Source organism: Cygnus olor, chromosome 18 (assembly GCF_009769625.2).
Source record: "Cygnus olor isolate bCygOlo1 chromosome 18, bCygOlo1.pri.v2, whole genome shotgun sequence".
Classification (NCBI taxonomy): domain Eukaryota; kingdom Metazoa; phylum Chordata; class Aves; order Anseriformes; family Anatidae; genus Cygnus; species Cygnus olor.
Window position 1 is genome coordinate 7189574 of NC_049186.1, and position 144179 is coordinate 7333752.

The window sequence follows — 144179 nt, forward strand, 5'->3', positions numbered from 1 at the left end:
ATCTTGTAATATGAAGTTTGGGGGTGAGTCATTAACATTTTGCCCATATTTCTTTCTGCACAGTAGTACCATTTCATTTCTGAATTGCATTGCTATTAGGCGAATGTCTTAACCGATTCCTTAGATGTAGACTCTTTCAGTACTACAAAAGCTGAACAGGTTGGAAAGCTCTTGGATTCTATCGAAGTAGTAGAGACTGTAGAAAGTATTCTAAGATGAATCAGAATAGATCCATTTCTGTATTTTCAGAGGAAAATGTAAATATTTCATGTATTCTTCATGAGATAAGTATGTGCCTCCTTTGGATGTGCTGGAAGGAAATTCAGATTCTTTGGATAATTCAAATTTTTAAGGAAGTAGTTTATCAATTATTTTTGTATTTGAAAAAGAATAAATTTGTTGCGCCAAGTTCTATTTTTTTTCTGCATAGCAACGTTGTAAGGAAAAAAATACAGACCCTAGCTAATGTGACAGTGAGCTGTAAAAGTCTCCTTCCAAAACAGACCAAGGAGAGAGGAGCCATCAGTCCTGCGTGGCCTTCTGCACTGCGGGAAATAGGGCATTTTATTACAGAACGGCAGGTTGTCACAAAAGCTGATGCTACAGTCACTTCTTAGCTTGGCAGTTACAGAGTTAATTTTCTGGGACAGTATTTTCCCAGGTGGAAAGGCAGCAGAGAAGAGAAGTATACCTGGGAGAAGAGGTATTGGGTGGTTGCATAAATGCTTCGATTGGAGCCAGGTGGGTTGGATTCTGAGTGCTACAGGAAATTCCTGGGCAAAGCAGAAACAGAGATGGTTGGGTCTGTATTGTTTTAACTATTTTGAAAACCTTCTATACTGCATATATGCTTCTTCTATTTTTATTTTTATTTTATTTTAATTATATAATTTTGTCTCTTGTTGTCCTTCCATGGATTTCTGCTGTTCTGCTTTTGAATTGCTCTGTGGGTAACTGGTAAGAATAAGAGAATTAACGGTTGAAGATTGCAAGCTGTTGAGCAGGGTGTTTTCACTAGGAGAGCAGTGCTAACACGTGGTCTTCTTAATGTTTTATTGGTATAGATACTTTAAAAACTCGTATTCAAGAGACAATGCTATTTTACAAGAAAAGTTTCTTAATGGTTATGGTATTCTCTTAAATGTGGTTTCTTCTGCAAATGTGTATTTTTACTTTTTAAAAACTATTAGCACAATATGGGAGTGCACGATTCAAATGGAGAATTCTGAATGCTGGCGTAGTACGTCAGAGAACAGAGAGAGTCTTCTCTTGGTATACAGCTGCATACTGCCATATGGCTGATTCTCTGGGAAAGTTCGTGTTGGTGCTCATGGGGACTTTGCCAAGTGTGCAACTCAGCGTGATGCTCTGGAGAGAGCCTCTCCTACTTGGAATTGGAGAAACTCTTGAGGGAGGGGAGAGAAACAGGGAAAGGTTATTATGAAGGTTGCAAAGACTTGCTTTAAAGAGGGTTTTAATATTTGTGTACATATCTATTTACATTTGCACATATATAAAAAGGCTATGGTGTCTTCCAGTCTCATGAAGATAAGAGCTTAACAGTAGTTGCACTGCTACTTTACATCCATTTCTGCTTTGATGATTATAGGTTCCTGCTCTGCTGTTATGTTTTGGCAGTCAGTGAGTCTGTGCATTTCCTCCCTTCCTCCACCAGGCACCATTTCTTTCTTTGCGAGATGTGCTGGGAGTACAGTGATTGTTATCCTCCTGAATACTTAGTACCAAATTAGATGTGTTTTTTTTTTTCCGGTCGCTGCTCTGAGCAGCAGCTGTCTTGGTTGGATAATAGCTTACTTTGTTTGATACAGTTGGATGAAAAATTGAACAAAACAGGGAAAAATCAATAATTCTCCCTGTAATGAAAGGGATGTGTATCAAGGATAGTTTTCGTAGATACGTGCGTTGAATCATCTCATACGCGACCAAATATTAGGTAAATTCCTTCTATTCTTATTCAGAGGAGTAGTTCCAGATAGTCAAGAAGTAAACCTAAAGAACAGAGTTTAACTTTCCTTTCTGTACTATAGCTCACCAAAACAGGTACTGATAAATCTAAGTGGCTGCAGATGTTTGGATATTTAGTATAAAAGAGACTTGATTTATTCCCCCCCCCCCCCCCCCCCCCCCCCCCCCCCCCCCCCCCCCCCCCCAAAATACTACTACTCAAAAGTGCATAGTCTGTACACCTCTAAATTCATTTTGGAAATTTTAGGCTTTAAAAGACAAGTGTTATATCTTACACTGTTTCCCCAAAGAAATTGTTGGGTGTCTATTTGTTATTATTTAATATTTGCAGTTCTTCCGTTGCCTTGGATGTAGTCAAGATTCTTTGGGAGGGATTGGGAAGAGAGATTTCTGAGGAAAAAAAAAATGACAGAAAATGTTAACCTTTTCTATCATTCACTTCCTTCCACAGACAAGGGAAGCAACTTCCCTTCGTGTTTCGATTTGCTTCTTTTCAGGTTAAGTAAGACAAACAGAGAGGTCAGCATGGTTTTCTCCTGATCTAATGCTAAACCTACAGGAGTTGTCTGGTGTATGAACCCCGTGGGTCAACGCGGGTGAGCTTGTTCTAAAGTCTTGAAAAAAGAGACAGTAAAAATAATATAAATAACTTGGCAAATAGCAAGGAGGAGAAAGATTATTAAAAATATATGTAGAATCCAAGAGAGTCCAACAAATCTTGGAGACATATCACTTGGACAGAACCTGGTACAGACACAACCAGGTGGAATATGGACATTTTCTTTATTCTTTGTTTCTTAAATCTGAGGGGGGGGGGGGAAGCCCCAAGACTAACAAGAGAGTTTGAAAGAGACATGTGAAATCTTTCTTTCTCTTGTCCTAAAAGCCTTCCTTGTCCATGCTGAGGTTAAACTGATCAAGAGCCTAAATCAACAAGACCAATATGAGTGTCATGAGTGTCCAGGAAGTCATTAAGGGTGGTGTGATATTTTTTAAGCCCTTTCCTCTCTGGGTGTTTCTGTTTTAATAGTACACATTTTAAGGACAACTGCGTGTGTGAAGTGAAGGCGCCTTTTCCCTTTTTATTTTCCTCCCTCTCTTCTGTCTTCCTTTTAGAAATCTTTTGCAGACTGTCACCTCTAAATCATGCTTAGAGGCTTCTGATCTCTGAAATATACACTACGGTGGCTTGTGCCACTGCTTTCTATTGTAATATACTAAGCCATTTAACACATGGTTGTCCCTTCAGTGAGCTGCTGGAAGGCCTTCTTTAGCTTACAGTGTTTGGGAACTTGAGGTCTTGACTCTAAATGCAGAGATGATTCTAGTATGCAGAAAGCAATTACCAGCCTTGGAACCTGTCCAGAACAGTGAGGTTAGCAGCATTCCTCCTTTCAATAGTGCCCTGGTAATATTAATAATCAAAAGCTCTGTTAGTATATCTTCCTGGAGACATGCATTCTAATAGGCAGTCATGGTCATATACTTACTCTTCTCAGTTTTCATTTGAATATATACGAATACTTTTAACGCTAGGCAGAGCAGGTTGAACAGGGAACTTGCAGATAGATGTGCAGCATGGAGACTTATGGAATGCATGCAATGATAAAATGGGAGCAGGTAAATTATGGCTGCTGTAGTGTATAATCTGCACTATTATCATAATTGCTATCTGCATTATCTTCTGAATGGAGATGAAAATATTTTATATAACAGAATTAAATACCAGTGTTTGTTGTACTATATTTAATACTTTGATACCTGATAAGTAAGTTATGCTGTAAAGAATAACTCAGGCGGAATTTAGATCACTGCTTATAAAAGCTCTGAGATGCAATGTCTGAAGTTTGAGTGTTGCCAAGGCTTCTAGAATACTTTGTGAATGCAAGACCTTGAAATTGAAGTTAATTAAAGAGCACTACTAATGAAATAATAGGGTTGTTAATTCTCTTTTACAAAATTGTTCCAAACTATGACTCTATTCCACTATCCTGGTGTTTGTTGTGATTAAATGTCTTATGGCCAATTAGCTCCTAAGTCTCGGTGTGCCATTCTGCTATAAACTATTTCCTTGTTCGTGTACTGAAGTGGGTTTTCTGCTCTGGTGCACTTAGCAGTAGTCAAAGGAGGTGTCTTTCAGTTTTCTGCTCGTGAAGACCTCTGTGCCTTCAGCTTCACAACAGGCTATTGGAGTTCACATTTCTGGGGTCAAAAATAAGCAGCTCTATGTGTGGGATTTGCAGCTGCTGATAAACAGCATTTATCTGGCAATTTTAAGAAAACTCTCTTGCAGTTGTATTTCGGTTCTTTCTAATATGTGACTCAAATGTTAATGCATTACATCAAAGGCCTGATAACACCTCAAAGACTATCTATGGTTGCGGCCTTTCTGTACGGACAGACTCAGTCTCCTCTGTTGGGGCATTTTCCTTGTGTTCTTCCCAAGATTTGCTGACAGCACAGGTTCTTGGTGGGTGTGGAAGACTCAGGCAGGATAAAAATGGTAGTAAAAAGCATAAATCTTACTTCCTCTGCAATAGCTGGGGATGAGTTCTGTCTTCTGGCTTTGTTAGCAAGGTTCTCATGTTCATTTTGCATCAACAGGGAAGGAGAGTAAGATGGAGAGGTTAAGCATTTAATCAGCCACAACTGTCAGGAGATGTTAGCTCAAGCTCCGATGTTGTGCGTGCTTCCTCTGACACTGCCAGTGTCACTGGCATGGGTTTTACTCATGTATTTTGTGCTGTTCTCAGATGAATACATTTCAAATTGGTCAGGTAAAGGATATGGGAGAGAAATGTTTTACCCTCCATGTAACCATCCATTAAAGAAAAGAACAATCAAGATAAACTCATGGAAATGGGTGATAGAGTTGATACTGTACAGGAACAGCACGGGGTCTCCTGTGTTCACAGACACCGGTGTGATCCCTGCAGTAAAGCTAGAGTACCGAGTTTCTCATGGAGTATTAAATGCATATTTTACCCTACCTTCAAACTGGAAAATATCCAGTCACTTCATGAGAACTGTTCACATTTTATGTACCTAACTTGCTATGCCTTTATGGCTTGCAGGCAAACTTACTGTGTATGTGGGGGTCATGAAGCAAGCGGAGAGGATCTCACGCCTGGTTATCTTGCCTGTGTCATGTACGGACCCAGCTATTTCCATCCTCCTGACATGGGTGGGATGAATGGTGTTCTTTGGTTAGTGTGTGCTTCATCCTGAGTGGTGAAGAACTTCTGGAGAAGGAAGGGGAGGTGTTGGTTAAACCATGTACCCCAGTAGTTGCGTATTTGTGTTTTGGTGTCTGCTTAACAAGACAGGGAAGTAGGGAAAAAACTTAGAGGACCAAAAGCAGAAATGTTATGAAAAACAAAGAAAAGGCATCCTACTGTGATGATTGAAGTCGTCCCTTTTTCTTCATAATCTGCTCTGCAAGGAGCAGCCCTTCTGCTATGACTATTAGAGATGGTGCATGTTATCAGACCCACTGCCTGGAGCTCTTGGGACAAAGAGGTTTGTCTGTCTCACTAGTTACGGTCTGTTCTACTAGCGGTTGCTGGCACGTGCTTGTGATAAAGCTCTTTGTATGCAAACAAAAAGCATGTTACGCTTTGATTCACAGGATATTAAATCTCATGTGGGCTCAAAGGAGCAATTTGCTGTGTGGCACAGAATGACCTGTCCAACTGTAGCTGGTGACCTTTATCCAAATGCAAAACCTTCTTAGAAACATCTGCCTTAAATGAGGAAGATTTCTTGAACACTAATGTTGAATACTTAAATCTGGGGAACTGTAATGCGTTTTGATTAAATGAGAACAGTTCCTGTAAAGTTTTGGGAACATTTAATTACCATATTACAAGCCACAGTAGAAAGCAGTAGGAGTTGGTTAGCTTTGTTCACTTTTGGATTTTCTTCCCAGTTACAGAAGCATGGATGCAGCATGCCCTGGAATTCTGGTGCTCAGGTCTCCAAGGACTTTCCCGGTTACTGAAGTTTAATGGGTATATAAATGTCGTGCAACAACTGGATTCCAAAGGGCACGTAAAAATGTTGAATGGTATATAAACAACCAAAGCTGGATCCAAAGCTCATTGAATTCAGCAGGGGTTTCCTAAGTAGGCTTTGATAGATGCTAGTTCTGTCACCTACTGATTTGAACATGTGTATGTGTGTCTGTTACTCCCCCCATCTACGTGTGTCACGCTAAAGACACGAGACTATGCCTGTGTGCTTCTAGTATAATATATGTAATTTTTATATATAATATTTTTACATATTTCATGACATTATATATTCTGAAATAAACTGAATACCTCATTTGGCAAATAAAAAACTTTATAATGTTTTTCATCAAAGGTGCTAAATATCCAGTAGTTACTTCCATGTAAGTTCATATGAATGAGATTGTTAGCCTGAAGATTTGAATGACTTGAATCATCCAAATGCGCAGTTAGGGGTTTATATTTTATCAGTAGTTCGTTAGTCTATAGTTACATGTGCACCTCTTTGCTAGGCTAAGCAGTTCCTTCCTGCAGGTGTTCATCCCTGCCTTTCATAAAGGGGCTGTACAGGTTAACATGCAGGGCCTTGGAGCAAATGGGTGGGCAGGGCAGCTGCTGCTCAGGCTGTTGTGGGGGGCAGTAATGTCTGACTGCGGTTTTGTTTCCTTTGGATCACTCTCTTACAAAACACTTACCAAATGGGTAATATAATTCTTATCCTTTACACTTTTTTTTAGGTGATCACTGCAGACATAGTAGGATGCATTTGGAATGCTTCAGACTTTTTGTCTAATGTGCCTTTTTCCTTAGGCTTGTTTTCCTTCTTAAGAAAGATGAATTGTTGAATATATTTACATGCCGTTGTGCTTGCAATTATGTATTCACAGATTTTTTTTGTCTACACACAACTAGCTGGGCGTAGATACCCATTTTTAATAAGAAAGTGGCAAGATTTCAAGACATTGTTTTCTGATTTTCTGTTTATAACAAAAAAAAAATGTCATTCTCCCCAAGGAATTACAAACGGAGATGAGGCAGATTGAGGGCAAGCTTGTGGTAACAAACAACTTCTGAATAATTTCATTTCAGATGCTCAGTGATGACTTTGAAAACTTTGCAGGTAAAACACAAACTTTTCAAGTAAAACCAAAACACATCAGATCAACAATTCCCTGTGAGTGCATGTTCATTTTGTTTCTTCCACTTTGTTACTGTGCGACAAGAAAAATCTCAAATCATTCTGATACCCTGTTCATGCAGAAAACTTCAACAGTTGAATGTATTTCTGTTCTTAAATCAGACTTTATTTTCTTAATTAAATCTCAGATCTTGTACAATGGTTTCTCTTGGTTTTGTAAGAGGACGGTAGCATTGAGATATTTGGAAAGAAGGCTTGAGAACGTGCGATAAGCTATAGAATACTGAGTCTCTTGTTCTCATTGTTACCCCATACAGCTTTGAAAGAAACTTTGGCAAAGTTCTTCATGTATCTGAAACTTTTTAAAGGTGGTTAAATAGTTAACTAAAGGTTCTTCCATGATGCTGGTCAAATTGGGAATAAAAGCTGTCTTTTTCAAGTCTACAAGCTTGCATAAGAAAAGAATTCTCGAGTCTTCTTACCACCTCTTAGAACTAGGCTCAAGTTTTTTGTTCCCTGTCCCCTCCCGGTCCCCCTTTCCCCCTTCAATGCAGGGTCCTTTGGTTTAGTGAGACCGGTGGAGGGAAGCTGTCTGGAGCTGGTTTTGCCTGTTGCATCTGGCTGATCTACCCTAAGCTTTGTACATTAGAACATTGCGTATCTGCTGTGGAGGAGCTGGCTGAAATAAACTGCCTTGTAGTGCTCGTGCAGAGGTAGTCAGCAAACTCCTGATCCTGTTACAGGAGCAGCCGTGTGGCTGTTTAATAGCTCTGTCCATTAGGCCTCACTGTCTTGGTTGTGCAGATGTAATCGATGTTCTGACCTCTCTGTCCTGAAGTTATCATAATCTTGTTTCCTACTGCAGACTTCAGTAGAGTATAAAGTATTTCTAAATTGGCTAATCTTTGGCCAAAGTTGTTTGTAAACCCATGCAGATCTTCTAGTGGTTTCTAACAGTCCCAGCTGTTGCTTCCACTGTTAATATCCCATAGTTCCTTCAGGCCAGTGTCAGCTGGTAAGATATTTTGCTCGTTAGTGTTGAATTCTGAGTCCTAAAGCAGGTAATTTTTTTTTTCCCCCTCTCAGCACATAGTGCTCATCTCCTGGATGTTGTAGTGGAGTTAAAGCAGCATTCATAACTCATCTCTCATTGCTTTGAAGAAGCAGATATAATCATAGCAGAATCAAAAAATGAATGTTAAAAAGGAGGCAAAAGGGTGAAATATATTACACTGATGACATTATGGCAACATAATGAAGAAACTGAAAGGCACAAAATGAGATCTTATATTTTCCTTAAGTTTAGTAAACCCATTCTTTTGAGCTTTATGGATGTGATGAACATCAATAAGATTGATTAAAAAAGGCTGTAGAATGTTAAAATTATACCACGTTGCTTGCAGCTCCAGTATTATTCATGCTTACAATGGGCCATTATCTATACGCTGTTCTTTACAGGGAAAATAATAAATTAATTGCTTTCTTCTGTTTTTACCTTGCCTAAAGCTTGTCAACAACTTGTCTTTAAAGATTTCTGCAATTACCATTTGCATAGTAAAATCGTCTTCTTCAGCCGGGCAGAATCTTTGCCATAAGCCTTGTTTCTTCTGAATAATTTGCTCTGCTTGCTTACAGCACACAACCTGCTGCAGTTTGATAGGAGCCATAGGAAAGGGAGTGTAGCAAGTGGCAAGGCATACTGGGGACAGACCTCTTAGGGGTGGCAGGGGCTGGAGGGACACGGACAACTGAGCTGTTCCAGCTGAAGCTGTTAGAAGCCTTGCCATTACTATTATAACAGAAACCAAATTGAAGCCTATGGCAGCCGCAGGTCATGTGGCACTTGTTTTGTGTTTTGCAGGAAGTTTGATTATTTAAGCCGCCTTAAACCTCATACTCCCATCTACGGGCTGCAAGGAGCTCGCACAGAGAACGAGTTCCCCTTGACTGCGTATCAGAAAAGTAAAATCTGTTTTCCTTCCAAAACATTTCTTCATCTGAAAGAATGATGAGAAGGACTAGAGATGATGTAAGGTTGGTTTGAAGAGAAGCAAAGCTAAGGAGGAATGGTCAGGCTGTATTTATGTCTATTTAACTTAACAATAGAGTTGTGTTTCTCGGAGGAGAATGCTCACATGAGGCAAATGTAAGGGGATTAAAAAGGGAATTTAATCTTTCATCAATTTCTCTGTGGAGCTGAAAATGTTTGGGTAATTAAACTGTTTACCTATGTTTTGTGTGCCTGCTGTTACAGCTGGATGTTGTCACCCTCATTTTTTCAACTGTATAATTTACTGCATTAGCAACTTGCTGAGACTTGCAGCAAACACATGTACCCTTGGAATGAGAAGTCTTTTTGTACTCCGTGCACAGGCTTCAGGAAGCCTCTGAGGGAGAAGGATCATTTTGTTTCATATGATATGTACATTTTTAAATTATTTGTTCCGGATTGTGACTGGGAAGGCAGGAGGAACGCCTCTCCTTTCAGATGATGAAGGGATACCTGGGCAATTGAAGAGCTGTAGGGAAGCCAGCCAAGACATTGCTCAGAAACCTGCTCCTGCTACTCAGAGTGTCTGACTAGATACCCTGTAAACTGAAAAAGGACTGTTTTATTTGCATCATGTGCATGCCTCGTGATTTCCTGAGGTTAACTTGGGTATTATCTTTTCTGAACAGGAGGCTGTTGTGCTCCTTCCACTGCTTTTTGCGTGGTGATGTCGGGAGGGAAGGCAGCCAGGCCCCAGTGGGAGGGAGCCGTAGCAGGCACAGGCGGGCAGGGCCTCCTGCAGCTCCCACAGGGCTTCACCCCCTTCCTGACCCCTCAAGTATTCCCTTAGTATTTCTCACCCTGTACCGCCACCTCTTTTTCCAGTTCTGTTTCACTTAGCCTTTGCTGTTTGGTTTTTTTTTTAATTTCTTTACCTGATGTTTAATAACTCCTTCCTGCGCCTGAGAGAAAGAGCTGATGCTTGTCCAAGTTCGTTTGTGTGATATTTTTTTTTCTTTACAAGAGAAGGTCTTCAGGGCAGGAAGACTTCCCTACCCTGGGTGCCTAGCATAATGGATTCTATTTATGACTGCCCCTATAAATGCAACTAATAGGCTTAATTGACAACATTACTTGACTTGAAAAATCAATAGAAAATTAACCCTTACCACTCTGAAAACTCAAAATTAATTTCAAGAGCTGCTATTTTTAAAGGAGTCCGCTGCTTACAGCTAAAGAAAAGCATCTTTGGAACGTATCAGTTTGAGAAGTGGGCACAGTTTCTCCTTTCCATCTTCTCTAGTAGAAATAGAAGCACTCCCTTAGCATGTAAATGCCATAAGACACTTTTTTTTCTGTTTGTGTTAATGGTTTTCACAAGATTTATACACAGAAGCAGATATGAAAACCACCGTTTCACACTTAACTTGCTTTCATGTGCTTCCTGATGCTTTATGGGAAAGAGTGCCAAAGACTGCCAGTGAAATTAAACTTTTAGAAGCAGGCATAAAGAAATGAGACTTCTCAGCCACGGAAACATGGTTGTGAACATCTATGGCTTCTCTGTGAATGGAACAGCATCTAGAAAGCTAGCAAGCCAGAGTGATGGAAGGCAGACCAATCTATTTACTGAAGCTGAGCAGGATAAAATATGTATTAACGCACAGTAAATATTTGTATGTATTTAAGTTCCTTGAATAATCCCCGAGGAACAGTAGTGCTGAGACAGTGCCATGCCAGTCTCTGCCCCAGGCTAAGGAAGAAGAAGGAAAGAAGCACGGGACACTGAACAGTTTATGCAAAACCTGAAAACCAAACCAAAATAGCCCAGCAGATTCACAATGAACATCCTGGGCAAAGACAAGCCTGAGCCAACCAAATTCCTTTTTATCCTGATATGATGAGATACTTGCTAGGTGGCTTTGCAGATATCTCCTCTAGGCTGTGGCTGCTATTCCCAGCAGGACTGCTAATGCGATATCACACTGAGAAATGCCCGTGCAGCACCGTATAGGGGCCTTGAAATGCTTGAAATATGAACCAGGACTTGCTGGTACTGTGTCTGATCTTGATACAGTTTGAATTGGTAGCTTTTTATTATTATTATTTTATTTTTTGCATTACGTTTATATTAAGAAGGGAAATTCGTGTTCTTTGCTATTAAAAGCTTGTATGTATTTTTCATGTGGAGGCAGACTTGATTTCAGTGCTTATTTACTAACCTCAAAGTGTTATTTTGGTCTGTTTCTATGTTACTGTGTATGTTATTCTACATTATTTTCTCTCTACCAAAAATCATACAGAAAACAGTTCAGTTATTCATTTCAACAGACTTTGCAAAGTAAGAAACAAAGAAAGAAAAACTTCTATGGAATATACTGTAATTTAAATATATATACTTCTAAGTTGCTCCTGAAAAAACAGAAGCAAAACCAACCAACCAACCAGTGTCTGAAGCTTGAAGCCCAATCTGTTTCTATTGTTAAATCGAAAAATACTCGGTAACTTCTAAAACTTGCGAGAAAAGCTGTCTTTTCAACTACAGCCAGTTCTGAGCCAGCTGTGCTCCACCGTGGGCAATGCCATGCTGATTTTATTCCTTGTATTTTGGAAGGCAGGAGTCAATGAGATATGCAGGTTTTAAACAACACCATGTGGTAGCATTGTACAAAGATACTAATTAAGGTAAAATGATTCTGGTAGAGATCATGCAGGCACATAAAAGGGAGTAGTCCTGGGGAAACAGAAGAGTTTATGAATACTTATTTGGATTTATTGCATCTACAAAACACATTAGAACCCTAAAAAATGCCATACCTATAAAACTGAATGAGCAAACAAACTGTATACAAAGGTACTTAAGGTTGCTGAGGGCCGCCTTCTTGAAAGAGAGAAAATAGGAGGAAAGAATTATATGTTCTTTCATGCTGCAGTGGTGCTGACAGTCATTTGTTTGAGACTCTGAAAGCTTTTATTCCTCCTTGCATGCAGTATCAATATTCATCCAAGCTTCTGCACCTCATCCTCAGCACAGGAGCCTTGTTGCAGCATTTATTTTATTTTATTTTTTTACTACTTTGGGGAAGCTACTTTACCTTTATGTCAATGAGGATATTGCTAGGGGTTTGTTCAGAAGCTGATCTGTGCAAAAGCTCAGCAGTTCAATTATTTATGCTCCCTTTTAAGGGAGATGATCAAAGTAGTAGATGGGGAGCTGTGAGTGCACCAAACCAAGGAGGAAGCAAGTGAATGTGGACAGGAGCACAAGAAAATTTCCTTTTCTTCCTTCAGTCTGATCAGAGCGTAGGGAAGAATCAGGTTGGAAAGCAGCTGGTTTGTAGTCTCTGTGCGATGGGAGGCTCCAGCTGGTGTTGATGACAGAGCCTTGTAATGAGAGGGCTCATGGCTTTGTTGTGTCCACATATACCTGAAACCTTCTGTGCTGGGAATGAAAGGGGTAAGGAGAATACTGGCATTTGGGTTTAGTTGTAAGTGATACCTGTATGGTACAGGAATATAATTACCTACTGTAAGCCCTGTTTTCACTTATCCCGGTGTTGGTTTTGTTATACAGAAGTGTGAGAATAGGCTGCATTATGTATTTGTATCAGGGTAAAATCTGAACTTTAGGAGCTTATTAGCTTGTGCCAGTTCTCTCTGTTCTTGGCTTTTAAGGACCAAGAGGACCACCGTGTTCATCCTGTCTGCAGTCCTGCAGGTGATAGGTTTCATGCAGTAATTCTTGGAACCAGACAGTAACTTCCAGCACAACTGGACTGTAATTTCATGGCTTCTGCAAGAGCTATTGCCAGATTTAACTACAGCATTTTACAGATGAAGGATAAACTTCTTGACGAGGCACTTCTTCCCTAACTGTACAAAACCTTTGAAAACAAACCATATGTGCCATGCTGTGCAATTATTATAAACAAAGCCCAACAACAACAAAACAAACAAAAAACATACCAACCCTTTTAGAAATGTCTATTGTATTTTTTGGGGGGTAACCCATGACCAATCAAGAGTTTAATTCTTTTAGATCTGGTGGCATCTAAGCTTTGGACTGGGGAGTTCTAATACACCTGTGCTCTTTTAATGCCTGTACAAACTGTTTTTTGCAAATATTGCAAACTGTTGGCATTTCTGGCCTTCAGCAGGTCTATTTCCTCACTAGTGTGTTTTGGTTTTCCTTCTGTTTTGTTTTGGATTACACTTCAAATCTACACATCTGATATAGTTTCGTATCTGTTTTGTAGGTGGCAGCTATTTAATTTAGGAGAAAACTGACTGCTCTGGAACTCTGCAGCTCAATTACTAGTTGTTTCTAATAGAGATGTTTATGGGAATTGATACCTACTGCTTTCTCTAATGGTTCTACAATTCAAATTGCATGTAAAATATTTTCACTTTACTATGAAAAGTATTGTCTCCTTCCTACGCTAAATTGCATTGTTACCTGAAACTTAACATTCTCTTATTAAATGCTGGAGTGTTTCAGATGTTTCGTATATTGGCTTCCTGAAGAAATGAGCCCTCTATAGTTTTAGTGTTCTCTCCTGCATTCAAATGCTTTCCCATATTTTATAGTAACTTTGAAGCATTGTTTAAACTAATCCCTTTGCATAAATTGCAAGCCATGAATATTTCACCATGAGGAAAATAGTCAAGTGGATCTTTAAAGGGGGAATATGAAGATGGGCTGGGGTGAGAATGAGCAATAAAAGCTTTTCCGTCTAATGAACATCTAAGCTTTCTGAAAATATTTTTCTCAGAGCAGAGATGTAAAGTTCAAACCTTTGAATGATTTGTGAACTGAATCTAAAAACAGTATGCACTAGGTTAATCAAAATTCATTTAGTTATTGACATTTTACACTTGGAACAAAGATTAAAAATACCCTACAATTTTGAAGTCCAAATGAAGAAATGTGTTGCTATATGTCAATACATGACTTTCCAGCAACTTAGTTTTTCTGCTTTTTTCTTCCAGAGCAGAAAATTCATCAGAACAATAAAAAATAAATCTTAAAACTGCTTCCACAAAATGATTAGCAAATAAGCATCTTTTAAGAATTACTTAAAAATTAGAGTAGCTCTGGCTGAGATCCTTCGCAAAATGATGCAAAACCATTTGACCATTAACTAAGAACTTATTGTCTAGCATCTCCTTTGGTGATTCCCCCCAAAACTGCCTGTATGTCTTAATCTTGAATGTTTGGTAATGTTTTGATGTTAGCTGCTACAACATATGCGTAGTTCTTTCCCTAACCAAGTAATTTTATGTAGTCAGTCACATAAAAACTACCAAATATCAGACGAGATCCTTAAAGAATCAATGTAATATTACACGGGGAATTGCTTCAGCCAGGAAGAATTTCTCCTGAAAAGTGAACCTTGCTAGAGGAATTGCTGATGCCTCCCCCTTCCCAGCAGCAGTATATGGCACTCAATTTAGCATAGGAATCAGCTCATCAAATCACTTAGGAAGACAGGTGCTTATGTGCTGCTGAATAGAAGCTCTTGTCGTTGTCTTTTCTTGCTTCATCTTCATGTAGAGGAGCAGAAAGGAATTTCACGGTTTCCCAGGAATGCTGCAGCTGATGCCAATGCAAGGAGCCTTGTTATTAGGGTGATTGCCTGTCAAGTGCGCTCACTCTCAAGCTGCAATGACCTGATGCTAAACGCTTCGAGCATCCAATGTCTGGCATGCAATTATTTATTTGTATGCTACATTCCTACCATGCGTTTCAATCGATATTTTACTGAACCGGAGGCATTGTCTGAAAAGCTGAAAGCTATGTGTTTTATGTTAATTGACAACATAACGTCTGAATTTAGAAATACCTGGCATGAAGAAAATGTAAACCAGGATGATTGTGTGATTAAATAGTTGACTTTTATATTGTATATTAGTCATGCCATCATCCAATTAAAAGGATAATGGAAACAATAGTGATTTTTAATTTTTAAACCTGTGTGGGCTGCGTTAAGGGGATTATGGAGCTTTATGAAGTAATTTGCATAATATAATGATCGAGAATAGAATCTGAGTCAAAGCTGAGCTGCACATGGTAAATTAGACAACTTTTAATTTCTCCTTGAGATAACTTCGGACAATAAATTTTGAATATAAAATGCAATGGGAGCGTCTCCAAGTTGCGAAGATGTTTGCAGAGCATGGTTGTCATTTGTGCTCTTTGAAAAATTCCTTTCAGGCCAGGCTTTGGCTTTAGCATGTGAATATTGAGGTCAAGATGGCTGGCTGTGGGTTATGTGCTTTACTGGACTGGACTTTACTCTTTCTTCAGCTGAGGCTGATCTAAATAATAGTGGCTCCTCAATGCCAATAGCTGCCCCTATATCTGCTGCAGCCTGCTCTATGCAACTGTTGCTTACTACCATTACTGAGCCTTATTCTCGTAATTAACCTGGTGATCTTCTGCTGCGAGATGGATAAAGATATAGTAGTGTGGCCTCTGATACCATTGGCAAAGGTCAAAGGAGTTGAATGCGGATGTTTGCCTATGTGACCAAAGAGCATCAGGCACAACTCAGTGCAATCTGAAGTGCCATGGGAGAGGTGTTGCATCTCTTTCCCATCTCCTTTGACGTTGACAATAACCACTACTCAGTCTATTCAGTTCAGTTCTGTTCCTTGCAAGACAGGGTATTTCAGGTATTAGGTTGTTAGTGCAGTGGAGCTGACGTTTTTATAGCAAGGCTTTTTGGTCTTGCTTGTATGAAAGTCTCAGCCCTCACATAAATCTTGTCAAAGGCAAAATGTTTTATATGTTGCATAAAATAGCTGCACATCTGCTGTTTTTAATGTTTGCACATTCAGAACTCCTTTTTTTGAAAAAAAACAAAAACAAAAACATTTTGTAACCCAACATTTTAGATGTCCTTATTGTTCTATAATTCTTTAAAATTGTCTGATATTTTTATTCTGAAATTTCTTGATCATTATATCATGTCACAGGGATCATGAGTGAAACTGACTGGCAAGGATCAGATTTATACCGGTACGTTAATTACCTAGATTAAATGATCCCAGTGCTCAACTGTATCACAAAAGAGAGAAACAAGCCTCTTCATTTTTAACAGGAAATCCCTTAATGTAGCAATAGATTTATAGCTTAGCTTCTCTAAATTCATCAGTCAGAGTTTTGGTGGTTTAACACAAAGATGGTCACTCTGGGGATACCTGGCTGAAGGAGGGTCTGAATTAGTACTCCTGGAAGGGGATGATTTAAATGGCTTCCTCAAGTTGCAGGGGAGGCGTTTGTAAAGAAGCCCTAATGATGTATAAAACTAATTGAAATGTAAAGCTGTTTTTCCTGATATCCTATTGCATTTGACAGTCTCTTTCCTCCTTCATTATTATATGTGAATATAAGGAAGAAAAAGAGAGAATGGGCTACCAGTCTGCCTTTTTTTTATTTAATTTCTGAGGCTGATTCTGCATATTTTTCAGTGTAGAAATGCTAGTACTATAAAGAAGATACAAACTGCCTGAGCTTATCTGTACAAACAGATACAAAAATAGAAATGCTCTCTTTCCATGGAGCTCTGTTGGATGGTAGGGTGCATTTTGCAGAACCCTGGCTTTCAGAGCAGTGATACCACCTCCTTCCCTGCTCTCGCCAGTAGCTGATTGCTGTAACTCGGAGGTGTCAAAGGACAGGGACATAAGGATCGGTGTCCTCTGTGGTTTGTTCACAACTCAGAAGACTGAGAAGTTCTTAGTAGCCCCAGTATTTTAAAGCATATATTAAGTGAACTGTTCAGTGCTATGGGAAAAAAAATTGAGCATGTCTGGATGTGTCCTATTACAGCTATAGAAAGCAGGTGAGAAATGACCATTACAGTCTAAAAATAAAGCATTGCCTGAACATGGCAAGAGCCATGTTAGAGGAAGATGTCTGCAGAACAAGCTATGCACCAATTTTGTGCACAAAGAACTTGGGTCTGGCTGCTATGGCACTGGCTTGCTGGGATTTCACAACATGAGGTGTTGGGGGGGAAAAAAGGGGGAAAATCAAACAGGTGAAGTTATAATGGGGATGTAAATGGATGCAGCCTTGAGGAGAAGGTAGCAGATCTTTGTTGTATACTTGCATCAACAAGCTGCAAGTCTGACTGGGACTGGTGGTATGGTTGGTTCACGGCTCACTAAACCTTATGTGTGTAGTTATTTATTTGAGAGAGAGAGTGAGGCAGTAAGAGAAAAGATGCCCAAATGTGGGCTGTGCTCTGGGTCACCCTGGGGAAGGAGGGAATAAAAGCTCTGTGGAAAGGCGAGGGGAGGCAGACTGGAGGGACTGGGGTGTTGGGCAGGAGTCTGCTGGAAAGATACCGTGATCCCTGAGAGGGACGGTGGGGGGGTCAGCTCTGGTCACAAAGCCAACCGAAAGCAGCACCTGGAGGAAAACTGTGCTGCAAAACATGACTGAAGGGACCTGTCATCTTCTTCGGTGCTGTCAGAGGGGTTGTCTCTGATCCTTTTAGTTACTTTGTCTTCTTCAACAGATCTGATACTTCTTTATATTTAAGGGCTTATCTTCTACTTCATCATTTATTTTATTTTGTAATAAAAATGTGGCTTTAGAGACTAGGAACTTTTTCCTGTCTTTTGGTGCCTCTGCTTAAAGGAGAGAAGGATGGGAAGAATAAGTCCATTTCCAAGTTTTAGCTGAGTTATGCCATCAGTCAGCCCTGGAAAAATCTTCTGCACTGTAGTGGAAGAGAACCAGGTCTGTGAGCTGACATTTCAATATTCAGTACTTTTGAAAATACATTTGTTTAAAGAGGCTGCTTTAGAACAACAGCAAAAATTCAGGTTCCCAAAATGATATTGCCTGGGACTTTCTTTTCCCAGACAGTGGGCATAGCTGGCTGTTGAGTGACGGATGTCCAGGGAAATTTGTTTCTTGCTGTTGTGATGTGAATAGAGTAGTTCAGTTGGAAGGGACCTACAAAGATTGTTGAGTCTGACTGCCTGACCGCCTCAGGGCTAACCAAAAGTTAAAACATATTAAGGGCGTTATCCAAATGCCTCTTGCACATTTACAGGCATGAGGCATCAAACACTTCACGAGGAAGCCTGTTCCCGTGTTTGACCACACTCCTGGTCTAGAAGCTTTTCCTGATGCCCAGTGTGAACAGCTGCTGTCCCCTGGTGCTGCGTTGTGCCATTCCCACGTGTTCTGGCCTTCGTTACCAGGGAGAAGAGGTCAGTGCCTCCCTCTCCGCTTCCCCTCCTCAGGGAGCTGTGGGAAGCAATGAGGGCGCTTCTTAGCTTTGTTTTCTCCACACTAGACCATTCAAGTGTCCTCAGCTTCTCCTCATAGGACATGTCTCCCAGAAGGAAGGCATTTACACTCATCTCTGTGTTAGCCAGGCACGGGCTGGAGTTTTATGCTTTCCTTTTAATCTTGTTCCAGCCTGGCATCAGTCTCAGAGTGAAGAATTGAGGACACCAGGGACTGCAGACAGTTTTGAATAGCCTTGACCTGATTCGCCTCATGCTTAGAAAAATACAGATATCACCCAGGGCACTGAAAATTTCAAATCAATTATTTCAAAGTCACATCAACTTCTAGTGACTTCAAAGGAAATGGGACTTGACTGCTTTTACCCCTCATCCTAAGAGTACATATTGGATTTCTCATACCACTCTCTTCTGCTCCCACAGCTGATAGAGCAGTGGTGCCATACAGTGCTCCTCTTCATAGGTGCTAGCCCCACAGTAGGGCAGCAGGTGGTATGTGAGCAGTAGGGGAATCGAGCAGGGTTCGATCTTAGAAACAGTCATGTTGGAGGCACAGCAAATGGATGACTTCCCACGATGAAACGTTTGGGTAATCCATTGCCATCTGTCTTTATTTTGCAAACCCACTCAATTGGCCGACATATTCAAAATATCACCGCAATGTATTTCTCAAAGAGAATCTAAAAAAATGGGATTTAAACCTGATAAAATTACCTACATGGTTTTTTTTTCCCTGTTCAAATTTCTTTACGTTCACATTACTGTAACGTTTTGTAAACTAGGCTTCTCTTGGACCAAAAACCACTCTGCAGTGGGAAGTGTAAATGTATGGTACCTTTCAGAAATGCTGTAATTTTGTTAGGTAACTAAATAAACTATGATAATGAACTACTTCTTCCAAGTAGGCTGAAAGGTAATGACTCAAGTCTGTGTCATATTTATTTGGGTATGGATGGTCTAGCACTTAAAGCGGTAGTATTAGTGCTTGTGCTCAGCTATCTTGCTCCCTCCCTTGCCTAAAACATGGAAGAAATTTCTATTTTCTTTTCATTTACGTTATCTGAATGCCTGTGCCACATTTTTTTTTTTTGTGGGGCACATTCAGAATGAATGGCAGCAGCAAGTCAGATGACTTGCACAATCGAGCTGTGGGACCGCCATTAATTCTGGCTCATCTGACCGCCTTCTGTCTTAGAGGGTGTTACTGGGCAGTTAAGAGGTAAGGAGGATAAAGGAATGTGCTATTGGAGAATTAGTAATCCTTAAAGTTTCTTGAAGGATGGGCAACTTGAAAAAAATGGTTATTCTGAAATAAATCTTTTCCTGTTCTTGGTTATAGCTTGTCTAGTAGCTTTGCATCTCCATGCACCAATTTATTAAAAAAAAAAAAAAAAAGAAAAAAGTTAACCATTCTTTGCATCTTGCTTATGGTATTTTGCTGTAATTACGTTTAAATGAGACAGAATTCTCTGAAACAAATGAAAAGATTCTTGTGGCCATGTAAATATCTGCTGATAGATGTCCTAGAGAACTCAGAGCTTTGTGTTGTTTGTGTTGTATGCTCCCCACACTGGGCACTGTTCCCCTTACTACTACAATTGTCTAATAAACCAGGTTCTCCCCCTTATGGTTTTGACCTTATTTAACATTTTCAAAATTAAGTATTCTAAGGAAAGCTGGGCTAAGATATGAAGGAGAACTGTTTGGGGGAGTTTGCTGGAAATCACATCAGGTAATCTTCAGTTTTCATAGTCTTTTGTTCTCCCATACCAGTTAGATGTCTGAGTATAACACTGATGTTTTCTTCACGAGAGTGCTGGCAGCTATTTTTACATGTCTGATTATTCTAGTATTCCTTCCAGCCACCTCCCATTAGTTCTATTACACTTACGGTATGGTCAGATTTAACACTTTGGAATGCAAATTAAGTTATTTCTATCAATAATTTCATTTTCTTCATGCTGTACTACAGTGTTCAAAGTGGGCATGTCCAGAGCGCTTCTGAGGCAGTGCCCTCTCCAATGGCAATATTGGGCCCGTTGTAAACTTAGTCTTCTAATGCTTCAAAAGCAGCATTAGTAAAGAGCCCACTATTATATTTCTAAGAAGGAGAAGATGATAACTGCCAGTAACCTTTTAGAAAAATAAATAAAAAAAAAATCCATGTTCCATGCCTAATGATACAGTTTTAAGATCTAATGCCTCTAAACCTTCTAGGAATGAAATGAAATGCTGTGTAAATCTGCTGAAAAGCAAGGTAATCCTTCCGTTTCACTGGTGTCTGGGAACCATGTCTGTCTCTCTCTAGAATGTGCAAGATGCTGGACATTAAATCCATCACGCTGAGAGCTTTGAATCCTGCCTATCTTGTGTCTTGGAGGACTATAGGAAGGAGTGGGGGCAGTGAACTATGGAAGGAAGTAAACTTTGGAAATATAATCTTTAAAAAAATTAACTTCTAGAAAAATAGTTAACTTTAAAACTCCCTGGAGTTAGGACTGTTGCTACAGCTGAAGTGGGAAGCAGAAATGTCTCCCTATGGGAGTTTTTCTGTACCATCCTGATGAGCAACACCTTTACAAGGAGTGTACAGCTGCAACACTTACAGAGGTATGTGTCAGAGATAACCTCGAGATACATGGCTGCGAAGGCCTGCATCTAGCTAGGAGGAGGAGGAGATTGTGCACTTCTGTTCGGTAAATTCTGAGCTTAATTATTGTCCAAAGGAAGAACACATCCAGTTGTGCCATTTGTCAGACCTCCAGGTGGCTGTCTTGGCATGCAGAACATACTCTGGAAGGTTAAAATATGTAGAATATTTTTAAAAAACACCACCACCACCAAAAAACACAACCACACAAAATCATAGACCTGGTGCAGTCTCTAACCCTGTTCAAATATGCAATGAAAAGCTTATTTTGTACATCTTTTGCTTTTAGACAGCTAGGGAAATTAATGCTCTAGCCTGAGGCCTTTGTGTTAATGACCCCTAGCTATGCACTGATGAAAGGTTTTGTACATCAAGTTGCTCCTTACTGCTGAAATTTTTGTGGAGCTACCTCCTTTTATGCTGAGACCTTTAAAACTTAAAATTGTAAGTGTATCAAACATGGGCATTCTCCTGTTTCCTTCCTCCCTCTTTTCATTGAAATGTGATTATATTGGAGCAGATGTTTACTGGGGAGACGGTCTCTTTTTCAGAGTGATGTTTATGGAGTCTTAATTAGTCTGGCTAGTGTGCTCTGAAGATTAGGGTACTCCCCATAGATACAAAATTATAAAGTAGACTTGAAAGAAAGCATGATATCATGATTTTTCCAGCTGCCTATGATTCAGTAAACATCTTCCCCATCCCCCTGTTTTGCATCTATTGTGGATTGAGAGGAAAAAGCTCCCTGACTCTGCCCAGTATTTCTGGCAAGGCACTAACTTTACTAAAAGGCTCATTTGCTTTTCCAGTACAAAGCCCTGATGTTGATGCAGGGGTCTGTCTGCAGAATTGCTGTTCTTCTTTTTCTCTCTGTTCTACCCTGCTTTCAGTTTTACGGCATTATCTTAACAATCCCTGGCCAGGTCCGAGAGCAGTGGGAATGCTGGCTTTGTGAAGGATGTTAGTCAAAATAAGGTACTTAAAGGCTCCATTTGACTGTAGGAGGAGAGCATGCCCTATGGATCTCCGGCAGTATCTTGGTGTTTGCTTGAAGAAAAGAAGAAAGTGAGTTGAGAATTAAGCATCTTGGATCAGTTCTGGCCTCAAAATAAGCTCGAATTTTGTTGACTCTTACAGATAAAGGTGCTTCAGACCTTATTCTGTGCACAGTATCCATTTATCAGTGTGATCATTGACACAATGAAAAACCACTTACAAAGCAAACTTGAATATAGGCCAGAGGAAACTGAATCCAAGCATGAGAAAATTTATAGCTCCTAAGGCCAAGAAGGACCCTTCAGGCTGGTTAGTCTGACTTCCTGCTGAGTGATTCATGTTTATGTGGACCTCAGCTTATTTTCCTAGTAAAAATGGCAGTTCTTTTTTGTCCTTTGCATCAGCTGTAGGATAGCTATTAACCTCTTTAACTGGTATTGTATGTAAGGTATTGGACTATTTTGGTATAGGTTAGAATGCTCTGGAAGGCTGTGTGTACCTCTGGGATACGCTGGCATCTCTCTTTCTAACGCAGCAATGTCTCAGCTACAGGAAGTATCAGGTGAGGGGGATTCCAGGGTATTTCTAATCAACTTGCACTAAATGAGGTCCTTGGCTTAAATGAATCAAGACATGAGTGCTACAAATCCTACAGGTGGGAAGTCTTGCATTTAATTTACAATCCTTAACCGTGGTATGAAGATGGACTTAATTTAGAACCAGATCATGATTGTTCTTAACATCTTTTTAATTACAGTTGTTCCTGTTGGAATGGGTGGTGGTGATTTTAAATGTGAAGTGCTCTGTTTATTGCATATGAACAGAGCTCAACTCAATTTCTTTTTTGAGAGTATTTGTGGGATGCTTTCTAAAGCACTGTGCAAACATTAATTCATTTCTGATTATCAAAGTTGTGTTTTTGAACACCATTTCCTTTGATCGACCTACAAGTATATTTGGTTTATTTGTGGGGGAGCATAACAGGAAAAGGATGGTATTTGGATTAGTTAAATTGAGTTGCTGATCCTCTGCCTCGTTACAATTCCAGCCAAGTGAATAATATTAAAACTGGGGCTAAAAAGGGACTTTCTTATATCTTTAATTGATAGTCTGTTTTAGAAACTTGTATACACTTAGTTTGCTTGCACAAGAATCTTATGATACTCTTCACAGACTCTTTGATCCGGGGATATTACAATATATTGATTTACTGACTGAAATTAGAGACTCGAAAACATGTTTTAATAAGGCCGGTTGTTTTTGCATGTTAACAAAATGAACATGATAGGCAGAACAATCAGCAGTTAATCACTGTTAATACCACTGCCATTCATACAGGTAGCATTAATTGATGTGTTTGGAATGCAGCTTGTTGTCAGGAATTTCATATTAATTTAGAACTGAATGCAGAATAAAAGCTCAGTGCTACAGGACTAGACTTCAGCATGTCTGTATCACTGTACGCTACCATGTTCTGGGTACAGGAAACATAAGCGACTGAGTTGATCGCACTTTTGCTTTAATGTTCTTTGTAGCATAATGAGTGGAATGCAAAAGGGAGAGTTATCTGAAGAACTGCCTGAATTAATGCAATATTGTGGTTTGAGACTGCAAATGAGAGCTGCTCAATGGCTGGACAGAACAGCGTGCAGCACCATCCTGTGTGCGTACTCGCGAAGGATGCGTGTTTGATCCTGAAGCTCTGCTGGCTCCTGTGTCACCTTCACCCCCAGCTGCTCATTATCTCTGTGCTGATTTAGCTCTGAGGGTTGGATGAATACTGCCACGCACCTCCCACCTGTAACAGCAAAGAAGTGTCCTGTTTTGATATTCATTCTTTTCTTTGTTGGTAATCAAATACTGCTGCTCTTTAAATTTGCATCGTCTCTTCAGCTTTAAAATTAATATATCTTTATGATGGGTGGGTGAATTTATGTCTCAGTTGTTTCAGGCTTCTGACAGACTTAACTAATAAACAGGTTATATGCTGCTTGACAAGCATATGCAGATGCTAGATACTCCATGAAATTTATATTAAAAATTAGTTTTTGGAGAACAAGCTACCAGCAACTACTAACCATTTCAGCTGCTGACTTCTGGTTCTCTTACTGCTTGGTCTGTTTCTTTCTGGACAGCAGAAGGGCCTGGCAGCAGCTTTCTTGGGAAGCCCGGAAAGATGGATCTGTGATCAGGGTGTGCCTTGAACATCGCTGCCTGCTTCAACTCTCAGGAGTTTATACTGTTGATTAAATTTTAAATAAATAAATAGTTGCCATTTTAGTCACAGCTATGTTCAGGGTTCTATGAAGAGGTGGCTTTGACATTTTTCACACCTCAATGTTTAATTAAAACACACTTGAAAACAAATAAAGAATTGGGGATGACATTTTCCAGGAGGAGTTACCTGAGCAGAATTAGAAGGCAGACTTTTGGAAGCAGCTATTTAGGATGTGGATGAAATGTACTATTTTATGGCTCTGAGACACCTGTAAGAATAAGTCTCAGCAGAAGCTAGCAGAATAATCAATACGATAAGCAAAAACTTTGGACAGTACAATGTAAGCTTAAAAAGTGGCAGGTATTGCCAAAATATTTTGAATAGATTTCATTTTCAAAGCTAGCCCTTCCACACCCCAGCGCTCTGCACAATCAATACCATAAATTAACATGCAAAGCTGCCAGAAAAATGACAGATGAATCTATAAGCGGTGTGAGCTGACTGTGTGGTTCCAGCCGAAAAGAAACGTGAGCTTCTCTAGCAGTTCTGTCGGACAGCTCTGTTGTAGATTTAGGGTAATTTTCTACTCCAGGGGTAAGTGCTGTGTCATTTGTGACACCATGGAGTTCAATTAGGCTCCATCTACATTAAGGTGGCACTTGATGAAAACGATGGTTTTTAGTGTTGTCCACAGATGTCATGTAAAGCGAATCTATCAAACTGTAATTGGAAGAGAAATCAAGTCTTAAATAATTCTATGTGGCATCTTCGATTATATTTAATAGAGGATTTTTTTTCAGGCTAATTCAGCTGAGAAAATAAAATGGGCTTGATTTAAAAACTCTTTTAATAGAGGTAGATTCTCTGTGAAGTTGCAAAGAGATGCAGGAGGAGTACAGACCCTTACAGCCTCGCATCCCTCAGCATAGGCCAAAGGACATTTTGCTTATAAGTGGTATGAAATAAGAGGCTGCCATGTGGTGATGGCAGTGTTTTAAAAGCATGTCTAGCTAGAGCATAAGTTCCGACACTTCTGGAGTTAGAAAAGGCAGTTTTGCTAATCACAGTTTGTTAGGGCTGACAAGAAAGATGCTTATCGTATGTTGTCATTTTTGCTTTATGCTCCCCTTTTGCCCTGGTTGCTTGACTGCAAGGCAAAGTTGGCTGATGCTAATAGGCATTTAATAAAATAATCATGACAGAATAACCACCACACTGACATGTACCATAGCCCATGTCACATTCTTTAGGTTTTCTGATAATGGCCATTTATGTTGATGAGCTCACGTGTTATGATGTGAAATAACAGACTCTTACCTGAGTCCCTTTTACACTGCTGAGGTATTCCAGGAATCTGTTGCTACACCTGAGGACAGATCCCTACCCGAGTTCAAATGGCTGCAGAAGTGTTGACAGCAGTGGAGTGAAATGGGGGCAATTCCCATCAATGTCAAGACCAAGGTAAAGTGGGTATCTCCAAATCTTAACTGTGTTCATGGGTCAGAAAAATCCCAACTCTATTTCCATGAAACTAAGGCAGTGAGATGCTCAATGAATTGCTAAAATGAAAATCTGGCAGACCAGAAACTCGATCCTAGTTCTTTCTGACAGTTAAAGTGATAAATCTGGACAACCTTTCTCTCTTACAGGAGAAAATGTTCAAGTGCAAAGCAGGTTTCCAATAGCTAGAGCATGTCCAGAGCAAAGTAAGGTCCAACATTGCTGATGCACTTGCTCTGACTTGCAGCTGCGTTCTGCTACGCGTGCCTGACCTGTACTTGCCACAGAAATTATTTTTCCAGTTATCTCACTTTTCTTGCCACCAGATACTTAGAAACATACTAGATCAGCCTCTGAAGTAGACTGCAGAAGCAAACTTGATGGTAAATTTGGTAGATCTTGTTTTAGGTGAGGGATCCCTCATGCAGGAACTCTGCCATATCTAACTCTGATCTTTTTTAAAGTCTTCCTCACAGAGAATCTACAACCCTCTTCAGCCAGGTGTGCCAATACCTAAGTAACGTGTCATTGAACGTGCTCAGAAACTTTCAGCATTTGACCTGTATTAAAATCTGTGAAAACATGTTAAAAACAAACAACAACAAAAGAGTAAAATGTGCTCTTTGACTTCAAGATTTTACATTATTATAGTCTGGGAGTTTTTTGTTATGTGAGTATGATTTTTTTAGCCTTTTTTTCATGGCTTTATCGTTTGTAGCTTTAAATTAGTGATAAGTCTCTGATTTAACCTCCCTGCAAGAAATATGTCTCTTAAAAGTACACTTATCCTGTTTACTGTCTGTTTTCATGGCTGCATTTTAATGTTTTCTGATGGTAGTCTACATTCTGATACATACAGTACAATCAAGGGAACATATTAACATACCCAGAGCGAGGGAAGGCATTTACCCTATACTGTTGTAATGTCTGTTGTAATTCAGAAAACATTATCTTAAAAACCACAGCTGCACATCAAATTTTTCATATCAGTCTTCCAGGCCTGATTATCCTTCAATTTGTACCAATGTAAATTAGCAATAAAACTGTTGAACTCATTTGAGCTCTGCTGGAATAAAAGTGATATAGGACAAAAATAACTGGTGTTTAGAAATAATTGAAACACTAAAATAAAATTTATACATTTAATGTATAAATGTATGTTGACTTGAGAAAAGGTCCTGGAGATTGAGTCAGTAGACTTTTATTTAAAAAAAATATATACACACAACGCGCACACATATATAGTCTGGGATTTTCATTCTCATGCTTGTTGTTTCACAGAAGAAAAAGGCTTTATTTCAGCTTTTTTGGAGTACCTCTTCTGCATTTATTTTTATATTGTTTTGTAAAAGTACATGGACATTTAATCACTTTCTCAGTGAAAACCAGATTGGAAACCACTTGAGTGGGTTTCTCCAATGTCCTTTTATTCATGAGGGTTAAAAACTGGCAATCCACCATCACATTCAGAAGCAATCCAGCTCAGTTGTCATGGAGATAGCCAGGATGTTAGCCATCTGTTTTATTATTTAAAAACCACTTCCTTGTGTGCTGCTTCTTCCCTCTTCCTTGATCCTGAGATCCATCAGGCTCTGCAAGTGGAATGTGCTCTTGAAAGTGATTTGCCTTTTAAAAAAATTCCTTTGGCAGGAAGAAATATTGAGTAAGGGTACACATCACCCTTCAGCTCTGAGCCTTACCTGCTTGTGCCCTTAGGTTTCGTGCTGGAGGATGCTGTGGACATCAGTCCATGCATATGAGCAGTAGCCACGAGTGTGGAGTGCTTTGTCAGTTTTGATGCCCTCGTGTTCCTATGTGCATCTTCCCGGTGCGGGAGGCAGGGTTATGCACTTGCTTGTAGACTGTATCAGTGGTAGAGCTTGACGTGCCCCCATGGCCCAGACCCTGATTCCCCTGGGGAGTATTAGGTTTTTGTGCGCAGGGAGCAGGGCTTCTACTGGCTGAGTGCTGCTGGCTGAGCTGGAGAATTTGGGATGAGCCTTACTTATGTGATAAGGTTAAATGTTTAATGATATCTGTAATTAAGTTGTCATTAGCTCGTATTTGGTACCCTGAAGCAAACTTAATTTAAAGCTTGAATTACCAAGACTGCATATAGTTGACAAAAAGAACCTATAATCCTATATAAAAAACTAAAATAAAAATGAAACACCAGTCCCAAGAAATGAAAGATGTTTTCCATGCGTGAATAGTGCATGAGGTGTTGACAAGTTTTAAAACAAACAAAACAAACCATAGAACTTGGGGGGAGATAAAAAAAAAAAAAAAAAAGTGTGTGTGTGTGTGGGGAAACAACCAAACAAAAAGCCTTCATTTATGGTAACTGTCCTTGAAAGGTACCATGTAATGTTTCCTTATTTATTCATGCCACTCCACTTTGCCCTCCGCCATTATGCGGGCTCCAACAAAGAAGGTGACCCCCAAGTATTCAAAACAAGTCTGGAGTAATATACTAATAAAAATTCATGTGGTGTTTTTTTAAAAGAAAAAAGCAAAGCTCAAACCTTTGTTCAAGGTCCATTAAGATGTACAGATCATTCTACAATACTTTCATTAGCAGATTCCTTGCTTGAAAAAGGCCTGCCTATTGTGTGATGAATCCCCAACAGTATTATTGACTGTCTTGTCCTCTCCAAAGGTAGAAGATAAAAGAAATAGTAGCGTGGTGGAAGGATGATAGCTCTTAAGTTTCATACGCAGCCTAGCATATGATACGCATTAGCTTTTGGCAAATTCTATTTGACCCCATCTCCTTTGGCCATTCGATATCATTGAAGGGGTCTATAACTCACAGTGGAAGTAAATGAAAATGCTAGCAAAGGTCTACATCAGCTTATAATATAATATTGGAGTCTTAAACAGAGCTCTTCTAAGGCTACTGTGATGAAGTAAAGGGCAATGAAAAATAGAGGTACGTGCGAACTTAAGGACTGGAATAATTTATCACGCCTGAAAACCCTTGTGCAAGAAGTGATCATTTCAAAGGAGACACTTACGTTCTAGCAGGTCTTTTCTCAGCTTTAGGGGCTAAGGGACTAATGTTGCTTAGGAACAACCTGAATATTTAAACACTGGTTTAAATTAAAATACTGCAATTCAGTTAATGAATACCAAGCTCCGAAACTCATTTGTGGACTAGTACATCTTGTCTAAAGGCTGTCTTGGCTTGCAAGGGTATGAAACCATACAGGAGCAAGTTCTCAACCGTTCACATAAGCTGTAAGTTTATTCCTGTTTTGTTGTCTACCCATGAAAACTTGCTGACTAGTGTCATACCCTTTGTATTTCAAGTACCATGTATACTTTCAAGACTATGTAAGCAATTGGGCAAACTGAACTGTCACGATTTGGTGCCTCTACGACTTGAGAGCCTCTTCAGCTGCAGATAGCAAGCATTCCTGCCTTTGAATCCAGATTCTCGGTTTTCCTCTTCACATTGACTTTGCATAATGCTGAAGTGCTGCACAATGCTCAGTGAACTGCTGTGACTTGGAGCATTGGAGGGCTGAGAAATTGCTGCTCGGTCTGGAGGGATGATGGACTGTGAGGATGCGTGCAACCACAGCAATACCTTTAGCTTTGCATCTTGATACTGTAATTCCGAGAGCTTCCAAGTCATCTAAAACCTGTTCAGCAGCTGAATTGCAAGTATTAGGTTGGTGAGCATTTTCACAGCAAAACGTGCAGGGGCTTGCTTCCTACCCCATGGCTGCTCAAAAGAAAAGAAGGGAACAGTACAGGTGACATGACTACTTGGCATCCTCCTCCTCCTCAAACAGTCTATGCCTGATGTTGGAGGATAGCTCTCGCTGAATCAAGTTTCTTCTCAGGGCTGTTAGGTCTGTGGCAGGTCTTTCCGATATATCCAGTTCTGTGAAAAGGATCTTTGCATCCTCGAGGAAGGTGGTTGGTTTTCAGTTGGATTTGCCTGAAAGCACAAGTGCTTTTCCAGCTCGTTTCTCTTCTGTGTTCTGTTGAAGGCTTTCTAATTATTCAATAAACGTATTAAAATGGAAAGGAAGAAGGGAAATCTAGAAGATAAAGGGCTTAGAATCAGCTCAGAGAAAAACAGTCACTTGTGATAAATGTAAGGTAGTTTGTAATTGATCACAGTATTGAAGAATTTTACCTCCATTAGCTTTATGGGCTGTTACATGCTTTCTAATCTAAAGTAAAACTAGATCCACGTGAGCTTTTTGTAATTAAGATCAATCAGGGCTCCTTTAAAGATTACCAACGTGATGAAGACATTTTTTTCCAGTCATTGCTCTGCAGCCCTACTCGTATGGATTGCTGGGAAGTTATCTCTGCTTTCTTGTAGTGACTGGGGGCACTTCTGCCCAAGGTGTGGGGGTGAGGAGGAGGTAGGGGAGGGGAGACTTGGGCTTTACCTTATGTGTATAGTAGGAAAGGCAAGTAGAATTTGATGAGCTCTGTGTCTTCAGTGAACACCACAGAACTTCATAGGAGACAGAGTTTAAGATCTGGCCAGGGTCCAATAAGTCTGGAATATGAGATCAGTATCAAAAAGACACGATTCCCCTAAAACGTGTACAAAAGTTTACATTTTTGATTGCTTTTTTTCTTGTGTGTAGCTTCCTATTTTCTTCTACGAAAAAAGGGATGAGTGTTCTTTTCATTTTTGTATTCTTGCCTTTGTGGCTACATTTATGCTTCCTGCTTACAGTGAGTACAGATTTCAAACATCATACTTAGTGCTTATTGCTATTATCCATCAACACAGTGGCACACAATTCCACTGATTTTAATATAATTGAAGCAAATTAATTTTAATAACTAAAATCTGAACATTAGCATTAGTTGAAATGGGAATAAAATTGCTCCCATCTCACACTTAAATTACTGCTGCTTTTCAGAAATTTTAAAACAGCTGACTCTGAATTCCTACCTGCGTTTTGGGGGAAAAAATTATTACCACTATTTTTTACCAGGGATTCACGCCGAATTCTATCAGGGGCTGTGGTTATGCTAAAGATAAAGTGCAGCAAGAGGGCTGACTGCTGCACCAGGAGTGTACAGTGGAGACCATTACGGTGTGATTTCCTAGTCCATAACTGTGCATCCCCAAAGGGGGGAACATCGTTTTACCTTCTCAAGTGGTGTGAATGGATTGAACTGGAAAGAAAAATCAAAGCTTTTAGTCATTAGAATAAGATTTTATGTCAGGTTTTGTGGAATTAACTTGGTTTATTGTTCTTGTATAAAACCCTCAAACTGTTTGGAACAAAGGTCAAACTACTTCCAGCTTCAACTTACCATAACAATTCCATTAGGAAGTTTTGGTTGATGTTTTTTTCCTTTAGTGGAGGGGACATTCTCCTGATACTTTTATGACAAAATAACCAAGTTCTCAAAATGCTCTCATTTTGGTCTGATCCTTGCTGTCTCTTAGCAGTCTGATGTTCATGCTGTAGGCAGTGATCCACAATTTTGAGGCTCACACCACATGCAAAAATAAGGGAGTTCTCATTTTGTCTCCTTGCTCTATTCAAAAGAAAAAGCAAGTGAAAGACTTGATATTTTAAAACCATCTTCAGATTTCATTGCCCTGTTTTTCTATTGATATAGGAAGCCTCTGAAGGTATCAGAGCTGTGGAGAACCCCCGTTACACTGCCAGCCTGTGCTGTTAGCGGTCCACATTTACAGATTTGGAAACTGAAGGCAAGAAAAGCTGGAGCTTAATTGAATATGGCTTTTCTTATTCAGGCAGACTGTTTTGTCTGCTTGTGTTGAACTTTATGGAACGCGTCTGTATTCAACAAGAAAAATGTTTCTGCACAACTCGACGTCTCTGCTGTTTGGTATTTCACTTCTGTGCCACATTTGTGGCTCTGAGCAAGGCAAGTCTCTATCTGCAGCAAATAGCTTTGTCTGGCTGCTTGTATTGATTCAGGAAGTTACAGTGGGTGAGCACATTAGTAGAACTGTGTATTAGTAGAAAAATGCAGTTGGAGGATTTACTCTGGTTTCATCCCATCATGACCTGGTTGATTAAGCAGGCGATGCTCCAGACTTGTACCTGTACTAAGGAGCTGTGCAGCCCTCTGAGGGTTGTGTTTTGATTGCAGGCATATCCTGCTCTGGCAGCACAAGTTTGCACAGGCTGGACTCGCAGCCCGAGTCTGGGCAACCCTACTGAATTTTACATCATGGTCTTGTGGTTTGGGGAGATGCTTCCCTGTCTCTGACATTCTGTAGCTTTTCTATAAGTAACTTAATCTCTCCTGCTCACAAAACTGTTTGCAAAAAAGCAAGAAATACAAGTCCGTGGTTTTGATGCAGACTAACTCTTAATTTGAGTTGAGCTTGACGATAAGTGTGCCTTATCTCTGCTGAAATTAAGTGAACCTTGGAAGATTTTCTTTGCTGCCCTGCTTTCCTCAAGTGTAAAGGATACACACTGTTGGAGCGGTGGCAGAGGGGATCATGTGGCAGATGATTCTTGGAGCGAGAATTAGAGAGTCCTTGCACATGAGAACTGCTAGCAGTGCAATAGCATTAAACTTTAATGGCTGATGTGTGTGTGCATGAATGGAATAGGCTGGCTTCTTAATCTGGGGTAGTGAATGCTGTTAACTTCCTTCATGTTTATGAAAATTAAACTTTAATTATAAGGCATTTGTTTTGAAGTTAATTTCTTTCTCTTTGCCTTTTTGCTCAGGTTGAGAAATGGAAAGTGAGATTACATAAATTGTTTAATTTAATTAGTAGTCTCATGGTAAATGTTCTGCAGAGCACTAGTGACTGACCTGTGCCCTGACATTATTGAACTATAAAGCAAATACCCATGAGAAGAAACTATGGCAAATTAATGGATTTTCTAGCAAAAGCTGAAAATTAAACTCTTCTCTCATATAATTGTTTCTACAGAAATCCTTGTATTATTGTATCTGAGAATCTCTTACCTGAGGAGGTAAAAATTAGTTTATTTCAAACTCGTTGTTGAACAGAGGGTGTATTGCTTTATGAATTACTGCACCATGGGGGGACTGAAGAGGAGAGGCAGCCCCAGCTATTGGCCCGCCTGTGGCTGCAGAAGCTGACTTGATGGAGCCTTTTTGTCAATGGGGATCTTCCACTCTGAACCAGGTTGCTGGGTCTGTATCCTCTCTTCTGGCGTTAGGATTCAAATTCAAAAAGTGCAATTCAAAAATTCAGCTTTATACGCACCAAATATCTGTTAAACTCTGAAGCACAGTTCCTGATTAGTCTTAATTGTTTGTACTTGCTGGGAAGTGGACTGGTAGAACTGCATTCTGAAACCTTCCAGTAAGGTTTAACCTGATTTACAACTCATTTATTCTAAAGGGAGGGTGATAAAACACCTCTTCTGACTGTTTTCTAATAACTCTAACCATTCAAGACATGGGCAAAATGTTGTGGAAGATGATGTGAATTTCAGCCACTTCAATAGTGTCAATTCACTGCAAAATTGTTTTTTAATTTTTTTTTAAATAAAATCTGTACATGAAGCCTAAGAGTAATCAATACTCAGATAGATGTTTTAATGTGGGTCACAGTACAATTACAATTAGTTTGGGTAATTTTTCTTTAGGGATCTGTTGCTAATAATTCATTTCTTTAATTTCACAAAGAAGTTAGTAGCATCTCATAAAGGAAATGCAAACTTTATTTTAGAATAAGGAGGGGTAGAGGTTTGTGTCTTAATGTGACTCTTAAATGTTTCTAATGCTGTCATCTACCTAGGAAAACCAAGCCATCTTCTATGGTAATTCTGAAAGAAACCTGTGATAATTTGGTTTCAGTAGACTGAATTTTCATCCCTATTGAAAGCTCAATGGTAAAGAGCAGAAAGCCCGTCACTGCTTACTGGTATTTTATGAGCTGTGTTTTTGGTGTGTGGTTTGATTTGGCTTTGGTTTTTGTTTTGTTAGAATTTCCACTACTTCCCGCTATCTTGTTATCTCTTGCAAGGCTCTTGCAATGCTGGAGGTAACGGCACTGATGGATAGACTAAGGAAGAACGTTATGTCTTAATGATGCATTTAATGAGAGTGTAAAAACAACATGGTATTGCTGCATAATCTCTCATTAACACTTTTACAAATCTAATTGCAAAATGTTTTAAAACTTTGAAAGCTTAATCTCAGACATCTTGTCTTCAATTCTGTTATGAAAGTGTGACGTGATAGTTACGTGATGGTTTAAAGACTTCCCAGCATCCTACAAAGTGATCTTAGAGTTTCCCTTTCTCTAAAAGTATGGTTTCTGAAGACATCACCATTTACTTATTTACATCAGTATCTTCATTGCATCATCAAAAAGCAAAATATGTATTATAGCTTGAAAGCAGCACGTGATGCAGTGATCAGAGAGGGGAATGAAACGGGGCTTTTGAACAGCTTTTCCAAGAAGGTGCAATGAGGCTTCTCAGCGTTATCATTAGGTGCCAGCCTCATCCTGCTCTGAATTCTTCAAAGCAGCAGGGCTGTTGTTTCATTAAAAGAATATATCTGCTTTTAAAGTAAGAGATTGTTAATTAAATGGTGAAGTTTGCTGCCAAATATTGATAATATCTGAAGCGCTAAGTCAGGGCTTGTCAAACAGCTCAGCGTGCTGTTTCTGGATGCTGAAGGCCATCTACCAGGCTGGACAGACCATGGCACTGCCTCCTCCCTTCAAGCTGCCCAGGCTTGGAGCAGTTTCCTGGCTGGGAGCTTGAAGGTAAATCATTAAATCCATTGAGTCCAACGTGCATCTGCTGAGACTGCTGATGCTGGAGAATGAGGGATACCAGCTGGCTCCATGACCAGAAGTCAGCTAATTTCACATGCCAGCTTCTCTGGGTTGCTAATAGAAATGTTGGCATTTACCTGCAGGAGCTCCTGTGCACTTGTGACACAACTGTCACCTCATTTATTTTAATGGCAAACATTTAGGTCAGCAGGTAGACATACATTATATATATATAATTATTTTTTTTAGGCTGTTGGTACATATCTGGAATAGAAGTTGAACTTAAAAGAAAATGCCACCCAATTTCTAGTACCTGAAATTCCAAAAACTGAGGGAGCTCTGTGTGTGGGAATTGCCTTGCACCAGCCGGGGAGATTAGCTTGGCTCTTTCAATTAGATTAGAAAGCCAGAGTTAACAAACCTCCCCCAGGAGCAAACAGCTGTGGTAACGATCACAATTTATAGTCGGGATTCTTAGGACTTCGGGGAAAAATGGGACAGGAGGGGAGAAAACAGGAGGGGAGTGCAGGAGCTGGCAGTTGTCTAGGCAAGCTTTAACTTCATAAGGCTTATCCAATTAATCCCTGTGACTCCTTGGCTCTTCTGCAATACCTAGCAGGTGGGCTTAATGTACTAAACAGCCCATGAGCAAAGGAGAGAGAGCTCATGGTACAAACAGTGTAAAACAGCTCCCAGCAGAGTGCAGAACTGGAGACAATATCATCTCCTCAACATGATGCAGTTGTATAGCCTCAAACAGTACACTTCTGGAGCACGCTGCACAGTAACTGAATGAAAGCCCTTAAGCAAACCAGGCAGAAAATATAAATTAGCTGAGAAGGCACATATATCTGAAAAATCGATTTAAATCCTGCAAGGCCCTTGCCAGCAGGACCACACTCTCAAACTTTTCAGATCCAGCAGAAATGTTGAACACAAATGTATTTTTAAGTACTAGTACTAAATAACAGACTTCTGAGCCAGTGATCTGGAGTTCACTGAATTATCCTCTATCTCAGTAAGGCACATCAGAAATGTTCATAACTGGGCAGCGTAAATGAATGCAAGTTTCCATCTTAGACCCTTTAGAAATCAAGTTCTGCAAGCCTTCATATAGTACGGTAAGATAAAATTATGGCTTCACTAATGTTTTCCATTAGCTGCTATCTGCACCACTGCTGAAAGCATTTGTGCCTTTTGAATAGGGTAGAATTTGAGGCATAAGCAATGCCTTGTAGCTCCCAGCACTCCTCTCCCTTCCCTTGTGCAGGGTGCACTGAGGAGCATTTGCTCCCTACACGCTTAGCAAATGCTGAACACTAGAAATCATTGCAATGGTTATTAATCACTGAAAATCAGACATGCCCCAAGCAAGAGTTAAAGTGAACGCACAGCTCGCTTTATCAGATTTATCAGATGTCTGTGCTTTCAAAGTTCCAGTAAATTGCTCTTGAAATTGGTATCTGTACACAGCCATAGCTTGAGCAAGTAACTGGAGGGGCTTGGACTGAAAGGATGGGATTTCCAGGGGTGGCACGGGAGGCAGCTGGCCATTCCCACTGCTCGTGCTCTGCCTGCATGTGCCGAGCTCCTGTCAGACTCCGTACGGGCAGCATATATTGCATATTCTGGCCTTATTCAAACACATGCCTAAGTAGGAGCTGATTTTTCTTGTTACTTTTTTACGTTTGTGGGTGAATTCATTTATTAGACTTGACTTAGCAAGTTTATTAGCTTGCAGGGAGAGGAACCTGGAGAAGAGATACCTGATGCTGGTATTGCAAAAAAAAAAAAAAAAAAAAAAAAGTCTTCCATTATGAAAGCAAATGGAGTAATGGGAGAAAATATACTGAGGTGACAGTTTCTATTACTTCATGTTATGTGAACTAACTTCTAGCTATAAAATTAAGGGTTTCCTTTACGAGCGCTTCTGAACAAATACCACTTTTGCTCAGTTTCCTTACTCCTTCCAAAGGAGCCTAATCTCCGTCTGTGGCATCCTCCTTCACACGATAGTGATGTGGAAGATTACTGGGTGACACTGTAATGATTATGGAAGCTGAGCAATCAGTAGAAGACGACCGCTTCCAGTTCTGTAGACAGAAAGTCCTCACCCACACTAATGACAATATTAAAAAAAAATAAAATCCACAAGCTTCCATCAGCGAGACTTTGGGATTCTTGAGAAGAAAAAAAAAAGGAAGAAAGACGTAGAACTGACTTACTATCGAACTTTTGATTGTGTAAAGGTGGAAAGTGAAAATACAGTGAACTTCAGCAATCTACCAAGAAAACTAGGAAACAAAAACAAGTACTGAGTTGCACTTTTCTGGTTTGCATAATATTTTGATTTCCCAGTTGCCTTTCACACCCACCTCCATCTTAATTGCTAGTATTTACTGACCCAGATCCTTCAGAAAATATCTAACAAATGTGTTATAAAAAAGACAGTTTCTGCTTGCAGTGATTTTGTTGGCTTGGTGGTTGTTCTTCACTAATTAAAGAGAATAGCTCGTTATGTTAAATCTCAGTTCAGATACAGGTGATCAAAAATTTCCACGCTTAGGTTTCGTAACTGATGCTTATCCAGAGTGAAAATGCAACAGACCTGTTAAGAGTGGGAACTGGTAGGTGTCTGGAGGTATCAAATAATATAATCTTTGAAAAAGCTCCTGAAAATTAAACACGTTGAAATAAAACATTGATCAGAATAAAACATTAGCAATCCTGTTTTTGAACAATGTGGCTTTGGGAACATTAGAAGACTTTGGAGATGATTATTCTTCAGGAATCTATATGTATTTATGGAAACAGTATTCTTCAAAGTCTTTTTTTTTGTGTGCATCCTTTCTTTTATACCTCTGGAGGCCTTAAATGTTGAGGTCCTAGAAGCCATCGAATTGTGATTATGACAATGATGAATGGACTGATGATGTAGTATTCACACTACAAGCAAGGCACCTATTTCTGTAAGGCTTTTACTGTAACAAAGTAGATGGTTTCAAATAGCAAAAAATCTGTTGCAATGTGATGGATTCAGTATATATGAAAGTCTTGTCTATCTTTTCCTATTTTGACATGTCCAAAGAAAGAAGAAGAAGAAGAAACAGCAGCCTTTCCCGAGACTCTACTAATAATGATTTAATAAGGGACTTAAAATGCAGCTGGAGACTCAAAGCTATGCTTTCATACCCAGGTCTCTTCGACTGCAATTTTGATAGCCACCTTACATTTGAATTTTATACGCAACAGTACATGCCAGCCACAACCAGCTATTAAAGTGTCATTACATTATATTATCAACAGTTTTGAAAAGCCGTTTTATTTATGGCATTTTATAAACTGTTACTTCAAGAGAATGGCACTAAAGTTTACAGCAGTGTTGTCTAATCTCTGTGGTCTCCTCAGCATGGTAGTGAGGGACACAGGCTCTCACTCCTTGTCTCCCCATTTCCTTTTGATGGTGAATAATCTTGTGCAGCCTGGTGCTGAGAAGGAAATAGCGCTGATCCCCAGGCACCCTCCACCAGTCAGGAGTTTGCAGAAGAACACTACCTGCAGCCTTTATATTCAACTCTCTGAGCACATTTATTTTTAGCTTTATATCATCGTTTTATGCCAACTGAACAAATAATAAACAAATCTTTAAAAAGACTCTATTGTTCCTGGTTGCCAACCTGGAGCAATGCCAGAATCAATTTGAAGAATTGCCTTGACATCCCACTGTGCATTAAATTGAAGGCACACTGCTTTGCCAGCAAGGTGGGCAAGGAGAGGAAAGGCAGGTGGGGAACCCCTCTTGCTCCTCTGAGTAGCCCAGTCTGGCCCCCTCTGCATCTTGCTCAGTTCTTGGTGCCCTCTTTTGTCCCACCCAAATGTTTCTCTGAACAGTCCTTGTTGCAGAAATAGTCAATGGGAGGGGGCAGAGTTGTGCATGTCATCCCAAATTGCTTATCTTAATTAACATTTAGACAAGAGGGTGTGGTTGAATGAGTTTGGGGACAATTGAAAATGTTCACTATTGTTTTCTCATCATGTTTAACGTACTGTGTGTATGCTATAAATAGGATGACTGGTTTTGTTACTGAAGTCTGACAATTTTTCATCATTCTAGTGAAGGTACCCATGAGCCCATAACTTGGGCTTTTGCTGGAAGAATAGGGGAAGAAAGAGCACTTGTGCAATTCAAAGCTTTGTACCTTAAAAACTAAAGACTACCCCAAACCTTGTATGCTAACCTGCTGATGAGAGAGAAGACACACAAACCCATAGACTATCAAAGCAAACTCCATTCCATTATTCATTTCACAGGCAGTTCACTGGTTAGCAGCTTGCTTTCAGAGCTCCTGGAACAGAATTTTTGCTTTTGGCTTGCTCAGAGCCTTGGAGAAACAGGCTCCAATTACTATCTGTCCTGGTTTCAGTTAGGACAGAGTTAATTTTCCTACTAGTAGCTGGTAGGGTGCTATGTTTTGGATTAGGATGAGAAGAGCGCTGATAACATGCTGATGTTTTAATTGTTGCAGAGCAGTGCTTACACCAAGCCAAGGACTTTTCAGCTTCTCACTCTACCCTGCCAGCGGGCAGGCTGGGGGTGCAGCAGGAGCTGGGAGGGGACAGACCCAGGACAGCTGACCCAAACTGGCTAAAGGGGTATTCCATACCATCTGATGTCATGCTGAACAATATATAGGGGTGGCTAGCTGGGGTGGGGGGCTGGCTGCTTGGGGATAGGCTGGGCATCGGTCAGCGGGTGGTGAGCAATTGCATTGTGCATCACTTGTTTCGTACGCATTATTATTAGTAGTACTATTATCATTATTATTGTTATTATTCTTTTCCCTGTCTTAATAAACTGTCTTTATCTAAACTCACAGGCTTCACTTTCCCGTTTCTCTCCCCCATCCCAGAGAGGGAGGGTGAGTGAACGGCTGTGTGGTGTTTAGCTGCCGGCCGGGTTAAACCACAACACTAACACAGAGACGACTCTCCCACTTGTACTTGCAGGTCATAGCTGCCACTTACTCAGCTCCTGCCTTTACATTTATGTAAGGTATTACTGCTAGGTCTGGGCAGAGTGTGTGTATTCATGTTTGCCCCGGATAGATTGTTATGTTCCTCTAGAAAAACAAGGTGTGTGCTCTTCTTACTTCAAAGTAGCTGAGCCATGAGTACAGATCATGGTTACCAATTCATCTTAAACCACCTTATTAAGTATTTCAATTGTTTGTATTTTTTTAAACTGCCAGATAATTTTTTTCATTATGTTGGGTGAATTTTCAAGAAGCAGCCACTCATCCAATTCAATATATACATATATATGTATGCATATATATGTATATATATTTAGAGATTTTGACTGGCTACTTTTATCTGAAATCCACATCTTTTCCCTCAACCCTGCAGTAACATTCACTACTTGATAAAGAGCAGCAAACATAAAAATGTAGTACTTTTTTACCTTATTACTCCTCTTCCAATTAATACGTGACACACCTGGAATTACTAATGTCATTCCTGAAACAACACTCGGTGCAGTGAGAGTGCTTGATAAAAATCTTGTGCCCTGCTTAGACCCTGTTTCTGGGAATACATGGGCCATGGCAAAGAGCATGCTGGCTTTAATTACACTTCAAAAAATGAACTCAAATTGCACTAATTGTGATGATGCTTTGCTGTCTGATCTGGTAAGACAGTGAACAGCAAAGCGCAGATGGATGAGTACTGCCAGGAAAGATGAGTTGCAGGTGCAAGTTGCAAAGGTTGGGGTTTCAGCTCGGGTGCTGGGGTGTGGGTCCCAACATGCATAGCCCCGTGCCAAGCGTGGATGGAGGATTGGCTCCAGCGAGTCCTTCCTTTGAGGCCCGCTGGCTGTTAGCCAGTGCTGGGGGCAGAGGCTTCACGTGGGAAGACGGGGTTTGAGCAGGGTTACAGTTCCCTAGTTTTGACTGAATAGTGAGAATGAAGGTGGGGTTGGTTGGTTGTTTTTTCCATTTTGGTTTCAGGTGACTGTACTCGAGGGAATTTTGACTTTTTTCTTTGGCATTTGGCAAGCTGCCTATTTTTCACATAGCATAATTAAAAACCTGAGCATTCAGTCTATATTAAAAAGGAGACTAGTCCATCCTCTGGGAATAGCCCTTTTTCTTTTTTGTTTATGCATAAATAAGCAAAGCACTGTGCACAATGGCTGAGCACGGTATATTTTGTTTCAAGAGACCCAGAGTGCCCACAGCTATACTTGACTTCAGCAGGAATTCTGTGTGTTCACTTCTTCTGAAAATTAGACCCTTTGTTCTTTTCCTAGAGCAATGACAATTTGTGTCTCAAAAGTAAACTCATGCTGCACCATAAGCTGTGGTTATAACAATATGCTTGTGGTTTTGTGAAGTTTGCAAGTTAAAAAAAAGAAAAGGATTTTGAAAACATAGTTTTGATTAACACCTCCTTCAAGATTTTAAAATCTTGAGTGTCTTTATTTATTTATTTATTTATTTATTTATTTATTTATTTCCCAGCCAGTATTCCTAAGGGGGACTCGTCTCGCTCTATTCTGTTTTAATAGAGCAGCAGTAAAAAATGGGTTGCCATTGTGTTTTAATAATGGTCAGAAAGCTCTTTAGGTGCTTCATGGAGCAGAGCTGCAGGAAATGGGAAATGGGTAGTTCTTATTTTATTTTTACAGGTACTTTTCCTTGCTCTTACTAGTAATTGTTTGAGAACAGAATAAAATTCAAGCGTGTTGCCAGATCTCGTAAGCATAAATGTAGGCACCCGAACTATTTCTTTGACTATTCAGATGTTCTGTGGTGGTTTTCTATAAAAAGAAGTTTTGTTCATTTCAGCGTCTAAAGTTTGGATGGTGGGGAATGTTTCCTTTACAGAGGTTATGATATGTGTTCGCAGTTACATTCCCACATTGGACATATGGAAACGGGTATGTTCACAAGGGCTTATTTCTTGGAAAGTAACATTTACCCTCTGAGTTTTGCTTACCTTTTAAATTTCCCCTAGGTATCCTTGTCAGGAAGTTTGCTGGATGGCAAAACTGCCTCTCCTACGCTATCATTTTGTGGTAAAGAAGGTTGTGTTTGGATCACATTCTAAATAGGCAAAGGTGAGAGGACCAAATCAATGTGTGTGTCAGACTATCTCTTGGCTTATCTCTAAGACCCATCCATGTTTCAGCTTCTTATCTTCTTTCAAAATGTCTTTATTATTGACTGGGTTTTCCTAATCTGCATGTGTCCAAAGTACAAATACAAATTAACTAATAATCGCATACTTAAATCACTTATGTTTGTTGTCTAAGGAGATAGTAAAAGAGATTATCTGGGGTTTTATTCCTTGAAGTGTTACAAACTGACAATTTCAAGATCAGAAGCACAGCACAGAGTGAACCTTGTGCTAAGGACAGAAGATGGAGTTGGGGAAGGACCAGATGCTGGCAGGTTTTACGGGGGTGGAAAGGGAGAACCAGTAGGAGGGAAGGGTGGCAGCACTGAAGAACCAGTTACGTTCACGTCATACTGTAGAGTTGCATTTGGAGACTGACCTGGTGCTGATGCAAGCTGTTATATGCATGCAGAAGGCATGCAGCGGTATGTATCTATGTAATAAGATGTGTAAATAGATGCCCCTCATCCAGCGATCTCCTCCCAGGCTTGCAGCCCAAGCTTGCAGGTGCTGATAGTTTGAGGGTCTCTGCAGTTTGCTCTGTTACTGTGTGATATGTACATCAGCCTGGAAACAAGGGCTTTCTGCAGCATTTCTACCAATGACTATGGAAAGAACCAACTAATGATTATTTATCAAAGACTGTGTTATTCTAGAGTGGCAAAAAGGATGACGACAGTCATGGTAGGTGGGATTGCTCCTTCACAAGCCTTGTGTCCTAAATGTCTTAAGCATTTGTCCACGGAGTTTTGTCATACATACTCTCTATTTTTGGTACTTACTATTACATTTCCTAAGGCAGACTAAAATTCTTCTAACTCACTTCTTTAACGTCAACACCACACACCTGGACCTTCTTCAGGTTGCTGAAATATGCAGTTCTAATAGTGCCCAAGTGTAACACTTGCTGTACATGCTGGCTGCATGTCACGTTTTGATGGATGCATTGCGATTACTCTTGAAACAGTAAAATTCAATAACTTTATGAAGCTGTTTACATTGGTTACAAATAGTAATTACTGTTATATAAAATACTTAGTAGTATTTAGTTGAACTTCCAGTGTTTTTAGTTGAACCTAATTCTCAGTGTAAGACTTGGTCACTACCAGTCATTTCTATGTTAATTTTAATGGGTTTTTAATAGTAATATGTAAAGTAAATGAACTGAACATTTCAGTAGAGATCTGGTAGAATGAATGGAAATTTCAGAATAATCTGAGTGGTATGTTAATTGCTTGGTAGTTACATTAAACTGAATAGCAAAGTGGATGGTATTCAAAAGAAGCTGAAAATACTCTTCTGACTCCAAGATGGCATGTTAATTTAAGTTTTAAAGGGTTTCTAATTTAAATAATTGTGTTAAATTTTACCGTCTGTCATCTTATAAAATCAAAGTAATGAACTTAATAGCAGAGAACATATTTGAAAACATCTTTGTTGGAGCTGACTGAAAATTTTAACATAACTGTTTTTGATCACAAATAGTAATTTCATCAAATAGAAATGTTATCAGAAAGCATGATGATTTTTTCAACAGAATAAAGTAAAATAATTCCTTTAGAATTTTTCACTTTTATGTTTTTTGAGATTCACAAAGAATTTCTTTGGATGACTTCTTAATTGTGGTTCTATGATAAATATCCAATTTTTTGTATTGATTTGATACTTTGAAATGGATTACTTTTGGAATAGAAATTTTATGACAAAGTTAAATCATATTAATCAGAATAGTTCTGTATTTTATTTAGTGGCGTGGTGAAATAACCAATGTATTTGACTAGAATTGAATTTCTGAGTTCTTGATCCCATCATCTTGGAATAGGTGTTGGGATATAAGGCTTAACACTTTTTTTTTTTTCCTTACTGTGAAGTGCTAGGCATGCTCCTTGACTGTTCTTCTCTGCTATAAAGCATCATGTGTAGAGAATTAAGAATGAATGAGGTAAGCACATAGTTAATGAAGTTCTGAAGTGCCTTGCTGAATTTCGCTTTGAGGGGAATTAGCTGGAATATGTCAAGCAGTAGCGATCATAAAGGTAGAGAGTGAAGTACTAAGCTATTTCTGAAAAATTACCATCTTTGAGATGTTTACTGTTGTAGCTAGCTAACTGCACTTAGCTCATTGGTAGCTATGTGAAATTTAGTGGTTTGCAATCAATGTCTAGCTTGCTGTAACATTTTCATCTGAAGCTAAACCACCACATATACTTTGAAAAATAAGCAAAATTCTCTGTAGGTTCAGGATTATTGCTTAATAGTGCCTTCCTATTTATTTTTGGTATGGAAAGTGGAAAGATTAAATTTCATTGGCTTTATTTACAGAAACAGAAATCCTTGCTTTTCATGCCTGTTACAGCAAATTGGTTTATTAGGCAAAAAAAAAAAAAAGAAGCAAAGAAGTTGGAGTAAATATTTGCCATTTTCTGCAGAGAAAAATGTTAACCATGGAAGTATTTATTCACACAAGAAACCTGATCTAAGTGTTACATTTATGTAGTCACGATAGAGATGGTAATCGTGATGGCTCACCACACCTTGTGCAGTCACTTCTGTTTGCCTAAATTACTGCATCAGAGCAACAGTGCTGCTGTGACATGGGCTACATGAGGGACATGAAGGAAAGGGGGATTCCCTTCTGTATGACACTTGGCTTAGCCGTTTCCTGGTGTTGTCTTTGGATTTTTGTCTGCGCACATTACCAGCCAAAACTGACCTTCATTGCAAAACCGACTTGGTACATAAGTAGAAATTAAACCACTGAGCCCATAAATTATTTCTGTTTGCTCACCTTCAGTCTGTGAAGGCAGATACGTAATATCGTTTTGGCACAAAAGAAAGTCCAGAGTGTAAGCGTTTGGCTGGGCCATGGCCACTCATGCTGCTTTAGCTGATGATTTTACCAATGTCCTCCTGGAACAGAAGGTTTGTCTAGACTTCAGTTAACAGTAACATCAGTGAGCGTCCCAAAGTGACAAGAATGAAGTCCCCCGAGTGGTTTGCAGATGCTTTGCCAGCATCTCCTTTGTTGTCATGTTTCTTCTTGTTTTCTTACTTTCCTTCCATTTTTGCCATTGTTTAAATGAGCTTGCAGCAGCTTTTAATTACTGCCTTGTAAAACTCAGTTCTGTCAGTTCATGTGATGTTTGTTGAACTTTTCAGATCATTTTGGGTCTGTGGAGCTTCTGCCTGGTGGGACTTGTGTGGAGGTTTGGGCTCATTAAGCCTTTGCATAGCAAAGCCAGTGTGGAAACAAATTTGTCAGACTTTATTCATCTGTTACCTTGTGTGTGTGTTTGATTGTTGGTTTTGGTTGGTTGGGCTCTGTTTTGTTCTTTACCTTCAGTTGGGCATCTCTGCATGATGATGCTTGTAAAGGGAAGTGATAGGACTCAAACAGCAAAAGAAAATCTGACACTGAAACCACAGAATGTTGTGACCACCATAAAAATCAATTGGTAATTCTTTGCAGGGGCTTGAAACTCATTTTCCATCCATTTACTCTATTTACTTACCCTCTTTCACTGTGCTTCATCACCACAGCATCAAACACAGTTGATCAGCAAGAGATTTTACGGATGAAAATGAAATGATGAATCTTAGAATATTTTCTCCTCTCATAACTGTAGTAATTAGAATCTAAAAAAACATTAAAGCATAGTTCTGACATTGAAAGCTGTGTTTGAATTGAGCTTCCAGTCTCAAAGTGATTCTTTTTGCGCAGCTCTTTGTGTTCCTTCTTACAGTAGATCAGTGCAGATTTCCATGTTCAAGCATACTCAGCCTTGCAAAATTTAGCTTTGGACTTAAGTTGAGAACTTCCTAACAGTTTCTAGCTTCAAGTTGGTCATGGGATGATTCAAAACCTAAGTGAAAGATTTTGCATACCATTGCTCTTAATGGATCCAGACTGGGAAGACATGCAATGTAATTTCTCTGTTATTAATCAATAGCAAAACCAAATTGCCCTTGATAGTAAGGATGTTTCAGGATCATTAAAATGATCTTCCTGGTTGTTTTACTGGCAGTGTCCGTGTTACAGCATGGTTTGATTTTGCTGCTGGCCAGGAAAATTCAAATCTACTAACTCAGTGCCTCAAGGCATCAAAATAGTGCTTGTTGGGCTGGGAATGAGCTGGACTTGGTGCTGCTGCAGCGAGGGAGAATTGGCCTCATTGGGAGTGACTGTTGATGCACCCCCTAGGTAAGCAATCAATAATATTGATCTGCCTGGGTGAATTGTGTGCTGCTTGTGAGGCAGTGGCACATGCTGCAGACTAATAGGAGAACGAGCCGGCTCACCAAGCTGCTGCTGGCTTGAATTACAGGAGTTAGAAGTGACGGATGTTGGGAAGGCTAAAGGATTAGCTACTACCCAGGTTAGTGCAGTCTAATCAGGGACTAAAGATGATGTATACACTTGGCTCTGCTGCCCAGTGCCTACCTGGGTGGTACACGTGGACATGGAGCCTTGGAGGGGACTGGCATCTTCTACACTTGTGCACCTCAGGTGAGGCAGTGTGAGCTAGGTCCCTGTAAGGCAGCTGCGGTATCGCACAAATAAAACAGAAAATGGAAGCTGACAAATTGTTTCTCTCTAAACCGAATATTCTAATAGCTTTTAGTTGCTTTCATTACTTTCCATGGGTACAAGGAGAGCTCTAGTATAAATGTTAATATTATGAATGAAACGTGAGTCCCTTTTATCTGAGTAGGGTCTTCAGATTCACTTAGTTTCTTTCTGGTAGAATGATTGATGGAATGTCTCATTCAGAACCGGACTGACAACAGAAATTATAGTTAAGGAATACTCTAATTTTTAAAGCGTTTAGCTTAGATGTTAGTAAGAGTTGAACACTTTTTAAATGTTTTGAAAATAATCTCTGCTAACACAATCTCACTGACAGACATTAAGAAAGCTTCACATATTGGCAAACTTTTCCTTCTTTATTTCCCCATCCTGCTTCAGAATCTGTTTTTCTTTCAGTACAAATGTGCTATTTATGGAGAAGCTTTTGCTGGGTAATCGAAACAATTCTGTGATAAGGAACTTGTAGCCACCTCTAATTCCAGTGTAAGGAAGAGGATGAAATCTCTACACTTGAATATACTTTAGATAATTCTTCAGAAGTACAAACAAATATTTTACTCACCTGTGCACAGAACTTATATGTGACAGTATCTAACTTCTTTCACACCCCAGATAGCACAGGGTGCTGACAAGGGCTGCAGATATTTGCGAAACAGATGTGACCACTTTCTCCAAAAGCCTGTTGATGTGCTGGCACTAACTGTAGCTAAAAGTGACTTGTGCCATAACTACCTCCTAGATTCTGTCCTCTGGAGCAGGAATAGTCTGGGATCGAAGTATAGAAGTAACACCAATTCTTTGAAAAGAAGACAAATATTATATAAATTTTTATCAAAGCGGCTAATAATTAAAGATGCAATTCCTGAAGTTCTCTGCTATGAAATCTTTAAGAGGCTCTACAGAGCATATGTGGCTCTACAGGAGAGAGAGGATTTCAGTAGTCAGTGGTAAAAGCCCTGATCAGGGGTTACATGGCTGAAACTTGTCACCGCAAGGATGGAGATGATCTTTCTACTGAATCCTACTGTAGTAGAACATGGTTTTACTCCGTGGGTGGAGCAGCTTTCTGTGGAATTTGTTGTAGAGTCTCTGTATAATCAGCTCCTGTGTCTACTCCCCAGAGGAAGAGGTCTTTCTGATAATTATTTGCTTTCTGTATAGAATGTATTTCTTTTCTTCATAGGCAGAAATTTTATTCCAAAAGCACCTAGCTCCCCAAATCAAAATCTCGCATGATTCATTCATTCATTGAACTAGGAAATACAAAATATACTTGCACGTTTTTCTACTGAAAATAAGAAGTGTGGTAATAGGGTAGTTATGTTTCAAACACTTTTGCATATGCATTAAGACATGTATAAATTTACTTCCAGTTTAAATACTGATGTGCATATTTATATTTGTATGTGAATGTCCCTGAATGCTTGTCTTTTGAACAGATTTTTCCTCTATGGTATTGCAAAGCTTTGAAAAAATCAATTCTTTTGAGTTAAAGCAATACTGCTAGAAAGAATGATCATCACTGGCTTTAATGTGCTCAGGAACCAAGAGTTGTATTCTTGATCAGTCATAGCAGAAAGTCTTTTGTAGGGGGATAGGTATTTTATTTCAAGGTAACTATTTTAAATGAAAATCATACTAAGGAACAGCTAGCCAAGACAGTATATGAACCTCGTAAGATAGGTCATGGGTTTTCCTGTCAAAAAATGTCATATAACAGACATCTCTTTTGACAATTTAAGTGAGTATATGGCATCACAGTCTGATTCTTTTTACAACCGTGATTAGTTTGCTTTAACTTGGATTTTGTGATCACATTTTATAGCCATTACATAGACTGTGTTCTCTACATGTATTTATATGTTTAAAGCCTTAACAAAAACTTCTAAAATAAAAATAAGGCTCTAATAAATATAGCATTATTACAAGTTCTACAGGATTTGATTTTTATGTTAGGTTATGTATTTCTAGAGCTACATGTTAGAATTAAAAATATATATTTGATATTAAAATATATAAAATACATAAAAATTCAATATTATTTCTTAAAGGTATGAAGCAGAAAACAATTATACAGTTGTTAGGTAAGTGGAGAACCTGTAACAGTAGGAACAGTTTTTTCATCTCTTATGGAGAGCTGCATTGGCAGGATGGGCACTAACAGAATCTCTGCTGATATTGGACTGATGAAAAGCAGAAGTATAAAAATGAGACTTAGTGCTGTGTTCAATTTGAAAAGATGTCTGCACCCTTCTCTTTATTCTACATTTTCCTTACAACATTCAGGCTTTCATTTAAAAATAACTTTCTCCTCCTTTCCTGCCAGGAAGTTATCAGCTATCCTTGTGTAAATCTGTGCTGACACATGTTAATTCAACCTTGCTGAGAACTGTCTACTTTTAAATTGCAGTGGCAGCAAATCCATAAACTCTAGAATTTACTGAGGGTCACATCAGTATTAAGATGCATCAGCACAGCAGTCTCAAACCCTGGTCCTGCAAATGGCCATGCTTACAGGCAACCAGCTGAAGCCCTGGAGAAGTTACGAAGTTCTTCCAAGGACAGAGCTGGAGCATTAGTCTTCATAGAACACGAGCATATTTATTCAGTGGGAATAAAGATCTGGTTGGACCTTAGTTCAGCTGTGTCTGGTCATACTTGAACAACATTAAAATGCTTAGGGTCAATCTTGGAGGTGTGCAATATGATATTTAATACCTTGTGCAAGTCTCTGGTCCTGTGTATAATGGCACTGGTCACATAAAAGGTCACAAATGAGCCCATGTTAGGAGTAGAAATATTCACTAGAGGTGCATATATGATCATATAAATGAGCGCAGATGATCACAGAGATGAATAAATCTCACAAGCTGGCCTCTTGGCTGCCCATTGGTGCAAAGAGAACAGATTTTAATAGTTGGCAAATGAGACTTTTAACCTAATCACAACAAAGCTGGTTTATTTGTTACATCTCCTGAGTTTGGCAAGGTTATACACGGAGAATTAAAAGGAGCTTATTTGAGATAAGCAGTGAACAAATGGGTAGTGAACAAAGAGGTGAGGCAAGGAGACAGCACTGGTAAGCCTCACGCAGTCACTAGCTACCAAATTTGCTGGGTATTTTTGGAGGGGTAACGAAAAAGGAGACTGATTTTTGTCTGTGGCTGCTGCCCAGAGCCAGTCCAGAAAAGTGCTTAAGCTCTGTTTAAAATCATTCCTATTTAGAAAAGCCATCAAGTTTAAATGCTTAGCTTTTAAGCATTGCTTAAGCCCATTGGCTTCAATAGGACTTAAGCTGAGGGTCCTTAAGGAACTGGGATAATTCTCACTGAATCAGGGCCACAGAGAACAACAAAAAAATATATTTTCTCAGGTACTGGATGTACTTTAGTTCTCCTCCAGAAAATATGCATTGCATGCAAAAGAAGTTGCTTAATTTTTGAAGTAAGTAGAATCATAGAATCATTAAGGTTGGAAAAGACCTTCAAGATCATCTGGTCCAAGTATTTTTAAGCAGTGCAAGTGCTTGCAGGGTTGAGAGCATAACCTCCAGGATGGTTTAAGTACGCTCTCTAAACAAAAATCAAGACTGACAGTATACCTGAATGAGGAAAAAAAAAGGAGGGGAGGGGGGCAAGAAAACCTGTATTTTAAAGCTGTGAAATCTTGGTGTCTATATGGCTAAGTGCTTCATAATTCAGTAATAATGTAGTCATGCATTTAAAAAAATCTAGGATTAGAAAAGCATGTAATTCCTTTTTCACATTTTGCTTCTTTTCCTATGCACACACCAGACCTTCCTTTCCCCAGCTAGTTGCTATACAGTGAAAGGTTTAGAAAACACCTGAGTGCAGGAAGATATACAGAAGGCAGAAACGTGCATATGCCTCTGTTTGCAGGTAGAGTTATGCAATATGCTTTTTCAAATACAAACTGTTTGTTTGTATGTTTTTAATTGTACTGCAGCTATAATCTTCCTTATATTATACTTATTTATATAACAGCAGTCCTTTATCTAGCCTTATCGAGAATAGGGTTCTTTTTCCTTCTTCATCCATTGGCCTCTGATGAGCTTTTTTTGTGTCCTTTAAGAGTCTGGAACAGAGTTTTACCAATGGTGCTGAGAAAAAGGCTAACCCTTTATAGCAAGTAATACATTAATTTGTCCTTTCTGGAAAAATGTCTTCGCCTGAGGCCCTGATTCACCATGCTCTGAGGAAGAAAGAGTATTTTTTTCCGCAGTAGTAATGGTCCAGCCAGGGGAATGTCACTTAGCACCAAGGGATGTCAACATCGCAGAGCATTTGCTAATTTCATCAAGATTAATATAATCCTTGGCACTTGGTCCTAAATCATTGGCGACAGCTCATGGCAAAATGGGAAATATCACAGGGACCAATGACACTTTCTACAGCTTTCCCTTCAGCAATAACACTTCTGACGTATTTATCTTAATTACCAGCAGCAGGAGAAAAAGAAAGAAATAGAGACAGAGAGAAATTTGATTGAATTTGAGAAAGATCATAATTTAGAGTGTGTTCTCTGTACAATTCCAAATGTAGATTTTTGACAGAGAGAAAGGAACACAATTCACTCAAATGAAGGGCAAAAAATGTCATGAAGCTTACTGGAATATATTTCATAATTTTTCCTTTTGTTAAGCATTAGCTCTAAATTCGAAATAATAAATACATCAGTATGTAACTTGTTCAGAAAGGCTTCCATTCCTTTATAGTAAAATCTTCCTAGCAATGGAAAAATAACAACAACAAAAAAGTAGTGTCCTTGCAGGCAGCTGAAAACTGAATATTTCAAGTTGTTTAAGTTTGAAATGCCTTTAAAATAAAAAATAAATGGGTGGAATGAAATATAAAACATATTCCTAGATGATTCAATTATCCCATTCTGTTCTGTGTTTTCGGAGTATCCTTACTCCTACAGCAGTAAGTGTAGGGGTGCTTCAGAGCAGTGTCATGAGGAGCTCAGCAAGCCCTGTCTGTTCATCCCCATTTCCAATGATATATGGCTGTGAAAGTGTAAGGTCAATCAGTCTCAAGTACTTAAAAAAAGTACTTTTTAAAATTAATAGGATGCCTGCTTTTCAATCCACCAGGCTATCTCTAATAGTTTATAAACGTCTATAATTTTGAATTGTTGAAATTGAAGAAAAATAGGAATTCTGCTGCTCCCAAGTCTTAACTTTGTTCTTCAAAATTTCTGAGTGAATCTTGCCCATCAGTGCTCTACAATGTGAGAATTTTTTTATTTTTTTTGGTCCTGTTAAAGAAATAGAACAGCACAGAAACAGTTGGAAAGAGCAACAAAGGTACTGGAAAGAAAGACTGGTAAAGGGATGAATGAACAACTTTAAAAGAAGGATGTTCTCTGCCAAATTACTGGAAAAGGTGGTTTAGGCCTTTATAGAGGCAAGAGTGGGCAAAATCCAATAGCTCAAGATGTATAAGATAAAACGGTTCTGAAAAGCAGCTACAGAAGGACTCTACAGTAATAATGGCCTTATACAACCCCCTTTCATGTACAAGGTTTTGAATTGCTTAGTCTGACATGCCTGTGCAAAATGAGGTACGCCTCCTTTATAGAGGCGCCGATGGGGATTGCTGAATGCAGCTGGACGCACAAACCCCACATGTACCTGTATGTTACCTGTATTGCAGTGGTAGCTTGCATATATCACGTGGTAATTATACACCTAAGGTATCAAAAAACCTGCACTCTATAGGAAAACTGAGTTAGCCAAGGACTAACTTAGTGTGTAGCATTGCTGCTCACACCAATATTTCTGTTCCCTGACTAACTGGATTGTTTCTGGGAGGTGAGCAATATTAAAGTCATCTTTTTTCCCTGCTGTCAACTGTATCAGTTGGATTTTCTCCTCATTGACAAGTATCTAATAAGCTCAGATCTGCTCACTTTCATCTTTTGGAGATACTGTACATACATTGAAGGCCATTTGGTCTTGTAGACAGATTTCTCCTTCTGTCACATGCTTGGGAAGCATAATATCCTGACCAGCTTTACCTTGGGAGGCAGATACTCATTATTACGATTCACTTGCCAAATGAACAGATCTTCTTGCAGAAACTGATTGAGAATTTATGCATTTTAAAGCAATAATCTTTATGAAAAGCAAACTTTCCCTGGGGAAAAAAAAAAGTGCATATGAGAATAAAATGTTTAACAATGCAGGTTAACAATCACTGGTAAGTGAACTGTGAATATTTAAAAATAATAATAAAAAATCCCAAAGCCAGCAGAAGTGTTTGGGTGTGATGCTCTGTACAGACAGCTGGCTGGGATATCTGTGCAGATGAGTCTATATGAGCATTATCAAATGTGTGAGCAATGGAGAAACGTCATGCTTAGCCTATTCTGAATTCTACTTGAATTGAGCAGACTATTTTAGGTATTAGAGTCAAGGCATTAGCAGTTTGTAACACCTTAACTGGTGGGTTCACTTGGTGGGTGGGAATAGACAAATGTTTTCAGCAAGCAGCTCGGTCTCGCTCAGTGAAATAAAATTGAATTTGGCTATCTTGCTAAAAATGTACTTGTGGATAATCCAGCTAGCCTGTATCATGACTCATTCTCAGTCCCTCGTTAGTGGGATGTCACACTATGGATGTGACGAAAGCCATAGTGCTACTGCAGTCGCAGAGGAGAGGTCTCCGCTTTTGCTGTGAAGAGAAGGTTGGATTCCACCAGCATTGATTCAGGCTTTGGGTTTCAACTATTGCCAGAATTTAGGTCCCTTCCAACCGAAGTTGTTGTTTGAACTGATCCACTTAAGTTAAACAGCTCCAATCCAGCAAAATATATGGTCTGATTATGGGAAAATGCTGAGCAGACTGGCATCGTTAAGTCTGAATGAGCTCCTGTGTCTTGAGAAAATTCAACAGATCGCAGTGTGTGGAGAGTCAAGGTACTGCCCTGCTGCTTTGCTCAGATGCAATTTCTAGAATCATTCGGAAATCCCAAACCTGCCCCTCTGTAGAGCATGTCTCCATGCTGCAGGTGCAACCACACCAATGCATCCCTGGTGTCTTGGACATGTGCTGGGTGTTGGGAGAGCAGTGCTGTGTGCTGTGCCTATAGAGCAGTGCAAAGAGGGGGTGCCTATGGCCTCCTTGTTTGCAATTCATTATAATTAAACATTCAGAAAATAATCTGGCTTTGCTTTGGTGTATACCTTTTGTTAGGAATACTGGACCCACGTGAAAGGAAAGGAGAGATGTTTGTGTGTGTTCCTGAAATTTCCAGTTTCTCCACTTTAGCATTTCTTTGGCATTTCATTTGAGATTCTTATTACTTCCTTTGTTGTACTTGAGATTTATGTTCTCTTGCCACTTACCCAAGTGACTTTATTTTCATATCTGTCAGTTTGAGATGTTACACACACAAAAAATCTGCCATCTAGCAGTTAGTCTTTTGAAAAATTAAAGCTTTTTCAAGACATACAACAGGACTGATTTTTTCTTAGTGGCTTGATCTCAATCTTAGGCTAGAATAAACTCACATAAACTAATAGCAACAATTAAAATCTATTTCTTCACTAGAATGTGCTTCCATTAATCACCTCAGTTTTCTTTCTATCCTGTTTCTCAATTTGGGCTTTTTAAAAAAACTTCTTGTGTGAGATCTGATTTTAGTTAAACACCTATTTAGTACTTTATCAGCAAAATTAGCTTCCAGTAGAATGGTGATAAGGTCTTTAAGGCAAGTTGTGCAAACTTCTAAAAGAAGACAATTACACTGCTTTTTGTGTTTTCAGTGAACTCTACAGTAAAATATTTGCTCTTATTTTTGAACAACTTGTATTTTAGTTTCCTGTTTGATTGACTGAGTGGCACAATTTGGATTTGATTGCATCAGGACGCCTTTTTTCCCCACCTCTACTCCAGAAGTAGATACAGGACTAGGTGAGTGAAAAATAATCCCTGTGGCCTAAAAAATAATTAGTGAGAGCCTTTAAAGTGAGAAGGTTCACTGATTAAATTAAAATTCTTTGCAAAATCACTGTGATTTTAGAGACAGGCAACAAAAACTAATTTTACAGTCTAGGGAAGGATAGGTTGAAGGTGTGATCATCAAAACAAACGAAAACAAAACAAGCAAAAACCAAAACAAGTGGCAGAAAATCATATTGCAATATGAGTTACCGTGAGACCTGATGTGAAACTTAAGTGCTCCCACACTCACTAAGACCCTCATTTAGGAAAACACTGAAATGAGTGTAGAGCTATGCAAAGTAATTCTTGATAGTTGAGGATGGTATGTCTAGATTTGTAAGGGGTCGACCAGCTAACCCTGGTCCCACCTGAAATATTTGGGATGGACACTTTGAGGATTTCTTCTGTAAAGCACGTAAGCCTCTGACCTGGAATGGCTATAGCAGGGTAGCTGCTTTATGCTGCAATAATTGCTATGGAAGTAGTTCAGCTCTGGTGAATCTGAGATACGGGGCATCATGCACCCCATACGTCACAGGCGAATATTGACCAGGGATGTTAGTAAGTACCTGTCGCCTGCACACTCCACACTACGGCCTTGTCCCTCTCTGTGAGGGGGCTGTGCGATACAGGGCATGGGTAACTATGTGTACTGATAGAGCATTGCTCTTGTTTACATCTGGTGGCTCTGCCTTGGGTAAATCAATCTGTACTGCTTAATTATTCTGTAGATTTCCAGAAAAAGCACCATCGGATTTGAAGGAGAGGGAGAGATTAGCCTGACTTCAGTGAACAGGGGTTGTGTGCTGGTGGAGGAGGCACAAAGGCAAGGCTTCGGGCTGCTTCTGGAGATGCTCCACGGGGCCTGTGTTAAAGGCTCAGGTGGAAATTAAAGGTGCTGTGGGCCCTGTGCTGGTCCTTTGCACAAGGGTGAATTTTTCCTCGGGCATGGAAAGGGGCTACAGTTGCTGCCACAAACAGATTTCTCATTCAGCTTCTGGTCTCTTCATGCCTCACAGGTACTCCACAGGGAACCGCCTCTGCTGTCGGCTCTGAGAAGTGGAAGGTTTTGTGCATATATTCAGTTCATTCTGAAATCTCAGATGTCATCTCCTCAGCCCATTTCCATAATTACTTATGTGGAACCACATCTTGCAGCCATGATGAAAATGGAAAAGAAAGAAAGAAAAGAGTAGGAGTTAAAAACAAAAGAAAGAAAAAAAAAGGTGTCTAAAAACCCCACTAGTCTCTGTCTGCCCAAACCATGGAGCTGATGTCTTGCCTAGGGGAATCTGTGCAAAGATCTTAGTTCTGTGTCTTTTTAGCCTCATTCCAGAAGTCCCGATTTCAACTTGTGTAAGATAAAAGAGCATGTGTTTTTCAGTATGTTTTAATTAGCTGTGGTTTTCAGAATCTATAATTTATATAACTTTGAGAATCTACTGACACCGAGTCAATTTTTGGATTTTTGCTTTTTTGGGTTTATTATTTATAAAGCTCCTGGTTTTTAATATTTAAATAATCATTCTCGACTTTGAAATCATTCCACATCTTGCCCCCTCCTAGTTCATTTCTCTCTCCCGTGTGGGCTGGACTCCCAGATCCCTTGTGATTTGTGGCAAATTTCCCACAGAACTCTGTGACTAACCCCAGCCTTACCAGTGTGGTTACTGCCTTGGTGACTGCTGGAAGCTGTACAGCAGATTTGCAAAGGGAACTGACTGGACAACACGTGCTGCAGCACGCCCTCCTTTCTGTCCTCTCAGGATGCTGTGGGGTTTTGGTTTCATTCTAGAGGTAGTGATTAACTATAGTTCAGTCCTATCACTTTGGGAAGCAAATAACCCAGTCCAATTTTTTTTGGTTAATTGATGGGCTGAGTAGTCCATAGCAAGTGTTTTAATTTTGGTCTGTCTCTGAAGTTATTAACATTACAGAAATTAATTATCATATGTGCATAAAATTGCCTTAACCAAATTGCATTTCTTCCTGGGAAGATTACCGAGCAGATATCATTCTATTGCCGCAATTGTACTGTAAAGGCAAATGTTTGTATTGTGTTATCTCAACTAAACTTAGGAGTCTATAGTCTTGTTTTATTAAGTGTCTCACACAGATTTATAGTTTCCTTTAGCTCTGGCTTCTAGCTTCGTATCAAGCTCTTCTCTGCAGGGAGTGAAGAAAATATTTCTAAGCCTATAATGTTCATCTTTTCCTGACATGCTTTATTGTGATATATTAATTATATTTAAATAACATTCATTAAAACTGTACTTGTCACTTCAAGATTTTAAAATCGGTGTCAGGGAAAATTAAAGCCTTTGTTTCAAATTCTCTTTCTGATTATCTTCTCTCTAATTGACTTTCGCTCCTTTCCAGTCAAGTTTTAATTTCCTTGTGTGGCTATATAAAACTGTCCAGTTCTATTTTTCTTTCTTCCGTCTTGCTTTGCATTTCTGGCCTACTGTTGTGTAACTGATCCATTTTCATTGCCTACTAAGTATAAGTACTGTGCACAATGAAGACCCTAGGATGTGCCTGTGAAAAAGTTGTGGTCAAAGCGTTCTTTGCAGACCAATTTTTATTTCATATTAATTTTACTTAATGTATTTAATCCTAGATTTGTTTACTAGTTTCAACTATAAAACCCAGAAGATTTCTGATCCCCACTGAAGAAGAGCACATGTATGAAACTGTGTAACTTCGCAGTCAACTGTGAAGAGGTGTAACACAATAATACCAAGCCATAATTGAGATGCATTGGATGTTTATCATGACTATACTGACAAGAATTTGATCACCCAGTGCCATTTAATAGACTGTCTCCCGGAAGTTTGTCCTGCTTTCTAGGTTGTGTTAATGGTCTGACAGAAGTTCAAAACTTACTGCACATCTTGTTGGCAAAAAACAAAGGAAACAAAATGCCCCAAACCAGAACTGTAACATGCAAATAGATACTTCATCAATGTATTCTTTAAAAGAGGAGTTATCAGTATGCTTTGTATTTTTAAAGGAGGAAAAATAGAACCACTAACAGGACACCTGGGTGTTGTGTCTCAGCTAAACAATATGCCTTCAAAAACATGCTTCTACTTTCACAGTGTTTCTTATTCACGGCTGCCAGATCAGAGTAGACGTACCTGTTGATGCTGACCTGCGTGATAACATCCCTGTGAAGTTCATTGGCTAACGACGTGCCAGCAGACCAAGGTGCACTTTGAATATAAAGTCGGCAGGGAATTAACTGGGGCTTTGATCCCTTTGCCATCTGGTGGTACTGAACTTAGCATTCCCTGAGGGGTGGGGAAGGAGTATTGCTCCTTTTGCAGTATTTTGCCTACTGGAGAAAGATAAAGTTGATTGAATGGAATGCTTAAAAATCATTGCCACGTCTGAAAGTATTATAAGGAGGAAGATATTTGTAAAGATGGAAAGAAGTTGCCATAATGTAGTCAAAGCACAAGTAAACTGAGAGAAAAGGCTGTCAGAGAATGAAGTCAGTCTTCATCATTGATAAATATTGGCTTCATCAAGTGCAGTGCAGGATGCAACATCTCCAAGGCAGAATTTTTTTAATACTTTCTTTGACATCACAAGGAGCTGTTGTATTCCACACTACATCAAATATATGTTTTCCAGCAGACTTTATTAACTTATTAAATCAGCAAGAAGAAATAGCCACTTTGTTCTATTTAATTTAAAACAATAAAACTAAATAATAAAAGTGTGGCTTCATAATGTAGTCTCATGTTAGATAAGAAGGTCCTTTATTCAATATTAGAATTTCTTTCAGTATTAATGGAGTTTTCTTTACATCCATATGTTTAAGTACGTGACAAAACATAGGGGCCTATATGTTTGATAGCATGTGCCGTATAATTAAATGTGAAAAGTCTTTGTTGATGCAACTAATAAGGTTCTGAATTTAAATGCACACAAGTCTATAAAGTGAAACTTATACAAAATTAAAGAAAAAAGGAAACACGATTATTTAGGTTGCATATATCGTATGTGAAGGTATGATAACTTTGATAAGAACATCAAGCCTTTATTTTCATAGATTCATAGAGCTTAAAGCCCTGCCTACCCTGTTGTGTACTACAGCCATAGACTTTTTCCAGACAACTTCTGTATTAGATTCATGATGTCCATGTTGGGGAAATGTAAATTTATGAATTTATAAATGAGAATTTGTAAATTTAATGAAGGTCTGAGTAGTCTATTGAGCATGTCACCCTAAGATAATGTTGAAAACAGAATTTAAAGAATGGGGTGACATGAGGAGTGATAAGAATATCCAGAACTAGTAATTTTAAATCCTTGGCTTCACAATCTAACCTGTCCCCTAACTAACTGAGGTTTCTCTGTCAGCCGGTCACTTCACTGGTGTACCTGAGAGAATTTCTTGCACTTTCCTTCCAAGTCACCGACACTAGCTGGACTTGGACAGAAAAAAATTGTTTGAAGAAGTGATATGGGTCTGATCTGGCAGTTGCTTTGATATTATGCTATATATATCTGGAAGAATTACGTCAATTTTTAAATCCTGTTCTTGATTTATTTCATATGCAATGATACTGATAGCCTAGAAATCCCTCCAAAAGTACTTGGAGCTTAGCTGAAACACAGGGATGAATGGCATGAGGGAGGGTTATGCGAGTCAAAGCCTGAGTTTGGACCATCAAAAAAGCCTGTGATTAAAAACAAAAAAGGGACTTGACTATCTGTTTGATTTTTGACACCATATCCTAGAAGTTAATGAATTCCCAGTCCTTCCTATTGAAATATCAACTCCTATAGCTTGAGAAAGCGTCTAGAATTATATACAAGTGGCTTGGCTCTTCTGAAAAGAGAAGACCTACCTCATAATTCTCATTTCTTGAATTCATGTTAAAGCCAACAGGAGCTCTGGATACCTGGTGCCATGTCAAGGAAGTGCTCAGTTTGCCCACTGCAACTCTGAGCTCAGACTCTTGGGTTGTAAATATGGAGGAACTTGTCAAATATCTTGTTTCGGAGCGTGAATGTGTTTGTTACTCTCAAGTCTGTGACAGATTTGGAATAGCAATTTTTTGAACTGACAAAAGCTTTCAAGAGCACCAACAGTAACAGTGTGTCAGTTTTAACAGTGAATTTGGTGTCTTCTGTCAATTTGTGAAACCCCTGTTATGTTATTTTAAATGTTTCTACGTTATTTTAGGTGTTTATTTTTGCATTTGATATAAATGTCTTGAAAATATTTGGAGGCTACAGTTCCAGCTTTTTGATTTGTGCTCATGCTTTACTTAATCCACCTGTTTTTCTGCCTGTGCATGTAGAAGTCTGGAGCAGACACAAATAAATATGAAAACATAGGTGCATTGTAGCTTTATTTGTTCTTTTCAATAAATATAGTTTTGATCAACTTTAATACTGTGTTTGATGCAATAGTTTCTCATAACAGCTTCAGGAGCTGAGACTCCTGGTCGATGCTCCCTGTATGCTATAAAACCTGCATATGAGCCTTCTGCAAAGTTTATAGAAATGGGGTTTGCAAATGAGATACTATTGCTCTGGAATAGTTAGGTGTTGCTATTCTTGCATTATTTTCATTTACACAAAAGCATGCACAGCTAGGAGTTAGGTCTGCTATCAAAAACTAGGGAAGGGATTTTCTACCAGTACATGGCTAATCAAAATATAAAATACAGAATACTGAAAAGGTCACCATGGCAAACAGCTGTATTGTATTTCACTGAATATATTAAGCATTTCATTTCTAATGTCTCATTCCAAAGACAAAGATTTTAATGAAACTGGAAAATGGCATGAAGCTATTTTTATCTGGGTGTGTGTTGCAAAGCAAATAGGCAGTTTCGGAGTCAGGTTGCCATTATTTATCAAGATCTTCGAGGCCACATGAATCTAACTGAAGCCAACCACGTCTTACATAAAATAGGCGGGTATTTGATTAATTTATTGCTTTTTTATTATTACTCAAAATAATTAACACTCGCTGCTTACAGTAGTTCCCTCTTTCCTCTTATTTGTAGTCTACTTTTCAAAATGAAAGATGATTTCGGGAACCACAGCCCCTCTACCCAAAAAGGAGGATCACTGTTCTTCACGGAGTTATCCGAAGTGCAGAGGGGTGATTACAAGTCTGTAATGGAACAGCTAGATGGAAAACTCCATTCCTTTCCCAGCTTCAGAACTCTATTTTTTGCCAGGTTTGCAGATGCTTTTTGAATTTTACAAGTACATTAGGAAATAAAACGAACACGGTGATTGAAATTAAATGCCTTAAAGGATGTGCTTTTTATTTGTGCTGAGATCTCACTTAATGTAAAAGATGTCTCTCAAAATTCCTTATTAGTAGCTTGTCATGCAAAACCATGTACCATAGCCTGTCTCAGAGAAACAGGATAGTGAGCTGTCACCCTCCTGTTATGCTTTCCTGAGAGCCCCGCAGCCTGTCCCCCTTGGGCCCAGACACCTCTCTGTTCAAAGAGTTTTAAATGTGCCACGTACCGTGGGACAGGAGTATCTGCAGCAGCAGTATGTGCCTGGTAGGTCACCATGTGGAGTGGGAATGGAGCTCCTTGCTCATCTGGCCATGTGGTTGGATCCTGTGTGTGGTAGAGCTGCTGTTAAGATGGATGTGCCTTGCTTGTGTGTGCAAGGAGGATGGGGGGGTAGGCCCTGCCTTGCCCTTGGTTGTTTGCTGTGCCCAAAGGATTAGGTTAGAATTGTCCATAGGTGGGAATTACATGGGCAAAGGCTTTTGGTGTAGAGTACCAGTGTACTGCACGCTTTGTTTAGCTTGTCCTTCTTTCCTAAGAATCAGTAGAGATTTGATGAGGAGATAGCACATTTAAATTAAAAAAAAAAGAAAAATCATAAGAGCAAATATGTTTTGGTTTATTGCTATATTTGTAGCCTTAGGTTACAGATTCGTGAACAGAAAGAAGTCTGGTGAGGATAAATGTTGTCTACTAGCCTGTTAAAAGTACACATCTACAGTACAGTTTCTTTATGCTGAGATTCAGCTGATGTGGAAGTGGTCCATAGCATTCATCAGCCTGACAAATGCTTAATTGGATAATTTGTAGGGTGAACAGGGATATTTTTGAGCAGTGATTTGACATGTTTCTAGTGTATCTACCTTTGTGCTCCTCCCCTCCCTTTAATTATGTAAGAGACTTGATTTTGTTTTGAGTAGTTATAATTAAGAGTTCAGTCTGTAGCAGCTATAGATTATTCATGAATCGTCCTTTCTCTTCTGACAGAGAGCAAATCGTGCCACCATCTCAAATCTTACAGCAAATATTTCACATTTCCAGTCCTACTGGGACAAATGCAAGAAGCAAATATTTATTTTTCTTGTAAGTCAGGAGGCAGTCATGCTGCTGGGGAAGACGAGGTAATGACATGTGCTCTATGCTGTTTGTCATGTCCCAAGCTCCAGGGATCCAGGTTCTGCTCACTGGGCAAAACCATCCAGCAACGGATACACCTGTAATTGTAAAGAACGAGGGATCGTTTCCAAGAAAGCTGAGTGTTTCAACAAAGCCCGTGTAGGTAGGTGTGGTGGAATTACAAGCAGAAAACAGCATCTGTTTTGGCTGGAGTGCTGCAGAGCAGGGGCTTCCGGGATTCGGGGACCAGAGATTCCCACTCTTTTACCCCTGGGGGAAACCACTTTCTGCTGCCTGCAGAGAGCGTGCAGGGGCATTAGCGTGGCCAGGCTGTAGTCGTTTTTTGTGGAAACCCTCCAAAGCATCCCAACTAGTTTTGTATGCTCAAAAATCCTTGGTCCTTTAAAAATAAACAAACCCCAAAGAAGCCATGTTTCAGTTCATTATGTGTACTGAAAATTCCCCTTACAGTTTTTGTCTGGATATGGATCTTTTGGGGACTGTAATAATGTAAGGGCAGTGTTCCTTGTTTTTATTTTCTGTTGTAAACTCTGGAGTCGTTATTTCTATATGTTGTTACTCTGCTGGTTTATTTAACTGACATTTGGAGCAGAGAGAAGGCAGGTGCACTAATGTAGGTGGGATTATATGCTAAATACTTAAGATTGGCTGGAGTTCTGAAATTTGCCTCTCTGTGAGGTTTGAAGAGCCAAAAGTCTCTTATTGAGCCTGATGAGGTTTTGTGTACATAAGGGGCTTATTACCATGAAGCTAGTTATGGACTAAGAGAACAATCTATTGGGGGGGGGGGGGGCGGGGGTATGAGCTTAATTAATTGTTTAAAATGGTTTTTTTGTGGCTTTTCTGTACAATTATTAGTGTCTCTGACATTCATGATTTTGAGACTTTTACTGAGAGGTGTGTTGTTGCTGCTATTGGACAGAAGAGGATATCTGCTTTCAGTCTTTGTTTTTTAAATAATGGTTCTATTTATTTATTTATTCTTTTTTTCTTTTCCCTTCTGATTGCCCCCTTTCTCTGCCAAAGATCAGTCTATAAAGTGTGGTCCAACCCCAACTGTAAGCTAAAAGCTGGGGACCTGAAGGCAAAACCGAACAATTAAAAAGAAATTAAAAGGATTTCTGAAGTTGATGATGTGGCGATTTTGTCATTTGGGGAACTGTTGATATATTTTATTCAATGTGGTTGGCAACAGTAATTTGAGAAAATGCTTATTTTGCTTTGTTTTTAAGACATCCACTTATTTAATGTTTTTTCTTTGAGTAACCTTTTGATGAATTATTGCTAATCTTCTATTTGAGTTGACGTTTTCTGTTTTGTTCTGCTTTACTGTCCCCTGTGTCTGACCAGTTCCCTTGACATTTTCTTAATGAACCTGTTTTCTTCACACACTTATCCAGGGAATAAGCGTACTAAGTTGATACAGTGAGAAATGAGTGTTTGCTTTTCCTGCTCAGCTGATAAGATTTGTATATTCACATGTGCAGGTATCGTGCGGTCTGCAACTGTACTTTGTGTTTCTCATGCATCAATACATAGGGAGGCAGACATAGTTGTGAAGTATATCCTTTTGTTTTATTTTCTAATCTGTTCTAGATAGGTGCAGCTTGAGATGATTCATTTAGGAAATGGGAAAAAAGTGCAATGCGGAGTATTTTCGATGCCTTTGGTGGGACAATTTTCTTAAGTTTCTTGAAAGTTTTAGATGATGTTTAAGGAAAAAAAAAACAACTTTGAGTTTAATACAAACAAGCGACCCATCACCCCACAAACTCATATGACTTACACTAAATAGATGTGCTTCTTAAAATATTCTTTTTCATTATATCAACAACAAATTCTGTAATTCACTATGATTGCAATAGATGATCTTTGGTTAGTTATGGAAGATGTGCACTAAGGAATATTAGAATAGATACACTATTTCCTTCATCCTGCCTGCTTCTTTGTGTGGGTTGACTTAAAGTTGTCTCTGTTCAGGGATTTTGATGTTCACTTTATATACTAATTTGTAGATTTGAGGCCTCAGATTGTTCATCTTTTCTGCTTTACTGCAGACTGTTGTTTACTTGCTTTGCTGCTAAACAGTGGCCATGCAAGTATAATGAATGCATTGATTAATCATTTCAGTGTAAATCATTTGTATTCCAAATTAAGTGGCTTGAAAAAAACTGAGAACAACTTTTATTTATTTATTTATTTTTAATTGTTTCTCTTGCCAGAGCCTGAGCTGTCAGCACCCGTCAATCCTACAAATCCATCAGGCACCTACTTCTTCCAGCCCCATTCCTAACCAGAGAAGTCAAACATCCCTACTAGAACCAGCAATAGTATCTAGATACAAAATTTACATGTAAAGAAAATTCAGTCCCACTCTAATGTCTTTGAAGGAGAAGACCTTAGGATAACACAGGAGGAGTTTTCATTCTTTCTTTCCATGTTGGAAGAAGCACACACAAAGCCTGTCACCTCAGGGTGTTAGCAACTCCCAAAAGGTCTGAAGGCTCAATACAGTGTTTCCCTGTAGACTGGATGAGTATTTGGGTGCTCAGCATTACAGCCCAGCACCAGTTAGGTAACTCTTTCACCTGCAGACAGTCTCTCCAAGTGACGTCTGGAGCCTTTTTGAATTGTCCTGGAACATGCTGCTATGAGTGCACTGTGCACTTCAGCTGGGGAAATTGAGGCACAGAACAGTAAAGTAGCTATTAAAAGAGCTGGGAGTAAGACAGTTCTCTTGACTCCTTGTCCTGGGCTCTTTTCAAACTCTGCCAGACAAATAGACCCTAAACACTAGATTCACAAATTCTTCTCAAGTCTTTCACATCAGCAGTCAGGGTGAGGGCTATCAGAATTGGGCCTTCTTGTCATCTCAAACCTGTTTGTTTGGGTTTGTTAGGTCTCAGAGCATAGTAAAGGCAAATGAGACAGTGGCTTTCTTAGAAAACACTATTTCACCTAACAAAATGTTTCTCTACAATAGCAAAGAGCATGTTTTATTTCGGCCAAAACCTCTGCAACCAAATGGACAAAATTTATCTGTAGCTTGGCAGCCAATATGCATTATCCTCAGGTTCCTTGCTAAACTATTAAAATTAATCAGGTGGCAAACTTTCATTATGCCAGCTCTAATAAACAAGAAATCCAGGCTCCTAGCACTGGAAACATCAGTAAATAGAGCAGTACAATGAAGTGTCTGAGGAAACTCTCCAAAAGCTAGTCAAATCAAATTAAACTGTGCATATACCAAACTATTTATTTTTATATTGAATCCTTCTTACAAAAGTATCACAACCTATTATATGGTATATAATAAAGTGCAAATGCCACCAGCTTGGGGATGAGACTTTTCTGTGTACCCCTTTGGCAGTTCCATCAGCGCTGATGGTGATGTGGGAATCAGCATCTATGGGTAAATTATAAGGAAGTTAGGCTCAGAGAACATGCTTTTCTTATTAGATAAAGAAGGCTAAATAATGCCATTGCCTAGGAATAGATTGCGATTTGACACAAGAGTCGGGAAAATGCAAGCAAAATTAATCAGGCAGCAAGAAGAGATGCATTCGGGGCATTGTTTAAAATAATAGCGTTAAGATACCGCGCTCACAAGGTTCTCAGGTCAAATGGGTCTGGAATGAGGATAGAAAAGCTGAAACTCTGGCAGTTAGAATCTGCTGGGAGCGCACAGCACCAAAACATCAGTGAATTACTCAAGTACTGGATGGAGCCCGTATTAGTTTAGCATCAACGAATGGAAGAGAATGAATCAGAAAGCATGAAGCTACTAAGAGACCTTGAGGTATTGTTGACTTTAAGTGCCTGAAAGTTTATGGGAACCTCTTTGAGAAGTATGACTGCATCTATAAAGCAAGAGAAATAATAGGTTGTAGTTTCTAAAGGAGCAAGGTAAGCCAAGCAGAATTTTATGTTCATATGTGGCCATCTAACCTCCTCAGGGTTTTCTGAAATTTCTGGGGAAAAACTACTCAAAACTACTCAGGTTTGTGGGACCCCTAGATTTAACCAAAGTGCCCAACAAAGAAAATACTCTGAGAAGCTGACCCCCCCCACCCCCAAATAAATAAATAAAATGCTGGGTGCTTCCTGTGCTTCCTGATGCTCAGTCAGGGGAAGCTTAGTGTAATAGGGATTTTTATAATAGGGATTTTTCTGTGTCTGAGCCTGGCAAATTTTACCAAAGGTGGTAGACTGAGAAGCAATGCATTTGTTTCTGGCATGCCTGTGAGGAAACTCATCTGTGTATGTGCAAGGCAGCCAATATCCACATGGTGGATTCAGGCAGTCCTGGCAGCACCGCCAAATCCAAAATAAGAGATCTGCAACACAGGGCTGGAGAGATTTGTTTACTAAATTGGGATTAGGCTCAACAGCTGCAAAGTCTTTGTGGTTGGCACTTGGGGAATTATCAACTTGCTGCAGATGAGGGCTCTCACCTGGCAAATTAATTTCCACTTTTAAATAGATCCACCCTGACTACTGACTGAGTCTGGTGGTTGTGTGGGTCCCAGCACTACCTGCAGGTAGGTACTGCTTTGGTGCTGCCTGTGCAGACTGCTTTGGAAATGAGGCAGAAGCTGCCTTCTTGTTTATTTAATAATTGAAACTTTTAGGCACCAGTGGGTGCATTTATTCTGTTTTTCTTGGCACTTGTACATTTATTTGACTATGCTCTTCCCTCATCATGAGTGTTGATGGAAGGTGGCAATTACATTAATCATCTGTGCTGTCACCCCTTGTTTTGAATTTGCTCAGGGTAAGTGCTCTTCCCAAAATTCTGTGCAATCTGTTCCTGCACATGGAGAATGTTTACCCAGCAATGCAGGACCACCTCCAAAGCAATCTGTGAATTTAGTAAAGTCACCCACAAAGACCAAGAAATAGATATTTTAGTGTATGGGACTGGTAGCCAACACTTTCAGAAAACTAGTCTAATAAACTTTCCCAAAACCAGAGAAAATTCTTATCTGTTTTCCCCGAAGCCTTCTTGGTTGTTGTACATGATGAGAGAGCCTTTGGGCTTAATGCAAGGCTGCCCATTGCATTCAGCATACGATAATTTCACATGTCAGTAGCTCATGGAGGGGTTTAAAGTTGTTGGCTTTTTGGGATAGGGGGGTATGGTTTTTTTTTTTTTTTCTTCTTCCCAGAATACAGACTAGATATTTTGTGTTATTTGCAAAGGAGACCCTGGCAGATTGGATAGAAGATCAGCCAGTCGTCAAGTGACAAATTAGATGATTAAGATATTTGAGTTTGGTTTTGGTTTGGACATTAAACAAATGAAATGACTCATACTAAAAGAGGACTGACTGCTCTGCAAAGTGTGCGTGGTAGAAAAGGCTGTGCTTCATCTTGCACAATGTGCTGAGCATATCAACAGCCCAGGCTGATTATGAGCTGGTGTGGCTGGCTTAGGAGGAATCTAGTGAGGGAGGGGGAAACCCATAACGCCCTGATCTGTTGGCACCTGGGCCTCTGCTCAGAAAGTTTTGTAAACCTGCCTTGTGGGGCAGACAGAGGAAAAAGCACCCCGTAAAAATTTTGTGTGTCCTAGAGAATATTCTCTTCAGGGATCACGAAATGGGATACGGAGAGTTGTGAGTGGCTTCAGGGAAAGGGAAAGCGTTTGAGCATCCCCTCTAACTGGTATGGTAGGATTTTAGCTGACACTGGAGAGCCAGTATCCACAAGCATGTCACAGTCAGCTCAGTATAAAGAGAGAGGGATTCTATTATTATTATTTTGCATATATGTATCTTTCAGTTGCTGCAATGGAAAAAAACAGGTGGAGAAATATTGATGGATCCACTATTAAGATGTTCAGGCCCTGCAATTTCAGGCATCAATTTAATCAGGCCGATCAGAGTTAATGTGCTGGTCTGAAATGAGATAATACGTGGTTCTTAAGAAGGAAATGTTGGCAGACTGGAAGAAGCTGGATGGTTTTCTGGAAATACCTTTTTATATTTCTGATCCAGGAGGCATGGTAACCAATGGAGAGCCCCCTGCCAGGCCTGCTCTTTCTCTGATCAAACCCCAGGAGCTTGGCGCTCCGGTGCAAGGCAGCACTCATTTGGTTGGCTGCCAGTTGGCAGGGTCTGACTTAGTTAGGCTCTGGTTTCTGAGAGTCAGTTATGTTGCACCGAGTCCCAAGCAGAAGTTCAATCTGGGCAATGAAATAAAATTTACTTGCAGAAAAAGCCCACAATGTTGGAGAACTAATACAATACAGACACCCATTCATCCTTGGGCAAGTCTTGTCAAAACTCATAACTTAAGCAACTGCAGGTCTGCATGAGAGACTGGCAGAGGAAAACACTGGAGTAGGAAGCAAGGCAGATGGTTCGGCTTTAAATCAGGTGTGCCCCACCAGCATGATGTCCTGTTACATACCAGCTCTTAGGTGTAGGGTTATATTCACTGTGCAGTGTAGCTGTAGACTGGGAAGATGACTTTGCGTTTGAATACTGAATGGTGACTTGGGAGAAATAAATTTGATTTGTGGCTTTGCCACAGGCTTCCCATGTGAGTAGGCAGCTTTGCATGTTGCTTATGTGCTCTGTGCCTCAGCTGTGAGTGCCATGCAATTAAAACCTGAGCTGCTCAGCTGGAAGAGTGGTGGTACCTTGAAACACAAGATAACCATTAATTTCTTTTTTTTTTTTTTGTACAGGAATCACAAAGCCCAGCCCTGAAGTGCTATTTTTATTGTGGTATTATCAAGCTGCCAACCAAGAATGAAGACCCAATATAGTGGGAACAACACAATGGGAGAATAAGACTCTCTTTTCCCCAAGGTATTCGTTGCTTTAAAGGCTCATCTAAAGCAGAAATGTATTCTGGTATCAGATAAAGCATGAATAAAACCCTGTAAACCAGTACAGCATCATAGGGATCCTCCGATGCCAGATTAAGAGCAACTTCTTTTTGCCTATATTTTTGTTTTCAATGATCACACTTTTTTACAGGACAGCTGTCAATGAAATAGTTTAGACTGGCATGGTTTACCTCCATAAACCCAAACGTATGGAGTATTCTTTTCATCTCTTAAATTTCAGTGTGTTTTGCAGCTGTTCTATATTTATATATATGTGTGTGTGTGTATATATATATATATATATGTATGCACACACACTCTATATCCTTCCAGAGCTGGCTGTATTTTACCCGTGAGCAAAATGATTCCATAAAACATGCTCTGTAAAGAATCTGAGAGCCTTTCAAATGACACATGCTCCATCACTGAATGGCCAGTTGTTACGGTGGGTTTTTGTGATACACGAGAGAATGACAAGATGAATCTTTCCAGGACAGGGATAGAAGGGCAGCAGGCAGGTGGCATTGAAATGGCTCCCAGGGAACAGAGGGGAGGGACGAATCCTCCCATGGTGTAAAATAAACTGATTCATTAAAAAGTTACTTCAGTCAAAGACCTGACCCATAAGCTGCTCCAGATGCTATGACTGATGTAGTAGCTATTAGCTGAACCTGTTCTACAAATCTTCATCTGATAAGCAGTCTGAGCTTCTTCTATATTTTAATATTTGTATAATATGATTAAAAACATGAATTTAATTATTAGGGAGAAATTACATGGTTTCTTCCTTAGTATAAGGATGTTGTGTCCAACCTAGTTCTGCATATATTAGAAAGGAAGTAGGTAGGGAGGAGTGTAATGCAGTAGCCAGCTTTTAATATACTGTGAACTGCTTATAGGGTGAGAGCCATTTGTTCCAGTGGTTATTTTCTCATTGTTTACATATTCAGTTGCATCTGCTTCTAAATAAAACTCACAAACTGATCTTAAATATTTCAAAGCCTATAACTATGAGGGCTATATTTTAAAAAGCGAACCCATCTGACTTAAGTCAGTACATTAAATAGTAGCATTTTAATTAACTCAGAAATATTTTCCCTTATTTATTGTCTTTTATTTTTCCTCTCTTACCTAGCTCTTAAGAGCAGAATGTTATGAGTTCCCCGTGGAATTCTGTTACTATAGTGAAGGTTTTCACTGAACTTTGAACAGACAAACCCTTAAGGGTACTGAAAAGTTTTCTGCCAAAAATTAAGTATTTCCAGGATTAATGGAAACACCAATTCCAGTGATTTGCTATATGCTATTCACTGTGTTTTAATGCCTCAGCAACTTGATTCAAACTTTCAAGTGTCTGTAGAGCGGTGTTCAAGATATTTCCGCAATGCTCGTTTCATTTCACAGAGCAAATCTATTCAAATAAACAGTATACACAATTAGGGAGCTTTATTTCTCTGAGATACAGCTACAGGACATAATCCTGAGGGAAGGGAAATTCTCAGCTCCTATAGACTTCTGTTGCTTCCAGGTAGCAACAGAGACATCTGACAGACAGCAAAAGCAAGAATGATTCAGGAAGTTGGAATACAAATAATTCTCAAATTCCATCACGTAGTTGACTCAAGATACTTAATAAAGCACCAGGGAAGACTTCTGGGATTATGATCCTCGCATAGGAGGAGATAATAAGAAAACAGTGGCATCTGTGCAGTTCCATTAGGCAAATTCTTGGAATTTCATTAATGGAGCTTTAATGAGCAGAAGACATCTTGTCAAGGCTGATCTGTGTCTCTGGAACCTGGATATCAGCAGTTTATGATGGCCCTAATCTTCATCCTCTGAAGTCAATGGCATTGTAGTCATCACTTATTTCCTGCACTTCTCACATAAAGTAAGTCTGTTTGTACTTTATACAAGAATTAAGGGCTTATGAAAAGTCTTGGGCTGACAGCCCTAGAGACTGAAATTCTGTTTATTCATGGAGCAGGCTGAGCTTAACTGAGAGTAGTTCTGCCACTTCATCTCAACCTGTTGGGCTGGGACTCTCTCTATAGGCAGGAAGATACCTCAGCAGCAATTTCCATTCTCTTCTCACCTCTCCCAGAAGTGCTAAGGGAGGCTACTAGCTACTGAGCACTGTTATTTTTCCTGGGCTACAAACAAGGGCAGAAATAAATGACCTTCTAAATTTAATTCATGAATATATATGTTTTACATGTCAGCAAGAAGAATGCATTACTTTTGTTATGGATATTTGGTCCTGTTCGGACAAATTTCCTCTGTCTGCATGAGAAGTTGAATTTTAAAGAGCCAGGTTTGCAGACCACTGAAGAGCCCTCAATGGTAATGGATTTCTGTTGTGACCAGTGAAGGGCACATTGGAACAATGACCTCTGGGTGAGAGGTTCAATATCTTCTTACCAAACCGCTGAGGCCTCCAGTCATATTGATGGATTTCTTTTCACGTTTCTTAGATATTAACTGTATACTAGAGGAGGAAAAACCTAAGCCATAATCTGTGAGGCAATAAACATCATTGAAGACAACCAGAAAAGTATTAATAAGTTTTATTAATACTTCTAAATAATAATACTTCAGGGGAGCTGTAAAAAAGGCAATGCACAGAATATACAAATCTTAACAATTTTAAAGTGAGAATTTTAAATATCCTTGGGGAAACCGACTGGAAGTTCAGTGGTTATTTAGAGTTTGTACGGTTTTGTATGAGGATGTCAGTTCAAACCCAAGTATAAGCTAGATGCCTTAGTCCAAAAGTCATTCATTCGCTGGTAATTTGTCCTGTGACAGAATAAAATGTGAGAATTTTTTTAATGGGATTAAAATAATATTTCGGAGTGGATACATCTTGGGTTTTATGAGCTGCAATAAATGCAATTGAAGCTGTAACATTCATTTGGAAACAAGCAAATGTGTACATGCGTTTAGGAGGCAGAATTTGGTAAGCATCAATTTACAGCTGGGTCGATACAGTCATCTTCCCTGGGTTTCACGGCCGATCGGTAGCACTTCAAGGAGCTGGGAGGGATTTCTTTCTGTGAAGCAGAATTGCATAGGAAGAGTGGAGCACGTTGGGGGATTAATATCAGGTATGGCCCGTTCTAATTGAATCACACACCAGTGCTTGCTCTCAGGAGAGAGGTTCATCCAAAGAAATGCATCTTGTCCACAATATTCAGGTAGTATATTTGAAATTTGCTGTTCAACATCTTATATTATAAGATCCTTATTTTTATGAAAAGTTTGAGGTATTACATGAACAATATATATACATAAGCCACTTTCTCCTATGATCCTCAAAACGTACTGAATAAATGCTGGTATCTCTTTCTAGAACTTGAGCCTAAAAAAGAATGAGATCCTACTGTTGCTCCCAGGTAATGGAGTTATTTTTTCAATGTCAGTGATACGGACTATTGTTTCTGGCATGCTGACAGACAATAATAAAGGTCATAACACTTGCTGTCTCCAAACTCCCAGTGACTTGAATGGGAGTTTCAAGTGCACAGTATTGAACCGAAGAATTACGGCTTGAGAGAAGCGTGTCTGCTAATAGTAATTTCTGATAAACACCAGGTGAAAAAAAAAGAAAACCCTAACGCTTCTGGAAAAAAGGAGAAGAGGGAGAGAGTGGAAGCTGTGTGCAATTTCTTCATTTCTGCTAATAATATTTAATCCTTGCACTGTGTTTTATCTGTGGACTTTGGATAATAAAGATGCAAGTACCATAGAATAATTTTAGGCACAGAAAAATGAGTTGATTAATCCAAGTCCTTTGATAGATACAGGAACTATTTCTCCAGCTTCTAGACTCTTGTGTAGCCCCAAGAGAAAGCCTAGGGTTTCAGTGCTTCCTGTGCTAATTTCTGTATAATTAAACTAAAACATTTTGTGACGGTACGAATTTTTGAAAACTTTCTTGTAGTGATTTTGTTCAGGTAAGTAAAAACATTTTCAAATTGTTTTATTTATATATGTATATGTACGCACACATTTATACACATATATATTTAAATGCCATTTTCTTTTTTTTCTAGTGAGCCATATTTTGTTCCAAGTTAGTCAATGAATAACTCTAGATAACTATGGTAATCTTACCAGATCTGTCTAAGGCAGGACCAGGTGGACAGTGGGGCTAATGTGCAATGCAATTAAATCATATTTAACAAAGCCCTTGGAGCTGCAGCCTTTATGGATGGATGACGATGGCTTGAAGATCTGCACAAGTTGATTCAGATAGTGTTTTTCCTACACAAACTAACTAGGGTAGGTACAAATGCTATTATGTAGCTGATGTAATCAAGCATAGCTTGTTTTCTACTCCAAAACCATACTTTCAAAGTTGGCTGTCAATGTTTTTCCAGGTTCCAATTGTTTGTCACTGAACGCCATTTATTGCAGAAAACATGATTATTTTCTCAGCATTTTGACAGGAAATACAGGGGAACTGTGAGTAAAGCTTCTGAAATATTCTCATTTTTCATCTGGGTCTGTCATGGAGTCAATGAATGACTCGAAGGCTCCCACCCTTCCTCTTCTCTTCACTCCCTCAGGCTCCACATTACTCCCAAGATCCTGGACACAGGGGAACCAGTGAGGCTTGGCTAAACTCGGGGGTGGAAAACAAGAAGATGAAAGGGGACTACACACTTCTTCAAAACTGTGAACCAAGCCTTATCTCAACTCTCTGAGCATCAGCAGCAAGGTGGAGAGAAGTAAAAGCACAGCCTATGGTTTCAAGCTGTATTTATCCACTGGAAATGGAGAAGACGCTAGATGGGATGTATTTGAGATGTTTAATAGATGCTGATAGAAGATATTGTGCAGTACCTGACATAAGTTCTGGGATTCTCTATCTAAATTGTGTTAGAGACTGGAATGTGTATCACAGTACTTATTTCTTTTTTCTAATATCCACAGTTAGCTACCTAAACTGCTGTCAAGTGGGTGCAGGATTGAAAGCACTCCTATTTATACAAATAACCAAAAGCTTTGTGGCCCGGGAGAGAGAAAATCAGCTTACGCTAATTATCAGAAGCCAGCAAGGTAAGGCTCGCAGAAGGTAAATTTGGATGTCTGCTGCTGTAGAAATTGGTGCTTGTGGGGAACCTTTTAAAACCAATTTTCTCTGTTTTCTCTTGCATGCAGTATAATGGGAACTCTGTTTTCAATGAACAGAAGAGTTTGTAGAAAAAGATAATAAATTTAGTCATTTTCTATTTCATGGCATTATTATACATGTTTTATGATGACTGTACAATGTTTGCCTACCTAGCTCTTCCTATGTCTTAGAGTGATTTAATCTTTTTTATTCCTGGTTGTAAATTGGTTTGTTTCTTTGGGCTCTTGTTTTGTCAAAGGGATGTTTTGACACACTGCTGAGCTAAGTGAGATTATCCCAATTACATTTGACTGATAATATTTGTTGTCTGGTGCCTTCCATGTGAATAACTGCATGGAATAAAATGCTGCCTTTCATTTCTGTGTGATCTTGCTTTACTCATAGGCAATTTGTACACAAATTAGGATCTTTAATGCAAGAGATTAATTATGAAAATCAGTGACTAAGGCCTGAGATCAACCAGGGGTTTAAACACCCTAATCACTAAGAACAGGAACAGTAAGTGCTGATGTGGGACTCTGGTATTCAGCTCCCTGTTCTTCCTGTGCTTATGGATGGTCTCTGGGAAGTCCCTCAAACTCTGTGCCTCAGAAGGCACGTTTCAGTATTGAAAAGTGTCTCCTCTGGGGAGGGTGAACCTTCCTTAATTCCTGGATAATGCTTGCTTAATAGGGAATGTGTGAAAACAAACCTAATAGTAGTTTTAAACTGACAGCGGAAGTGCTACAGATGTACAGAAAAAATTTTCCTGGTTAAGTTTGGACTCTTCTGAGAGTGATCCAGGTCATCTGTTTGGCTTTACCAGTCTGGTAGACAGACCCATAGTGCCAGCTCCCAACAAGAAAATATGCCTTTCCAGGATTAGACAGCTAATTTTTAGACAGCCCTAGGATAAGGGAGGATGTTGAAGACTAATTTATTACAACTCTATTAGCTTTTCTTTTTCTAAATGAGAGCACAATTAAAAATGTGGCACTATTTTTAGAAAGTTACTGCTAACTGTTCTTTTCAGCAATCAGATTTTCCATTTTCATATTGTTGTGACATCTCCTATCAGGGTACGGCAGTTGCATGAATTAAGTTAAGTGCTGTTGTTCAGCTTGATTACAAGGAAACTGAAATATTCTCCTCATGGGCATTATCTGTCATATTGCTAAATACAAAACCAGCATACAGCTCTGCTTCATTCTGTAAAAGCCTTGCATGCCATGCTCTGAATGTTCTTCTGTGAGGTTCTGAACGTCTCACTACTGCCAATGTCCTCTTAGTCCAATACCTCGTGGTGTTAGACCTTATGGCTGAACTACATGTGGATGGTCTGATATCCTGCTGGAGAAAGTGACAGTCTGGGACTCATGCTAAAAGAAAGCTTTTTGGCTCTCAACTGTTGCAGTGTTGGAGACAAATCTCCCAACTGCAGCTGTGCTTGATGGCAGGGAAATATGTAAATATTTTTACTCCTAGTATTCTTCAGTAGTAGCATGCCTTTAATGTGACAGAGCCCCCAGCAGTTTGGGGGTCCATTGCAATCTCAACACAGAAAACAAATAAGATGGAGACAGCGGAGCTGTTATTCCCTTTGATCAAATGGAAATTTGAAGAAGAGGGGAATTAAATGACTTTAACCAAGTCACATGCTGGATCTGCAGCAGAACTACGAGCTTAACTCTGTACCAACCAAGCACAAGACATCATGTATTTTCTATGTTTTTTCCTCTTAGTAACTGTAGCAGAGAGCTGGAAATTCTTTGCAAGCATCCAAAAAATAGGTATGTCTTTTAAATAAACCAGACATTTTTTATCTCTTTAAAAAAAAAAAAAAAAAGGAATCGTTGTTGCTTAAACTTGTTAGTTTTCTATAACATCCATGGGTTAGGATGCCAATGGGGTACATTAGTCATCCAAGTATTAGTATTGGAAGTGTCTGATGATGGGGAATGGATTGCTGTCCTACAACACATGGATTTTGTTGTGTTTTGGATTTCTGAGATTGCTAAGGTCTTTTACAGGAACGCTCTTCAAATACTCTAATCCAGCCCCTTCAAACATGGAAATGACTTTTGTGTTTCACCTGAGGAGGATGCAGGAAGTGTAACTCATAGCCTCTTGACATCTGTAGGCAGATGTTCCCCTCTCAGCTGTAAAACACAACATATTCATAATCCAGGTGGCAAAACAGAGCAAAACTTTTCCTATAATCAATAATTCCATTTATGCCCCCAAAGTCACAGTCCTCACTTTTGTGAAGCGCTTGGAGGTGATAAAAATATTGAGATTAAAATATTGTGGTTCAGTCTTTAATGATCCAAGTCTCTTCAAAAGTCTTGCAGAATTGTTTTCTGTCCTCCTTGTGTCATCTTTAACGTGGCCTGTATGCTCATGCCTTCTGTGCATTGTTTATTTAATACCTGTCCTCGTTTCACTTCTATGACTGAAGAGTCTATTTTAAGCCTCCCAGAATCTTTTCTCCACCTGGTTAGAGCCATGTTATTATGCGTGCCCTGCTCTGAAAACATGTGCCTCAAGAATGACTCAGGGTCTTGAGGAGTTATAACATGGAGGCATAATAGTCCCCCTCAGACTGAGAAAATTGGCTGCTCTCAACTGTAAAAGCATGCTTTTGTTTTCCAGATCATACAGACCATATGTACAAGCACTGGCTAGCCTTACATTTTAAAAGAAAAATTGCACCTTCGAAATGTTTAACTGTTTGTGACAACCTCCACCACCTGCCTTATAAAGGATCTTTACATCAAAGAGCATGTAAGGCCAAAACAAGAGAATTGATCCTTTTAATTCTATATCTCTGCTTTGAATATATTTTCCTCTTTCCTTTCTTCCTTTCCTTCCCCAGTGACCCAGTCATGATTTCACATTGTCCCCCTGGTCACGCACTCCTGATAATGTGGGCATCGTCTGGCTTTCAGGGTAGGACTGAGACCTGAACTGCGGCTGACTTTTATGTAAGTGCTGACTAAATTAGTTGACCCAGGTTGAGGTACTCAGAAAATAAGGCAGTGTATGTGACATACGTAATAAAAAGAAATTTTTGTCTCCTAAATGATAGGATTCCAGGAAATGAAAACTTCATTGCGACCTGATTAGAAGCCTACCTTCTATTTAAAGAAGTTGTAATTCAAACAAGCTTTGAAATGAATGAAGAATTTTGTACTTTGAATCTTCTGTGTGAAGGGCTTTCAATTTTGACTGTGTATGGTTAATAATACCTGGACAGAAAACCTCTGTGTGGTCACATTCAGGGGCTGATGGCTATTTTGCAATTGAATTCTTAGTGAAGGGCAGAAAGGTTTGTAAGTCAGCCCCTGAGGAAGTGAGCGAAGTCACTCTCACCTTGTACCTCTGTTGTCCATCTGAAAAAGGAGGGAGTAGCTGCAGAAAGTTGTTGCTTCCTCAGTGTGTGTGTGTGTGCATGCCCTGTGCCTGTTGGTCAGGGGATGGAGCAAGGAACTTGAAGCTGTTCCTGAGTGCCTCTCAGCATGTTTATCTTCAAAATGTCCCTTGGAGGTGGAGTAGTGGTTTTGTTCCCACTTCCCACACAGGCTGCGGGGCGGTCTGCGCCTTGCGGGCTCTGTGGAGCAGTACTTGAGCTGACTGAGTGCCGGAGGCGGCGTGTCTGCCTTGCTTCGGCCCTTCTCCAGAGGAGCAGGGCGTGCTAACCTAGGCAGAGCTTCGCAATTGTTATTGGTGCTTCTCAGTTGTCTGCTGCCTGCTGCTTACACTGTGATTGACAAAATCTCACTAAGTTGGTGCCCGTGTGTGGAACTCAGCCACTTCCCTGGCTCCCTGATCGGTATGTGAACATCAGAGCATCCTCCTGGCTCTCTGGTCTGGCTGCAGGCATGCAGCCGGGGAACATTTCTGTGGAAGCTGTTTCTTTCTCCTTGCAGGAATTAAGTCTCAGTCCCTCTACTTACGTCAAGAAGCCTTCATGCAGTATAGCAGTCACGTTGTAGGCTATGAGTTGGGGTTTGTCTTAGCTTGAGTACTGTATTTTCTTATACTATTAAGTAGGAACCTAATGTTGGTGCCTTCTCAACAGGTGACTTAAAAGTCTGATGTTAGCTATTCTAAGGAATAAACTGTGCCTCCTTTTGAAAACATGTAGTGTATTTAATATTGACCTATAATCTTAGAAATGACTAGTCCTTCTACATGGTTAACTTGACAATTTACAAGACCTTTCAGAAACAGGTAAGTACTTACTCTCTGTAAACCAGCATCTTCTAAAGTGGCAAAAGATGGATTCCTAGATCATTTCAAAAGAACTTTTAAAAAGCTAGGTGATTATCCTCAGAAGTTTAGGAGTGTTTCTACACATGCACTGTTTTCAAGCTGAAAAAGAATCCAACTGCTTAAAGGAGCAAATTACAGCTATTAGCTAGCTTCAAAAAACATTAAAAAAGGTGATATAAAACAAAGTATTTTATAATAAACAGCATCATTTCTTATCCAGTCATAGTTATTTAGTTTATAAAAGATGTCCTCGGTGTGGCAAAGAAACTAAGGGATTGACTTACATATTTTTAGACTGCACCCTGTGCTGTAGTAGTTTTAAGAGAAGCTATTGAAGAAGGAAGAGGAGATGAGAAAACTCTTAAGCCAAAAAATGAATCCAATGCATTAGTTTAACTAAACATGCCTTCAGGCTTTTTTTTCTTTTTCCCACAGGAGTAGGTAATCAAGGTATTCTGCTATGAAAAGTACTTTGTTTCAAAAAGAAAAGAAGAGGGAAAAAAAATCACTAGGGAGAGCATTAAACTTCTGCTTGACATATGAAGGTTTCAAGGCAAGTGATAGGCAAAATTTATGTGATTAATATTCTTGCTTTCATGCTGCACTCTCTGTCCTGTGACCAAAAAATTGGAGTACATTTTACACACCATTATGCAGTAACATAAGAACAGGGTCTACTTTTATTTTTTCTTGAAAGCTTGTCTAGTCATTGTTTGCATTTTTTATTCCTTTTATGTACTGCTGTGGGACATTTAAAATACACCATATTCCCTTCAGAGTTATATAAATACTGAAGGTTAAATTGTACAAATGGTCTGTGTCTAAACACTTGATATCAAATCTATGCAGCTTACCAAGGAAGATGCTTTAGAGAACCAAATAAATCTCTTAGTGTTCATGTGCACATGTGTATTGATACAGATGTATTGTGTCCTTACCCTAGCCTTCCTGAAGTAAGAAAGAGCTCTGTACTTCCTGTAGTAAGGGACAAGTTTTGCAAAATGACAAGGAATCAAGATCCATGAAAGTCTGGCTTTCTCATCACTGCACTTTGTGCACAATTTGCAAACTTGATTTTAGAAAACATCTGTCGTTAACTGCAGGAGAAAATTTATATTGCAGCCATTGTGAAGAATGTAGAGTAATAGAAAACAAAATGAGTTGATGTCCATTCTGTTCAAGAAAGAAATCCAAAGACTTATTGTTACCTGAATTACAAAAGTGTTCCTTGAAACTTTTTCTCAGTGGGAAATAACACAGGGGTTATGCTCTTTAACGGTTAAAATGCTGTCATACTGCAGGACAGCATTTTGACTGCTTGATTATTACTATTTTTAAATAAAGAATTGCATATACAAGCATTAAAAGAATAAAATTTATCTCAGTATTGGGGATCTGGTTAACAATTTTGATTTATAAAACTGTTGATTTCAATGCTGTTAATAAATTGTGGGTAAAACTAACTCATTTCAGTTGTTTTACAAAGTAATATGTATACTCTATAAAACAAGCAACTTTTTCAAAATACTAATAACTATGAACCAAATTCGAACTTAAAATGATTCACTTCACTTTTTTATGGATCGTTGCTAACCGTTGACTTGCAATACACTAGCAGATGAAACCTACCTAATGCAATAATTTGTATATTCTAAAAATAAAGTTACATTTTAATTTAACTGAATTTTAATCAGTTCTTGTTATTAGATCGGGAGTAAAAAAGGAGCCTAACAAGTGTTTTAGAATCTCTCTGCCTTTAAGTGGAGCTCTCAGAACCACGCAGCAGCTCCTGGAGGGATTTATCTCATTCGGAATTACATTAAGGGTGTGTATGTGCATTCAGAGCTCTTGGAAATGTGATGCTCAAAATCCAAAACCTACTGCAAGTTATTAGAAACAAAAGCCATTCTCTCCTCAGATAAAATATGTAGTGTCCATATCCTATAATTCAGGATTTGGCCTATCATTTCAACCAGAATCAAATCACTCTAATTGCAAGAAGCAGTTTGCTACAGGACCAGAACTGTAAAATTCAGTATTTTTTGTACTTCTGTGTTGTTGATTCAGTTTGTCTGTATAAACAAGCCGAAGAATTCAGACTGGAATTGTCAAAGAACAAAAGCATTTCAGTATCTCATAGTGTCGAGCAGGAAAGGGCTTTCAAATTTGGTTCAAGATGGGCTCTTACGGCCTTTGGATTCAGCCTGTTTTCTCATCATGAACTCCAACAATGCAGTTGTTGGATTGTGGTGCTGCTATTTGAAAGAAAGAAAAAAAAAAAACAAAAAAAACAGGATTGCTTGTACTTAATTTCAAAACCAGGGATGAGGATAAAAGTAGACGTTGAAGTTATTCAGTGCTCTTGGTAAGGTTTCAGGGGGAATCACCTTCTTCCCTACTTGTAACAAGACAGGCACGTTATTCTGTTTCATATATGAGTTTAGCATGACACCAAAAACATCCAAAAAACCACACCACATCTATGATTTATTTAGCTGAGATCAAAGATATACAGCTGCAAAGACTCTAATTAAAATTTGATGATGCAGCAGGCAGGCTACATGTATTATTTAATTTGGAGGTTGTGATCTTACACAAAATTAGCTGCCAGATTTCACTTGCACTCTTGGGCTACAAATACACTTGTACTCAATCATTTTGATATGAGGTTGAACTGCCAAAATTTCACAACAGATCCTCACATGTCCTATGTGGAATTTATTGTCAGGAAGAGAGCTAATAAATTCCAGCTTTGGACCAGCTGAAATCCATTTCTGACGACATGTTGCTTAGCACTAACACAGTTCAACTTGTTTTGCTCCAAGGACCAAAACTAGTGTATTTTGAAAACATGGCTGATTACTGAGGCATGTTCAGAGTGGATTCAGACACAGCTTTTGACCTTCTCAAACTATTTAATGAGTTTCCGAAAAAAGCTTTAGAAAACTTTTTTAGAAAAAGTTCTAGCTTACTGAATAATTTCAGCTGTTTGTTTCATGAAAAGGAGCAGCACAGAGGTCCACAGTCTAATTAACACTCTTTTTTGGTTTCTCCTTTTTCTTCTTTAGAATAAGAGAAAACATTTCCTTTCTATAATCTCATGATAGAAGACCAGGTAAGAAATTACTAAAATAATGAATTTTCATGGAAAATTGTTACAAATCAATCACATTATGCATAGCATTCCCTTATAAAAACAAGAAGCCCTTGAATTTTGGCTAACCTTGTACCAAATCAACAAACAGCCCTGGAGATTAACGTCCTTTTACCAATAGGTATGATTTCCATATGTGGGTGGTGTGTGTTCCTCTAAGCAAGGCTTATCTTTAGCTATGCTAGTAGCCAGCTAATTTAGGTATGTGATGCTGAAGCAAAGGTAGAATCTGGTGTAAAAAGCCCAACTCTGATCCACGGGGAGCCAGCTCTGTGGAATGGGACCATACATTGTCCCTCTAGCCTTGCGCTCCAAGTCAAGCATGTGCTAATTGGTCCCATCTCTCAACCTTGCTTTGTGCCTGTCTTCAGAATTATTATAGTTTCTCTCTACCTTGCTTTGTGTCCATCTCCAGAATTACTATAGTTTTCACATCAACAGTGGAATTTTATCTGAAGTTATAGACTGGCAATTTTAGTTCTGGTTATCTGTTCCACTGGAGATTTAAGCTAAGTTCTTTTATACTATAAAGCAGCACTCACATGGCTGGGCACTTCTTTTAGTTTAGAAATGGCCATCATTAGCTGTGAGAAAGGTAGCTTCTGCTTCTTAGCTGAAATTGATGTCTGTCTACAGGAGTATTCCTAGTTCACTTATTTGTGCTATTGTGTGAGAACACTAAGATGCTGCTATATAACCCAGCTCTGCATCTTTCAGGGTGCGAGAATGGAAAAAAATCTTGCCTGTCCTAATTTCAACTTCAGACCTGTACTTATTTCTCTGCAGCTAGGACAGGGATGGTGATGACTACAGAGAAAGTGTAGCGGGACTCTGCTGTTTGGCTCTGAGGTTTAAGGAGAACAAAAGTAGGCTGAGAAATATTGATCTCACTTTCTTTAATGCTTTTACTGTTTGGTCTGGGAATTTGTTGTGAAATACAGAAGATGTCACTTGCAGAATCCACAGGGTTTACTTGAGATCTGGTACCTTCGATAAGTGCATCAAGGGAGTCTGAGAGAATGGCTGTCCTTCATTACTTGCTGAGATACTCCTCCATAAATCTCATCTCTTTTATGACCGCTGAATGTGTTTGTACTTCTCTTTTTTGAAGGTACCCAGTGGCCTAATTTTGGCTTTCTTCAGCTAAAAACCAATCCAAAATCAAACCCAGATGTTAAGATGACTTTTTTATATTGTTTTTATTTTTATTTTAACAAATAAGGTAGAAAGAAAGTTCTCTTTGCTGTTATTTTATTTCACTGCAGAGAATTTACACAAAACATATCACAGATTAAAAGCAGGTTAATCATATCAATAACAACCTTCAGATTTCAGATTCCCCTGGTATAGGTATAAGTTTGGGGGTTGGATAATTAGAAGGTCATTGAGTCCTCTGTGTTTAATGTGTCAAAACAGAGTAGAAGGCAGAAATATACTTAACATGGAACTACGGAAGTTAATTAATGGTTTTGAGGAGGATTTTGCTGATTGGCAGACTATTTCCATGTGAGTTTAATGCTGTTGAAATATGATGCAAATGACTGAGATAAGAGATTTTAATAATGTAGAGTGGGCCTAAAACAATACATGTTTTTGATTACTGGGCTGTTTTGTTTGTTTGTTTGTTTAGTATTAGGCTTAATCAAAGAAAAAACAAATTTCAGTTAATGAAAGGAAAAAATGTGACCCAAATCTTTAGGGAGATATAACAGTTAATTGGATTTCAAGTACTGTAGCTACATTCTCAATACTGTTCCATTTTCTTTTCAGGATTACAGTTGTTTAGTTCCATTAGCCTAAATGCACAGGGTCAGCTTTTAAATTATACTGCATTAGTCTACCAGTTTCTTTTGCCTTATTCTTACTCTTTTGCCTCCATGGCTCCTCGCACAGCATTGACCTGCCTTGGCAGAGGTCGCTTGTCATAGCCACAAGAGAGAGCTGCCGCTGGAACTGACACTGCTCTGCCTAATGACTCCTGCCTCCGTTCTGGGCCTCCAGTGTGTCACTAAGAAGTTAGAGCTCTGCCTGACTCTCAAAACAACAAACCAAGGCTACTATTTGCTCGTTAAAATTAATGTATACCAACAAACCTAGTCTTCCAACTGAAAACAAAACAAAACAAACCCCTTCACCTGGCAGCACTCTGTAACATCTGAACACAAATGAACAGATACTTCTGATTTATATTAAATTCCAGATTAACAAGAGAAATTATTAGGTGTGATGTTGGGATAAATTTATGTATCCTAGAGGAAGCACTTTCAGTGCTGGGAAGGATAGGTTCTTCAGCAGGGCAAGTTATCAGGGTTGCATGTCAATGGCATCATGCAAGGCTGTTATTTGCATGGGGTGTTATGGCTTTCCATATCATGGGATTTGTTAAAAACATTGACTTTCAGTCTTTGAAACTTGTTGGCATTTGATTTTGACAAATACCAAGTACTTTGCCAAATTTTATTTTATTTTTATTTTTTTTGTGAATAATTCTCCCTTATTTTCAGTAAGCTCTCTGCATGGTGAAAAACAAGAGTAATGGATTAGAATGATGTTGGCCATTACACTCATACTTCTAGAGTAATTGCAAAACGATTTGATAAAATACCTAGCAGATTTTTTTCACTCAATTCTCCCTTTAAATTCCCACATCCTTAAAAAAAGAGAAGCATTCCACCAATATGACTAAGAGTAAACACAGGTAGCGATGAGAAGAAGCTACAAAAGCACTATGAAAGTGCCAATCTCTAGAGGCAAGACATTTAGTTTACCATAAGTTTTAAAAAAATGTGTCAGCATTGTTTCTCTTTCAAAGAAACATACAATGCTTCAGTGAACTTGACATCTTTTAGAGCTGACCCTATTAATTATTTTTGACTTACTATGTACTATACATCCACAGGGATTTGCAGAGGATCAAGTACGCTATTGTCAAGGGCTTTTATTTCTCTTTCAAATGTACTTGTGTGTGTTGGAGAGTTTACATGCAAAACTGTCTATTAATGAATGCTATGTGATAGAAGGGTTTAAAGAAATAAATGTATCCATCTTGAGGGAGAAATATGCATAGCAGATTAATAAAATGCACTTTAAATGTTTTATCTATACTGCTCAGAAGTTCAGACAGCATATAGACTACAATATCTAATTTTCCTGGAGCTCTTGAAAACTTCTAGGACCAGTTCTCCCAGTAGAAGCAGTCTGGAATATGTTCTTCAACACAGAGGACCAAATTCTGTTCTCAGTTTCAAAATCTTACTCCAAATTAACATCGGTGTGACTGAGAACAGATTCTCTCCCTGATATATTGTTTGCTCTTTGGAGATCAGTGACACTGAAAAAGTGATAAAGGGATTGGCATATAAGTTACACAGTAAAAAGAAGGGTAATAAAAGTTGGGGAGAGTAATGAGTTGAGAAGAAACTCACACAGATGCTGAGAAAATTCTTTTTTTTTTTTTCTCAGTCATTCAAGGCAGAAAAGATGTGAACAATAAGAAGAAAAAGAGTGGTAGAAGGCAAAACAATAAAAATGTGTCTTTGTGCAGTGGAAAGTCATTTCCCCAACTCCCACACATGCAATGGTCTTAAGAACAAAATGTATTGCTTCATGTTTCAAAAAAAAAAAAAAAAGAAAAAGAAAAGGCCAGAACAAACTAAGGTGTTTTATTTGGTTGTGTTTTTTGTTGTTGTTGTTGTTTGGTTGTTTGTTTTTAGTGTATTTTATATCTATATCTATATCCATCTATCTATATTTATTTTTTTTGTGCAAAGAGAGGTTCAGCTTGGAAATTAGGAGGAATTTTGTCTCAGAAAAAGGCATGGGAATGGGTTGCCCTGGGAGGTGGTAGAGTCACTGTCCCTGGGGGTGTTTAAGAAAAGGTTGGATGTGGTGCTTAGGAACATGGTTTAGTGGGTAAGGGTGGTGATAGGGGAAAGGTTGGACTAGATGATCTGGGAGGTCTTTTATAACCTTAATGTTTCTGTGATATATATATATATATATATATATATATATATAAAGGTAAACTTATATCTTTTTCAATAATTTTGCTTCTCTCAGAAATTCAGCTGAAGGCTAGGGCGCCATGATAAAGATAGCTTATATCCATAATAAACCCAGCATGGTTCTGAGTTTAAAACCTAGCCAGAGAAATCTGTCTAGGCCTGGTCTGAGCCAGGCCATACCTCGGCATAGGAGGATTTGGAATACAAGTTGACAAAATCAGGAATCACAGTGAATTGCCTTACCATTGTCAGATAACACTGATTTACGTTGCAAGACTGAACTTAAAAGAGAATAAGGGGGCACCATTACACTGATTGATACAATACTTAGCACTATAACATCTGCTTTTTTTTTTTTTTAGGTTTTATAATTCAGCTGACAAGTCATGACATACCTATATGACTATTCTCAGTTGCCAAGAATGTGGGAAAGCATCAGTATAAATGTACTGGAACAAGATTGACTCATACAGTAGTATAGTTTTTTAATACAGATTACCATTTTGGAGTCTGCTCTGTATGGATGGTCTCTTAATAAGAATTTTCTTACATGAATCTGATTCCAGTGTTCGATCACTATCTTTTAATTGTTCCTTTTTTTTTCCCTCTGAAAAGTACCATTTCCACCTCTAAGCATTATCCAATTCATCATTTAGAAGCAACTGCTATAAGTAAAACGGTTAACTGTCTGCTAACAGTTGCCTGTAGGGTTGCCTGTGCCAGAATTTTACCCTTTACTTAAAACAGCAGAGATGAACAAAAACTGAGTGCTACTGCAAGGAAAACATGGATTTCTAACGGCATCTTTATAATCAACTGGCAAAAACATAGAAATTGCATTGAAGTAAATGCACTGTACTTCTTACAAATAATTGTGTGATTTCCTTTGCATGCTATACTGCAGGAGAGGAGATGGCAGTCCACGATGATATTACAGAAGATGCACCAAGTCATACTGCTTTCATGGAGACAGTGGATTAACTGGAGTATAGCTGAGTAAATTATAATCTGTTTTACCTCTGTATACTTTTTAATAAGCTCTACAGAGAAGGACAGCATTACGCTAGCCTAACACCTTACAAATTTGTACTTGATTATTCACTATAGTGATGGGGTATAGTCTATAAGACTTCTGTCTTAGAACCAAATAGATGATACAGAAAATCTTGAGGAATACTAAAACTGACTTTTTAGAATTCAAAGCATTGGCTCCTGCCTACCTGCTGTTTGTCCTTGTGGTCTGAAATCCAGCCAGCCTTGCTAGCAAAAGCTAGCAAACTACGTGCAGCTGGTATTCAGGCTTCATGGATTGACAAAGGAATGCTGAGAGAGCTTTAATGTTGTAGACCATGAGCTGAGTCAGTGACCTACTTCCTAAAAAAATGAACATAGAAGAGATTAGAGAACAGAGACTTCTGAAGAGTTATATTTGAAGTATTTAAATTAGTTGATGGATCAGCTCTGAATCCATACAACTATACTACAGCCACTCAGAAGAAACTAGCTATAAAGAGCACGGTGGATATTATTATCAATCAGATAGCTTCACACCTAAAAACAGATCTTGGCTAGATTATAAATTCTTTTTAAACATTGATATACTTGAGGCTTTTTCTCTGATGGCACTTGTCATTAGTATTGCTTCTTTTTAAACCAAGAACAAAAGATCACCAAAATGTTGTCATTAATACTATGTGAATCATTGTTTAATTAGATTTTTCAACTTAAAGTTCAGTACCTTCTTTTAAAATAAATTAGGTTGGCAGAATAACAATACTTTGTATTTTTTTATTTGCATTTTTCTGCTGGAATATGCTAGAGCCTTGCTCTTCATATGAAGTGTTTAGTTTTAAGTGCAGTGTTTTAGTTTGGGATTTATTTAACATTTTAATTAAGTATGTATTAAAGTTTGCATAAAGATTTTTTTTGAAATTGTAGTGTTTTACTTTTAAATGTTTTTAATGAATGCCTCAGCTGAGAGACTGAAGAAAAATCAAATACTTTCTGATTCTCTGAAACCTGCATTTTTCAACTGAAGACAGACTAAGTGAATACTGTGAAAGACCCTAATTCCTGAAAGACTTCTTTCCCCCCACATTGTTCAACCAAGGTATGTATAGATGATAGAAAAAACAAAGTGTACAAAAACAAACAAAACACAACAAAGACTAAAACAAAATGAAAAAAAAAACTCGAAAAAAAACCTCCTGTCACTTAAGTAGTTATAAAACAAGCCAAGCATATCTGAAGGTGAATGTTAATGACTAAGGAGGCTGACAGATGGTCCAAATTGTCTTTAGGTGGTTCATCATACTTTATTATTCTCAGAAAATTGTCTTAGATAAATGGATATTCAATGTTAAATGGATTTTGGGGCAATGTATGGGTCACCTTTTGATTACGGTCAAGCAGAGTACATTTGATAGCTTTCTGCCACTTCATGACAGGTCACTTTTTTTTCAGAGGTTATTAGTACATACTAAACTCCACATTTGTTTCCTTAACTTAAAACCAAAGTGTCATTCCACAGAAATCATGGTTTGTATTGAAGTTTCATGTTCACGACATAGTGAAATTTTCATACTAATACGGTTGCTGGTAGTGCAGGATCACTACTGCAAGCATTGTTATCTCAAGGGAAGGTCTGGATCTTTCATAGAATATTTTGTATCTTGATCTTTTGGATATTTTGGATCTATATCTTTCATAGAAGATTCTGGATCTTTCAAGAAATGCTTTAGCATTGCAAAGGACTGAGACAACCACATTCCTGTTTTCTAGGAGCAGGAACTTTTTTTTTCTTGTTGAGTAATGATTGCAAAAAATGTACGCATTGCTAGCTAACCAAATGAAACTGAAAATTGGCTAGATACCAAATGCTAATACTGATACGACAAAGACTTTTCTTTGGTCTAGAGAAAGACAAGCAAGAGTATCTCAGGAAGAAGAGATGGCTTGTCCTATGACATCTTCCCCTTCCCACTCTCAGCCGTACTTGCCATTGATGTAAAGTGTGTCTGAGGTCTGGCTGCAGTTTGGAAAGACAGTCATTGGAATTAGAAACATAGCACCTTTTCTCTAGCCAAATTTGTTTGTCAAGAGGTCAACAGTCACCCACTTAGCAGTAGTTTCCTTCTTTTCAATACAACACAGATCCCCTAGTTACTGTAGTAATGCACATGGAAATTAGGCAAACCAGTATTTACAAGACTTAAGTTTTGTGTGTTTTGCAAGTACCAAAATGTAGGAGCAACAATTTACTTGTAAAAATTATATTTATGCAGGGGGAAAACAAGCCAGCTTTTTAACAAACGCCTGTCATTAAATCTGTATGTCTACTTCCTACTTGATGGGACTAGACAAAAAAAACACCCACTGACTCCAGTTTCGCAGTGTCACAATTCTATGTGTCCTCTGCAGTTGTATGTTATTTACCAAAATATTAAAATATTACTGTTGCATAGTGTGTAACATGTATTAGGCTTCCCATTAATGTATAATATTGTATCTGGCATGCTGTGCCTTGAATTCTTCTATCAATTCACCTGTGTAATTGACCAGCGTCTCATGGGTATAGATACTGCGTTTCAGAGAATTTGAACTCCTGCAAGCTGGACAGTAAGATAGTTCTGGCCAATTTAATTATGCAAATTGAAATTCAGTTTTTCAGGAATATATTATCAGCATTACTTCAAAGACTTGCATAGAATTCTCTGCTATCATCTTTTTATTGGTTCTTTTTCTTTGTTGAACAGGAGAAAATGAAATATTACAATACAATGAGAAAAATTGGTGAGAAAATAAATGAGCTAGATACATTTTCAAATGCCTCCTGCTCCAGTTAGAGGGTGGTAAGCCAGGAATAAGGACATAGCAATTTTGCTCTGTCTTCCTTTCCTGTTATGCACATATGCTTTTATGGAAAAATTCTTTGGAATTTAAATGGAAACAGCATTACAGGTATTTTAAATCTCATCACAAATTTAATTGAATGTTGAGGCTGTAGCATTCTAGTATGTATAAAAAACTTTTTTAGAAAGAAATTTTCTCATAAAATCTTTTGTTTTGCAGAAGTTATTCTTTACAATTTTAAAAGATTCTACATTAAGCTACAAGGGTAACAAAGCTAAATATTTCATGTCCTTCAAAAACTCGCATTTTGAAATTAGCGTAAGAATTCAAGAATGAGTGGCATTTTGCACTACGTGGAAACTTGAAAGTTGTATCCTAATGCATATAAAGTTCTAGGAATATGAAATTAGACTCTGTCCAAATTAAGTATAATTAAGAACTTTGGCACACTGATGCAGCATCACTAGCATAATGAAATTAAATACATTGGGATATTTAGACAATTGTTTTATAATTTATTTGAATATTTTGGTGAACTGTTCTTCTCTTTCCCCATGTTTTTCAAGCTTTTGGTCTTTTCTTAGGTTTACTAGGAGGAGACCTGAGAAAAGAATAGAAAATCCTGAGCTGTAAGGAACGCATGAGGATCATTGAGTGCAACTCCTGACTCCATACAAGGCAATCTAAGAGTTAAACCATGTACCTAAAAGATTATTGTCTGAACACTTCTCGAACACTGACAGGCTTGGGGCCATATGACAACTTCCTGAGTGAGCCTGTTTCAGGGAAGAACTTTTTCCTAATATCCGATCTGAACTTCCTCTGAGAGTAGCACCCAAATGCCACAAGAGTGCCTGCTTGGCATGTTGGGGCTGAAGAAACTTCTCTACCTACTCTCTCTTTCTCTGCATTAGTGCAAGACAGAGGCAGTCACCTGCATAAACTTTGCAAAGTAGACTTATTTCTGGGACTGATTTTTTTTTCTATTTAAATTTTTAGAGTTGTATTTAATTAGTGCATGATTTCTTTTTGAAAGTGAATTCTTTTAAGTCATTTCTAATCACTCGTAGAAGTGGACATATTTATCACTTCAGGTCTTGTTCTCAAGGAGTGATGGTAACCATAATTATAAGTGCAGGTCAGAGCTTATAACATATCCCAATAGCTTTGAGTGCTATAAAGTCATAAAATACCTTCACATTTCCATTTTTATAGTACGAGAAAATCTTTCCACAATGTAAGATGACTTGTAGGCAATCAACCTGTTTCATGATCAGTCAAGAAGTGGACTTCTAAAAGTCTTTAAAGGGCAGGACCACAATGTTAACTCAGGGCAAAAAAAGAAAAGTTTTTTGGTGTCATAAACTCAAATGAAATTGTTCTGCCATTGAGACTGGGCTGACTGAGGGCCACCCTTGTGTGCTGCTTTGCACTGGTCAATCATTAACAGTAAGATTCATTTCCCCTAATTTTAATGATGTAAAAATAAATTATCTTAAATAATTGCTTAAGATCCCTCTTTAGTAGAGGAAAAAGTAATTCATACCTCCATAGTGTGAATTGTGTCACCTAGTAAAACACCTATGTTAGTGCTCTCTGTAATTCCAGTGAGAAACTAAATGAATAATGTGGATTAGGATGCTCTAGTTAGGTGAAGGAAAATGACTAGATCTCTGTGCTTTGCACAGAGATTATGGATAAGCTACTAAAGATCATTATCGTGTTAGCTCTCTAGAACAACCGTTCTCAGCGCCTTGGTGTATTTGCATTTTACTGTGGTTTAGAACCAGGAGAAATGAAGAAATATGAAGTAAGACTCTGGCAGTAGTTGCTTGAAAAAAAAAAACAAAACTGAGTGATAAGTCATTTAATACATGATTTGCATAAAGATTAAGATGTGTTCCTTAAATTGACTTGTTAAATCCTTACTCATTTTATAGATTTAGCTCAAGTATGTATAGAACCAATCACTTGCTTAGCCAAGAGATCTACTTGGACTACTTTTGTAACCTGACAATCACATCTGTTCTGTCCACATGACAGGCATCTTTCCAGTTATTTTTTATTACTAATAATTTCACAATTTCAGACCGTCAGGCTAGTGACTAAGCTATTGGCTTCTGGGTTCTGTTTTCTTTACTGCCACTGATTGCCTCTTTAATCTTGCATTCCTTTGTCTCTGTTTTCTATAGATCATGAGACTTTTCAGCACAATGCATCATCTGGAGTACTGAGGTACTTGTTGGCTTTTAATCAATCATCCCATTTTTATTTATTAGTCCATTTTCCGTTGACACTGTGTAACATAAGGCCTTCCCCAATGAGCTGGTAATGAAACCAGTAGGAGCTGTGGATAATCAGTCCTTGTTTGAGAGGTAGTCACTCTCTCAAAGAATTGTGCTAAGAAAGTAATTATAGCCCAAACTGTGAAACTCTCAAAGCCTTTTATGAACATCCTATTTTATATGCACATTTCAATTTACAAGGTTCATTTGAATCAGTGGCTAAAAGGAATAATGCATAATATAGGTGACAGATACCCAATACTTCAGATTTACACATTCAGTTGATTCCTTAATGTCACTATTCAGTGACACCATCCATTTCTTCATTGTCTAGTTCATTGGTATAGTATTTTTGATTGAAAGACAGTTTGACACTCCTGCTTTTCCCCTGTGTGGGATTCTCTTACGATCTCATACTCCCTTTTTAATTTTGCACCAAGAATCAGTGCAAACCTGGAGAAGAAAGCACAAAACTTAGTCTTCATAAATGCATGACTGAAAAATGTTTTTAATGTTTAAGATCAAGTAACTGGTGACAAAAGCTTGCTGGTAGTCTGCTCTTTAACATTAACACAACCTTTGTGATACACATGTATAGGAAAAAAAGTACTCTGTATTGTCTGGCAACTAAACATCTTAAACCACTGTTTTGCTGTCTGTATGCCACAGAAACAATGTTAAAATGAGATTTAGAAGCCAAAAATCTGCATACCATTTAAAGTAAACTACATGTTAAATAACATTTCTGCCAGCCTTTAAATTGGCAAACATACCCATCCAGTTCTTGTTAAATATCATTAAAAAATTATGCTCACTGAGAAATATGCGCGTTAATTCTTTATGATAGTAGCTAGACAGGTCAGTCTTCAGACTGAAAGTAATTTGCCAAGACTGAACACAAACCACTGAGAATACCTCCCCCAAAAGGCCTACGGAATACAGGGAGGGCAAAAACCAGACAGGCACAGAGACAGGGAGCAGAGGGAGATCAAGAAAACAGCATTGGCCAGCATTAAGTAACGATCTTAGCACAGTAATTGTCTGATGTCTGATTTTGATAAGCAGGACCATCTTGAGTTATTTTTACAGCCTTTGCTGCTAATCAGCACAAATTTTGGAGGTGGACCTGCTACAGTATGAGCGGGCCCCAGCCCCTCAGGGCCTGCGGGCCCACCCCAGTGCCAGCCTGGGGCCTGTCCTGTCCTTGCCTCTGCCCAGACCAATGTCACCCTGCAGCCACAGTCCCTTGGGGGTGGCTGCGCCCCTTTGAGCATCGAGTCGTGACCCTGCACCCTTGAGCATCTGCAGCCCCAGAAAGCCCCAAAGCTGCCAGTCTGTTTGGGATTTTTCTAATTTTTTTTTTGTGTTGTTTTCGTCTTAACACTCTTTCACATACGGAGACAACCTCTCTGTGTGACTGATTGGAACTATGGAGCCCGGGTGTTTTTGGGGTGCTGTGGGGCTGATAGGCGGTGGCGGTGACTGGCACTTGTCCCGGCCCTGTCAGCCAGCAGCTGCCCGCGCCCTCCCACCGCGCCCTGGAGCCGCCGCGGGGGGGAGCACGGAGAAAGGCGGCGGCAAAGTGGAGCCTCGGGCCACTCCAAAAGTATTCGGCATTCTGAAGAATTCTGAGAGGCAGATTTAAGAAACAAAGCGAGTTATGATTATGGTAAATGTTGGCAAAGCCATTTCCCTGTAGAAAGAATTGCCTTACTGTAAATTTTGGACTATTAAAGGTTTGTTCTTTCTCTTCTTACTTTCAAATCATTATTATTATTATTTTTGTCACGAAATGCTGCCTTACATAGTATTTGCCTACATCTTCAATGTCTAATTTAGTACATATGAAAGGCATGAACACACAGTCTGGCAGTGAGCAGTTAGTACAGGCCCAGTCCTCCTGATACAGCGCTGTGTCTCAGGTAAGGTGCAGACCGCTATGAGGGTGGCAGGCTGTGTACATGATAAAATAATCCATTTTCTGACAATTACTGCTTGTAATAGAATCATACAACATTAGGGAGAAAATAATCTGTAATTCAGTAGTAATTACTACTAGGATTTTAATACTTGAGCTCAGACCTTGCAGGGGCAGAGAAAGATTTTCAAGTATTTTTTGTTGCCATCTTCACTGCAGCATCAGATTAATACTGATATTTTTTCTGTTATCAGTCATTTCAGCCACTCAGTGCTAGTAGCGCTTGAAGTAAATAACAAAATAATGCCTCTTTAACAGGCATATTTTGCAGAGTATGTTAAGTGACCAAAGTCAGTTATAAGCTAAAGACAAAGCATGGTGGAAAGAATGGAAATGGTGAGAAGGAAAATGGCACTAGCAGATTAGTTAATTTTTATTTTATTTTTTTCCCTTGCTGTGGTAGTGCCTGGGACTGGCTCAGAGACTGGTGTTCTCTTGTGAAAGGTATTGATCTGGTCACAGGTTAAAAGAGTGGCCCTACCCTGCCAAACTTAAGGATTCAAGCAACAAAACCAGCAAAGAGTCAGGGACAGTAAATTGCATAGGTGACCAACTGCAGTGCAGAGATACTAAATTACGTGCCCTTTACTGTCTGGGCAGCAGTGGAGTATTTCCACTGCAAATTGCAGTATGGCGCTGGGGTACCTGGGCTTTCATGACCTGCGTATATAGCATCAGAAGCAGCTCACATCTGCATATGTTTCTTAGTTAGAAATGAAGGCCCATCAGTGGTGTTACGATTAAGAATTTATTTTAAGAGAAATTATAAAAAATATTATATTGTTATACATTAATATTAAGTCAAGCAGTGAACTATAAGACAATTACTTTTTATGGTTTTATCAATTTATCATAATTTTTACTTGTATTTCATCAGCATCCACCATTCCCAAGTGTTATCAGAGCGCCTCTCAAGATAGGAGCTGCATACAGGAATAGTAAGTTGGTTCCTACTCTGAATTACCTTACACAGTAAATAAAACATGCCCTACGTGGAAGGAGGAAAAGAATTGCAGGTTGGTCAAGTGGTTGCACTGTAGCCACGCAGATATTCTAGCTGAAATAGTTACATCTCCTGGTTTGGCCATGTGCGCATTCTGCTTTTGTGAATCAGAGCTCCCTGGTGAGTAAAATAAATTTTCTGCTAATATATTTGTCTCTTAAAAGATTTTGCTAACTAGGTTTCAGCTAAGGAATTGCAGTTTAGCCAGGCATTTATAAATGGTCTTCTTCATGTGGGATTATGTATTAGGCTATTCGGCAGCACATGATTTTGCTGCGTGTTCAGATGACTTTAAAACTAAAAGAATAAGTAAAGAGTATATGTGCAATATGCTTCTTCATTCAGGTTTTGAGCTAAATTATGTTTTTTTTTCAAAATCTATGAAAACTTTTAATTGACAAATATTTACGTACATATTCTGGTAGCATTAAGTAATAAAAACAGTGAATTCACTTCTATTCATAATAATATTATTGAATCAATCTTTGTATCATACAGAAAACTGCAGTTCTTAAGATTGTTAAGGATTCCTGATACTTTATATCACAAGAAATGAAGAAAATACGGAAAGTTTTTCAATGGAATATAAAAATATATGAAGGAATATATATATAAAATATAAAAGATATAAAATAGAAAATATATAAAAGAATATGTGTTGCAATGTTTTTCAAGTGTACAGTTTACTAATTTAAGCAACCTGTAAAAGGAAAACTAAGAAAAGTGATACACCAGTCCAAGTAGCAATTGTGTATTTACAATGAATTGCTCATGTTTGCTTCTGAAAATTCATTACCTGAGGTAGAACTGAAAAATGAAACAGAAAAACCAAGCGTGTAAAATCAATTGATGTGCTGGCTAGCTACCAGAACGTCTTTATTTTCAATAACCATGTTCAACCATGTTCTATATCTATTTATCACTGACCTCATTGGAGAACAAAAAAGGTGCTAATGTTAATACCTCATGAATATGCACAAAAAATGTTCCCTTTTGGTTAAATATCAACATTTGTACTAACCTTTTTGTTCTTTTGTGTTTAATAAGAATGAAAGATAGTGGGTGCTGTGGGCTAAGACTTCATTTACATTGTTCTCTTGGGTATTCTTGACATTTAATTTGAAGACACACGTGAAATGAATGTAGATACTGTATTTAGTATGCATATTAAACGTCTGAAAAAGGCAAAAGTAGTGAATGTACAGAAATTCCATAGACTTTTTGAAAGGCAGATCCCCATTTTTAGGGAAAAACAGTGTCTGATGATCAAAATGAAGTGTCACAAACGTTTGCTGGAATTCAGAAGAGAAGATGGAAGTTCCAGATCAGTGTGTTTGCTAAACATGCCATTAACATGAACAGCACATCAACATCAAGCCTGTTTAGCTTACAAACCTGTTTTTTTTGCCACCAACAATAAATTTAGTGTACCACTCTGTTTAGTGTGAAAAAACTCATGAGCATACGGAGAAGATGTGGATCATCCTTCAGGGTGAAGACATAAGGAGCAGACAGACAATGTCAAATAATTTCACATATTATAACAACCCACTCGTAGCAGTTCTGCGTGTGATGAATATTGTTTAAGCCTGTCATCTGATCAGCGCAAGCACATATGTATGCATGCTCATGTATATATGTTTCATGTAAGATACGGAGCTTTTTATAGTTCTTGAATATTTTGGTCCGTTCCAGTGTCCAATCTGCAAAGCTTACAGCTGCCAAAGCTGGTTACATTAAAGTTAACCCTTTTAATTGATGCACAGAGACTGCTTGTAGAAATACTGTGGTAGTTGAAAAGATGCAGAAGCCTTTCCATCTCCTCAGCAGGAAAGCGTCATGCCTCAGTACAAAATGCATGTAAACCACCTACTTGCAAATGATGTAAGTGGTAGAAGTGGGTCCAGAAAGTCCAGGTCTGTTGATGGCAACATGCAGAAAGCAACTCATTCTTACTTCAGTTTGCTTTAGGTACTCAGCTTGTGTTCTGCAGGGTTCTCAATTAGTGTTGGTTGGATGTCAAATGTCTGTTAATCTGCTTTATCTCCACGTCTTCAGCTTGATTCCAGGAGAGAATGGAGCCATTCCCTCAGGAACAATGCAGGGGAATAATCACTTAAAAAAAGGTTTATGTGTATCCCAAAGTCATTAACAATTGTGCTTGGCCCAGGAACTCAAAATTATTTATAGTAACTATGTATTGACTTTATATAATGATTGTGGATTTCAACCACATTAAAAAAAAAAAATAATCCTTTGGGGTAAGTACTGGTTTGCTCTGTGTGTAATGCCAGTGCTCTGGCAAAATTACTCTTATGTGTTCTAGATGAGAAGATAACTGACATTAGAAAGCAGTCCTCGTTACACCAAACTTTGTTTTTATGAGTTCCCACATAAATTTAGCAGGTGGCCCTTGTAATGTAGATGGAATACTATTAGCTGTAATGCCCTGATCCTGTCCTAGGGAGGAAGATGTATTTTCTCTTCTGAAGTTATGATCATTACAATTATTTTAAGAGAAAAACTCTGGGAAGAACTCACTGTTTTCCCTGTTAAAATACATGTGTAGTTTGAAAAGAATGATCTCTCTCCTATTTTTCAGTCTTAGGTTTGAGGGAAAGAGAAGTTGTGACACTGACACTGTCTTGATGTGTGGGCTTGTCTTGGTTGAATCCTCTTGTGTTCTTGCATCTGTTGTACAGTCTGCTAGCTCATATAAAGGATTTTAAAATACAATCACAAATGACATTTTATGCGTTTTTATCTTTTTTGAAGAATTGAAGTTTTGCTTGGCTTATACAGTAGATTTATTTCTGATATCTTGGAGAAAAAAATACTTAGAAAACTGTATAAATCACTTCTAGGCAAATAAATAAAAAAATCTTTAGGTGACACAATATATCTAATGTCTAATTTCACAGACGGCCGTATGTTATGATATTGAGATATCAGCTTTCAGTAATGCTTGTATTTTCAAGCTTCTCTGTTTTCTTTCTCTTGCAAAGCTCAGTGCATTCTCTAAAGAAGAATAAATGTTAATAGTCTCATCTGAAACATGAGAAATTGAGGCATGAGTTGTTGAGTAATAGTCTAGCATCAAACAGTATCAGAAGAAGAAAAGGAAAAGTAATGAGATGGTAGCCTAAATGCTTGGGGTTTGCCATCTCATTTTGAGGATGATATCTGAATAAAAATATTAGCAGTAGGTGTTTAAATATTCTGCCTGGAAAATGAAACCAAATGAATAAATACAGTTGAATAGGGGGGAAGAAGAGTATTTTCTCACAGAGCTCCCTTGGACGGTGTCTGTATGGAGCAGCAGACTGCTTGTGTAATTTTTAAGAGTCTGAGGTACATATGGGGACTGTCTGTGTGAACCTGAGGCTAACACAAGCTTGCGAGTTAATGGTGAAGAAGAGGAGATGAGTAGATTATTTTTCACAGGGAAGTTCAAATAGTTAACCTCCATATTCCCTCTTTATTTCCTGTTCCTCTTTCTTCAACTTGGAGCGGAGAGTGGGTAAATCTAGATTTGTCCTGAGACCCCGAAGGGAAGGAGCAGTACTGTAACTTCTAAATTTATGGTAGAACTCTATTTAAAAGATGATAATTGTATCAACATAGGGAGGAAGATACTATGACTACTGTGCCCTGCAATGAAAAACAAGTCTTGCCCTGTCTGTGGATACAGTGCTAAGTGGGTTTTCATCTAATGTGCAATCAGAGCGCCCTGTGTGAAAAGAGATGCTTGCTGATGATCAGGCATTAGAGAAACAAGAGTGCTCTGCAACTTTTAAGGGAAATCAGGTGAAATCTTCCTCCAGATGCCGTTGCTTCTTTATATGCTATATTGCACTGATAGCATACAGTGATGAATCATCTGTCATGCCACTGTATGACAGAATACATTTGTGATGAATAATGTCCTAAACACAAATTTCATTGCACCATGGTAGAATTTATCCATCTTATACTCTCCTTGGCCTATACCTACGTAAACCCATCAGGCATGATTTTGCACAGTGCAGGGGCACAGTATTGTTCCCACGTTAGGGTGATTGGTACTCCGTGTCCTCTGAGTTACCTATGCTGTGTTAATGGGATGGAGGCTCAGAGACAGGTTGAATAGTTCATCACAGCCTGAAGATCAAGTTGTGATGGGGTAGAGAACTTGACTGAGGGCAAGGATCCTTTATGAGAAAGCTGATTCCAGTGACTTCCCTTGCTTACAGAGTATCCACATAGAGCACGAGGCAGGGCTGCCCAGTTGTGTTCTGCAGTGCAATACAGTACGAGCTCTAGGTGTCCAGTACCTGGGGACATCAGGAAAGGCAGAGATGATACATGGAGCACATCAGGAGGAGGTGAGTGAAGCACTTCTGGAAGCTTATGGTTGCAGACAAATTCATTTGCATTTACAGAGTTGCAGTAGATCATGAGAATTACCTCTAGGTTTGCATGTTAGCTGTCTGTAAGCCTTGGTTTCTGTTCTTTTCATTAATGGCTGGATCTCAGCGTTGCTAGCTTAACTAAAACTTTTTGTTTGGTTAAATTAATGTCGACAGTGTAGTCTCGGAAAGGAGCGGCGATACCAACCTGTCTTTTATATGAGGGAAGTGTTCAGTTGAGTCAGTTGAAAAATAAATATGTGAACTGCAGAGTATCCCCCGGGGAAAGTGAGGAGGCATTTTCCAAGTCTTACATTTTTCTTTAGTGGCTTCATAGAGTTGCACATGGGCTTGAGCTACCTGTTCCTGAACAAAATGCGTTATAAAGTTCCACGGTCTCTTGCCTGCTCCTAGCAGACACAGTAGGTTGCTTTCCTGAGTCACCTAGGACTATACTGGGCTGGAATACGAGTATCTGAGTAAGGGAGAGCGTTTGTGCTCTCTTCTGGGGGCTAGTGAAGTCTTGAGTAAAGACTTGTGAGAGGAAATAGGGGCCACGCTGTATTTTTCTTTTGACTTCTTTGTAACTAAGCCACTTGCTAGCAAAGGATTTGGGATTCACAAGGCAGATGCAAATGAATTTTCCCTGGGGAAAAGGAGGTTAAAGGAAAAACTTGAACCTGGGGAGGCAGAAGGAGCCTGAATTTTCAGGTTGCTCCCTCGACCCCTTTCCCCTGTGTCAGAAGCTGCTTACACGCAGTGCATTTTATTTCCCATAGCTCAAGGCTATGCCTGAAGGCACTTTTTAGTATTACCCATTTATACTAAGGCTACACACCTGAGACTATCCACACCATTTGAAAAGATTTCACAGAGTATAAATCCCCCTCCGCGTGTGGTTGTCTAATACAGAAAAAATTTTAAAAATCCAACTGACTTGGTTTATAAAGGGAATGTGCATTTTAAAAGCAAGTTTGCTTCCAACCTGGATTAACAGAAACATTCAAAAGCGTCCTTAAGAACAGCAACATCTTGCCACACCTTACTTCCCCCCACTCTTGAAAAAACAGGTTGTTTCCATATATTTAAGTTCACTAGACTTCCTGAAATATCTCCTGCTATTTTTTTTTGAAATTCAGTCTATTTAATATGCCTGCTAGTTTAGAGATAGTAAAATATTAAAAAAAAATGAATCTGTGATGTTTTTTTAGAAGGAGGTATTTTTATAGTGGCAGAATGATAGAAAAAGCTGTCTGCTACAGACAGAGCCCCTTTGATGGGGAAAATTCAATCAGATCTTTAAAAAGTGCTTTAGCAGAATTCTGCAAATCCTTTCTTCTCTCTGCCACTTTCCTAAATGTCTGCAGTTGGTACTTTTTGTGCTAGTTCTGTACGTAGGAGACTTGGGAAAGAAGCTCATGTGATAATGTTATTTTCTTTTTTAAAACTGCAAGAAACATATCTACCGAAATACAAATACTGTCTTAACATAGCTTGTTTTGTAGTGTTAAACACTAAAAATCTTCTGTCATATGTGAATGACTGGGGGCTTGTTTTCTCCCAGTGTAAGAAAGGGCAAGGTGTGTAAACCTGCAGCTGCAGCAGAGCAGTTGTTAAGGTGACAGGAAGCAGCTGGTCACTGTGCAGTCCCAGCCCAAATTTGAAGGTGACTTCTGCTTAGACAGGGTTTTTTGGCAACTAGTTTCTTAGTTACTGTCTTTTGTTGATCCCTAACTAAGTGATGATGCGAGATTAGTAAATGTTGGTTGAGAGAACAGGGGAAACAAGTCCATGCCACAAAATGGCTTCCCAGGCTAAGTTGGGAGTGGTTGCTCAGAGTGAGTTGTTATCATTTCTTCTCCACCTGCTGCAATTCTGTGATTTATTACCATTTCCTCTGTGCTATGATGAGCATTAGTTAGGGCTTTGTGCTCATTCATGTGCAGAAGCAGTGTTTAAGTTTCTCCATGAGGGCAGGAAGCTGCCAGCTCTTCTTTTTGTGAGGAGCATTGCTGGGTTGTCACTAGCCAAAACCTATCCCAGGTGGGCTTTCCTCAAAAAAGGCCGTGAACCAGGTAGGCTTCACAACTTGATACCTGGAGTGTGTATGTAGACTAAAGGTTTTTGAGCCCTGCATGTTGAGGTTGCTAACCTGACTTTTCTGTGCTTTTGAATTCATTTTTTCATGTCTGCTCCTGAAGTGATGTGAACCTCCTTGCTCTGATGTGGCACCTTTCCCATGCCTGCAGCTCAACTTCTTACCATCCTTTTGATTAGGAAAAAAACAACAGAACAAATCCCTTTATGCAGTGCAAATGTTTTTGAGCTGCCTAGTAACTCAAGGCTGTTTTGATGGGAGGAAGGTGGCTTTAACAAAATGATATTCTTCAACCTAGGGCAAGTTTAACGTCACTGCTATTACTAAACAATTGGGGTTCTCCCCTTTCAGGTGTTGCCCAAAGCACTTCTCAGGCTTTCACCTCAGCCTTACTGCAATTTTCCTAGGGATTTTTGCTAGTGCCTCTGAAAATAAACTGAAACATATTTAAAAAAAAAAAAGTAAACTTGTTCTCTTTGAAGTCAATAGGCAGTCTTTAAAGGACTTGCAGTGTTCCCTGAAGTGCTGCTAGTAGAAACAAAACATCTGGAAATAATATTGTCTTGGTACAGACCTCTGTGTTAGAGCTCAGACCCACTGATTGTGGCATTGTTCTCAGAACAGCAGAAAATCTCAGGTTGTGAGAAGATCAGGATGAATCCCTTTCACAACTCTGAGTAAGATTCCTTTCTCTTTGCCTTATCTGAGCCGTACCTGGACAGGATAAGTAGGGCCACACAGTTCCAACTAGTATATTAAAAATATCTACCTTAACATGTAGACTCTTTCCAGTTTCCTCTTTCTGTTTAATTATCAGAAGGACAGAGATCTGGTGCCCTTTCCTGGGACCAGCTTCAGCCCACCTGGCTTTGTTTCTTGAATTTAGCTGTACTCAATCACAGGTGACTTTCCTGAATTCTGATGCTTTTATGGTATGGTAAGAGATTAGAAGCAGATCCTACTATACAGTTAGAAGTCCAAAGGGCAAGCTATTAAGAAATGATTTTCAAGGAAGAATGTTAATATCTGGATGCTCTATGAGGAATGCTGATAGGAGAAGGGAAATGAGGAGGAATTGAGAATAGTTGGCTGCTGCTGCATGCTATGCTGGTACAGAACTGCAGAAGATTGGTAGCAAGAACATGTTAAAATGTGGCATAGAAAGAAAGTACGTATAAAGGCTCGAAGAGGAGGTGTGTTTGCCAGTAGAGGAGGGCTGTTTCAGCTTCACAGAAATGGCTTTACTCCTTAGGGTAATAGTGCAACCAAAGAAAAGTTCAGGAGAGGAAGTCAAGAAGATAGTACATCCTATTGAAACTGCAGGGGATATCCCTTAAGATGAATATAGCTACCCATGCTGATGTTATCCGGGGTAATGAAGTAAATGAAAGGATCTCACAGGATTTGTATTACCTCCAAAATTACTCAGTCCTTACTGGCCTTGAACAAAATGATGCATCCTGCATCGCAGAACTTTCATCCTCGTTAAGGCAAGGGACTCCACAAGGCCAATGTGTTAGTATGACTGTCAGGTTCTAAAACACTGAAATGGTATGCAGCTTTCCAGTATTCCCAGATACATGCAAGAATACTGAGAGCAACTATGGTGAAATTGTTCTGAAGATTTGTGTCAGGGAACCTGAGCTTGAGAAAAAAGTATGTATTGTAAAGCGGAACAGAATATTCCTTCCTCCCGGGGAATATCGCACTTTAGGTCTGAATGAGTATTTTACTACCCATTCTATTAGTTTAAACTCACAAAAATTATTCAGCTTCTACTGTTAGAGACAATATTTGGCCCTATGGTAGCTGAAACAGGAGATAGTTTATTGTTGTATGTTTTTAAGAAACAGCTGTTTCTAGTAGCAGGAAGGCAATAAGAAAACACACAAGCAACTCTGGTTCTATTTTGCTCCAAAAGAGGGTTTCACAGAAAGAGGGGGAACATGCTGTGTTTGGTAAGTGTAGCTTGCTGTCATATTTCTGCTGAGGATGAGTTAGGGAAATGTGCATGGTGGCTCAAGCACCATGTTTTTGGCTGATTATGAAGATGCTATACACCAAACAGAGCGGGTGGCCTCTTGAGGTAGGTGCATTACTAATACAGATGTGTATACAATGTTCTGCCCCAAAGCACTGAAAGATGAAGTACTCGTACAAAAAGAGGAACATGAGAACAGGCAAAGTGAATTATGTGACTGACACTACTTTAGCTTGTTTTATGGAAAAGAGTGTGTTAGGTAGAATGGTCGCTTACGAACTGGTGCTTGATACTGCCAGTGATGTTGGATGATGAGTTCATTGAAAAAAAACCAAGCTGACTCGATATTTGTGATTTGCTCCCAAGACAGTGTTCCAGTTGTGCAGCAGACCAACCTGCTGACGTTACTTGGTGGCTTTGGCTTCTTAGTTAAGATGTTCCTTTTGCAAGTATGATGTGTGATTTCTATACTGCAGTTTTGTTTATTTTACTGAGCAAAGCAACTTTGGTACCATAATGGATTCTGCTAAAAAGTGCTTATCTGATTGGGCTCAACTTGGCTGGTAAAGACAACAGGCTTTGTACAACACCGTGTCAATTATTTCCATTCTTGTTAGGAAACATGACCAAGAAGCTCTGAAAGCATAACCTCATATTGCGCTTCTATTTGTTACAGAGATTTCAACAAACCCAGACTGTTGCGCTGGCTGAAAAGAAAAAAAAAACGTGTTCTAAAATGCTACAAACACAAAAAAAAACAGGATAACACTACTTCTTAATACAGCAGCAGTAGCTGACCCGCTGTATAAACAGAAATCAGTCTGCTGCTGCCCATGTTAGTTAAGCACTCCAGATACAGCAATGTGCAGGTACATTTTTCTCTCAGATAAGAGAGTTTTCACTGTTGTGGTGTGTTTTTTCACCACTAGCTCTGATTCCCTTCAACATTTGATATCCAGCAATGCTCATTGACCTCCAGTAGTGCTTTATGGGTTATTTGTTGGTCACTGAATGTGTCCTTTGTGGTTCTCTAATTTAATTGGATTTTTTCTATTTACCTTTGTTTGTCTCTGGTATATTGCAACATAGTTACTTGCATGTGAAAGTACTCCTAGAATAACCGTAATAGAAGCTAGAATATTAGGTTGGTTTCTCTATCAACTTATCATACAACAGCATTTATATACTGCATGCTTTTTTTTTATGAAGAAGCACTAACACAGAGCTGAGTAGAATGTGGAAACGTACCATAAACTATTTTTTGTTATTTAGATCAAAAATTCTATTTGAATATTGCCCTTCTTACTGCAGCCTAGTCCAAGCTCACTCAGCTTCATGCCCCTTTTCTCTGTGGCTTTGCAGTTTTATATCTGAGTGCTGTTCCTTGGTATACAATGAATCTCCTTCCAATCGTGATTAGTTTGGTGAGTAGCCCACTTAAGGATCTCTGGCTCACAATATTACTGGTCCTTGTAGCTGAGTTTGTTGGTAATATTTTGCATTCAGAAACACGGTGTCCTGGTTTCAGGTAGGACAGAGTTAATTTTCCTCCTAGTAGCTGGCAGGGTGCTATGTTTTGGATTAGAATGAGAAGAGCGCTGATAACATGCTGATGTTTTAATTGTTGTAGAGCAGTGCTTACACCAAGCCAAGGACTTTTCAGTTTCTCGCTCTGTCCTGCTAGCGAGCAGGCTGGGGGTGCAGCAGGAGCTGGGAGGGGACAGACCCAGGACAGCTGACCCAAACTGGCCAAAGGGGTATTCCATACCATCTGACGTCATGCTGAACAATATATAGGGGTGGCTAGCCAGGGTGGGGGGCCGGCTGCTCGGGGATAGGCTGGGCATCGGTCAACGGGTGGTGAGCAATTGCATTGTGCATCACTTATTTCGTACACATTATTACTATTAATACTATTATCATTATTATTATTGTTGTTATTCTTTTCCCTGTCTTAATAAACTGTCTTTATCTCAACTCACAGACTTCACTTTCCCGTTTCTCTCCCCCATCCCGGAGAGGGAGGGGGGAGGGTGAGCAAACGGCTGTGTGGTGTTTGGCTGCCAGCCGGGCTAAACCACAACACACGGTTACTGTAATACCCTTCTCAAATTGCAGTCTGTGTTACGTTATGGCCTGGGAGCCTGCATCGAGCCATAATTTATTGGTACATCCATCCCAGACTTCCATGAGCCTTAGGGTGTCCTTGTGACCCGCTGAGATTTCTCTGAGAAATCTGACCTGGCTGAAGCAGCTCTGCCAAGTTCTGCCGATATCAGTTGCATGCCATAGGCTTTTAAGGAAATAGAGCTGTATTGTTTCAGGCTGGCATGGAGAACATGAGCAGGGAAAGTATTTGAATATATTTGCAATTATTTACTTACTGAGGTCTGTTTCTGTAGGGAAAAAATCTCTAGGATCTCAATAAAATCAAATATGTTCTTTTGCCCTTCCCCAATCTTGCCAGCAGCACCTCAGTCAGCTGTAAAGATACCTTGGCGATGCCTGCCCTGTACTGAGACACAGCAGTTATTAGATCTGTGAGCTGCTGCTGGACAATGGGTTCACGATTGCTTGAGGATTCCAGTGGTAGAAAGGATATAACAGACCTTTCCATGCCTTGGGGGATAAATCGCGCTTACTTGGAAGCATGTCTGTGGTGCTTCTGAGTCCCACCTACCAAATTCTTTTGACAGAAAAGGTAGAATGGAAATAACTGGGAACTTTCTGGTAATGAGAAATGGTAATTTTACATAAACCTCTTCCCCATAAACGCTGCATGGAAGACGGTGGAAGGGAGAGCAGTAATTACTTGCTGGTATGAGCGAAGCATTTGCTATTGCAAAGGTAATCGAGTGTTGCTGTTGACGGGAGTGTTAGATTAGGAACCTGAACTTCTGAGGAAGGTTGTAGCTCAGGAGCATTTTGACCCGAAAATGTCCCAAATGCCACTAAAAAGCTGCACACTGATACTTTCATGGAGACTTCAGCATGTTTTGTTAGGTCCTTCTTGACTTGAGTACAAGTTACGATGTTTTAGAAATCTTACTGGGGGGCAAGTTTCTAAAAATACCCTTCTCCTGATGATCTCTTCCTTGTTTTGATGTATGTAGATGTGCAACAGACAAAAAGAATGCAAGGCATGCTTGGCAGCTGGTTCAGTGGGATTAGAATAGTGGAACAAATGTCAGAATGTATTCACCTTTTACAAGGAGGTGTGATTCAAGAGGAAAATATTATGAAACTGCTGTCAGAGTCTGGTGGGTCAGGGACTTGTAACATTTGTTATGCAGCCATTTTGATGTTTCTAAATGACAGTTGAGAAAAATGAGGCAGACTGGTGTGTTCATGGCAAAGAAAATTTGATTTCTTTTCGGAACAAGTGTGGCTGTATAGTGCAGAAGTATTTACCGCAAGGTGCCTGCAGATGAACTGTATGTACTGTTACTTTTTGATTTTTTTTTTTTTTTTTAGAATATTGTACAAAATGAGAGGATAATTTTAGACAGACTACATCTCAACACAGCTGGGAATGGCTACTAATTAAATAATTCTTATGAAAAGGTAAAAACGCTTCAAATATCTCTTTTTAAATGCAAGCATCCCAGAAGCCCAGGAGTGATTGCTCAGAGTTAATGTATCTAGCAAATCCTCTTAAGTAGGAATGCCCTTAATCTGACAAATGGAAAGATGTTCACTACCGTGAAGTCTTTTTGCTGCATACTCCGTCTGCTTCACGTGAGGGGCTGTCTGACTTGCAGCTTCCAAGAATCCTCTGAAGGTAGATGAAATAGTTGTCATACTTGTGAATAGTCTCCTACTTGTGAATTTGATTCACATATATCTTTGTACACAGCATAGTGTCTGGATTTCTAAGGATTCTCATGTATTCCTAGCATAGATTCAGTTTTTAACTTGAACTGTTTGACATGGACAAGAGATGATGATTCCCACTTAACTTGGCTTGTAATTGCTTTGGGAGTTTTGAAGACTTGGTCAATAGGCCTTGAATCATTCATAAATATCAGAAGTTTCACAGAATCTCAGACTGTTTCCAGACTGTTCATTAAGGTTACCTACTCTTCGAGGGAAAGTTTCGGATTTGAGCCTGATAAATAGGAAGGCTTTATTTGAAATAACTTCAGATAATGGGCTGCCTACTAAAGGCTTCAGCTTGCCTGTGCTGTACCCACTGCCCCACACACAAAGTCATTCTTTTGCAAAGTCTACTCCACCATGGGTGGAGTGATGGAGTTTACTCCATCGGTTCAGTTTTAAGAAGGAAATCTTACTGCTATTAGTTTTTAAAGTTCCTTAGAATGGTTCAAGAATGTTTGTATTAAGAGTAACTTTTTACCCTTGTTCTAGCCAGATTGGCATAATACCCCAAACTACAGAAGATCAATCCCTGCTTTGAACTTTCTGGATCTATTGAGAGAGGGGCAGACATTTTATCTTGATAGAAGACAAGGTCAGCTCTTTTATAAAACTTGGCTCTTATGTAAATACAAATCCAAGTGGTGCAAAGAATGATTTTTCCTGATTTATGGTGTGACCCAAGTCCTGTAATGTCCTTCAGGTCTGATTTAATGTTGGCACAGTCTCTGGTTTTGACTTTCCAGTTATTGGCCATTCATCAAGAAAATGGATGAATTTGGTCTATTGTTTTCTCGGGTGGGACACTGCTCCTACCAAGTGCTTCACAAATTCAGAGGGATTTAAGCCAAAAGGGAGGGTTTTCTGATTTTTATTTTATTTTTTTGGTCTTAAATTTTAATGTGAAGGTTTTAAAAAAAAAATGAGAAACAAGTGTCTTCCGTGGCTGTTATCCTCCATATAGGGCAGGCTGAACATAGCGGAAACACAAATACTATAACATTTCTGTGTGTCTAGGTCCCCTCACTGTGAAGGAACCATCAGCAAGTAATGAAACAAAAAATATGAAAAGTTGTACAGGGATTTCGGAAATATTTTCTGGTGCCTCTTTCTGAGCAGATAGATGTGGCCTTTGAATGATGCGAGAGATCTTTAAGGGCCGTTTACTGATTTCAGTGTGGAAGAGCCACAGGAGTCAGTCAGTAAAGTGAAGCTGTTTCCCACTGTTTAAAAGTGGATCATTAACATCCTGTCAAATATGCACAACTAAGATGAGGCTACTTAATTTGACATTTAGGTTGAATTACCGGAAATTACCTGTTTGCTCTACCTGGGTTCAGTTATAGGCATTTAAATGTTTAAGTTAATTTCAGCTGAGGGGCAGCAAAATAGTAAAAATAGGGAGTTCTTACACTAGGCTGTAACAAAAAACAGGCTGTAAATTTGACCGCTAGTTTGTTTCTGTATGAAGAGAGAGGTATCTAACTTGGGAGATAACAGCTGGGCCAGCTTCATCAAGGACTCTGCCATGTCTGGTGCTTAGTCCCTAACCAAGAAGCCTCTAAAGCTCAATGCTGACAGACTGCATATGCTTAAGCTACTAAATGTTTTCACCTCCCACTGGCTTTGTGTACTTAGGCATGGAGAACCTTGCAGTAGTGAGCTCTAAATCAGTTGATGCACTGTCACAGCTCCCTGAATTAATGGCCAAGTCATAGCTGAATTTTATTAACCTTGCTTAACTTTAACTGCGGGGGCAAATGCTGCTTCCTTTGCTTTAGTAGATGAGGTGGAACCTGTTGGATCTTTTAAGTAACTGGGGTAGGACTTGCCTTTGAAGTAGTGACCTACAAGAATAAATTTATTATTATTATTATTATTATTATTTTGAATTCGGTGGTAAGTATAGAAAATATTCAGGAAGGGAAGACAGGCAAGCAGTGACTAAATACTGCCTGGTTACCAATGGAAATGATGTGCCATGCTGCCATTGAAGTTAATTTGGGAGAAACTGGAAGTGAACCATGATTTTAAACAACATAATAAGCAAAATGAAAGCATCAGCTATACTGCTACGGTCAGCTGGAAATCTGACAAATAGCAGGTTTTATGGCTGAGCCTAATGCATCCTGGACTTTCTGAGGTGTGAAGGTAAGGGTTACAGATCAGCTCACCTGGACCTGCTTGGTGTTGTTATAAATGGCAGTGTGGTTACAGAGGCAGGTAGGCTGCGGTCAGCCCTGCAGGGGATGGTGGGGCAGGTAACTGCCCACGGAATTTCTGGTGCTTATCACTTTCTCTTGGGATCTTTGTCAGCTTCTGCCAGTTGAGTGTTGTAATGATTATGACTAGAGACCTTCTTATATGTGTACCAGGCTCCCAAAATGAAGCCAAGGTGTGGAGTTTCTGTACAGGCTCTGCAGGTGACCTATGGACTGGAATTTCCCATGACTTCCGTTATCAGTCAGTTCAGGTGATTAGGAATCCTGCTTAAGACTTAAGGCTGTATTTAAGCATTCTGTCAGGAATGAACATCAAAGAAACATGGCAGGTGTCTGCAAATGGAGTGGCAGCATTCAGTAAGGATAAAGTGCAGAAAAGCACGTAGATGGATGTAGCATCTGAGGCAAGTAAATAACTTTTCTGTCTGAACCCAACCAGAAAAAAAATGGTTGGTACTTCTGCTGCTTTTACAGCCAGTGAGATATTAAATTTAAAATGGCGTTAATACATTTTCTTGTATAGTTGGTGGTGTGATACAATTTCTGTAGCCTGCTAAATCTGAGATTACAACTTTACACCTCAGATTTAGGAACTGCATCATAAAACTTGAGGATTAACAAGTAATTTTGCAAAAAAAAAGTTCTTTGACTTAACATAAGGCCCAAAGGATTTATGGAAGGAAGGGTGTATCAGACCTCTCTTAGTCAAACTGTGCTAAGTGGCAATGGGAGTACTTTCACCTGCTCTCTGTATTGTCTTAAATCACCTTCATGTACTGTCCATGAGAATACATAAAATATTGAACGGCTCCTATTAAAAAAGGAAAGCCACTAGTCTGTTTCCTTGAATGGAAGCTGACCCATTGTGTATATACAGAAAGAAAAGCATTTAGTCCCATTGCTAACAGAATACAGCAGGTTTTATCCCCCAGTCAGAGGTTTACAATCTGTAGTCAAAATTCTGTGATAAGAATGAGCCGTGCACAGATGGCAGAAGTTAATAGCCTGATCCTGACATCAGGACACACGAAAGAAATCATCAGCCATAGAAGATAGAACAGTTCTGATGGCTTGGAATAGATCTGTGCTGCCCTGTACTTTGTACCCTAATTTACATAAGTATTACCATTCTGCTGCAGTTAGTATTATCCTTAAAATAGCATATATAGTTACACAAGGCTGAGGATAATGTGGAACTGCAAGACCAAGGCGAGGAGTGTGGCATAATCTTGAAAGGAAATGCTGCCACTCCCATTGATTTCAGCTGCAGTTAATGGAAGATACTACACTGACTAAAACAATGTTTGAATTTGTCATGTTGACGAAACTCAATGAAATTCACTCGGATGCTTTCGTAGCTCACTAAATGGGGAATGGCAGTGTGCTGTCCAACAGGGAAACTTTGGAACAAATACAAACCCTAAGAAACCAAGTAGTAACAGAAACCAGCACATGTTCTAATGCAGAAGTGTTCTAGTTTGCTTAAGGTTCTTCTGTTTTTTTTCTGCTGAGTAGTCCAGACTTGACTTCAGCATTTCTGACCTGCTAGGTAATCAGAAGGGCAGGCACTCAGTATGTGTGATGGCAAATGAGTTTGACACCACCTGAATTAGCACAGAAGATGCTTGACCTATAATCCAGAGGTGACAGGAATAGTTATTGTTGGGCCTGATTTCTTCAGCGGTTGACTCACTTGCTTTATGGTTTAGTCATTTACATTCCATTTCATATTTTGATCCACGTGACCTTGCTGACTTCTCTAATTTATTTAGAATATGGGCAAATGCTTTGGCTTCCATCACTGTTTTGAAGTAGGAATAGAAACAGTTTCTACAGAGTGATTCATATTCAGTAGATCCCTTCTGTCCTTAAGATTGAAATAGCTCGGAAGGGAACACTCTAGTTTCCTATGAATGTTTGAAGCCAGTGGAAAAGATACCGAGATCAAAGGAATCAAGGTCCATGTTTAACCTACTATGTGAGGTAGCAGTATGCTGTGTAACTCGTAAACAGCAGCAGTAAATTCACTTACATGTGAAAAAGGAGAGTTCATTTACATAATTTTTAAAAATGAAAATTGTTTGATAAACAAGTAAAAACATCATTGCAGATGAGCCTGCACCTTTAAATTAGTCGTTCTGTTTTAGATCAATAATAAAGCTATAATATATGACAAGTTCTTAAATGAGTTAGCTTATAACGTGGTTTATAAGGTTTAGCAGCATGCTGAAGGAATTTAACTGTGTATTGAAGGCAAAGAAATAAATAACTGAGCTTAAGGTTATGTTTAAATCAGTACCAAGTGGGAGCTAGAACTCCTAATATAACCCAGTTTTCAGAGGATGCCAATTTAGTTGAATGACTTTTCACCTGTGTTTTTGATGGCAAGGAATGGCTGTGTAGTTAGATCAAATGCTAATCCCAGGCACTTGCATCTAATAGCCACTGGTGGAAGAAAGGTCACTGCCTGAGCCAATTTCGAGCCGATTTCCTTTCTGCCTGGGGTTGCCCTCTGCCCAGAGGTGGTGGGATGTGTCAAACGTTGTTCTGGTGGTACTGTCATTGTGGCTGTTACACGTTAACGCTGTTGTATCTATGCCTGGTTTCATGCACATACTGAGGAGAATGGAGACGTCCTATGTAGCCGATGCAAAACTAGTAAGTTCTTTCTGCTTGCTCCTCGGATGGTTTTAGGAGTAAGCACTGCCATTGCGATGCAGGAATTCCTGCTTCTGTGACAACACTTGGCGAGTGCCAAGTCATCTTTGTAACATAACCTTTATCCTCTGCCATGAAAGGCTTATGTTGCAGAATTAGGAATTCTTTCCTCTTGCCTAGAAACTTAATTCTGAAGTATCCAGTGTGCTGGCATAATTCTCTGTTTACTTGAATCTGGTGCTCATTGCTTTCCTTGTCAGGGTGCCTGGAGTCCAAGGTCAAAGTCAGAGGTGTGCTGCTGAGGGTAGATTTTCAGTCAGGTTTCATAACACTGCCCTTGCATCGCTAGCCAGTGCTGTAACTCTTGTACTCATAAGCTAGCTTACTTCAACAAAACTGAGTTAATAGATGTCCAAAGGAATGCTAGTTCTGTTAAAATAACTGAAGACAAAGAAAGACTGGTGATCCCATTAACAGTGTGAACAGTAACAGTGCAGTGTAAGCTCAGTGCTTATTAGGCACGAGAGAATGTATACCAGTTCAGTCTTGTTTATTTACTGTAAGTAGAAAATCACTGTAGATTACTTCCCCTAAGCAGTTCTGACAGAAGAGGATATTTTTCATTTACCTGCTTATTCTTGCAAAAATGTTAGTCATTTTGAATTAAAGAGCTGAATGTGATTAGTTCAGCTGTTCCTTGCATTAAAAACTTTTCTTCCAGTGTTTAAATGGTTTTTAATGTCTCTGAATTTGCTAGAGTAACATATTTATTTTATTATTTTTTTTTAGGGGAGGGGTGAGAATGGGATGCTTACATCTAGATTAGAGCCAAATAAAACATTGGGTCAGAAAAACAATAGGTTGTTTAGGGTTCAACTGAGGAAGAGCTGAAGTTGATGGCTATAGTAAAGCCAAAATGGTAAGCAGTGTGACTGTACAATCAGTTATGTCGTGAGATTGCTATCAGTGGGGATTTGAATCTTGAATATGTATCCAAATACAATCTCTTTTCTCTGGTCTGATTCTGGAATGATATATTTAAACTTTCCTTCTAACATTCAGAACTGATTGGCTCATCTTTAAACTCGAGTATAAACACCTTGGATATTTTTTCCAGCAGTTCACAGCACCCCACACCTGTTTCATGCCAGTCTTCCAGCACTCTCATGTACTGCTGAATAAGGATTGACTACTGAATCAAGAACGTAATCACAGACATAAGTCTTTTCTTTTTTTTTTTTTTTTTCCAGCAGAATTTTAATTATCTGTTAATGCTTGAAATAATAAGAAAGTCTTCACTCTTGGATGGCATACTGAAGTGCAGTTTTCCCCACCCAGTACTTGTACTGGACCTTTACATTCAGTGCTTTGTTTTCCCCTTCATTGTCTGGAAACTTGGAAGCATTCTAGGTTCCAGGTATTGACTAATAAAGGTAGATTTTTGTCAGAAATCTTGGTCTCTAGAGCAAATTCAGATTGCAAATGGAATTAATACAGGTAGTTAGGAAGCTGAACAAAAGTCAATATAAAGAAAGAATTAAAAACCAAATTAGACAAATTTCATGAAAGGTAAGGATGGTTAGTGGGATAAAGTAAAGGGATGAAATTATGACTGAAGCCTGGTGTTATGTAAATCAGTACAAATTCAGGAAATCTATCCAGTATCCATGTGAGGAATATATTCATTCCGAAGAGCACATTAATAGTAGTCATCTTTCTGATGCCAAATTAGACTGTGTTCCTTTCCTATAAGTATGCACGTCGGGTACCAGTAGTACAGATATTGGTCAGCCAAACAGTTGTTCTTTGGTAAATAATACTCCATGGTCTGAATTTTTTATTGGATGCATTTGCTTCACTGATATTCCAAATGACTTGCATTGCTCATTTCAAACATTATCCTTTTTTTTTTTTTTTTTCCTTGTTGCTTTACAGAGTAGCCAGCCTTACAATCCTTCCCTTATTGCTGGAAAACGGTGTGTTTTAAACCTACTATCAGCAATGGCAGATCAAATCGAGAGCAGCTACCCTGGGGAAGGACATTCCAGTCCGAAGGCTGCCATCCTCATATCAGGGTAGTATTCTGCCCTTTTTATCAGCAGTGCAAACCAGAAATAATTCAGCAAAACCATTATTCATTGTTTTTCTGTTCCTGATTTTGTGAATTATATTCAGGCATGAAGTTTTCAGAAAAATGCTCCTGACAATAGCTCATGGCTGCCTGCTCTATTTGGTAAATAAATGCTGTTGCAGGAAATAGCAACCTGAGCAATTGCCGCTGTGTTAACTGAGGGACAACGAAGAATTAATCTTTTCTTTTGATTGGGAGAATTATTTTGCAACATACGTTATCTCATATTGGAAACCTGTTAGGCATGAAATGACGAGATAATTTGGGTGACCATCACAGGGGGAAGACAGCTGGATCTCACTGTCTTTTTTAGATGGTGGGAAGCTGACTCTCCCCTGCCAATTACCAACCTAAATGCTACGAGTCTGAGTCTCCATTTGGTTTGGCAATGCAACTTCCAGGTCAGTTTGGATATGTGCATATGCTTTTGCATAGATGTAAAATTAGCACAACCCTGCCTTATGCAGACCTGTAGGAAATAAGCGTACAATCCACATATAGTTTTTTTTTCTACTTCCCAAATGATTTAACATGGATTTCATTTTGAATAAGAAATAAATTGCAGAAAATCAGCTCTATTCAGGTATAATTAAAAGGCAAAACACTGTCATTTCTGAAGGAAAGTACTCATTATGAGTAATTTGTTTGGCTCTCATTAGTACAGGAATGGCAATTTCTAGTATATGCTGTGTGTAAAATTAGCTTAGAAATATTTATTTTTAATGAGCTACAAAAATGTTTCTGACTTTTTAACCGTTCCGTGATGGCTGTAGTCACTGTGTTCCTGGTGGTCACAGACACAGGATAGTGTATCCTGGAAATACGATTATCTGTTTGGGAAATAAAAGTAGTCTTGTAATGAAACCCCTTGAACAGAGATACAAGGGCTCTAATGTGGGACATGTTTTCTTGGTTCCACTCATCCACAAGAGCATACTGATGTGCAGTTTCTTCAGTGTAGGTATCCTAATACTTGGGTCTTGGGTTCTTGGTCTTGGGCAACTCTGGCTTCAGTCATACTTCCAGTAATTGTGCCGATTTCCATTTTCACAGAAAACATGCATCTGGATTGTAAGTGCAAAGTTAGGACTTGCAAGGATTTGCATGTCCACTCTCATTTTATATGAGAGCAAGCTCATCAAAATAAATAATTATGCTTAGGCATTTCAGGAAACTAAGCAAGTGTGTAAACTGCTTGCATGATCAGATTGTCTCCATAAAACAGCATCAAGGTGAGATGCTTGTTCTTAGCTGACACGGAGATAACTGAAAATTTTCCTAAGCCAATATGTTGCCTATAACGGCCATGACAAAAACTACTGTTTCTGTCGTGAGAGGAAAAAGTAACATGAAATTGCGCTGTTTTAAATGAGATTTGTCCTAAGGCTGACAGCAAGTGTGAAAGAGCTTGTAGTTCACAGGACCTGTGGCAAGAGCCGAATTTTCCCAGTATGTAGGTTTCTGATTCTTTGCTATCTATTTTATACAACATTTTAAACTGGCATTTCAATTTATGGCTCTTGAATTGCTTTCAAAGATCTGCTCTAGTGTGGTTTGAACTTTCAAAATAAAATAATCATTATTTATTACACTAATTCTATGCATTATTGCAGACACTAGTGGAATATATGGACAGTATAATTACATTAGTTAATCACTTCCCAGGTGTACCATAAATAGATTGCGAAATAGTTCGGAAATTGCTCGAGTTTGAATCTTCCACATCCCTACAAAGTAAGTTTAAAAATTTCTCATAATTTCTATTATTTCAATGTTATTTAACTCACTGAAATCCCAGGACCCTGCTCCGCTCAAAATAGAACTTACAGTTTTAGCCCCGTTTAAAAAGTGTCATGCAGCACATGTTTAGGAAAAACTTCAACTGCAAATCTCAAACACAAGATACAGCCCCTTTGTAAAGCACTTTTGTCTACATCAGGCCAGAAGATACAGGCAGATGTGAAATAAATCAGGAGCAAAACAGACTAGCTTAATGAAGGAAGAATGAATGAATCAGTGTTTATCAACTTGGTCACTGGACAATGAACACTCTGATTCACGGTCACAGGGAAGTGAAACATCGTTACAGATAAGTACTTCAAGTGAAGAACAACAGGAAAATGAAGGCAGGAATGGTGGAGGAGTATGTTTGGTGTTGAAGAGCATGGAAACTAACAGAATACCAAACAATCGTGAAGCTAAGGATCCTAGTTCTAGCTGTGTTGACAGTTTTAAGCTATGTATTTTAACAAGTTGCTTACTGCTGCTTTGTAAGTTGCACCCAGAAAATGTAGCGAGGTGCACTACATTCTGCATTGCTCTGGCTTCCAGTGCTGAATGGGCATTACCACAAGCAGTGCTAATGCTTGGCTTTGTCTTGGGCTGCGCAAGTTCTACTGAACCCCAAGTTCTACTGAATGGGATCAGATCACCAAATTCTGCTTGGACTTTTCAAAGTTTGTCCTACCTTAAGTAGACTACATAATTTAAGGATTCCTTATGCATTCAGGTTGTGTCTTGGTTGGTATTATAAACTCTTCCTACTATTTGAAGGCAATTCATTTTTAAAATAGCTTTTAAAGTGTGTCTTTGACTGTTCCTCTTTGATAAAGCTCTTTAAATTTTCTTTCTCCATGGAGTTGTGGATGTTTTTATAACTAATGGTGCTGCTGATGAGAAAGGGTTTCAGTAATACGTGAATGGGAGTTGAAGGAAGCCAGCTCCCTAAGATGGGCAGCTAATTGGGGGCTTTGCTTTTTGTGTTAGGGATTGGGCTATGGGAAGGATGTTACACAATAGCTTACTTTTGAATCAGAAGATGGTATTGTGATTCTCTGTTAATTAAGGAATAGAGATTGTGGCCTTATGTTAACGGAGTAGATATAACTAGATTGGAATGTATACAGAATGAATACTGGGATTGTTTTGGTACCAGACATCTCAATAAGACACCTGCAAGGTTAAATTGTAATAGTAGTGTAACCATGGTAATGCTGTTGAGTTAGGATTGATGTAATGTTAAGGACTAAGACTGATGTAGTATTAGATGAATAAATTTCAAACAAATATTCTTGAGATACTATCAGGTATGCAATCTTTTGTAGATTAAAAAGCTCTGTTAAACATTAAGGCATAGAAAAGCATGTTTATCAGGATTCTTTTCCACTTGTCTCCTCCCCCCACACCCCACTGTTTGCAGTTACTATTCCTAAAGACTGTGCGTGAGAAATGTGACCTTGCAGCTAAGGTGGCCCTAAGTATCCTGAGCTGCAGTAAGACAAGCATTGCCAGCAGGTCAGAGGAGATGCCTCTCTACTTGACACCAGTAAGACAGCATCTGGAGTGCCCAGGGCTGAATTTTCCAACACGGGAAGGACATGAATGTTCTGGAATGAGTGTGGCCTTCTGGGCCACGAAGACAATTAAGAGGTTGGATTATCCAGCATATGAGGACAGGCTAACAGAGCTGGGGCTGCTTAGCTTAGAGAAGGCTTGATGAGATTTTTGTGAATGTATAAATACCTGATGGGGGGGAGTAAAGAAGATGGAGCCAGATTCTTCTCAGAAGTGTCCAGTGAACAGACAAAGGCAATGGGCACAAACTGAAATATCTGATGTTTAAACAGAATTTCATGTATAACTTTTTTTTAATGGTGAAGATGATCAAAAACTGGAAAAGGTTACCCAGAGAGGCTGTGTAGTCTCCATTCTTTGAGATGCTTTGGGTGAGTAACCTACTTTAGCTAACTTCGTTGTATCTGAGGAGTATTGGATCTGGACTGGTCCTCTGGAAATGGTCTAACATCAGCAGTTCTGATTCTATGATGGTGCCTTAAGTATCATGTTCTCCTGCCAAGATGATCAGGTTAACAGTTGTGAATATGGAAATACACAACTATTTGCAGTCAGGCTTTCACATGTCTCCATTTTAGTGGTAAATCCTTACCTATCATTTTCTGCTCTACATACATAGTGTTTCTTGCAATGACTTATGTACCGCTGTTTAGAAAGATGAACCTAATAAAGCAGCAGACGTGGGCTCTGTGCAAGGCATCAAATGCTGTATGTCCAGTCCAGAACGCATGCGTCCACATTCTTCCTTCATTCTTGTAGCACGTTGAAGCTTAAATCTTGGATTTTACTCTGATGGTGTCTTCAGTACATACAGTGATCTCTGGTGTATGATGGGCACATTCCTGTTTTTGTCGTGGCTGTCCAAATCTGTTTACATGTGTGCTAAGGAGACTTGGAGGCAGAGATGTTTGCTTTCATCTGCTTGTGTGTGTGGAGGTGGAAGGGGAGCAGAAGGGTTGAAGCCTTTTTGATCCTTTCTCTGATTTGAGTGGGAAATTCTTGTTTCAGAGCTGCAGTAATATTTGAAGTATACAGCAGCATGGGTTTTGCTTGAGGAGGGGGGGGGAGGCCCTTTCCTGAATATGGGTTCTACTGAGTTGCCTTCTTCACCCCAGCTATTGTGGGACACTAGCAGTTTTGGCTTTAGTCATGGGCAGCTTTTTCTCCCCTCCAAAAATAAGCTATAACAATTAAGTACAACAGCACTGGCTACAGAAAACAAACTCTTAATGTAATTTATATTAAACTATAATTCATTTTTCTAATAAACCTACTCTGCATTAATATCATATTTGACATTTTATAGTCCTATCTACCTTCAGAAATTTAGTTTAATTAATCAAGCCCTCATACTTATTTCCTGCTGTATTATTTGTTACCTCTTTGGCTCAGGGTAGATCACCATTATTTACTTCTTTAATTAGCTCTGCATCATTAATCTATGCTGCTTCTCATCTTTCTTTAGATGGAGTAACAGTTCACGTTTCGAGGGGAGCTAACAGTTAGCTGCTGGAGTTCTCTTGACATCTCTTAAGATGTGTTAAGACCTCTGTGCTTTAGTGCGAGTGAATATGGGATTTAGCATCAGTGTATTGCAGCCAAAGGAGTTTCTTTAGTTTCGTTAGGTAATGGTGCACCATCCCCTTAAAGCTGCTTGAAGGTGACTTATCCTAGTCAAATCTTGGGGTTTGTATGAAGCTGAGCTGCCAAAACAATTGGGAAAAATGGTGTTTAAAAAGGCTTAGTGGAGCAACTCTGTGGATGTCTATCATTACTGGAACTTCCTGCACCAATAATGTGATGTTAGACTGAATGGCCAGGTTATGCTTACGCTGCAGAAGTTAAGACTTTGAGCTCTCTGCAGCAGTACACAGTAATGTATGTTTTCATACGCTGCAGTTGATTTCTGAGGGGTCACCTCCTGTGCATTAGGCTGCAAACTCTGAAGCAACAGGTGGCTTGTCCTTGGGAAGCTTCGGATCGCCTCTGAGTGGTACTTGTCTTCCCTCTCTCCTTTTGCCCAGGGCTGCTCTTCCCCTGGGAGGTTTGTCTTCATGCATTTGTGGGAAACGAGGCTCTGATACAGATGTCAGAGTAGTAAATGGAATTGTGCCCTTTCCCTGAGGCCTTCTGAGTTTGCTGTCCCCAGACTTTCTGTAGTTAGGATCTCTATCGAAGTTTAACTGATCATCTTGCTTGCCACATGTTCCATGTCGTTATTTTACAGACCATGTCTTTGGAGGAATATTTCTCTGTACTTGCATCTTGATAAGATCAGGTTCGTTCTAAAGACCAATTCTGGCTTTTGAAAGATACAGATGATGGGTATGCTATTTTCAGCACTTGACTTTCAAGTCATCCTTCCTCTGCCTGCTCTGTATGTGAGGGGATTGTGTTAAGAAATCGCCTCCTCTTGGGCCCAGCTCTTGTTCAGGATCTAGGCAGGAATTTTGTTATTTCTCAGGATTTTTCCTTGGTAAGCTTTTCCTCGTCTTTTTGTTGGTGACCTGTAAATGAGGAGATGGGAAAACAATCAGTTTTCTTTCAGAACTTTTTATTCAGAGAAGAACTTTCCTGTCGGGATTCTAGCCATCCAGCTAAGCTCCTACCGTGCTGAGCTATTTTAATGTGTACCTGCAGTTACATGCAGTAATTAGGCAAAGGAGGCTTCTCTCTTATGTTAGAGAGAGAAACCTCTCTCTGAAGTTAGGGGCACACTGCTGGGAAAGGGCCTGCTTGTACCTCCAGGAGAAACATTTATGCTACCATGGGAAATGTGGAACATACTACCAACAGCTTCTCCCAGTTTTATGTCATGAAATGATTCACATTTTGCAGAGAGTATTTTGATTTCATTGATTTGTTCTGAGATCCTTTAAGTGATCTCAAGAGGATTAAGATGCACAGTTCCCATTAATTTAAATTGGAATTACCAACAGTTAAATACCTTAAATGATTGGGGAAATCTGTTTATTTTATAACATTATTCAGCACAATTAACATGCAGAGTGGGAAACCCTGAGTGAGGTGAGCAGGTAGAATAGTGATTTGTGTTGGTGCCATTTTTTAATTTTATTTTAATTTTTGACAAATCTGGCTTGATTTGGGGCTCAGGAGCTCTTGCATGGCCTGTGACGAGGCAGCATGTTTAGTGACAGGGCTGCCCAGGAAGGTCAGCCATGCTCACAGCTTAGAGCTGCTCTCCCAGCTGATGCAGTTTCTTTTAGACCATGGTGAGGAGGGCACTGCAGGTGGAAGGTGCTCCAGAGCTGAGAACCAATATCTGTTCTTAAAGAAATTGTTTATATAACATATATGATCCTGTTACCTATGTGTCAGAAACAATAAATTCCTGCTATGCTATCAGTGGTATGCAGGATAATCCGTCCGACTGCTAGATTTGATTCTGCTGCTCAAAAAACCTACTCTTGCCTGTTTCTTGCCTTACATTTTCTTGGTTAGCCTGGCTTTTCTTTTAGGTCTCTATTGTTTCTGTTACTCAAGAATAAATCACTGAAGCTATACCTGTAACTTGATCTGAGAGGGCATTGCAGTAATTTTTGTCAATAGCTGGGAACTTGAAAGACCCTAATTTGATTGCAGGCTTCCTGCATAATCTTTAGCAAGCTGTGAGCTCTTTCTGGCTTTTTTTTTTTTCAATTACTCACAGGTCATGCAGATTCCATGTATAAAGGAAAGGAGAGCTTCAACTGGGGTGCAAAGCTCTGACGTTGGAACCAAAGGAGCCAGTGTCTTCATCCTCAAACCTGTGGGAATATATCCTTAGAAGTTTTAAACGGTACTGTCAATACAAGACTTAATTGTGACAATAGCCAAATCATAATTTCTAGCCATTTTGAGTACAAGTTTGAATTCATAGCATTTTTAAATGGCAAATTCTTAATGAAGAATATTAAAAAAAAACATTTTTAGATGGTTTGGAAAGCATGAGCAGCAAAGAAACAGAACTGAGAGACAGCATTCTTAAAGAACTTCCTTTGTTTCACTCAGCTTGTCATATCCCAGCTGAGTAAACTGTATAAGGGAAAATCAGTGTGAAATCCTTACCAGGCATTAGTAAAAAAATTGCATTGGAAGATGAGGAGTATTCTGAAATAGCGTTGGGTGAGTGGTACTCCAGGTAAGCATATGTTGGCATACTCTTCAGTTGTAAATTACAGGCAGAAATGAAAGGTGCCAAACTGGTCTAAGTAAATGATCAGAGTCCATTATTTCCACAAAAAGGTAGGTATAGGCAAGAATCAAATTTCTCATCATGGGTATGAGAGCACTACTCTGGGAAATAAGTACATTAGGGCACACAGCTTTCTTAGCATCAGCTATTATATCCTTTTAAGCCATGTTTGAGAGTACATTTCCTTCTTGAAAACTGGGAATTTGTTCTATTTTTATAGAAATGAAATGAGCTTGTTGCAAATTGGCATACTCTGCTGTGTGCATGGCTTTCTATGCCACAGAGGGACCGCAGGGCAATTATCAGAAGCATCCATTGAAGGACTTCAGTAATTTGCCAAATGTTATTTTGTTTTCAGATAAAGTAAATAGTTTTAGTACTGAAGTGCATTTAAGTACTCTAACTTTTTGTTTAGTTTAAATTTTGTTTCTCTTACCCCTTTAAAAAAGCATTCTTCTGTCTACTGACTTTTCTATTTTTATGTTCTCGAGCACAGTTATGTGACTGCCTGTAATGCCTCCTATGAATCTCAGCATAGGGGAGTTTATCCCAAGATGGAGCTGTGAATGGATGTTGATTTAAAGGAGGTCAGTTAAACTTCATTAAATTAAGCTTTTTTAAAAACAAGATCATCTGTGAGGAGACAGAATGATGTTATTGATAGCTGTGGTGCTCTCCTGAAATACAAACCAATGCCTGATAGGAATGGTTTCACAAAGGCTTGACTCACACCTGTAGCGGATTGTCTCTTGATTCTGCTCTTCTGATTTTTTTAAATGGCTCAGTGATCTGTTTCAACAACAGTAAGCAATGTCATGTTATGTGTTTTAATGCAAATCTTCAACACATACAAGCTGTTCCTTGAACAACAGAGCTAGTAAAGCATCGTTTACTTACCTCCAATGTTTCCTGGATGCAGAGCAGTCTTAAACCCAAATGGTTGGTCAGATGTATGCTGCTAAGCTGTTGGGTGAGTGAAACACAACCCTTCTTTTCTTTTAGAGCGTGGTTTAGCCCTGTTGAGCTGCTCTTTCCCATGAAGCTGTTAGTAATATAATACAATGACTGTTGCTTGGAATGGTGGTTGGCCAGGTTCAGAAGCCATTACAGAGGACTGACAGACTTTGTGATCTCACAGGTCTTGTTTTCGTAAGGAACCCAGTCTAAAATTACCTTCTTCAATTACATGGTGTTGGATTACATTAATTAATGTGTGTCTTCAGGAAATGATAAATGCCACGTAGCTTACATTACCTGCGGCACTGAGTGCACTCCTAGTCCTTGTTACTGCAGTAGTGCTGCGAATTCCTAACACCTCTTCCTTTTTGGAAGGAGCCACGTACCTCCCGGTGCTGTAGAGCTCTGCTTTGTCAAAAGCTCACTTCCTTTCCTTTTAAGTTCACTTTTCTCTTGCTACTGGGGTACTAATTCTGTCATAACAGTATACTTACTACTACCTCCCAGCAGTTTCCCAGAGAGGAGCAGGTCTCTGTTCAGGGAGGGCAGTGAGGGTTGGAAATGGTGCAAAAGCTTTTTGCAGTTGACTTGTTCTTCCCTTTTGCCACTGTACAGAGAATTCTCCATGCTGGCTTCTTTCCTCTGACTGCTTTATCACCTTCAGCAGCTAGCCTTACCTAATCCCAGCCTCTGTCAATCAGCAGTCCCCATCCTCCTGCATTTATACCTTTTTGTACTCCAAACTTTTCACTGTTTTCAACACTTTCTTGTGTCTCTACTGACAAGTGGTTTTGAACATATGCCACACTGCACCTTGTCAGAGCTGTTCAGGAATATGGATCTGATGACTTTGCTGCATGCAAAAAAGAATTGGCATCCACATTTAGCTTTCTGCGTATCTGTTTGTTTAATACATTGAACGTAGTTTCTTAGTTGGAACTAAGTAGCTGTTGTTCTTGTGAGGATTTGATTTATACTATGTTGTGCTACTTTTTATAGTGAATTTATAATTATTATCCTTTAATATAATTAATTTTCCAGCTAAGATAATATATATGGTAAAAGTGAAATAGTGTCCACCATTCCTAAAATGTTGAATGTGTAAAGATCGGTAGGTCACTTACAGTGATAACAAGTGTTTGAATTCATGGTAAATGACCCATGGCTGATTTTTGAGTTGTAGGGTGGATTCTGTTGATTTTCCCCTCCTCCCCTTCCTTTACAAAAAAAAATAAAGTCATGTGGGCTCTGCAGTTTCATTACCTCTTGGTTCTTTACCAAGTCATCTTGCCAATCTTTGATTTGGAATTAAAAAAAAAAAGTGTACCATGAATACCTTAACACAGAAATCAAATTAATAAACAGATGATTCTTCCACTTCGTGTAAACTTTTATCCCTTGCTATCTAATGTATTGATGATGGTGTTTTCTACATCCATGCCCCCGTTTAATTTACCTTTTGTATAATCTTTTCCTGGGTTTTACAGATGTATCTAAATGGTGTTAACATCAGGATCTAAGTACTGAGTTCCTTTAATACCAGAATTTGAGAGCAGGATGAATGAATCCCTTCATCTAAAATAGTTCATGTTTTGGCATTATTCATCTCTGGCAGGTTGCTTCTTTCAGTATAAAGGTGGCTGGATTGCACTATGCAAAAACAGCAGGCTGTGGAGCATGCAAAGCTTCATCAGCCTGTTCTATATATAGGTCATAGAAGGTGCACAAAGGCTTTGTGTGCACTTAAATTAATTTCATTACCTTTCTTGTCACAGTTGATTCTCAGTCTCAATTTTACTTCAGCTTTCCTCACCTCTAAAGTTGTCTTTATTGCAGAATGTTCTTGATGGTAACAGGTAAATCCAGTTTTCTTTCAACATTTTTATGGTTTTGTTTTGGGATTTTTATAGAATGCCTCATGGAAAAGAATCACTGTTGGCCAGCTGTTTTCTTTAAGAAAGCTTATTTGTCAGGCAAGTAAAGTGAACTAATCTGGTCAGCATAGAAGGCTGTTTACCTTGTTTAATCTTTGATTTCTGAGTGTGGATCTTAGACTTCGCAGGGATATTTTGCTGTCTCAACAACTGCTTATGTGGCCTGTTCTTTTCCTGGCATGGGGAAGAAGTAAAACGTTTGCTGTGCCAGATGGTGTATATTAAGCTTATTCTGTGTGGTCCTGTTCATTCCTGAGTCTTGGTTTTTATGTGAGGTTTTGTCCTCTACCATTGAAAAGTCTCGAAATAATCAGACACTGATGGTAAGTACAACAATAGCAGTGCAATCTTAAAACATTTTCTATAGCTTTATACTCTGTTCTTCACCTTTCATGCTAGCAAAGACCTACATTTGTTCAGTGCATTCTGCTTTGGGATGGTGGCTTTTCACATTGCATCTTTTAACTGCTGTAGTATGTTTTGTGTCTTTGCAGATTAATTCTTCTGTGAAGTGTAATTTAACTAATGACCACCTTAAAATGAATGCTGAAAACCATTATTGCTGTCCCTTCAAATTATTTAATTTGGAAAATACTTGAGTGTATTTTATAAAAGCCTCACCAGCCTGAGTTTCCCCTCAGCATGGAGCAGCAGCGATGCTTTGTGCTTTCTTATTGTGGTGGTTGCAAGATAGCAAAATTAATCTTAATGCTGAAGGAGCCATCAGATGAGAAGAAAAGCGTTAAGTTTGCAGTCTGTATTCCATTCCATGACTGATTCCCTGTATTGCTGAAGAGGGAAGATGGTTACAGGTTGCTTTCAAGGGATAACTAGACTGGGATATAAAGTATAGGTTGCCGTGGGCAGTTTGGTTTGTCTGATTCTGGGTGTCATGGAAGGAGAAAGTAATTAGAAGGTCTCTGACTAAAGACCGGAGTAGTTTTGAGGCATGATCCAGGGTATCAGTCTGTAAAAATAACAAAAAATTTCTAAAAGCTTCATTGGTGTTTGTCAGATCCTTTAGAATAGAACTTAGATCAGCTTTCAAACTCTAGCAGACCTTTATAAAAAAAACATACACACAAACTCATCTTCCACTAGCAGTTTTCTCTTCAGTGATTATGTCGTGTGCTAGGTGTGAGGTACCTAATTGTCTACTGATGGATAGGAGGGCCCAGCCTCTACACCTGCTGAGAGTGTGTTGGTAATCTAGTAATTGAGTTCATTTGGCTGTAATACGTGGCTGCTTTTAAAAGATGTTTTTTTATCCCTTTTAAAAAGAACACACACACACTCTCTCCCTGCCTGGGGAAATGCAGTTTTTTAAATGTAAAATCTCAGGTTCGGCTTTGGAAACTGAGCACGTGGCTCTCAAGTGGAGCCTAGTGTAAGACAAGGGGGTTATCTGTTCATTTCCATTTGCGTGGAACAGCATTCAAGATGGGGCATCAGCGTAGTGTTAATCCATAGTGTTAAAGATAAATTGCAGGTAAAAACTGATGATGCTGGTCACCAGTGAAAGCACTTCTCAGTGACTGAATGTTTACATCAGGGCACTTGGTGTATGGGCACGGGGTCTTAAAAAACAAACAACATGTTTTTTCCTCACTATGTAAGCAGTGTGGTTATGAGCACTGTCCTTGAAAGCAGGCAGCAGACAATCTGATGGCTTTTCAAATTGAATGCCTCGCCTGCTGTTTGTAAACGTGTTCTTCTCTCATTTACCCTGTTACCGAACAAACAGTCATTGATTTCAGTTGCACGTGTGTTTTTTAAAGCAGCAACATCCCAGATTGGATACGAATCTGGAGCCTGTCTGGTTAGTGAGATATCCAGCTTAAAACTGAAAACAACTTAAACTATAGGCAGTCCTTTTTATTGCTATTGATTCTGGTAATAAGGAAAACGAAGGCAGCTGAAGAGAACAAACAGGTTATTAACATACACCTGCCCTGGGAAGTATGAAATTCGGAAATTGTATGAATTGTGTTTGACTGGAATATTAGCGAAGGATAGCTTCACAGCAGACAAATGGTTAAGACTCTACTTCAGCCGGTCTTACCATCAGAATAAATTGTGAACTGTCCTACTGGTGCCAGTGTTGTGATGGAGGGCGAAGTTTGTTCATTGTTCTGGAATACGATCTATATTTTCAATAAGAAAAGGCACATTTTATTTTATAAATGTAGACTTTGTACTATGTAGGGATTGTGCATATCCTTAACTATATATATTTGTAATTTGTTTTGCTTGTTGCCTTAGTTACATTGGTCAAATTGTCATGTGCATATCTGATCTGTTTTCCTGCCCCTCTCCAACTCAATTTGATTTTGCAATAGGGAGGCTTCCAGCTCTTCTTTCCATTTGTGTTAGGTGCTCTGCACATCTGGAATGGGAGACAGGCTTGCTTTTCATGTAGTATCATTGCTGACACTCAAGACAGTATGGGAAAAGGAAATTCAACTAAAAAACAGAAGATGAAAAATAAAGGCTGGAGACTTAGGCTGTGATTTTCTATGGAGGTCAAATTTTTTTTTTGAAAGTATGCATAATAATTGAATCGTGCAAAGAAATCTACTTCAGGGTGGAATTAACTCAAGTGCTGAAGTTAGACTAGTTTGCCTTCAGGTTTCAGAAACTGAAATTCACTCATTGTTCTGATCAGAACTGTCCCTTAATGTAGGTGCCAAAATTTCCCCATGGTTCTCCATTGACTATGTTTAATGTCTAGAATTGATTAATTATTTCCTAGAATCAAATGCAGAACTTGTGAGTTCATCTGGTGATGAGCCTTTTGCATCCTTAGAAATCCTGTAATTCATAAATCACAAGACACTGGTAGAAGACTGTGGTGTGACAATAGGTTTAATTCCAGCACTAAAGGATGCCTTGATTAGGCTTTTCTGTAGTTGGTTTCGAAAGTATTTCCCACTCTTTGAGAATGCTATTTCCATATCTTTCTGGGAACAGAGTGGTTTCCCAGATGTGTCTAAAGAGCTCACTGCATTAAGTTTATTCCACATGTTAAAGGATGAATATTACAGCATTATCAGTCACTTGCCTTGGGCCATAAGTCATATTCATTTCTTCACAATAGAGTTACCGAGTACCACTGATGATACAATATATAGTTAAGGCGTGTGGAGTTATCACGGGGAATATACAACAGCCTTGTATAATTTCATTAAAAGGTGAACTGCATTCTTCCGTGTACAAATAGCAGGTTAGTGTGTGGTGATGAATCCTCCATTCAGAGGAAGGGTCTTAGGCCTCTAAGGCCGAAACTTTCACAAGCCTCAAGACATGAAAATGCACCAATAACAACAAAACTGGCTGATTTAATCTAATGAAAGAAGAGTCAGTTTTTCTCTGCTTCGGATGACATGGGATATTATTGGTTATGTATCCTCATTCCAATACATAGAGCGTTCTCCAAGCTCTTGCTGCCAACACGCTGACAGAACTGGTTACCCTTTGTATACGGCTCTGCCTTCAACGTTGTCCCTACTAGAGCGTTCTCTGCAGAGTGTACTTTGCTGCACAAGTCTGCGGACAGAGCAAATAACCCCGGTCTTGTCCAGCTGCCATGATGCTATTCAGGCCAGCAGTATTTACAGAGAAAACCAGGACTGGTCAGCCTTGGTCCTCGTATATGCTGTGAAGTTAACTGACAGTCTTCTTAATTATCAAAGCAGATCTAGACTGAGCAAAAACTCTTGTACTTCTATTGAACAGGTTAGCTCAAGTTGAGCCCCTGCACTTAAATGGCCAGCAACTTTTAACCTTGTGACAGTATGTCCAATATTCAACAAGTCTGACTGTAGCACTGCATTGCCCTTATCAGTCAGATCTGGTCAACTGCACTTAATGTGGATGATGCCCAGCTATGAGCTGATTACTCAGTGTAACTGGCGAGAGCCCATGTACGTACAGATCCACCAGCCTTACTTAAGCATTGTAATTCAGAGTACTCTTAGTGTGTTCACATTGCCGTAACCTTTGTTATTACTTGTTCTGGAATTCTTTGTGGTTTTGACTGAGGCTTTTTAAAGCACCACTTAGGAGAGAGGTTGAGGAACCCCTAGTGTGGGTCACCAGTGATAGACAACAGGAAATGTGAAATAAAATTGTATGTTTTCCTTCAAAGTTCTACTGCAAGCTTTTCTGAAACTTATTGAAACAAATGTTAAAACAAGCATTACTTTTCTAGGCCTTGTTCAAAGACTGGAGGAAAAAAAAGGCAGCAGTGTCAAACAAGGTCTGTTAAAGCAGCAGGCAAGCATGAATTTGGGCTCACTTTTCAGGTCTAGCACTGCTTGACCATCACAAATTGTTGCTGTGACAATGTTAAGTAACGCCTGAGAATACATAAGTGTGTCTTTTTGTTCCTTAAACATTAGATGCTGAAGTTTGCATTATGTATATTCTTAGACATTATCTACAGCTGCTACTGTTCCTCTTACAGATACTGACTGTCAGTGAGATTCAGTGTGGATGCTTACAGGGAGCGTCAGCTGATGAGATTTCTGCATGTATACTTACCTCCAGGGCTAGCCATTTAATTGAATCTAAAATCAATTTTCAATTAGTGGTGGTTTAGCACCTCATATTAACTGTTAGAATTGTGAATAAAGGTAAAGAGAAAAGCATGCAAATCTATAATTACTTTTATCTTAATGAAATGAACAATAGCAGTATTAGGAGGCCAGGTGCTGAGTGGTTAAGAAAGTTCCGTGCGTTCCTCCTAGCCCGGTGTCACAGCACGGCCTCGCAGGTCGCTGCTCTGGTACCTCCGAGGAGGCAGCACAGAGATGGGCATAACGGCAGGGACAGGGGAAGCGCAACTGTCTTAAACTCTGCTGCTGGTATAACTTAAGTAGAAGGCTAAAACTGAATTTCTCTCCATGAGAGATCCTTAATAGAAATAAGTATTTTTAATTCACTTATGTCTGTATATGGCATGCATGCGTTAGTGCCCTGGAGAATATAACAACTGCAAGGAGTTGCAATTGCTGGTCATCTTAAAAGTTTTTAAGGAGTTCTTATTTGTGGTTTTCCAGTTGATAGAGGGTATCGGTCCTCTAGTGCAGGAGTCCTAGCTCATTTCCTATCAGTAGTTATACCATGTTATAGTTGAGATCTGGTCAATAACTTTGCATTCAGTTCCATACTCAACATGTATTCCAGAGTGACCATTATTTTGCAACCATTGCCTTTTAGGCTGTTTTAAATTGTTGCAACATAAAATCAATACAACTGAGCAGGGCTCAAAAGGTAAACACTGAAAATAAGAACACTGTTTCTCCTGCTAACCCTACCACATATCTTCTTGGCTTCATTATTTTAGCACTGGGGATTGTTTCTTCCTCCAATTTCCAGCAAGTTTTGTAAGTGGCGTAGCTGAATTTCTTTCAAGTGGTTCATTAGAAAGTCTGCTATGATCTTTCCACTTTTGGGATATGTTTAAACACTGGCAGTGATGAAGTGACTGGAATGTCACGAGGACATACTGGACAGTCTTCATATTTCACTTCTCAAGGGCAGTCATTTTTGCTCTTGATCAGTATGAGTCTCCAAATCTGAGTTTAGAGGGTTCAAAAGTCTGAAGTTGTGCAGTATTTCCACTTATATGAGAAAGGGCTTAAAGCTCTCCCACACCTGAGTGTCAGGACATTTTATCTACTTTCTACCAGGGCAAACCATCAGTCTGGCTGTTACACAAACAACATAATGTCTCAGGAGGTTCTATGTAATGAGTACCTGATATTTTCTTCTCTGACTCTGTACTAGGCCCTGCATCATTAAGAATTTTTATCTGTGGAGACCACCAGCTGTGCTTAACTCACTGTAACATGTTAGAGAAACCATCCTAGGAAGACTGTTTTGGTTTAAACTAGAGTATTGGTCACACGATGATGGTATGGTCTAATTTTGCGCTTGGAGAAATCACATTCACCACAAAACTATTATAGTTCAACCACTTCATCAAATTAAGTTCCTGAAGGTGATTGACAGAGAGAAGTCGACTTCACATGTTAAAATTACTGTATTATATGGATTGTCCCATTAGAGTACAAATGGCTGGCATTACGAAACAACAACAACAAAAAATGCAGTCTCCATTAGTGAGTCACAAGGTATGAAAGTAACTTAATGCACGTGTGACATCTGAAGTATGAATTAGTCTCTTCATATTAAATGGCATTATCTGAAAGCTTTAGATTTTTGGTTAATAATCAAATACTTAAACTACAGTTGTTGGGGATTTTTTTTGCTACTGAACATAGGATCTTGCTACTGCACATCTACTGCTGTTCCTTGTTTGCCTTAAGAACAGGGATGGCGTAGAAATAGTCATCTTACTGCCATCTTACTGTGCGCGTCTGAAAGTGCTATTATTGCTCTTAATGAGAGACGTTTCAGTCTTGTTTAGGATTGTTAATCCTTGTATGGGTTCCATCATTCTAGTTCCAGCATGACTGCTACTGTGCTATTGCGAAGGACTGGACTTGAAAGGCTGTATCCTGTCCGGTAGCAAATGCAGATGAAGTACATTTGTGGAAAGAGGGTGTCCTTTGGTCTCCTGCAAATTCTAATAGCACCTGATTTCTACTTTGGTCCCTTGTGAATGCTAAGCCAGCCCCAGAGCTGCACTGATGTAGCCTGACTGCTCATGGACCCAGAACTGTTCTGTGAGCAAGCGATGAACAAGTCGCTAGAGATTTCCCCGTCATACTTCCTCTTCCTTGGTTGTTCCCTTCATGCAGACTGGCACTGTATCGATTCTTTGCTACAGGAATGGTCCCTGGAGAACGGGCTGTTGCTGTTAGCATGCTGATGTATCAGCATCCTTTGCTGTTCTTCCTACTCCCAGCCAAATACAAGTAGTAGCAGAGAAGTTGCAAGAAAGTTTGAACATCCCTATGGATTTTTTGTCTTAATGCTGTTATCACCAGCTGACCAATTTTTTTTCAGGTATACTGTGGCTCCAGATGGCCTTGATTTGGCATCTGAGCTTAAACTTCTTCCAATTACATCAAAGTTCAGTTGTAAGGCTAGGTCATAGCTTTCTGACAGCCCCATTTCTAGCAGAAACACCCTTTGTTGTGCTGCAGTTTAAATTGATTTCCTGCAAAAATGGAGTTGTGTGTATATATTGATTAGGATATTTTGGTGTATTTTAAACTATTTTTTTTCCAAATAATTTGTTAATGTATATGTGACAGTTCTAAGGAGTAAGTACCGTTTTTATTAGTTTCTTTTGAGGCAAGTAGTAGGGCAGCTCTGAAGAGGAGATAACTTCTTTGAAGTCGGTGTTTTTTCCACTACTGCTTTGCTTAAATAAACTTGCTGGGGAAGAAGAGGGGAGAATAGGTGGTATTGATTTTCTGTATTAATTGCATGTAGTTAATGACTTAATTTTTTTTCCCTTCTCTGCTCTGTACATCCCTAAGCTTCTCTGTGGCTTTGTATTAAGTGTTTTGAAGGAATCCCATTTACACAGTCTGAAGGGGAATGTTTGGTCCTTAGTGCTGTGGTGAGTAAGTAACCTGAGTTATTTGTGTCAATGAGGATGATCTTGTTTGAACAGGACATAAAATAAGTGGCGACAAAGATTAGCAAGAATGCAGTATATTTAGGTAAGGCAGCTATAGCAAAGGCACAGTCTTCACCATACAGGAATTTTAGGTACAAGTTTATAGGATGATGCCTATCAAATTGCCTTAAACATGGGTCATATGGGAGATGTCTTGTGTACTTCCTAGTGCATCTCAACTCTTCTGCATTGCTCCTTGTTAACTCTTACGTCAGTGCTGCAGTTCTTCAATGACACAAAGGAATACCAGTCAATAAATACTTAACAATGGTATGAATTATGTAAAATAAAGCATGCAAGTATTACAGGAGGAAAAAGATTAATGTGTCTGGGTACAGAGTGCTACAAAAACACCCTGAATCTTTCCAAGGAAAACAGCATTAGCTGTGATAAATGAATATTTGCAATTGTTCCTATGAATTTCTGGATGTTTATTGAAATGTTAAATGGGCTTGTGTGAGAAGCAATTGGCAACTGTAATTAAATTTTCCCTAAATATATATAATTCATGGCATGCTTATTCCCTGCAATAAGAGTTTAAAGGCTTAAAGAACTTCAGATGAACTGCAGCAATGTCTTAAGCTTCTACATCTTACTCAGTGCTTCGACTATCCTTAATGACTTTTACTGTTGAAGTGTTCTAAAAGTTTATTTACCAGTCTGTTTACAATCATTATTATAGTTGTTTCAAAATTGAAACACGTACTGCAAATGCTTTAGCTCAAGATATCTTATTATTGTCTTGATGAAGTTCCTATCTGTATTGCTTCACCACAATTTTGATTGTTGATTTCAAACCTGGGGAATGCATGGAAATGTATGTTGGATGTAACTATGGATTTTAGCTGCCCTTTCTGCAGGATGGGTGTTGCTGTGACAGTCCTATTATTAATAAAAGAAAGAAATGAGCTTTGAGAGGCTCAAAGAAAAGGAAAGCCTTGTGAAGACCCTCCATGTCTATCAAACTCATATTAAGCTAGTGATGGCAGATTAATAAAGTTTCTATTATACCATTTAAAAGGCTGGTTCTGGGCATGCTTGAAAATTCAGGCGTCCAACAAAGTTGTACTCCTCGTGCTGACTCGATTCTTAGAAGTTTTCTGCTGAGACCAATGCTCTATCAGCACAGGTTTTCTGATCTGTGTGCACTAAGGTAATACCGGAGTTTCTGATAGAATTGTAAAGTGGAATAGCTGACTATGAATTATGCTTCTCTTCTTTCTGTGAATACCTAGGTGAAGTAGGGAGTGGCTTGCTGTCCTGTACCTGGAGAATTTATTTAGATAGGCAAGAAATATGCCAGATGTTAGCAGAGTCCTGGGGGCTTTGTATCACTGATTCTTTATTTCAGTGACAATTAATCCATATTGTGTAGCAACTTCTTTTTCAGTCATTTCCATCCACCACTTTCATTGACAGAGTATTATTATTCTTGGAACTTTCAACTGCCCATGATAATTCCAGTGAAGAATAATTGGTCTGGGAATGTTACAACTAAGTATAATTTGCAAGACTTATTTCAGCTCTATGCATTGATTATTGCTACTTAATATTTAAAAATCAATGCTGTGACACAGAAGAACTGGTATGATAAATAGAAAGATCTTCAAGCCTTTTTTAGGTTCAGAAAGAACGTGTGTATGTAAGTGCTGCAACTTGTGTAATACTGAAATACAGATAATAGTTCGCAGATATAGAATGGGCATCCTTATTACTCTTCCGGAGACTTCAATATTTTAAAACTTATATTCACAAGAGACAGGTTGTCTTGGATCATCTAATTCTACACTTGAACCTGAGAACCTGACAATCTTTTACAAGCAAGAACACCTCAGCAAGTGAATATTAAATTGTAAAAATAAGGAAGAGTTCTTTCAAAGGGCAGAATACATTGGTAATGTCATGAGTTATAACCTATAAAGTGTACCCATATAAATACTTGAAAGGCTGTCAGACTTCAGGTAAAAAATAAAATTGTTTCCAGCAAGTAAATATTTCTAAAATTTTGACCTTTATTTTTGAGCCAGTTGAGGTATGGAGGAATTACCATGATCAGGAAAGTTCCATCAGACTTATTTTCTGTCATAATAGGTGTTATCAACAAAATTGGTGCTACACTAACAGTGGTATCCGTAACAAAAACTCTAGCTGTTAACAAAGTTCAGACCAATTGTAAATTATTTCTGGAGACTGTAGCTAAATTTAAGTTTGGGTCTTCACTTTGTCCAAGATTTTGTATAATGGACACTTAGGTGTCTTTAGTGAAGAGTTCCAGACCTTAATTGCATCTTTTGTGGGGTGAGGGGGAAGCACCTCCTTTGTTCTGCTTGTGTCCCACTAGTTCACTTGCCTCCTTACCTGTGCAGCCTGTTCTTCCCTTTGTGAGCCTTCCAAAGGTTTTCTGCCGCCTTGGGCATGCACGATGTTAAGCAGCCCCAGAACTTGTCTCTTGTGTTCTAGGACTCCTTGAATACTGAGGAAAGAAAGAATACATGTTTCCATCTTTCAGGCAAAACACGGAGAAGGAGGTCCTTGTACGTGGCCTCTGTGAAGAGTGAGAGGAAGGGTCCTTGTCTGAAGAAGGCTTGACCGAACAAAGTTGTTGCTCCCAGCAGTTTGACGTCTCTCACACAACCTGTGTTGAGGGTGTGATACGTGAGGCACCTTACTCAGCCAGAACTGGCAGCTCTCTCATCAGTTAATGCAACTGCAGGTGCTCCAAGGGGTTCTCTAACTGGACTCTGCTGTTCAGGAAGGGAAGTGTAGTGTATTCAATGACATAGATATACAGAGGTTTTCATTCCTTCTGAGCAGTGTTTTATTGTTTCTATTTGATCCCTTTTCGAATTCCTTAACTACCTCATAGCTGCCCTGTGTTAGACAGAAAAGTCTAAACTCTGTGGGTAAAAAAAAAAATATAATTTAGTGCTTGAGCAGCACTAATGCAATTTTGGTCTTGCTATCCACAATTTACTAGGAAGCAAAAAGTGTACAAGCAAAATCCCCTCATGAAGTCCCCATATGTGGAACATGCAAGTTTTGGCTGGGACTTGTAATCTGACCTTATTTTTAAAGTAGTAAAGTAGTCAAACCATGGCATACAAAACCAACAAACTGCCAATCCAGGGTACTAATGGAAGGCAGTAAGAAGGTATGCCAGAACTCCTCATTTCATGTACCTCCCTCTTGCTGAGCTGTAATGGAGCTTTACAAAAAGTTCTTCAATAAATTCTCACTCTGTAAGTGACTCGTGTGTGCCCCAGTGCCTGGTCACCGTGGCCTTGTCAGGCGTGTTTAGTCATCGCCTGGCAGGATATGCTTAGAGACCTCCGCAAGAAAGTTGAAAATTTTCTTTCTTTAAAGAATGAGATAACTAGCACCCTTCAGGCACATACTGTTAAAGGACAAGACTGATGCTGCCAATGTTATCCTTATTTTTCCATTACAGAGAAATTTTAACTTTGAGAACACTGTTATTTTTAGTTGCCTTTTTAGGCAGCTGCAGGTATGTCACTGCAGTCTGAAGGGCAAACTTTTAGTGGTGGCTGGAGGACTGAACTGTGTAGCTCAGAAAATTGGCTTTAAGTCATCTTTATACTTTCCCTAGACAAAGCTGGAGGTGCTGAATTTACCCTCCTTAAAGTTTTTTTAGTGAACTGAAATGGTGGTCACCAGTTGGCTCTTGCACCATCTTGGTCACAGCTTTCTCTAATTGTAGGCACCCCTGAGCATAGCAGTGCTGTGGACACTCCTTAACTACAAGTCATCTCCCTCCTGCACTTTTGGCTGGGTTAAAGGTTGCTTTGTTTTGGTGACAGAGCCTAGGACTGCCAGTGTGGGTAACATTGGCTGAAAGGGTTTATTTTTTGCTTAGAAATTGGGTTCTAAGTGACTTTCAGATACACTGTGCATATAAGATTTTGATGAGACTGAAGAAATGCAGAAACCAAAGCCTTTCTGACAAGCAAACTGGGAAAACATCAGCAAAACAAGTGTTGGTACCTGCTTCCCAGGTTATATTCTTCCCTAGGCATCTGCTTTGGATGTTTAGCAGCTGAATGGGAAGTCTGGAAGAGTCTGTGCAAACAGGTGGAGATCGAGTGTTCACCTGAGGTCCACAGGTTGGGGCTGCTTTGGCTGGCTAGTGAAGGAAGCTGCTTTATGGAGATGCTGCAGGGGGAGATCGTGGACTTAATTTAAAATTGTGAAATGTGGGCATGCGTCTCTGTGGTTTTGGAAGATGTTTTTAACTTCTTCCTACTTATCTTTTGGTAAGTAGAAGTGTTTCAGTCAAAGCTTCCTTCATTTTCCCCATACATGACTTGAAACTCGGAAGCACAGGTTTACCAAAACATGACCGCTGCAAACAATCCATGTGCTTGAATGCAGGGTGGCCAATGTAACATGAAGCGCAAAAGCTGACCAAGTCTGAGGCATCTCAGCTGCTGCTCAGAACTGGATAGTAGAAGTGTTGAGCAGGGTCACAGAACTGGAGCACCGGGCAGTCTGGGTGCTAGGCTTGTTAAAATACCGTGTGTTCCCCGTCTCTTTAAAGGGCTGTAGTGTGGCTCCACAATGGTGCTGTTACAGTTGCTCAGGTCAGCTGGCTTCTGGCTTTTTCTAACTTGGAGAGCTTGGCTTTGCAGCCTTGATTATGCCATTTAAGCAGTAATTTGTATATTGCTTTTACAGGAGATTCAGTGAATAATGATGAAATTTCTTTTCCTTGATTTTGTACACAGTTAAAGGAATGTATTCCAAGAGAGCTTCCCTAAGTTATTCTTGTAACTCTTTGGCTTTAATTGGTAAATTACTTCTTGCAAGTCTGAGATGTAGAGCCTCGTTTCCTGGTGTGATTTGATTGGCAATTTAGAGATGATTTGTTAAACTGAAAGAGTGTATTTCATAAGATTAAATATGAAATTGAAAAACTGCTCGAGGGCATAATTGCCCTGCTTTCTCCTAGAAACATTCTTGTGCTGGAAATGTATACAGCAAACATGTTTTTGCAACACTGGTATTGGAAAAGAAACACACCAAGTTGCTTGGAATTGAGTTGAGCATCCACTTAATCCTTAAGCCTGTTCCTCTGCTAGCGCTTGTATTCTAGATAAACCCCCAAAATACAGTGTAAATAAATGAGCCCCAAACCATAATCTCAGCAGACCTGTAAGTGATCTCTGTTGGACCACCTCAAGGTTTTTATCTGGTTAATGCTTTTTGGTTTATATGCTTGTAAACTGGGCTTTTAAAAACTTTTTGTACATGTATAAGAACTTGTTTTTTGTTAAGCAATAGATTAGGAGGTCTATTTCAGGGATTCCAAGAAATTCCAAGAAATTATCTTCAGAGAGACCTGTGGCAATGAGTTCCACTCTCTCATTATATTGTTTAATTCATTGTTTTAATATCATTCAATCCTTTTAGATCTAGAATATTTAGAGTACAGTTGCTCATTTGGCAAAAGATGACCTCTTCAAATTTTTCTTTTTGCCCTTAGGCACATTTTTTTTCCATTCCCCTACACAAAGCAACATAATGCTAGAGCCTGGTTATACTACTGAAGACATTTTTGAATTTTTTCCTTCTATTTGAGTTTACTTTGTAGTATTGATTTCCACCCCCCAAAAAGGAATGCAGGGAAATGATCAGGAAGGCCAAGCATATTAGTCTTACTGCCTTTAAAACTGTTTTCAGCAGTAAATGAGTGAGTTAACAGGATACCCAGGAATTTCTGTTTTTTGGTTGTAGAAAATTCCAGGAGCTATCAGCCAGGGAATTGGTAGTATGGACTCCAGTTTTCTCCCTCTGTGTTCAGTAGCTCATTTGAAGTACAGCTTTGAACAAGACACACCCCGTGTGGAGTCTAACACCATAAACACTGTCCCCTTTAGGCTCGTCTCACACATCTGTCCCCATTCTCCTTTTCTGAGCAGACATAAGCGTTTTCTCCTGTGTATCGTGCAGATACTTTGGCAGGCCATGTTGCAGCCATTTCACATAGGTCACTGATTCTGACTTATTTTTCCCATCCTTTTCGACAGCAACCTGGAAGAAAGGAGAACTGAGCCAGTTAAATATCATGTTAACATGGGCATGATTTTCTTACTAAGAGGCCAAGAAACAAGCTGTTTTATTTTCAGTTTTAGTTTTAAAATTTTTGTGTCCTTTCAAAAGAAGTTGCATCCAACTTGCTAGATGGGAAGAAAGAAAGGCAAGCACATAACTGGCCACTACAGAAAATCTATGCCTAGTATAAAGAAATTCATTGATTCTAATTTTTTGGTGCTTCCTCTTTTACTATTCAAAGGAGCTAAAAGAGTGGTTTCTCTGGGCCAGTGTGGAGCCTATCTCTAGACACTCCAGCCTGAAAACCCTGACCTATAATTGTGAAGGGACGTACTCAGAGCCAAATGGAGTCTACAGCAAACTCCACAATGCAGTAAGCAGATTCATTTACTGAAACTGGTCGTTTGAGGTGACTTTTAGATAGCGTACTTAACAGGAGGAGCTGACTACCACTCCTGCTGCCATGGAAGTTTATAAGGAGCAGCTTTTAGAGCAAATACCAACATAAACCACTCCATTACATCACCAAACCAGTCTGTTCTGAGTTGTAATAAAGAAATCTCAGACTTTGTTATGTTTCCACATATCTATCAGCAGGAAACTTTTTTTCCCCTTCTCTCATTTGAACTTCGGTCCATGAGTTTGTATACTCAAAGAAACTTTGCCTTGGCAGAAGATTTCAGACTGTATAATGTTAATGCTCAAGGACTGGGCAGAACAGCTGGGGTCTCCCATTGCCAGGAGAACAGGTGGGGCAGGTACAAGTTGATGGAACAGGCGGCTGGAGGGATTCTCTGTGAGATCTCCCCCCAGTATTGCCTTTTCAGAGCAGACTTGAAATGAGCATTCTGGGTGACAAGGTCTCAAGTTGAGAGATATTTTGGCAGTCAGGACAGAAGGAAGACATTGTGCCTTCAAAATGACTGATACAGGCTGCAAATCACTTACTCAAAGAAAAGATTAATGAAGGCCAGGTCATCTGTAATGCTTTGCTATAAGTAATTATCAGTAAACCCTTTCATCTCATATTTGACTTGATGTTGTCATTCACAAATTAAGGGCCACTCAGTCTCTGGGACTTCGGAGTGCAGAATCTCTGCTGATCTGTTATCACTTATTCCCTGGGACATTAATAGGCTTTATCTCATGTTTCAGTAATAGGTTAAATATTGGTCTGCTGGAGCACCGTAGCTGTCACTGACTAGCCACTTAAACTCATCATTGATTTTTTTCCTTTTTTTTTTTTTTTTTAAAGCTTTGGTATGCTGGATGTTCACAATTTAGCACCTCGTCATCATGTAACCCTTGCTTGTTATGGTGAGACCTTCAGCACAGCTGCCTGTTTTTGCTGACAGTAATGAAAGCTATGTATTGTTATTCATGGCTCTCTCAAAAGCCTCAAGCGTTTCAGAATACTGTCATCCCCGTCAGGCTATCTAGTCCCAAAATCCACTACAGTTTTTGAGTCTGTCAGGAGCAGTGCATTTTTCCTTTCGCATAGGTAAATATGGAGTATTTAACTCTACAATTAACAGTGTGTGTTTTTCTGTATTCTAGATGGTTATAATGTTAAACAAGTTTGTATTTTAACTGAAAGAGAAGCACCAGTGGGAAAGACTCGCTCCCTGGAGTGTGACTGGTCTGCTGCAGGTGCTGGAGGTGAGCCAGTGTCAGGACAAAATGCTGCTTCTCTTAGGTGTCTCTTGGTAAATCTTAGATCTTACTGTGAATTAAACCAACTGTCTCCCCCCATATAGTGAGGGAGGCCGATGGAATCTGGTAGGAACTGAGCACCCATCTGGGATCTTTGGCCTGCCCCTCAGCATCTCCGCAGCAGTGCGGGATCTCCGTGGGACTCCACAGAGGGAGTTGACACAGGCAATAAAAGCAAACAGACCTCTTCTGCAAGGGAGCTTGGTCTAGAGATGTTTAAATTCAGGCCTGTGATGAATCATTTTTGTGGTTTAACCTGGCCAGCAGCTAAACACCACACAGCTGTTCGCTCACCCTCCCCCCTCCCTCTCTGGGATGGGGGAGGGAAACGGGGAAGTGAAGCCTGTGAGCTGAGATAAAGACAGTTTATTAAGACAGGGAAAAGAATAACAATAATAATAATAATAGTATTAATAGTAATAATGTGTACGAAATAAGTGATGCACAATGCAATTGCTCACCACCCGTTGACCGATGCCCAGCCTATCCCCGAGCGGCTGGCCCTCCCACCCTGGCTAGCCACCCCTATATATGGTTTAGCATGACATCAGATGGTATGGAATACCCCTTTGGCCAGTTTGGGTCAGCTGTCCTGGGTCTGTCCCCTCCCAGCTCCTGCTGCACCCCCAGCCTGCTCGCTGGCAGGACAGAGAGAGAAGCTGAAAAGTCCTTGGCTTGGTGTAAGCACTGCTCTGCAACAATTAAAACATCAGCATGTTATCAGCGCTCTTCTCATCCTAATCCAAAACATAGCACCCTGCCAGCTACTAGGAGGAAAATTAACTCTGTCCTAACTGAAACCAGGACAATCATCAAAATGACTGTGATAATGTGTGTTTTTTAAAAAAAGCTGTTTGTTGCTGTTCTGTTCATCAGCAGTAGTGGTAACATTGGAATACTTATTCTAAAATCTAGCTGATTTCATGTTGTTTTGGAGGACCGTAAGGTAAATTTGCATTCCTGCACAGGCAGGAAGAAGTTTGAAGATTTTTCTAATATCTGACTTTGCTATTTTGTTAGCAATCAGTCTGTTACAAGCTATGGCAACATTTTCTGAAGGCAGTTTTCCTGAGTTTCTACAGCTCCAGTTTTTAAGTGTATCTGGCTTTCCTTAAACCAGTGGGACTTAGGTAGCCAGACACTTTGGGGAACGATTTAGAAGTTTCTTGAAGACCCTGACCTGTTTTTGAGGTAAAAAAAAATAGTATTTGTATGTCACTTGAGTGGATTTTTTCCCCCAGCAATGTATACACAAACCTATTTGTAAAATTTCCCAGTGCCAGTATTTGCTATTTGTGGCTTTGGTTTTTGAAACTAAATTGTGCTGGATCTCTGAATCTCACTTTTCTTCTGAGTAGGAAGAACTAAATATTGGTCAGCTGATAATGATGATGTTTTTCAATTTCAAAAGGAAGAAGTTTCATATAAAATGCTTTTGCCTACTTTCATTCTAGTAGTGGGAAAGGCTGAAACCTTCATTACATGCTTCTTTTAAGAAAGGGACTAAGAAATGAAGAAATAAACTGATGGGGTGATAAGGGGCAAAAATGAGGCTGTACTGGTTTCTATGATGAGATGGGAGTTGCAGGAGGAGCTTTTTTCATTGTTAGCATTCACTGGCATCATGCATGGTGCTTGATCTCGTGAATCCCTGGTCTCCAAAGCCACAGTCAATGTCTCCATCAAAGAAACTTTTCCATCTTAATGTAACGCTGCTGTCTGCCAAGCAAGCTAATACATTTCTCATGTAGCTTTATTTCAGGCTTTTCCCCTGCAAGCTCTACGTGTGGTGAGCACTCTGAAAAGCACGGTGAGCCACGCATTATCCAGCGTTGCCTCCCCACCACATCCACGCGTGATCTCTGCTTTAGGGTCATTCTGCAGACCGGGCTCACTCTGTTGGAAGAGGCCATTCGGGCTCTGCCTGGAGGCCTCTCGTGGATGTTGGTGCACAATGACTGCACCTCACTCACGCTGAGAAGAGCTGTGGTGGGTGTGTTTATTAAAGTGAATTTCAGAGCAGAAGAGATAAGTGTGCTCAAAAATGGGTGATTGTGTTTCGTGATGTAATTCCTTAGTAAGTTGACATGAAGTGGGCCTTGGACTTACACTCTAAGGATAGATTAAAAAGGAGTATTTGAACTGTTATGCTTTGTTCATATACTGCAATTATCAAAAACAAAACAAAAACCTCAGACCACCCTTTCTCAGATAAAAGAAATGAGCAAAAATTAGGGGTAATTACAGTACTTTTATGAAGCCTTGGTGGGTTGAATGTACCACCTGAACATTACAGCTGAGACGAAAATTTTTTTCTGGCTTCTAAATTCCTGCTTTGAATAACTGGGTAATGCTAGAGGACACCCTGGTGAGGATGGATTTTTATTCTATGAATCTCCTATACTACTGAAATTTAAAATTGACGTGACCCCCCCGGAGTCTTTAGGTTACTATACCTCAGTGTTGGACCAAAAAAAAAAATCAGGATGGGATTCACGAGAGCTTTTTATTTTTTTATTTTTTTCCCCACCAGTCTCCCTGTAATAATTCTTAATGTGTGAAAGCTCTTGAGCTAGCTGAGAAGTTTGTTCCTTTAATAGGCAGTACAGGAATTGTAGTTTTCTGTCTGCTGTTGAGCTGGTTATGGATATTTGCTGTAGACAACCTGTTGACTAATTGGATTGTTTATACCTGGAGGCTGCTTGAAGCTAGCACAGCAGTGCCTAAAAGGGTTTGATAAAAAAAAATACACTTCTCACATAGGGGTTGTATAGATAAGAGTCCGAATTCGCCACTGAGACCCTTTTTCTATGCTACTGCAACCAGGGAGAAAGGGAAGAATACAATGGGGAATCTGGCATGCTATCTTGAATCTTTTAAAAGCCGTCTTGTTCCCAATACTAAAGTTTCTCTCAGTTGAATTGTTTTCCTTCCAAAAACGTTGAGCTCTGCTAACGTACCTGAAGAACAAAGTAGAAAATGTTTTATGTCCAGCATGGATAACTTAAATCGTTTCTGAAGATGAATTTGTAGCATCTGAGACAATACACGAGACGTAACGTATGTGAAGATTCCTGTGGAGCTGAATATAATAGGATAGAGGTGTTGTAGATGGCTGGAGATAAAGCTCTGAGGCCTTAGCTGGCCGCTTAAGGAAAAGGCAATGTCATCTTCTAGCCTTTAGCATTGCATTTCTTATTGCGTATGGGATGATTTCAGTAAGTGCCAGCAAGGAGCTATTAAAACCCTAGCTCACTCAAGGGTTTGGCTGTTTTGTAGGGACTTCAAAAGAAATTGGAAAATGAGGTATGAACAGAAAACTTTTTGTGTTATGGGATTTCATTTTGGCCCAGAAGCCACAAATCTCATTGCACTTATTACTGAAGTCCCAGTGGATCTGATAAATAATTGATAGAAGGGGACTGTTCTTCAAGGAAAGGGGAATGGAACTGCAAAGAGGTCAGCAGCAGGTTTGCACAAATAGATGAGCAGTGACACCTTTTAGTGTTGTATTGATCAGTGCTGGTGAAAGGGAGAGATTTGTGTGGGGTCAGGAACTACATTATCGAGGGCATAAAAGCCTCCTTGGCTTTAGCCCTGTGAGATATGGAAGGAAAACGAGTGGTTAGTCTGAGGAATGGCCGCTGCTTGGGAAAATGTGGACCTTGGCATTGGACCCACAAGAGTGCATTTTGTTATGTTATATGGTAAAGGGGAAGGAGGAGGATTAAGGGGGTTGAAAGAGTGGTGATGAAATGACTTAAATGGCTGGAAAGAGACCATAGAAGCCAAAACGAATGCAGTTCTTTGCCTTGTATTCTATGAATATTGTCTGCTGCTGACCCCATGATCTTGTTTATGCAGGCAAATTCCCCCACCCGTGCAGAAAGCCACTCCATGAGGGTAACACGCCAGCACTTGTACTGCTCTTAATAAGCTTGGAGGAGTTTCTTTATGCAACTCTTTGTTTCCAACTAGTGTAAACTGAAAAGTGTGCTTTCTGATCAGCCATTTGATGATACTTAGAAATTCTCCATGTGTTTCCTGTCATCTGTAATGAAAATTTTCTATAACAAATATTAAATATAAAATAGAATGCATTTTATAAAACCATCCACTGTTACAGATAATTGGAAAATATGCATGCTCCTAAACCAGAGATGAATCATTGTTCACGAGCATTTTAAAGCAATATTAAATTAATGAAGAAAAGTGTACCCTTGTTATAAACATGAGGTCTATAGTAGTTTTTTTGAAATAAATTGTTCTAGGCTTTGTATGCATTTTTGCCTTTATGGCAAAGCTTTCTGCCTAGCAATTGACAAAACTAAAATGTGCAGAAATATTTTGACTGTCTCAGGATAAGAGAAGGAGCATCTACATGGTGAATAAAGAGGAATTTAGCTGCTCATTCAAGGCATCTTGAGGAAAACCCTGAATTTTGGTATGGTTAGGTTCTGCAGTATTTTCCCGAAGTCGAACAGATACTCTGTTTCTCATAGCTATGCAGTGGTGCAGTGGCATTGTGCTTTTATACTTGGAAAATTTATAGACAAAGAAGGCGTCGTCTTCCAAGTATTGAAGAGTGAATGGATACGATGGAGGAGGGCTTGTACACAGTAAGTTGATAGTGGCTCAGCATGATACACATGTGCAGTAGACTCTTTGCATCTTTGCTTTCCAGTTGTTGTTTTTCTCACCCTTACCTGTGTCAGCTTACCTGACACACTTCTCGTGTTCTTTCTCTTAACCCTGCTACCCCATCGGGAGCCAGTTTCACCCAGGCTCCCTTCCTGGCTGCCGTGGTGTGCAGCAGTGAATTTCATCAACTCGGACTGACTTTGTGTCTTG

General features: G+C 39.2%; 2 long non-coding RNA genes across 9 annotated transcripts; both read left to right on the forward strand.

The window, feature by feature from the left end:
- The first annotated feature begins 462 nt into the window (after positions 1 to 462).
- On the forward strand, positions 463 to 78426 carry LOC121056815. 8 transcript variants are annotated; one of them, XR_005813512.1, is made up of 7 exons: positions 463 to 741; positions 41513 to 41615; positions 68342 to 70376; positions 72605 to 72769; positions 72868 to 72952; positions 73057 to 73549; positions 78315 to 78426. It is a non-coding gene; the product is annotated as an uncharacterized LOC121056815 (long non-coding RNA). The 8 variants fall into 8 exon arrangements; XR_005813509.1 differs by lacking the exon at positions 78315 to 78426 and having other exon boundaries at positions 73057 to 73970; XR_005813514.1 differs by lacking the exon at positions 78315 to 78426 and having other exon boundaries at positions 68342 to 68465; positions 73057 to 73970.
- Positions 78427 to 85494: 7068 nt separating this feature from the next.
- Positions 85495 to 89898, forward strand: LOC121056970. Its single transcript, XR_005813585.1, has 3 exons — positions 85495 to 86033; positions 87012 to 87147; positions 89474 to 89898. It is a non-coding gene; the product is annotated as an uncharacterized LOC121056970 (long non-coding RNA).
- The last annotated feature ends 54281 nt before the right edge of the window (positions 89899 to 144179 follow it).